Source organism: Monodelphis domestica, chromosome 3 (genome assembly GCF_027887165.1).
Source record: "Monodelphis domestica isolate mMonDom1 chromosome 3, mMonDom1.pri, whole genome shotgun sequence".
Classification (NCBI taxonomy): domain Eukaryota; kingdom Metazoa; phylum Chordata; class Mammalia; order Didelphimorphia; family Didelphidae; genus Monodelphis; species Monodelphis domestica.
Genome location: NC_077229.1, coordinates 429511069 through 429655247, shown reverse-complemented (window position 1 = coordinate 429655247; position 144179 = coordinate 429511069). Strand labels below are relative to the sequence as shown.

The 144179-nt window shown below is 37.9% G+C and overlaps 3 long non-coding RNA genes and 1 pseudogene across 5 annotated transcripts; 2 read left to right on the top strand and 2 right to left on the bottom strand.

Annotated features, from left to right (window-relative positions):
- Window positions 1-17924: 17924 nt before the first annotated feature.
- LOC103103549 (uncharacterized) lies at window positions 17925-22034 on the bottom strand. Its single transcript, XR_463955.2, has 2 exons — window positions 21798-22034; window positions 17925-18799 (listed from the first exon to the last, which is right to left on the bottom strand). It is a non-coding gene; the product is annotated as an uncharacterized LOC103103549 (long non-coding RNA).
- Window positions 22035-74728: 52694 nt separating this feature from the next.
- On the bottom strand, window positions 74729-89979 carry LOC103103659 (uncharacterized). The gene is made up of 3 exons (XR_463956.3): window positions 89690-89979; window positions 83582-85915; window positions 74729-79996 (listed from the first exon to the last, which is right to left on the bottom strand). It is a non-coding gene; the product is annotated as an uncharacterized LOC103103659 (long non-coding RNA).
- A 5713-nt stretch (window positions 89980-95692) lies between these two features.
- LOC103103774 (uncharacterized) lies at window positions 95693-120210 on the top strand. Of its 3 annotated transcripts, none has more exons than XR_008917843.1 (5): window positions 95693-95958; window positions 101444-103107; window positions 109417-109540; window positions 111704-111773; window positions 118629-120210. It is a non-coding gene; the product is annotated as an uncharacterized LOC103103774 (long non-coding RNA). The 3 variants fall into 3 exon arrangements; XR_008917842.1 differs by having other exon boundaries at window positions 118625-120210; XR_463957.3 differs by having other exon boundaries at window positions 115595-120210.
- Window positions 120211-137801: 17591 nt separating this feature from the next.
- Window positions 137802-144179, top strand: part of LOC100009855 (adenylate kinase isoenzyme 6-like) — an 11965-nt pseudogene continuing 5587 nt past the window's right edge.

Here is a 144179-nt window from a genome sequence, read left to right as displayed (position 1 = left end):
CTCTGCCAACATTTCAGCTCAACCATTTACTAAGAACAGACCTGTAGGGGCCCACCTTTGTAAGGGGCAGAATGTTAGGTGTAAAATTAGAAGTGGTTGGACTAAATTTATCAGAGTGGGGTCGCCAGGAATTTAATTAAATTACAAATTATTTTTTAGCAACTTATTTCTAAAACATAGAAAGAGTGAAAGTAAGAAAATCCAAGAGAGGATGGGGTGAGATATCTAACCTAACACTAAGTATTTCACTCTGGCCCCTGGCTCAAACAGGCAGGGCTAATAAGTCCTCAGCCGGAGGGGCCTCAGCCAGAGGGTCCTCAGCCTTGAGCTGAGAACCCAGGAGATGAATAAAAGCAAGGATTTCAGACACAAAGCCTCTCTCAAGAGGGGAAGCCTCTCCTGAGGCTAGTTCCTTCAGAAAATCCAGGAAAGGAGTCAGTCTTTTTCACTCACCCATGTGATAGTTCAAAGGGAGAAATCTAAGAGTCATCTGAGGTCCCACACTGAAGCTCCTTCAAGATCAAGTTCAGGAGGCAGCTGGGTAACTCAGTGGATTGAGAACTAGGCCTAGAGACAAGAGACCCTAGGTTCAAATCTGACCTCAGATACTTCCTAGCTGTGTGACCCTGGTCAAGTCACTTAACCCCCATTGTCTAGACTCTTCTGCCTTGGAATCAATTGATTCCATGATGGAAGGTAAAGGTTAAAAAAAAAATCAAGTTCAAGGAGAAAGATCCCTTCACAGGAAGTTCTTGGCATTTTTAAAGACCATTCCTTTTCGTCACTTCCTGTGCCTTCCTTCCATTTTATGTGTACCAATTACAGCTAAAGCTTTGCTTAGGACTCCCAAGGGGGCAGTCATCTCTTCTGATTCATCACCCACTATCACACACATGAGTCCCAGACCTCCCCCATTCAAGTGTAAGTGGGAAGTATACACTTCTGGTGATTAAATCTAAAAATGGGCAGGGGAGAAGTAATCCCATCTTCATACCTTGCAGAGAGAAGTTGGCCTTCAGAACAGAAAGCAGGTATAGATGGCTTACAGAATAGAGCCTACAGTCATACTTTACAAATGCCATTGCTTTATGGAAGGTCTGAGTAGATGGGATCATGTACAAAATAGATGTGGGTACTTGAGGGAGGAAGGTGTTGCTAGAAGGAAGAAAGGAAATCATTAGTGTCTCTGAATCCCTCCAATCCAAGGAACCAGGATCCACTGCAAAGTTCTGTTCTATCTGCCTTCAGGCCTGGTGCTAGTACATCAGCACTCTTCCTGCCATTTCATAATAATAGTGATTTACATGTATACAGATATTATAACACTTCAAAAATGTTTACATATGAATTGTCATTTGACCTCCCCTAACAGCCCTGAGAAAAGTAAATAAGTATTATTATCATCCCGTTTTACAGATAAGAAAACTCAGGAACATAAAGGCTTAAGTGAGTTGTCTAACGTCAGAAGTTATTTAATGATCTAAGGACTAGAACATAAATGTTTTGAATACATTTTCTAGTAGTTCCTTCAAGGTATCCATGGCACACTTGGGTTCCATGTGATATGACTAGGAGTTCTAATAGGAAATTGGGATGCTCTTATAATTTTTCTTCTAAACTATTAAATCTGAAATCATGTATATGTAACATAGCTTCCATATGTGATTATTTTTATATAATAAAGTAGATTTAATTTCTTCTATTTTGCCTAATTTCCCTTTAACCTGGGAATATTCCACACACATCTAAATCTTATCCTTCATTTCTCCTTTAACCAGGATTTATGGATTCTGTCAATATACTTCAAGGTCAAAAGTGTGTGAAAGCCAAATTACCTTGGCAATTGCTCTCTTCTGATCTCCACTACACCATACTTTCACTTCACTTCATTCCTATTATGATTCCTTTTTTGTTTTATATGACCATCTACCTGGACTAATGTAGAATGGTTAGGAAGATCACATGGAGGTCCAAAGCCTTCACACAATGCCCATATCTGTTGCTTATTGAATTGTTTGGTGAACTGAATTGGAGATTCAATAAGTCAGCCATGTGCATCTGTTAGGAATCTAAATTTGCTCCTTAAGTCTAATTATAGGATTTGTAACATTACTACTTGAAAAACCAATAGGTTAAAAACACATTCAGACACATGCAAATTATTTATAAATATATAAATATTTACTTTTTTCTCTAAAACTCACTGCCTCTATGAACAAACCAAAACTGAATTCTATATGACCATCAATTGAGAAATTGAGTGTTGGTTGGTTTTCCATGTAAGACCTTCAGATTCACTTGATTATTTGAAAATTCTGTGTAGTAAATCTAGTGAATTTCTTTTGAGATTGAATGACTGGCTCATTAATAGGAATCTTAGAAAAACAGAATTGGATTATTTTGTAAGAAAATAAACATGCAATTAATTTAAGTAATTCTATTCATATGCCTCTGTTGCAGCAGAGACAGTAATCAGTACATTCAGGTCAGGCAAATGCAAAAAGTATGAATTTCCTTCAATTTTATTAACTTTGGGTGACTGATTATAATCTATAGGTAGACTATAATCTTATATGTTTAAAAGTACATGAATTGTCTATGAGAAAGAACTAGTGAAGCAAAAAATTGACCCTTTGGATAACATAGAGAACTGGAAAAAGTTGATTTTCCCCCTCTTCTTTTTGATCAGGAAAATAATATTTACTCCAGGTCTGTGAAGCATATGGAATGTGGCCATTTGTCTAGATCATCATCAGTGCAGTGCATGACACAAGAAAGGAAAAGGAGCTATGATCACAGAGAGTCAGAATGTCTTCATCAAGAACAGGGAATGCCAGACTTTTCAACAGGTTTACAAGATCAGAGAAGTGTTAGGGAGACTACCGAGATTTCTACAAAGAATTCAAGAAAGCCTTTCATAAGACCCCAGAAGAAAAGATGGAAAGACATTGACTAGAAATAACCTAATCATTCAAACTGAATGACTATTTGAGCCCAAAGAAAAGTCATTGATGGGTCAATGTCAGATTGAAAGGAAGCCTCTTGTGGAGTTGAGGTGTGTGTGTGTGTGTGTGTGTGTGTGTGTGTGTGTGTATGTGTTTACATATATTTATACACACATAACATGAGATGAAAGAGGAATAAGAGTTAAGGGAGGGGAGGGAGGAAGAGATAGGGACAGAGAGAGATAGGCAAAGGCAGAGACACAAGAGGGAGAGAGGGAGACAGAGACAGAGAAACAGAGAGATGGAGAGAGGGACAAAGAGAGAGAGAGAAAATGGTCATTTGTGTGAGCATTTCCTCTACCATTTAATATTAGTACCTTTTCTGCAATTTACAGTCTTACAGAATTATGACTGACTCTAATAATGTGAAGTGTATTGTATAAATAGAACTTGTGACTGTCTCACTCTTCTTTAGCTTTTAAAAGTCTTCCCTTGTTTCTCTGAATCCTTGTAGGGAGCTGACCAGCAGTCGCTACATAAAAGGGAATATTTACCTGATTATAATTTGAGAAGAAAGAAGCCAGAGGGATGTTTAAAGAAATTAAAGCAGACACTTACACAGATCAGATAATATTGAGAAGCCACACAGAAAAGCTCTTGTTATCTTTCTTTGCAGGGATACAATGCAGAAAGATAAAAATAATCAACAATACCTGAATCAGGAATGAGGATAGAGATCAGTTATAAGAGTAACCTCTAACAGATTTAGAGCTTGTGGCTCCAATTGCAGATTACACTGCCTTGAGGTCAGGAGAGAAGGAAGGAAAGATTAAAGAATGTAGATCTTTACAAAGAACAAAGGGGCTTCAAAGGAGCAGTTCCTGGCCTGGGGCCAAGTTCCAGGTAAGGGAAAAGAAAGATAAGAAGGGGCATTTTCTGGCTTCTCCATATTTATTAGGATAATGATGTAAGAAATAGTAACGCATATGCAATAGCACACAGTGGATTGCCATTGGTTCAAATGTAAATTACAACAAGTTCCAGGCATGGATTACCTTAACCAGGTGAAAACAAAGAAACCTGGATTCACACCAGAATGTTAAGAATGCTGAGATCAAAGGTCAATACCTTTACTGCCATGCGCAGGTCTGACCAAGCTTTTCTCACACATGTGTGGACTGTTACAATCCTTCATTTTCCTCATTTTTATGGCACAAAAGTATTTCAATTCATTCCTATAATTCAATTTGTCCAGCCATCCCCAATTGATGGACATCTATTTTAATGTTTCTAGTTCTTTGCTATTACACAAAGTGCTGCTATAAGTATTCTTATAGATATAAATAGAGAGATAGATAGACTGATAAACATGAATTCTTTCTCTTTACCCTTGACATCCCTGAGACATAAGACTAATAAAAATTTCACAGTTATATACAGTTTAGTAACTTTAGGGGTATAATCAGGGGTGGGCTGGAGCCAGCTCAGACCAGATCTTAAGTGTCTGTTGTTCAAATTTGAGGGTGAACCTTTAAAACTGTGAATTTCAAAATTACTCAACCCTATTCAGACCATTCTTTAGAAGATGGGATTTAGCTGTTTCCTGATCAATAACAATAGAGATGCTTGGAATAACAAAATCAGGTCTTGGAAACTACAATCTCCACCCTACTCAGGGTAACAAGATCAGGAAGGGCTGCAGCAAAACTCAAGATTTAATTATTTGAGAATATGGCCTTCAACAGACATGTGCAAGAAGGACAGACCTCTGGCAGTCCTGGGTTAAGCTAGAGGCACCATTGGCACATGTGAGAGACAGGAAGTGAGATAGAGGACACCTCAGGAGTTCTGAGGACTTCCTGTGTGGAGGGGAAAAGGTGGTTGGAGCCTGGTGCTTGGAGTGGAGGAGCCCACAGACTGTTTCTCCATTTTGGTCACGTGAGTGATAGGGACTAATCTCTTTTCTTTGCCTCAGCTATCCAAGACCTTGGGCCTTTGGCTCAGCCTAAGCAGAGTGGGTATTTAAGCCCTATTTCCTTTCCTCCCCTTTGTCTCTCTCTCTCTCTCTCTCTCTCTCTCTCTCTCTCTCTCTCTCTCTCTCTCTCTCTCTCTCTCTCTCTCTCTCTCTCTCTCTCTTCTCTCTCTCCCCCTCTAATACTTTTCTTCCTCCTATTTGTAATTAAAACACCATAAAAAGGTTGACTGCTGACTTGAATTTTCATTTAGGAATTACATAGCTGAATTTCTTGGCAACCTTAAATTAATATATATCAGTCTTTTAAAGTGATTTCCATATCACAAAACTAAAAAATTAGCAAATGCTACAAAGCAGACCTTAATTTACTGTTTTGTTGATTATTTAAAGTGTAACAGGTGATTAAGAAAATGTTAATATCTTCATGTACCACAGTTTCTTTTCTGGACAGACATTTGTTAGGTATTTACCAGCACACATAAGGTGAAGTATGCCTGTTCTCCTACAACTAAAAGTCATAAAGTAAAGTCTGGATGATTGACTACTTGTCCAGGATATTGTGGGGGTAAATGGTTTTTGAGGTCCCTCCCAACCCTGAGATGTATAATTCTATGACCACTTTTATTTGAGATAGAAATGAAGTCTAGAGGATTTTCTTAAGTAATAATGTTTAAAAGGAGAAATATAAAAGTAAAAACAATTAATGAATTTTAAGTGGTTTTCCCCTGAATGATGAGCATTGATCTTAGTTCAACTTTTAGATGTGTTTTATGCATGTTCTTTCCTTTCACTAATTTCCCATCAACTATAGATGGAATTTGGAATTTGGAGGGCAGAAAATAAGATAAAAAAACTTGTTCCAGTTTTAAAAACTTTTCATTTTCAAAATACCTCTCATTTACGAAGAAATAGAGAAAAAATAATCTTTTAAAATGACTATTTTGTATTTCAATCTTTACCTCATAAATTCATGTCAGCAAGTCTTGCAAAAAAAAAAAGTAAATAAGAGGACAAAATAACTCTGTAGCTGAACAGAAGTCTGGTTCATAAGTTCTCTTTGGAAAGGCATACAAAGGAATTTTTGTGCACTTAGTAACAAGAAACAAATTCAAGGAACATTTGAACATCTGGTATTGTCATAATGAGAATAAGAAAAAGATAACTTTGAAAATAGTTGTGGCATATGTCAATATCTATGGCAGATAATGAAAAGATAGAGAAATTATGTTAAGAATTTGACAAGATATTCTTTGACTCTAAATCAAATCACAGTATAATTAGTGACTTCAATGCGAAGATTCATATAAGAAAAGATGGTGAAGGGGCAACTTTGTGGCTCAATGGACTGAGAGCCAGGCCTAGAGATGGGAGGTCTTAGGTTCAAATCTGGCCTCAGACACTTCCCAGCTGTGTGACCCTGGGCAAGTCACTTAACCCCCATTGCCTAGCCCTTATCATTCCTCTGCCTTGGAACCAATACACAGTATTGATTCCAAGATGGAAGGTAAAAGTTTAAAAAAAAGAAAAGAAAAGATAATGAAAAAATGTAGCAAAATATGGTTCAGAATTAAGAAAAAAATAGAAAAAAAAAGAAATAGAAAAATAGAGAAGTCTCTTGCCTCTATATCACAAGTACTTTCTTCCAGAAAATGCCATAAATATATTGAGAATGGTAATTCATAATATTTTAAATATAATTATCTGTGGATTATTAGAAAGAAAATGATGATGAGTTGTTGAAATGAGATTAATTTCTGAATCAATTGTCTACAAACTTTGTGGCCATGAACCAGTTGGATCAAAGGTTAAACACTGAACAAAAGGATAAAGGTAAAAGAGTATGGCATGTGATTACAGTAGCTTAAACATGATCTATTCAAACAAGTCATTGATACCACAAATAGGAATGGATAAAAGATAAGAAATAGATAATTTCATTATTTCCTTAAGAAATTTAATTGTCATTACAAGAAAGTACACTGAAAAATATGAAGAAAACTGTAACTACTGTAAAGTAATTTGCTAAGAAAAGAGCACAAAACCACCTCCACCAACAAAGTCTTGACCTCCTTCAAGAGAGGGATGTGGTATCCAAGGGTAATATTAGTTGTTGTTGTTTTTTTAATACAAAGTCATTTACCCAGAATCACAGAGAAGGATGTTAGAAGTACAAGCAGATGCTCTATTTCACCATAAAAATCCTCTCCAAACCCAAGGCTAAAATATCATCACAAAATGAACACAGGAGTGAAAGAACCAACAAGGAGACAGAGTGTAACAACCTTCAAGGAAAAAAACCCAAAAGGTAGGCAGAGACCATCTGGGAAATTGAGGTGAGAGGGGAGCAGAGCTAGCAGGAGGCATAGCAGTGAGTAAAGAGCAAGCCAAGAGCAAACCACAACCCCTACCTCACCCCCATCCCACATCTGCTATCACAGGTTCTGAACATAAGCCTTAACTAACAGTAAGACCCTGAGATCCTGCCTGGGCAAAGAGTGGTCCAAAGCAACTCACATCCCTTGAAATGGTGGAGAAAACTGGAGTCCTAGTCCAGGTCAATCTGGGCCAAAGTGGGCTGATCTGTGTGGGCCCAGAGTGAAGCCAGGAATCCCAGTCTGGGCTTGAGGTAAGGACATAATCCATGGTTTGGGGTGAGGACACAGTTCTTGGGGGAGGCCTCCCCAGGATCTTTTTGCCCAAAACTAAGGGTGGAACTTCAGTAGAGGGCCATCAAGGATGTGCCTGATTGAGTCAAGAACACCTTGAGACCAAAAACTTGAGCCCAAGTCTGGGGTTAGAATTTGATCAGCCCCTGTCATAATCAAGTTCAGACTGAGCTCAAAAGCTTACACCCAAGCCTGAGGAATGCCTTTAAGCTATCAGCCTCTCAAGGGTCAATTGAATCAGCATGGGGAAGGCGCTCTCAGAGATCTCAGCCCTCAGACCATCTGGTAAACTAGCAACAACTCAGAAAATAAGCTGAAAATAGCATCAAGGAAGGAGTGAAGTTTAAGAGGGTACCTCAACTTCCCAGAAAACAGAACCTACCTATAATTATATAGGAAAATGATCAAACAAACAAACAAAAAAGCTCTTGACTCTAAAGAATTTTTATGAAGTCAAAGACCAAGGTATGGACATAGAAAGGGACAGAAAAAGCAAAGGAAACACATGCAAAGCTCAAAAGAAAAATATGAATTGGACACAGAGTCTGGAAGAGCTCAAAAAAGACTTCAAAAACTAATTAGGAGAGGCAGAGAGGAAAAGTGCAGAAGAGAAATGAAAGTGATGCAAGGAGAAAGGAAAATGATGCAAGAAGAAAGGAAAGTGATGCAAGAAGAAATCGGTCAACTGAAAAAAAGAGAACCAAAAACCAACAGAGGAAAATCAGATCTTAAAAATCAAAATTAACCATCTAGAAATGAATGATTTCATGAAAAATCAAGAAACAATAAAGCAGAATCAAAGGAATAAAAAAACAAACAGAGGAAAACATGAAATATCTTGTTGATAAAACAAAAGACCTAGAAAGTAGATAAAGGAGAGACAATTTGAGAATTACTGGATTACTTAAAAGCCATGATGAAGAAAAAATCTTGGACATCATATTATAAGAAATTATCAAAGGTAGAGATCCTTGAACAAGAAAATAAAATTGAAATGGAAAGAATTCACAGATTTCCTCCAGAAAGAAATACTCAATTGACAACTTCCAGGAATGTAATAGCTAAATTTAAGAGCCATCAATCCAAGGAAAAAATACTTTAAACAGCCAGAAAGAAGCCATTCAAATACCATGGAGTTACAATCAGGATCACACAGGACCTAGCAGCTTCTACATTAAAGGATAAAAGACATGGAATATGATATTCAGGAAGGCAAAAGATTTGGGTTTATAACCCAGAGTCACCTGTCCAGCAAAACTGAGTATATTCTCTCAGGAGAAAAAAAAATGTTTATTTAATAAGATAGATTTCCAAGATTTCCTAAGGAATAAGCCAGATCTAAAAAATGTTTTTTGAAGTCCAAATATGAGACACAAGAGAAGTCCAAAAAAGGTAAATGAGAGAAAAAAATTTAAGGGCTCATTAAGGTCAAAATATTTATATGTCTACATGGAAAGAGGATATATGTAATTATCAAACATTACTCTTAGCAGTAGAACAGATAGAAGGAATATACTTAGAAAGAGGGTGGGAAAGTAAGCTGATTATGATGATATGATGTATTTGATGATGTATGATAAGATATATATATGATATAATACGTAAAAAAATTAAGGGGTGAAAAAGAGGATTGCAATAAAAGAAAAGGAAAGAGAGAAAGAATGGGGGTAAATTATATAACATAAAGAAGCATGAAAAAACATTACAGGGAAGGGAGATTAGGGATGTTTATGGGAAATGCTTAAAATTAACTCATTTAAAAGGGTTCAGAGAGGGTAAGGCAAATATATTCAGTGGGGTATAGAATTCTATCTTACCCTACTCAGTAAGGAATAGAATTCCATCTTAACTCATAGAGAAGTAAAAGGGGAATAAGACAAGGAAAGAGGGAGGTACTTGAAAGGAGGGGGAAATGGGGAGGAGGGACAAAAAGCAAAATACTGGTGAGGAAGAACAGAGAGAAAGTGAATAGAGCAGGATTTAAAGGAATAATATGATGAATGGAAATACACAATTAGTAATCATAACACTGAATATTGTAAAGATTAAAATTAACATTCAATACTCCAAGTATTATTTTAATATTATTCATTTAAAAAACTTAGAGCAAAAATGCAAGTGGCACTAGAGAAAGAAAAGGCTGCTCCCTTCCTCCACGCCGGTCTAAGCCAGAGAGGGAGAGAGAGCACGTGCAGGTGAAAAGAACATAATAATGCCCATCCAGGAAAGGGAAAGGGGAATTGTGAGGATTGTAGGCACCAGGGTTCAGGATTCAACTCAATACATATCCCCTGTGATCCTTTGGAAGACCAGTCTACCTAGTGGATCATGGAAACATACTAATTTATAGCTTGAACTAGAGGTATATACAAATTTTATAATTTTTAAAGGGAAATTACAATAATTTGGGGATAAGAGGAAAATAAAAAGGGAAAGGAACAAAACCAAAAATAGGTTCATTGACAAAAAAGCCAATTAGGAGGCAATCCCCTTTGGCATAAGAATATACACTCAAAACAAAAGCATTTCAACCCCCCCCCCCCCAAGTTCAAATTCACCATATCTCAAAGTTCACTCTGGATATTCTGGTGCAGCATGTGGTCTCTGTAGGCATCTCCACTGCACCTTCTAGATTCTGGGAGGTAGTCTCTTGTTTTAAATTGGGCTCAAATTCAAGTCAGAGTTCACAACATAACATAGCCCCCCCCCCCGAGGAAAATAATAATACATTCCTCCTGAAGACGATATAGGGATACACATAGGAATTACACATGAATACATGGTTGAGTCATAAGGCATATGAATCAAGTATCAAAAACATCAAAGAAGTCAAAGAAATTTTTAAAATAACCACTGAGTGAAATATAAAATATAAAAAGAAAACTTGAAAAAATTCTGGGAAGAAGGAAAAAGAGAAAAAAAAATTCACAAATAACAGGTTCTTATAGCAATCCATGTCCCATAAGTGTACAACAGCAATCATTCACTAACCCGATTTAGCAGTCTAGACTACAGTAAGTTGTCACATCATAAGAGAAAATAGAAAAAGAAACTAGAACTTGAGACAAATGAGAAATAGAATTCCCTGATTCAACCCTTTTCTTTTCTTTTTCGGGATAATGGAGCAAGAACAATCAATGTTATGTGCTTGATATAGGGTATGGTACAAGGAACTCCTGCATTTAACACATGTAAAACAACTGCAACCTTGAGGCTCACACATGATCAAGTCATTGTGCTTTTTGTGCATAATGTCATCAATCCCCATAGAATTGGCTTGGTTTCTTTTACCATTCTGTGCTCATTTGGCACTTTGCAAGTCAAGTTCGGTGCTCCTTTGTAGTCCATTTCTCCTTTGATTAGACATAGTCATTAAGCAAAAGTCTCAGAATATTTATATAACTACTGGCAGGTTGTCATAGTCCAAAGCCTTTTGGGGTATGCTTTTATATGTTAGGTAAACGGACATCTTGGGTTATTCTATTGCAAAAAGTAAAACAGTTAAAACAAACCTTTTTCAATAGTAGTGACATGTTTCAAGGCAAAAAATGGGAAAAGAAGAAAAAAAACAAATACTGTATGACACCTGTAGGAAGAAAACAAAATGTTAAAATGTGTATATTTCATAATTACAGAGGTAACATATAAAGGCTAGTTTTCAAAAAATAAGATTCATGTCCTCTTTGACTTACCACGATTTGCAGTGTGAGTTCAAATAAGGTAAATAAAGCAATAATACATTGAAGAAAATACAAAAAAAAAAATAGAGAAGGCACAAAATGTTACAAAAGGCACATCAGGTCAATATAGGTCACTAATCCTGATGTTCTTCTTTGAGGTAGTACATGTGTTGCCCTACAAGGCAATTTGTGCAAATACAAGATCAACCAAATAAAGTGCAACAAAATAATACAAATCCAGCAATAAAGAAGTCTAATCACAATCAATAGTCAAACACAATCAGTGCAAGCAATTATTCAACATCACCAGAAAGAACTCATTTTATATAACTACAATGAATCCATGAGTTCCTCTCTCTGATTTTTATGGCTGCATCATAAGCAGGTTCAGTCAACCCAGTATATTTGAAATTCTTTATGTACACACTGTCACCTGGGTTTAAATCATGAAGCAGGAAGCCTATTGGGCTTGCTTGAACAGCAGCTCCAGAGTTGTGGACTTCTCTCAATTTTGTTTATAATTGTCTGATATATATAGTAATGAATGTATCCCCTCCTAACAAATGGTTGTGCATGAATAGGTGGATGTCCAAATAACATCTCAAATGGTGAGATGTGCAAATCACCTCTGGGTCTGCTTCTGAGATAAAATAGGGCCAGAGGTAGAATTTCAGGCCATTTTAAATGAGTTTCTGTGTACAATTTGCCAATCATGGTTTTAAGTTCTTTATTCATTCATTCAACTTGGCCAAAACTCTGGGGTTGATATGGTGTATGAAATTTAGGAGTTATTCCCAAAAATGAATTCATTAGAGATAAGACTGAATCAGTAAAATGAGTTACTTTATCTGAATCAATATGTGCTGGCAGGCCAAAATGAGGAATAATTTCTTTCAAAAGGATTTTAGCAACAAAAGCTACTGTGACATGAGCCATAGGAAATTCTTCAGGCCATCTGGTTGATTGACTATGACCAGACAAAATTTATACTGTCCAGCTTTTGACATAGAGATAAAGTCAATTTATAGATGCTCAAATGTTGTGTAAGCAAGAAGACATCCACCAAAGGCTTTTCCTCTAAAGGCATGTTGATTAAAGGCCTGGCAGGTAGGACAAGCTATAAAAACTTTGGAGGCAATTGTAGTTATTCCAAGAGCTATCCAAACTCTTTTAACAGAGTCTATAATGCCTTGGGTGCCAAAATGACCATGTTTATGAATGAAGTGACAAATCTGGTTATAGAAAGCTATAGGGAGCAAGGGTTTGCCATCTGATGATACCCATACTCCATTAATCTTGCTTTAAATCTATGCTTCCATTTTTTCACTTCCTTGTCATTATAAGAAAGGGATAGATCCAAATTATCAGTAATTTTCAGTGGCATAATTAATTCAGGGCCTTCTAATGCTGCTAGTTTTGCTGTGATATCTGCTTGGCTATTTCCCCTGGACACCTGTGTGTGCAGAGCAGTAAACAGCAGCTATGGCTTCAGGGAACTGGATGGCAGGAAGAAGTTCAGTAATAAGGTTTGCATTGGCAATACATTTACCAACTGACGCTAAGAATCCCCTCTGAAGCCATAGCATGCCAACAGTGTGACATATGCCAAAGGCGTAGAGGGAATCTGTGTAAATTGTGACTCTTTTGTCCTTTACAATGATACAGGCATGTTTCAAATCTGTGAGTTCTGCACCCTGTGAGCTTACATTTAAGGGTAAGCAAGCTGACCACAGAGTATCAAATGTGGTAACTACCACAGCTCCTGTATAGCACACACCATCCCTCATAAATGAAGAACCATCTGTAAATGATATTAAATCTGAATTATTCAAAGGGGTGTCTAGTAAATCATTACAAGGTTTATAAACAATGGACACTAAAGATGTACTATCATGTAAAGGTTCTCTGGAACTTGGCAAATCAAGAAGAAAGGTAACAGGATTAAGAACTCCACAGCATTTTAGTGTGATATGTTCATTGTTCAATAAGGTTATCTCATACCTGGTAATCCTTTGGTCAGTAAATGCCTGTGTCATATGTCTTAATAACAATGCCTCGACCTCGTGTGAGCACATTATGGTCAGAAGGCATCCCAATTCCAGATCAGCAGATTTGAAAGAAGGTTTAGATCAACATCTCACACCCTATACCAAGATAAATTCAAAATGAGTAAATGACTTCAATATAAAGAGTGAAATCTTAAAAAAACTAAAGGGATTTCCCTCAATTGGAGAATGGCTGAACAAATTGTGGTATATGATGATGATGGAATATTATTGTGCTATAAGGAATTAGAAAGACCTACATGAACTTATACAGAGTGAAATAAACAGAACCAGGAGAACATTATACACAGTAACTAAACTATTTATTGTGGAACAATCAAATGTGACAGACTTTGGTACTCCCAGCAATACAATGATCCAGGACAATTCTGAAAGACTTATGAAAAAGAATGCTAAAAGAACTATTAGTAGAAATGCAGATGAAAATATCTTATCACTTGTTTATTTGGGTATCTGATTTGAGGTTTGGGTTTTAAGATGATTCTCTTATAAAAAAGAATAATATGGAAACATGTATTGAGAGATAATACATGTATAACCCAGGGGAATTGATTATCAACTCTGGGAGGGGAAGGGATAAGAAGGAAACATGAATCAGGGAAATTTTTTTTAATTAAAAAAACTTAATAGAAAAAAACTATTTTACCACAACTGTGTTGATTCCCCATTATCACATTTGCACATCCTCCCAGCATTAGGGTCAAGATGGCTGCTCCTTCTGGGGCAGTTTCTGTTGAAATCTCTACCTTACAAAAGAGTAATTTTCCTAGTCACAATGAATGTGTAACCAGCAACCACAAGTACAGGAAATGCTGCTGAATCTTGGCCTGAAGACTTCTCTCCTGGATTCCCCACCCTCTCTCCAACCCCCACATCAGCCACCATGGATACACCTAGTGATGCTGACCAGAGCGCCTCATCACTGTTCCCTGGAGTGCTGATGAGGACTCTAATGAAAGAAGGGAAAGAGATTCAACTGGGACAGAGTGAGGGAGAGAAACAAGTCTGAAGAACCTGCTCTAGGCCAGGCCCTGTGCTAAGGGCTCAAGATCTCATTTCATCCTTACCACCCTGAGAGGTGGGTGCTGTAATATCCATTTTCTATCTGTAGAAACCAAGTCAAACAGGTTAAATGATTTGTCCAGGATCACACAACTAAGTATTAGGCAGTATTTGATGTTCAGTCTTGTTGCTGTACTAACATGGACACAGATCAGGGAAAACTTAATGAGTTCAGAGGGTAAAACTGATGTGTAAAACAAGGGGCATCCGTTCAAGGCAAAGTTTTATTGCAACTTAAGGAGAAATGTTAGGGGTGAGAAGAATGGGACCTAACTTAGACATACATGTTCACAGAATTATTATAAAGCATAGAAGGTGGTTCTGAGTTGGGGAGCACTGCTGAGAGTGGGGTTCTTATATTCTGATTTGGGGTGTCCCCCTAGAGTTGGCTGATTCCCCTATCAGGGATTAGGGTCAGGGCAAAATATTTTTGAGGTTATCAGGGATAAAAGCAATCTGGTGTAGACAAAATATCATTTGAGGCACACACCTCTACTAACCTTTGGAAAACATCAGTATTTTTCTATTAGTGTGTTCTGTAAAATTTTGCAGCCTCCCTTAAGGGTAGATTGTCACGGTAGTCTCAAAACCACCAGGTCTAATCTGAAAAGCCAGACCCACAAAAGAAAAAGCCAGCACCAGTGGCATTAGTTTCTTTTACTATACCTATTACTAATAATGCCAACATAGACAACTGATACCACGGCAGATGCCTTTATATACTTATGCTTCCTTCTCTTTAATAAAGCAACAACTGCAACTTGGTAATTTCTACCCCCAAAAGTTTCCAACACAGCTACTGTCAGTCAACGAACATTAAGTTCCTCCTATGTTGTAGGCACTGGGAATTCACAAAAGGATAAAAAAGTCTGCCCTCAACAAACTTGCAATCTAATGGGGGGAGGGGGGAGCGAATAATAAGCAAACAAACAAATAAGTAAAAACAAGCTATATAACAAAATGGTAAATAATACAGGAGACTAGAATTAAGAGGGTTTGGTAAAAGTTTCCAGTAGAAAAAAACATTTTAGTTGAACTTGAAGGAAGCCATGCAAGCCAATAGAACCTTTATACAATTAGATCTAGAGATCAACTCCTAGTGCTTTAACACCGATATCACCTCTGGTACAGTTTCTACTAAAACCTCTACTAGTAGTGACTTTATAGAACTCTGATGACTCCACTTGCCCTGGAAATAGCCATGTTTTCCAATGATTTCTCCCCTTAGCTGCCACCATTTTTGCACCCACAGCAGATGCATCACAGAGACATCCAGTGATATATGATAGAACAAGATTTCACTAGCCTAATCAGTAGAACTGCTATTTCAAGTTCTATTCTAAAAATTCTTCCCACAACTGTTTTTATTCCTACATCTACTTCCACTACTACCAATTTCCAATACCTTTTTTAAGGCACATAATGAAAATTGAGGGGCACCCAAGTAGAAGTATTTGCTGCATTTGAAACCAAAGCAACAACCACTCCAGGTAAATCCAGTAACACCAATATTAGTTCCTTTCATGACATCTCTTAACTCTAGTGCTAACACAGCAGTCACAGCTCTTAAGTCCATAGCTTGGGTCATACCTTGATAATCTTTCTTGATATTTACCTTTTAGTTTCAAACGAAGTTTTAATCACTGCCATTGGCCTTATATGGCCACTGGTTTTTCTAATAGCCTTTTCTATTGTCTTCTATTGAATCCTATCCTGGTGACTTTGTGAATGAAATAAATGTTAACTAACCAACCTCTACTCCCATCATGCCTGTTCTCATATCAAAACCAGAGAAGCTGCTCTCATCACTGTTATAGAGCCCCTTGGTGTGGTTTATAATAGACAATTTGATTCTACGTTTTTTAACTATTTTGCTCAAACTATGACACAAATCGGGATCTGGATTCATACCTACCTTTTCTAGGAGTAATCTTAGCTATTCTAGGGATAATCTTGGCTAAGTTCCATTAATATCAGAGCTCTAGTTTCTAAACAAGGTCCCTGCCAAGGTGGTTACAACACATTTTATTTGCCCCAGCATAGAAGAGAGAATCCAGCCTCTCCCTAAAGAACAGCTTTTGATGATGACAATTTTTAAATCACTAAACAGACTAGTAGGCAGTGCCAAAACAAAACTGGCCATTAGATGGCACCTGACAGCCAGATAAATAGGTAGCAACTAATGTTAGCATGGCAGAATAAAGCCAAGATCAGTAGTAGGAGTTATCTACCCCGCACCTATACTGCCTGAGGCCAATGCTTACCAAGATGCAACAATCATTTTGCACTCCCTCTTAATCCTTTCTTCCAACCCTGTTTTAGTCCTTTAGGTGATGGCCCAAGTCCTGGTGCAATACCATGTCAGATTCAGGGTAAAGAGAATGTTTATTGCTTCATTAATTTTAAGATTAAAAATCTCTGGAGATCCTATCATAATTTTGTGATTTACTAAATATAAAAAAATCAGACCAGAGAAAGAAGCACAAGCCACATGTATCCAGCTAGCTTTCAACTGCCTCCAGAGAACAAGCTGGTTCATTCCAGAGCCAGGATTTGGGCCTTTCCAAGCCCTTGGTTCTAGATAAGACAAGACTTCCCGCTTCCTGTCCTTTTAGTCAATTTATATTCCTTGATGCCCTTTACCTGAGCCCAAGTAGAGGATTTAGACCACAATCAGGCTAAAAGGCAGGCCATCCAAATGGGGCTTTTCTAAAAGCCAAAGGGGTGGTGGCATTTATTATCAAGGAATCCTTATTTTTAGATAAAACAAAGAATGTGGCTCCGCCCTCTCAGACTCCAAGAAGCTACTTTGTAGTTAGCTTCAGTCCCAAAGACAATCTTTTGCTTCAAAATTCATTTAACTTCGATCACATATTTCATAAGATGCTACTACACTGTATGACATAACTACATGCTTGGAATTTTTACACGAAAGTGATCAATTGAATACCAGTCTTTTCCTTGTACACAGGCAGGCACTCTTTCCTACACCACCCTCCTCCCAAATAAAATCCAAGCACTTTTTAAACAGAAAAGTTTTATTCAATTTTTCAAGGAAATGAATTCTGTAGAAGAGGCAAATGTCTTCAGGGACTTGAGCAATGAAGTCTTTCCCTGAATGAATACAGAACCCCTTCCTTGGGGCATGGTCATGGCAAAAAAAAAATCAACTAACAAGTACTTTCTCAATTCAGGATCAAGAACCAATTTCAGTTTGTGGAATGATCTGATAAAGCCAGTCTTATCCAGTCTACTCCTCTGGTATATCTGAGGCATATCCCTTCTCTAGTGGGAAGCAGTTTTGATGGTTTTTTATTTTTAAATTTACCAAGTCTTAAGAAATGGTGTCTCAAAACTTGGAACTGCTAGGGGACCCAGCAGTGTTAGCTGGAAAGAAGTCCAAGACACCTGGTAGGACAAGAAAAAAAGTTGATAAAAACTTTTTTGGTCATTTTTTCTTTTTCTTTTTTTTTTTGGTTAGGGAAGCTAAGCAAATAAGTCTGTTCCTTCACCAGATCCTCAAAGGACAGTTTTCTTCTTTGTAGGTTGATCTTCCTCTGAATCCACTGGAAGCACCAAGAACCATGTCCATTCCATCTTCCTCTTTGCATTAGGGAGCCCCAGAAAGAGCCAATACTTCCCCATTGAAGACAGGAGAGAAGCTTTTCAGGTCCAAAGATTATTGGTGGAGGGAGGTAGAGCAAGGCAATCAAGTCCTCCTTTGTGCAGTCAAGCTTATTTTTGTTTGAGCATTATAGAGGGGAAAAAAAAAATCACCTGAGCTCCTGCAACCTCCTGCACTCATACCAAAATCCTGGACAAAAAGCCCCTCCCAGTGTGGGATTGGTCCACATATAGACCAATTCCATGCCAGGACAGAAGAACCTTGGGAGGTACAAAATTTTAAAACACAGCATCAAACTCAAGTCTCATGAACCATGAATGTGACAGTCAATGCCACAAAGTTATCTTCTCAACTTGGGTTTCTTTTTTAGGAAGTTTGGGGATTTTTCAAACGACTAGATATCAAAGTCTCAAATGTTGCTGTCACTGAACTGGCCATTACAAAGGACAAAGTCTCAACTCCTTTGATATATCTGAGGCATGTTTCTCTGTGGAAGGAATTAAAGAGTTCCTGGCTGCATAGGCAAGGCTGGAGCATAACAGAGAATTAGCAAGTGGAGGGCACCAAAGCCTGTTGCTCCCCTCTGTAGTTCAGTAAGGGGTGACTTGTCCAATCGTGGTCTTTCTCCAGTAGGCGATTCCTTGGGGTCACAGATAACAGACAATTTAAACTAAACACCATTTTACCCTATTGTAAGACAAGGCTTGGCACTGGGAAATCCACACCAATCATTTGATGTAACATTTATTTCTTGACTTCAGAAATGATGCCAGTCCAATTCTATGAACAGAAAAGACAATAGAAAATAAGGGAGAGCAATGAAAGCAGGCACACTTTTAAGTATATCCAAAGAAATTCTTAAACAGTTTCCTTGACAAAGACTGTCAATTAGGTAAAATGTATTATCCCCACATTCCCACTCTCACCCTGTAAATCAGGGAAGATGACAAAAGATGGAAGTCAACATTTAAAGAATTATGAGAAGACAGTTAAAGACACTGACAGGGAAATCAGGAATGTGTGAATTGGTCAAACTTGTTCTATTGTGGAAATTACTAACCAAATAATCTAACCTAGTCATTATTCCCTTGTTAGACATATATTTCAAGGTCAAGAACATAAAAGACTTGTGTATCAAAATATTAAGGATTTTTTCCTTTACAGGCCAAATATCCATCTGTATCTCCCTGCCTAGTGTATGCCTCTTCTACTTCTCATTTACACACCTTCACTTGTAGCTGGTCCAATAAATGCCTCTTCCAGTGCTTTTTGTTAAATTACAAAGTTATCTCCCTCCCTTGCATTAGCGAAGATCAATACTTAATATGAGGAACCACACAGTTCTTAATTCAATATATTGGTTCTCTCTGGAGATAGACACCATTTTCCTTTATAGCTGACATGGATCTTATTACCCAAAATAGCTTAGTCAGAGTAGTTCATGAATAGAGAACTGCCTTAATGCTAGCATGGCTTGCTTCCCCCTTTATCTTTTTAAGAAGGCATGTGACTTATTCCATCTTAACAAAGTCCCCCTGAGATCCATTCAGAGAACAGTCTCCCCAAAGGATCTTACAAAACTCTTCTATCCTATATTAGAAACTGAAGTAGAGAAAGTAAGTAAAATCTTTCAACATGTCAAGTCGCAGATTGTATAAACAATTCCCTGTACACTGGTCATTCCTACCTCCTCCCACCTTTATCAAACATTTCATAGTCCTCACCATTTTCATGCATTTATGACTTGGAAGTATTTGGTCTGGAGGAATCCTAGATTGTACCAAGTCCCTACATTTACACTAAACTAAAAACAAAAAATGTCTATGTAGGGTAAAGATGTGCAAAAATAACAATCCATTTAATCAATAATTTAGCCTTAAGGTAGATGCAGCACTAGCTTTATTATAGTTGGCAATTACCCAAGAGAATGCATATAGAATCTGGCATCATTCCACAAGCAAATCCAGTCAATTTCAATCTATGTACAAATAACAGCTATGCCAAGGATGTACCTCAAACTGAATTACAAAACCTAATCAATCTGTTTCTATATCCCAGTAATGGTGAACTTATGGCACAAGTGTCAAAGATGGCATGGAGAGCTCTCTCTGTGGGCACTTGGCCACCCTCCCTCCCCAACCGGAGCTGCTCACTTTCCCCTCTCCACTTCTCATAAGGACATTTTCTCACATCATCTGCCCCTCTGCCCTACAGCCAGTAGAAATGTTTTCTCCCTCCTGTGTGGGGTTAAGGGGAGGAGCAGGATATAACCAGCATGTTGGGGATAGGGGAAGGCACAACACTCCATCTTTACAAAGCTTTCATCACTGGCCTATTCTTAGTATGGAGAGGATTCAATATCAGGGATTCAAAAACAATTTCCTATCAATTCCCATCATCTCACACCATTGGGCAGGGGGAAAGGGGTTAGAATCCTAAAGAGGGAGTGGTCACAGAAGTAGAATATAGAAAACTCCTGGAAGGAGAAGGGGGGTCCTCTATATGTGGAGGATGTATCAAGAGGTCCAGGCCTGACATTCCAACTGGGTTCAATTCAAACCCAAGTTCTATTCACTACTTTTGTGACCATGAATTATAGACACTTAATTCTCCCTATCCTCCATTTTCTATCAACAAAATGAGAGGGTTGGACTAGATGTTTTCTGAATTCCTACCTCTAGAGCTATTGATTCTAAAATAAAGATAACTGGACCTATGATTGAATTGACTCCCCTCTTCTGTATCAATGGGAGACAGCTACCTTTCTTTATTCTTGCTGTGAAGAACTAGTTAACTGCTAGAGTTCTCCCTCTACTCCAAAACCTCCACTAGGAAACTCTATAACCCAGTTCCCCTGACGAGTATAAAAGACCATTACATACTTATCCACCATCAGTACACAATATACAGACATACTTAGATGCTATGTACTTACAAATAAATACATATTTAACAAACATATCTTCCTACATTTATCTAGATTTTGAAGAAAGGGAATATATTGAGGGAGCTATGCCCTTCCAAAATCATAGAAAAACAATAATTTTTAAGAAACATAAAAGAGGTATTTTATGAATCTTGTTTTTGGGAACCCCTAGTTATCCCCGCCCCCAATCCTACTACTTGATAAAGGCTCTTTCTGCCTATGTGACCCTGTTCCCTTATGGGGGTGGGGAGATTTTTGAGTCTTAAAATGAAAAGCTTTTCTAATCTGGTATCTTTTGGGGTGACCTAGAGAGTAAGTGAAAAATGATCTCCCCAAGCTTCATTTACACATCTGCCTTTAGCCATTGAGGCTGCCAACCTTTATATTACACTGAATCAATGAATTTATATTCTCACCCCAAAACCAGTTTTAAATATATTAATTCTTATATGACAACTAAAGCCTAAATGGCCTTGATTACCTCAATAGACAATCTCTTCCCTCTTCTCTGGGCCTTTTTAGAAACCACTCAAGATCTCTCGTGTTATTGAATGAACTGGGGGAGGGGGGGGGCCTAAAGCCAGAGCAGGAGCAGAAGACACATAGAAAGGTAGCTGAAAAATGACGGAAAGGAAAGCAGGGCGAAGGGAAAGACTAGAAAAAGAAAGTGAAATGGAACAGATGAAGGAGCAAAGACAATTTTAGAAACTAAAAAGGGGGACAGAGGCGGGGGAGAGAGGTTGGGGTGGAAGCAAACAGAAAGAAGAAAATAAGCGGGGCTAAAATTAAAGGCAGACAAGGAAATGTTCAGAAAAAGACAAGCACTACAAAGCGCTGCCTCGGAATACTTACCTGCTGCCTCATACCAACCAGGAGGCTCCTTCCTCCAGTATGACCGCAGAACCTGGAAGCTCTGGGCTCCTACTCAGGCTCCTCAAATGCATCCTGCAGAGCTCCCTGCTCTCCTTTCTGCGCGATGGCCTCTCTTCAAGATCCAGCTTCAGCTCTTTTCGGGAACAGGAACCTCTCCTTAGTTGCCTCCGCGTCTGCATTCAGAAAGTGTCAGCTCTCAATAGAGCTCTGCAGCGCTGGGCACCGATATTTATAGTGCACAGATTTCCCCCCCCCCCTCAAAACTCCCCCAAAACCCCTCCAACCCCTTCTGCGCATGCGCCTTCATGGCAAACACCTGTACAGCAGCTCCATTTGCCTATACGAAGCATCTGACTTTCTGCCCTCCCACCTTCACACTGAAGTTGCCCTCCGCCCACGCCTGGCCTACTCCAACGTGCTTCTGCCCTCACGTGTACTTTGGCTTCCCAGAAGCCCCACGTTCTACTCTGGCACACATCCAAGGTGGGAGGGGGATATGGCTCTGAGCTCTTGGCCAGGCCGGTTCAAACAGCAGATCCCTACTTGGTTTTGGCGCCAAATGTGTGAGGTTTTAGATCCCTTCCAAATTTTAGGGATTCTGGATTAGCGATTTCTACAGCCACAGAACCAATATTCCAGGACCATTTCCAGGAAAATTCTGGTCACTCAGGGAGCAACGAGTGTGGAGTGTACCTAGGAGAGGGAACAACAAAGCCCCGTAATTCAGGGGCGAACATTCGCCTTCACGCTGGGACTTCATACAAGTTACTTGTTGGGAGGGTGATGGCCTCCCCTACTTTCCATCTGCACAGCATCCCAGTGGGGAGGAACGGGCCCAATCACCATTGAAGGCCATAGGAGTCCTCAATTCTGCACATCGAGCTTTCTCCCAGTCTTCTCTAGGCCCCTCCCACACACACATCCCCAGGAGCAGACCCTTTTCCTGAGTGGAAGTTTCCTCCTCAAGCCCTTCTGGAGTGGGACATGTTCATTTATAGGGGATTTATGGGAAATTGACTGATATCGGGGTCCTTTCACATACCACTAATGCGAGCTTTAAATTATTCTTGATAACTATATTCCATCCTAACTATAATCCTACCTGTTATGCTGTGGAGATCTTCAGAGGAAGAGTCCAGGACACAAACAAGTTCAGAATCTCCAGTGTGTGGGAGCTCATTGGGGCTCTGGGTACACATGAGAGAACTAGACTAGTAGTTCTTGATGAAAGATTGGGGAGCAAGATCGAGGGGTTCCCACGAAGCTGGGAAGCAGTTTCGACAGATTACTCCACAATTGGGCTTCTGGTAGGGATGAAATGGAAGCACACAAGACTTTCATGGCTAGGCTGGATGCCCTTCCTGACAGCCAAGTTTGTGAGAGGGACACTGGAATAATCTGTTTACATTTGATGCCAATTAATTAATTTTTCTTTCTTTTATTCCCTTCCTTTAAACCTTCCCTTCCCCCTTAGAATCCATATTGTGTCTTGGTTCCAAAGCAGAAGAGAGGGGAGAGCCAGGCAAGAAAGGCACTTGCTCAGCTCACCTAGCCAGGAAGGGTCTGGGGCATATTTGAACCCAGGATTTCTGCCTTTGGACCTGGCTCTCAATGCACTGAGCCACCTAGCTGCTCTCACCCCAAACCTTTCTTGTGGAACCCACAAGGAGGAAGAACTTTCTTTTCAGCTTAACCCACATCTCAGACAACCTAAAATGAACAAGGAACAGTATTTCCAGCATTTGGCAACCAAAGGGCCTTAATCCAAAAGGAAACCTTCCTGACACTGAGAAGGGCTTCCAGCACCCTGTGGAGAGTGACCAGCTTCTAGTGAGGAAGTACCTGAGACCACACCTTGTCTCTCCTGAGCTCAGGACTGACTTTTCTAGTAGTCCTTTACAGGAAGCACACCCCATCCTTTGGTTCATTGCTTCAACTGCTTTAGTCATTCATGGCAAACAAGGATCACCCCTGATTTTCAAGGGGGAGTGTAGGGAGCCTAGGAACGAGGATGAGGACACTGACCTATAATGCCTTTAGTTGAGGCAACTCCCAGGTGAAAAAAGCCTCTCTCAGTGCAGAGCAAATAAACATATTGATGCCTAGTAGGAGTGAAAAAAGGAACCTTGGGATAAAATTTCATTTTAAAAAGTTTTAATTTAGTTTAAATGGGCATTTGATCTTAGTATGTAATAAGAGGTTGCCATTATGACTATGAAGAAACACAGCTTTTGCATGGAATTTGGACTGTTTTAGACAGAATATAACCTGTGGAATAAATATAAAAATGCCTAACTCTTTGTAGAGGCCTCAGGATAATGTCTCCCTTGGATGGGAAGGGTTTAATAATATCAAGAATCAGGGAAAGGTCTTTTAGTTATTAAAAATTAAAGAAATAAGTATGGAAAGAAACACAGTTTTAAAGGCACCTAAGAGAAAGAGGACCTCATTGAAGACTGCTGTGGAGTGGCAAAACATTGTTTCATTCCGCTAATTTGCATGAATGCATTTTATGACTCACAAATGCCCGCTACTAAAAGGACTCTGATTGGCGCAATTTGGAGGAAGGTAGGACTTTTTCAGTGAAAGATGGTTAACTGAGTCAGGGAACTGGGCTTTTTAAGCTGCTCAAGTCATAAAAGACAACTGAGACTAGATATTTGGGGAAAAGGGGGAAACACAGCAGGAGGGCTGAAAAAACTGCCTCCTTTGGCCCTGGGAGGGGGTGGGGTTAGAAGCAAGGTTTTGGCTAAGTCCTTACTGATTGGTCGACAGAGAACAGAATCGGAGAAAGAATCGACTCCATTGGCCAAGACTCAAAGTGTCGATGAATCTATTGCCTTTCCCAGCCCCCTGGCTTTGGAGAAGCTGGAGGAAGCTTCTAAAAGAGCTTGATTTCTGCTGCCCTTTGAGCAATCGAGTAAAACTAGGGCTTCTGCAACTTACTTTGGTATCCATGAACAAACTTAGAAATCCATTGCTGAGAGCCCTGCTCTGATTGGACAAGAGAGCATCCCAATGAATGTGTAAGTGGCTAGTTTGGACTGCAGAGCCTAGACATCATTTGATCCGTTTTGCAGTTCTCTGGTGTAGAGAAGGTAGATCCCATTAAAATCTCTTGCTTTCTAACTCCCTTTATAGCGTGATGGTATGTTTAGAGAGAGATGTGCTTAGTTGAGGACCGATGAGCATCAACAACTCAAGCATCAGCTACAACAGTTTCACATGGTGCAGGTGGGCTTGAATTAGACAATATGTAACATTGAATCCTGCAGCTCAAAATGGTTATGCTAAACCCATGTGTTTTCATCACTCCTGTCCTGCCCTACAAATTTTGTTTCTAATTTTCACCACTTGCTGCTTGAGATTCCATATCATTTAAAAAAAAGTATGTATTTTTACTTTTATAACAGCTTCTTTTCAGTCCCAGACTGTCCAGATCCCTTTTGAAAGTTTCCTTTATTCTGATTAAATAGCAGATTTTAGAAGGTATTGAGAGAGTGTAAACTAGGTTTATATGTATAGTGCTATTTATTATACAATTTCTCTTATATTAATATCTATAGGATTTATTTTGTCTTATTGTGTTAAGTAAAAAAATTTAAGTAAATGGTTATCTTTGAGATCTACAAATGTCATTATTGTGAGATAGCATATATAGAAATCTCTACAAAAATACTGGAGTGGTTTTCCATTTCCTTCTACATTTTATTTTACAGAGGAGGAAACTGAGGCTAACTGGGTTAAGCAACTTGCCTAGTGTTACCTGACTAGTAAGTATCTATACATAATTTGCATGCATAGACTGGTAAATATACATACATGACAATTATATGTGTGTATGTGTATTCTGTGATATTGCGCATATCTGGAGTACTCATACCCACCACTTTGTAAATTCACTGTAATGCCACATTTTGTCTTATTATATTGTCCACAGTAAGTAACACTGTATTCCATGCAGGAACTCATGTTTATTCATTTTACTCTACTGGTATTATTCCTTCCTTTTTAAAGATAATAATCTAGCTATTGCTAAAGCTCCATATAGTTTTACTTTTCACATTTCTTCCTAGTGGTCACAGAATTTGGTTTCTGAGTTATTAAGTGTAAAATTGCTATATTGCCAGGAGCCTGACATTTTACTAACCTTTTTTCTTTACTTATTTCTTACTTGATGTGTCTCCAGGTTTTTCTGACCTGAAGTCATATAATCAGTGTTTTCTTTATAACTAAACTTGTGCATAACTTACTTCTATTAGATGAATGAGTTGATCTGAACACAATCAGTGTTGTAGTGCAACAAGTCAGACTTACCCAACTAAAAGAATACAGATATCTAAAAATATAAAGCCTTTCCCCCTAACCACCACTGTCCCCAAAGGGGTGGGAGAAACATTTCCTCTTTTTCTATCTCTATAAGTTAAGTGTCAGATCTAGATTGGATTGGGAGAATTACTTTGTGAAGATACATATTGCTTTGCACTCACTGTGGATCATGGCCAGGTTTGAAAAAGGAAATGAATCTCATTTTTTTGGTGAAAAATCTTTGTTTTCTACCTTTCCTTAGCTGACAGTGTGTCAATGATTATACGCTATATATTTTTTATTTGAAAAACATCTTTATTATTGTTTTTGCCTGAATGCACAATATACTATTTCAGTTTTATTTTTCTTTCCTTTTTGTATTTGAAACACATGTCACCAGTATTAAGAAGATTTTCTTTAAATTTTTTTGATTTTGCAGTAATATAACTTCAAGATACATTTGCCCTAATGTCAAAACATACCCAAAAAGCTTTAGACTATAAAAATGATGCCATTGATTGTTTAAAAAAATTATGGGACTTTGCTTAATGGTTCTGTCTGATTTCAGGACACGAGACTACAAAAAGAGCCATTGCACAGTACCAAAGAAGCTCAAAGTTAAACTGCATAGTGCCAATCGAGCACAAAGTCAAAGAGACTAACCAGTTCCAATGGGATTGATGAAATTTCAAACCAAGACCTCCGAGGACTTGAATTGTTTTAGGGTTTGAGGTTGCGGTTATTTTGACATATGTCAAAGGCAAGTCTTCCTTGTCCCTCATTATGCCAAGTATCTCAAAATCAGCTCCTACCTGGCTCCTATAATCTAGTCCCTATTCTGTCTTTCATAGTGTGACAATTTCCTGTAGTCTTGGCTGCAAATGGGTAAGGGAAATATTACTCCATTTTGTCCTACAGACTTGTGGGATAGAAATGACTTTAATTGTACCCTAATTCAAGGGTCTGTTAGAAATTTATTAAATTGAGTCCTGGTTCTAGGACCTGTTCTTAGAATTTTTATACATAAGGCTTTGATAGTCTATATTTCATCCAGAAGTTATCTATTTCTTTTATTTGGATTTTTGGATATTTTTGATTTCTCTTGCCAATTGATTCATACACCTCATAACTCTGCCATGCATTCCTAAATGATCCCTGTGTTTTTCAACACCCTCTTCAGGAGGGAATGTATCATTATTCCAAATTGCAAAATTTAAATTCTTTGTGAGAGTAATTTTAGGTTAAGAAAGATGATACCTTTCCAAATCCAGAAAGTAAACTGTTTGTGGAGAAGGCACCATGAAGATGCCTACACAGACAACATGCTGCACCAGAAGATCCAGAGTAAACTTTGGGATGCGATAATTTGAACTGTGTAGATTTGAATGCATTTGTTTTGCATGTATACTCTGATGACAAAGGGGATTGTCCCCTAACTCCATTTTGTCAATGAGCCTAGCAATCATTGGTAGTGTTCTCTTTTCCTCTTATGCTTAAATTTTTGTAATTTCAACGTTGGTATGTTTACAAGATCCACTGGAGAGACTAGTCTTCCGTGGGTCTCGGGGGGGGGGGGGGGGAATGTATAATTGAAAATCTGTTACCTTAAGAAAAGAACTACATTTCCCAAGAGCCCACTGACTTTCTGTCATTATGTACTTCCTGTAGACAGAGGATAAAGTCAGTGGGACTTGAGGCTCTTGCTCTCTTCTTTTGACATGCAGCCAGTTGTGATGGTGGTGACTGGGGATTTTGAAAATGGCTAACCAGCCATGAGCATGTGGTTTTTATTTTGAATCCTCTTTATTCCTTGATTTCTAATAATCATTTAATAAACTTCCTAAAATATAATATTTTACTATTAAGATTTAATTTTAAATTTTACAGAGGCATGATCCCATGTCTCCTATCAGTGGCAGCCACAGCATTAATGATTCAGAAATCTACAGGTTCAGTCCTGGGATCCAAACTGTGATATCGAAATCACTTTAAAAGACTGATATATATTAATTTAAGGTCACCACGGAATTCAGCTATGTAATTCCTAAATGAAAACTCAAGTCAGCTGCCAACCTTTTTTATGGTGTTTTAATTACAAACAAGAGGAAGAAAGTATTAGAGGGAGAGGGAGAGAGAGAAAGAGGAGAGAAGGAAACAGGGCTTAAAATACCCACTCTTCTCAGGCTGAGCCAAAGGGTGCCCAAGGCCCTGCATAGCCAAGGCAAGGAATGAGATCAGTCCCTATCACTCACGTGACCAAACTGGAGAAAACAGTCCAGGGGCTCCTCCAACTCCAAGCACCAGCCTCCAACTGACTCTCTCCCTCCTCACAGGAAGTCCTGAGAACTCCTGAGGCTGTCCTCTACCCCATTTCCTGTGTCTCACATGTGCCAATGGTGGCTCTAGCTTGACCTAGGACCACCCAGAGGTCTGTCCTTTTTGCACATGAAAATGAGGTAAAGAAGATGAAAGATGAGGCAAAGTAGATGAAAGATGAGGTAAAGAGGATGAGAGATGAGGCAAAGGAGATGAGAGATGCAGTAAAGAGAATGAAAGATGACCTTGAAAGAAAATCAGACCAAAAGAAGAAATATGACCAAAAAGTCAGGGATGAAATACAGTCTTTTAGAACCAGAATGCAACCACTACAATTAAGTGACTTCACAAGGCAACAGGACACTAGAAAACAAAATCAAAAGAATAAAAAATTGAGGAAAATATGAAGCATTTCAGTCACAAAACAGAAGATTTAGAAAATCGTTCCAGGAGAGACAACTTAAGAATCTTTGGTCTACAATATAATGACAAAAGAAAAAGCCTGGACATCATACTACAGGAAATTATCCAAAAAAACTTCCCCACTATTCTAGAACAAGAGAGAAAAGTGGAGATTGAAAGAATCCACAGATCACCTCCTGTAGTAGTAGTCTCTCGGCGCTTTCATCTGTGATGTAGATGAGTGTGCACAAAGACACTTGTGTGTGAAGGAGATTTAAATGGAAAAGTTGATGCACAGAGACAGTCCCACTCTCTCGGCGTTGGAAGCCTGGGTCCAATGGCACGAAAAGTCGTTACACCTGGAGACTTTCTCAGCTGCATTGGATGGCCGTGTTGTCTTTTGTGCTCCAACACGCCCTAAGCACTCCACAGTGCTTTGCTGCATCGCCCTCTCAGCCATTGAACCTTCCTATTGGTTTCTTCCGTCTGTTCAGCTGAAGCAGTCTTCACATGCTGGATGAGCAAAGCCTTAGTTCACCAGGGGTCGATGACCCGATGGCTACCCTCACAGGGTTTAGCCGGCCTGTCGAAGCCGTTGCCCGGGGTGTCGCCGCTGCCGCATGCTAGCAGCTACCGGGAGCCACAAGTGAGAGCTGGGTGTCAGGTGGGGGTCAGAGGCTGGAGAGCTGCTCTAGGAGGGCACAACAAGCCCTCCATACCAGAGATACTACTCACCTCCTGTACTTAATCCCTAACTGACAATACCCAGGAATGTTATAGCCAAACTCAAGAACTATCAGACCAAAGAAAAAATATTACAAGCTGTCAATAAGAAGACATTCAGATACCATGGAAACACAGTGAGAATAACTCAGGATCTGGCTGCATCCACACTGAAGGACCAAAAGGCATGGAATATGATATTCCGGAAAGCAAGGGAACCAGGTCTACAACCAAGAATCAACTACCCAGCAAAACTGACTATATTCTTACAGGGGAACGTATGGTCATTTAACAAAATAGAAGAATTCCAAGCATTCATAAAGAAAAGACCAGACATGAACAGAAAATTTGATTCCCAAGCACAGAACTCAAGAGAATCATCAAAAGGTAATTAAAAAAGAGGGGAAAAAGAAAAAACAAAATGAAACAATTAAAAATCCTTTTTTTAAGAGACTCAATAAGTTAAAATGTTATGTATCACTATAAGAAAAGAGGTCATTGATAACTCTTAAAAACTGTTGCTATCACCTGAGCAGCTAGAAGAATTACACTCAGAGGGAACAGTGACAAACTGTATAGGATGAAATGACAAGACATAAATAGGTACATAGATATATGCATGCATAAATGCCAAGACTTGGCTGCCAAGGCCTGAGTTTTCCCCAAACTCGAGGAGGGAGGGAAAGGGTTTAGATAGAGATAGGGAACCCGCATTCCCACATTCCTTTTCCCATTCTTCCCTGCCCATTATTGATTGAGTTAACATTAAAAGTTATCTGTTCCCCAAGCTGAGTGTGAATGAATGGATCGAGTGGAGACTTTTTGGTCTCGAGTAGTGGAGTGGGGATGAAAGGGATAAGTGGAATTGGGGAGAGTAGCTTTAACTAAGGAGAAAATCTTCAAACCCCCTCTCCTCTCGCTGAGTCAACCCATTACATCTTCTGTCTCCCCTGAACCCTGCTTTGATAATGGAGTTCTCCTCTCTTTCCCCCTCTCATTCCAAAAGTCCAAACCTACCTTGGGTACATACTTCCATCAGGGTACATCCCTTCCCTCTTTTTAATTTTTTTAAAAATATATGGCACCCCGCATTTAAAAGGACCCCATTTATTAAAAAAAAAAAAACCTTTAGTGACTAACTGTCACCAACTGTCAGTTGTGAAGTTGTCAATTACAACTCCTGAGGCCAGCAGCCTCTGTCACTGACTCTGTGGGGGGAGAACAAGTCAGTTACCAACTGCCACTCTGGTCAGTTACAAAACTGAGGAAGAGAGGCTACTGTAAAAGGGAAGCTATAATAGGGCTGTCAGTGATAGGATCTAGCCATCTTGGATCCTATCTAGCTAGAAGCAAAGCTTGTGGGGAAATCAACCATTTTCTAACTGTTAACTCCTGGCAGTTAGAGCCTATAAAAGATCTAATGGGAAACATGTTACAACTAATAGTTTGGTCTTCTGTGCTAGGAATAATTGCCATTTATTGGGGCTACAGTATCATTTATAATACAGTGGCAGGGATGATAGACAATGTTTTGGGGACATTAACCAATATGACTATGGGATGGACACAGTTGCCAATGAATTAACTAGATGTAAATTACCTCTGGCAAATCATACCCCAAGTCTATGCTGTGTTCTTGGCAGTGACTAACATCTTAAAGAATATCAAAGCTGGTGCCAACCTGATCTTTTCAAAGAAAACTGTACATGCTCTAGTCATTGATAGTAGATTAGAGACATTGCTTGGTCAGATCCCTATTATAACTGAGATATGCCAGGATTACATGCAGAGAAAATGCGGCATGGGGAAGGGTACCAACGAGGAGATTGGGGACGTGACAGGATGACTAATTAGGATGATATAGTGACTAATACTAATACTGGGACACCATTAGGTGCAGTAGGGGGAAATTACCTTGCCAATAACATACAGGCATCAATTAATGCATCTGCTAACAATCTTGCAAATGCATCAAAGGCTCAAAAGATTGTGTCTTTGCGTGATATAGCTAATGTCACTGGTAACTCTGGCATCTTACATGCAAAGGTTCATAAGTCATTCACCACACATGACTTAGAATCTTTATGTAACCGTATGCCTAAATTTTTATTAGAGCCTCATCTCTCAATCATACAACTAAAGAGAGTATTTAGCCTTTATGAACCAGATTTTGAGGATGTAGAAACTCTTTTATCTGAACTTTTTATACCCCAGGAACATAAAAATTTTATTGAGCAAACTAGAAAAGATTCTTCACTCATGAGCTGGCCAGAAGTTTTTGAGGATCTGGATTTTTCTAATCTAAGATCAATGGCTTATATAAGAAAATGCCATGAGGACCTATTGTAAGGAAGGAAGCAATTGTCAGAAAGACTCAATGCATGGAGAAAATTTGACAGATTATCCTAAGGAAAAAATGAACACCCAAGTGCATTTATTGATAGTCTTATTGAAAAAAACTGAGGGACTGTTAGGTTTTAACCCTAATTCAAGAGAATCAGATGCACACGTGAGGAGACAATTTCTCAAAGGCTGTGATAAGCACTTGAGGGATTTCTTCAGGAATTATTATCCTAAGTTTGACACCATCTCACTTAATGGACTTAGAGACACTGACACCTATCTTCATGATAACAAAGTAGATCAAGAAAAAGAAAGGGATGATTTAAAGACAAAGTTCCAAGAAACCTCTGAAATATTAAGGCAGAAAGAATTAGAGGAGGTTAAAAACCTGGCTACAATTAAGACATTTAACAGACAAACTACACAGTATATACAGATACCCCAAAGTCAACAGAGGGTGCAAAGAGATACCAGGACTTGTTTTTTTATGTTCTTGTCAGGGACACATAGTAAGAAACTGCCCGATGCTGTGAAAAAGGCCAAAATAAGAGAGATGGGAAAGATCAAAATGCATATTATCAGGGAAAAGTATATGATAACAAAAACTATGGGAGACAAGACTCTAATAGCAAGCAGTGTTGCTCTCACTAAAGACTTAGAGAACAGGAGACCCCAGACCTGAAATCCATGGAAGAAGCAATAGATTCTGGAGAAAACCCCCATTATTCAGAAGTTTTAGTGAGAAATAAGCATTACGCCACATGATGCAAGGCTCTAGAATTATCTAGTGAAAAAAAAAAGATAAATTTGGGAGGTACCTCAGGGAGGAAATATGAGGGCACAAGCATAAAGTGCACAAAGGGAAATGGTAAAAGGAAAAAGAAAACTTTGTATCACCTTGCAGTACCAGATCTCAAACTATATTATAAAGCAGTGATCATCAAAACAATATGGTACTGGCTAAGAGACAGAAAGGAGGATCAGTGTAGCAGTCCACACTTATCTATGGTCAAGGGAAATAGTTAAAATGTAAAGATTGTCTTAGGAGAGCGCATGCTCAGTCTTGCGCATGGCAAGTAAAGTCGTTGACCCTTGATCCCAGCGTCCGCCAGGTTTAGGTGGGAAATCAGGTTTCTTTGTGCTCATCTGGCTGAGACAAACCACACTTATACCTTGTCGTAATTTTACAATTGAACCAATGGCAATCCACTGTGTAGTCATCAATATGTTTGTGTACATTTGCATCTCAATGACAATAAATAGGAGCATCCACAGAAAGTCATCCCCTTACCCCTTACCTTATGACCCCTCACCTCTCTCTGTCTTTCCTGGAGCTTGGCCTCTGGCCAAGCTCAACTTTAACTTCCTCTCTCTCTCTCTATCTCTCTCTGAAAGACCTTTCTTCCTTAATCTCCTATCCTCAAATGGTCCGTGCTTAGAGTACCAGCTCTAAGGGACTGGTGATTTCTTTCTTGATCTCCTCTCCTCAAGCCGGACCGATCTGTACCTGCAGCCCAGGCTGTAAGGGATTGTGGATTTTCTTTCAGCTAGTCTCCATGCTCATTGCTTACTCCTGTATGTTAGTTTAAAGTTATTTAACTGTTTCATGTCCTAGTGAAACCTAAGTAGCTGAGCTTATTCTGTGGACCTCGGTTATTATAAATATTGCATGGGTGTCTGCCCCCTTCTTATCCATCTCCTTGGCTCCAACCCTTCCCCCAAGGTCAACCTTCTATCTTTCCTTTCATCAGAGGGCTGCGGGCCAGCCCCCCTACAATCAGTGGAATAGATTGAGGTAAGTGACCTCAGCAAGACAGTCTATAATAAGCTGAAAGATACCAGCTTTTGGGACAAAAATCCATTCTTTGATAAAAATTGCTGGGAAAATTAGGAGACAGTATGGGAGAGATTGTGTTTGGATCAACATCTTACCCTCTACACCAAGATAAACTCAGAATGGGTGAATAACTTGAATATAAAGGAGGAATTATAGGTAAATTAGGTGAACACAGAATAGTATACATGTCAGATCTTTTGGAAAGGAAAGATTTTAAGACCAAGCAAGAGTTAGAAAAAATGACAAAAAATTTAAAATAAATAATTTGGATTACATTAAATTGAAAAGGGTTTGTACAAACAAAAAATAATGCAACCAATATTAGAAGGGAAACAACAAACTGGTAAAAAAAATCTTCACAACAAAAATGTCTGACAAAGTTCTAATTACTCAGATTTATAAAGAGCTAAATCAATTGTACAAAAATTCAGGCCATTCCCCAATTGATAAATGGATAAAGGACATGAATAGGAAATTTTCAGTTAAAGAAATCAAAACTATCAATAAGTACATAAAAAAGTACTCTAAATCTCTAATAATCAGAGAAATGCAAATCAAACTAACTCTGAGGTATCACCTCACACCTAGCAGATTGGCTAACATGACAGCAAAGGAAAGTAATGAATGTTGGAGGGGATGTGGCAATGTTGGGACATTAATGCATTGCTGGTAGAGTTGTAAATTGATCCAACCATTCTGGAGGGCAATTTGGAACTATGCCCAAAGGGCGCTAAACAACTGTATGCCCTTTGATCCAGCCATAGCACTGCTGGGTTTGTGCCCCAATAAGAAAAAAGATCTGTACAAGAATATTCATAGCTACGCTCTTTGTGGTGGCAAAAAATTGGAAAATGAGGGGATGCCCTCCAATTGGGGAATGGATGAACAAATTCTGGTATCTGTTGGTGATGGAATACTATTGTGCTCAAAGGAATAATGAACTGGAGGAATTCCATGTGAACTGAAATGACCTCCAGGAACTGATGGATCAGAGCCAGGAGAACATTATACACAGAAACTGATACACTGTGGTACAATCAAATGTAATGTACTTCTCCATTAGTGGTAATGCAGTGATCTCAAACAACTTGGAGGGATTTACGAGAAAGAACACTATCCATATTCAGAGGAAAAACGGTGGGAGCAGAAAAACAGAGGAAAAACAATTGCTTGATTACATGGGTCGAGGGGGATATGATTAGGGATGGAGATTCTAAATGATCATCGTAGTGATGATCATTTCAACAAGATGAAAATAGGTTTTGACCAAGGACACATGTAAAACCCAGTGGAATTTCATGTCGGGTACAGGAAGGGATGGGGAGAGGGGAGAGAAAGAATATGATTCTTGTAACCAAGTAATAATGTTCTAAATTGACTAGTTAAATACAATTTTCAAACAAAAATAATTAAAGCCCTTCTAAGGCCACTAGCTTTGCAACGTTATCTGCCAGGTCATTCCTCTTGGAGACAGGGTCAGTTCCACCTGTATGTACAGAGCAATAAACTAGAAATAGGGCTTCAGGGGGCTGAAGGGCAGAATGAACTTCATTAATAATTTCTGCATTTTCTATACATTTTCCAGCTAATATTAAAAATCCGCATTAAAGCCAAAGCATGCCCACTGCATGACATATTGCAAATGCATATCTATAGACTGTGTAAATCTTTGCCTTCCTATATTTGGCAATTATACAGGAATGTTTTAGAGCTATCCATTCTGCACCTTGAGCACCTATATTGGAGGGCAGTGAAGCTGACCACAGAGTGGCAAATTCTGTGACTACAGCAGCTCCTGTGTATCATATGCTATCCCTTATGAAAGAAGAACTATCAGTAAATAATACTAGGTCTGGACTATTTAAAGGAGTGTCCAGTAAATCATTTCAAGATTTTTCAGCCATGGTCACTAAAGATTCACAACTCTGCAAAGATTCTCCTGAAACTGGTAAATCATGAACAAGGTTGAAGGATTTAGACCTGCACTGTGTTTTAATGTAAAATTTTCATTATTCAACAAGTTTACCTTATACTTTGTAATTCTCTGATCAGAATATGCCTATGTTTTTTTGTCTTAGTAACAATACTTTGAACAAAACAGCTGATTTAAGGAGACCAACATCAGAAGATGATGTCCTGGGAGATTCAGGGATATCAGCTAGGATTTATGCACATTTATCAATCCAGAGTATAAAGTAGATAGATGCATGATGATTTTCTATATAATAAAAATGGATTGTGTCATCACCTGAATGCCTAAAAGAAGCACAGGGAGCAAATTCAAGGATTCCTCAGGCAATTCTAGTGACATCGTGCCTTTTGGAGAGCAAGTTATTATGGCTTTAAGCTTCTATAAACGATCTATCCCCAGGAGAGCTAGGCATTAGAAGGAAAGAATGTTCCACTGCTAAGTAGCCTACAGACACCATCCAAGGGGGAAGCTTTGGGACCTTTAGGGGTGACCCTGATATCCCCACTACCTTTAGTGAGCCAATGGAATTACAATCAGAATCAAGTGTATTCATCAATACAGATCTGGAGACCTCCATGTCCAAGAGACAATCGTAAGTATTTCCAACATTCAGGGTTACATGAGATTCATCACTATGGGGGCGGGGTGTGCAGTAGCCAGTAATAACTGGCATTAAGACATTAGGGTCTGGGAAATGAAAAATTGGAACCTCTGATTCCAGATTTCTTCCCTCCTCCCCATCCCCACCCTGTCACTTTCATAAAGATCTTTTGTCATTTCCTTGGGCTCCCCTAGGCTGAAGGGCATTCTAACTCTGATTATAGAGTGGACAAACTCTACTTTGGATATATTATTTGTAGCATACAAGGCATATTAGCATCTTGGAAGTATGATTGATGTATTGATATTGTATCTTATGTATTCATATGCCAGACTCATGGTCATGTTATTTATTATTGCATTTCTAAATCTTCAGTCCAAAGGACAAAAGAATTCCTGAGCAGAGGTAGGAATTCAGAAAACATCTAGTCCAACCCTCTCATTTTGTTGATAACAAATGGAGGATAGAGAGAATTAAGTGTCTATAATTCATGGTCACAAAAGTAGTGAATAGAACTTGGGTTTGAATTGAACCCAGTTGGAATGTCAGGCCCGGACCTCTTGCTACATCCTCCATGTATAGAGGACCTCCCTTCCCATTGCAGGAGTCTTTTTTTCTAGATTCCACTTCCTGACCTCTCTATTTAGGATTCTAACCCCTTTCCCCCTGCCCAAATGCTAGACCAATGGGGTGAGATGACAGGACTTGATGGAAAAGCCCCTGATATTGAATCCCCTCCATACTAAGAATAGGCCAGTGATGAAAGAGCTTAGCAAAGATGGCATATTATGCCTTCCCCTATCCCCAACATGCCAGGTATATCCTGGTCTCCCCTTAACCCCACACAGATCAGGGAGAAATCATTGCCATTGGCTACAGGTAAGAGGGGCAGATGATATCAGAAAATTCCTCAGGAGAAGTGGAGAGGGGGAAGTGAGCAGTTTCTCCTGAGTCCCTCTGCCTTTCTAGTAAGGAACTCTGGGGGTGGGGAGGGAGGGTGGCCAAGTGCCCACAGAGAGAGCTCTGCATGCCATCTTTGACACCTGTGCCATAAGTTCACCATTACTGGGATATAGAAACAGATTGATTAGGTTTTGTAATTCAGTGTGAGGTACATTCTTGGCATAGCTGTTACTTGTACACAGATTAAAATTGTCTGGATTTGCTTGTGGAATGATATGCTACATTCTATTCACATTGTCTTAGATACTTGCTAACTACAATAAAGCTAGAGCATCTACCTTAAGGCTAACTTATTGATCAAATGGGTCGTTATTTTTGTACATCTTTACCCGACATAGCCATTTTTTTTTTAGTTTAGTGTAAATGTACAATCTAGGATTCCTCCAGACCAAATACTTCCAAGTCATAAATGCATGAAAATGGGGAGGACTATGAAATATTTGATAAAGGTGGGAAGAGGTGGAAATGACCAGTGTACAGGGAATTGTTTATACAATGTGCGACTTGGCATGTTGAAAGATTTTACTTACTTTCTCTACTTCAGTTTCTAATATAGGATAGAAGAGTTTTGTAAGATCCTTTGGGGAGACTGTTCTCTGAATGGATCTCAGGGGGACTTTGTTAAGATGGAATAAGTCACATGCCTTCTTAAAAAGATAAAGGGTGAAGCAAGCCATGCTAGCATTAAGGCAGTCCTCTATTCATGAACTACTCTGACTAAGCTATTTTGGGTAATAAGGTCCATGTCAGCTATAAAGGAAAATGCTATCTATCTCCAGAGAGAACCAATATATTGAAGTAAGAACTATGTGGTTCCTCATATAAAGTATTGATCTTCTCTAATGCAAGGGAGAGAGATAACTTTGTAATTTAACAAAAAGCACTGGAAGAGGCATTTATTGGACCAGCTACAAGTGAAGGTGTGTAAATGAGAAGTAGAAGAGGCATACACTAGGCAGGGAGATACAGATGGATATTTGGCCTGTAAAGGAAAAAAATCCTTAATATTTTGATACACAAGTCTTTTATGTTCTTGACCTTGAAATATATGTCTTAACAGGGGAATGACTAGGTTACGTTATTTGGTTAGTAATTTCCACAATAGAACAAGTTTGACCAATTCACACATTCCTGATGTCCCTGTCAGTGTCTTTAACTGTCTTCTCATAACTCTTTCAATGTTGACTTCCATCTTTTATCATCTTCCCTGATTTACAGGGTGTGAGAGTGGGAATGTGGGGATAATATATTTTACCTAATTGGCAGTCTTTGTTAGGAAACTGTGCTTAAGAATTTCTTTGGATATACTTAAAAGTGTGCCTGCTTTCGTTGCTCTCCCTTATTTTCTATTGTCTTTTCTGTTCATAGAATTGGACTGGCATCATTTCTGAAGTCAAGAAATAAATATTACATCAGATGATTGGTGTGGATTTCCCAGTGCCAAGCCTTGTCTGACAACAGGGTAAACCGGTGTTTGAATTTTCTGTTATCTGTGACCCCAAGGAATCGCCTACTGGAGAAAGACCATGATTGGACAAGTCACTCCTTGACTGAACTACAGAGGGGAGCAATAGGCTTTGGTGCCCTCCACTTGCTAATTCTCTGTTATGCTCCAGCCTTGCCTATGCAGCCAGGAACTCTTAATTCCTTCCACAGAGAAACATGCCTCAGATATATCAAAGGAGTTGAGACTTTGTCCTTTGTAATGGCCAGTTCAGTGACAGCAACATTTGAGACTTTGATATCTAGTCGTTTGAAAAATCCCCAAACTTCCTAAAAAAGAAACCCAAGTTGAGAAGATAACTTTGTGATACTGACTGTCACATTCATGGTTCATGAGACTTGAGTTTGATGCTGTGTTTTAAAATTTTGTACCTCCCAAGGTTCTTCTGTCCTGGCATGGAATTGGTCTATATGTGGACCAATCCCACACTGTGAGGGACTTTTTGTCCAGGATTTTGGTGTGAGTGCAGGAGGTAGAAGCAACTGAGGTGATTTTTTTTTTTGCTTTTGCCTTTTTTCTTTCTCTAATGCTCAAACAAAAATAAGCTTGACTGCACAAAGGAGGACTTGATTGCCTTGCTCTACCTCCCCCCACCAATAATCTTTGGGCCTGAGAAGCTTCTCTCCTGCTATCTTTAATGGGCAGTGTTGACTCTTTCTGGGGCTCCCTAATGCAAAGAGAAAGATGGAATGGTCATGGGTCTTGGTGCTTCTAGCGGATTCAGAGGAAGATGAACCTACAAAGAAGAAAATTCTTTTAAGGATCTGGTGAAGGAACAGACTTATTTGCTTAACTTCCCTAACCAAAAAAAAAAAAAAAAAGGAAAGAAAGAAAGAAAGAAAGAAAGAAAGAAAGAAAGAAAGAAAGAAAGAAAGAAAGAAAGAAAGAAAAGAAGAAAAAAAGAAAGATAAGAAAAAAAGAAAGAAAAGAAAAAAAGAAAGGAAAGGAAAAAATGACCAAAAAGTTTTATCAACTTTTTTTCTTGCCCTACCAGGTGTCTTGGACTTCTTTCCAGCTAACACTGTTGGGGCCCCTAGCAGTTCCAAGTTCTAAAACTTTGACAATGAATACATTGAATTATGTTTTTATAAAACTTGGCAAATTTAAAAATTAAAAAAAACATCAAAACTGCTTCCCACTCTCTTTACCCTGAATCTGACATGGTAATGCACTAGGGCTTGGGCCATAATCTAAAGGGGACTAAAAACTTGGTTGGAAGAAAGAGGATTACGAGGGAGTGTAAAATGATTGTTGAATCTTGGTAAGCATTGGTCTCAGGCAGTTTAGGTGTGGGGTAGATAACTCCCACTACTGATCTTGGCTTTATTCTGCCATGCTAACAAACTAGTTGCTACCTATTTATCTGGTTGTCAGGTGCCATATAATTGCCAGTTTTGTTTTGGCACTATGTACTAGGCTGTTTAGTATTTAAAAAATTGATCATCAAAAGCTGTTCTTTAGGGAGAGACTGGATTCTCCCTTCTATGCTAGGACAAATAAAATGTGTTGTAACCACCTTGGCAGGGACCTTATTTAGAAACTAAAGCTCTGGTGTTAATGGGACCTAGGCAAGATTACCCCAAGAATAGCTATGATTACTCCTAGAATAGGTAGGTATGAATCCAGATCCCAATTTGTGTCATAGTTTGAGCAAAATAGTGAGAAAATGTAGAATCAAATTCTGTGACTACTCCCTCTTTAGGATTCTAATCACCCCCTAAATGCTAGACCAATGGGGTGAGATGATGGGACTTGATGGAAAAAGACCCTGATATTGAACACCCTACCCGTACTAAGAATAGGCCAATGATGAGAACTTTGCAAAGATGGAATACTGGGCCTTCCCCCTCCCCAATATGCTGGGTACACCCTAGCCTTCCCTTAACCCCACATAGAGGAAGGAGAAAACTTTTCCATTGGTTTCAGGGCAGAGGAGCAGATGATGTGAGAAAATGTCCTCAGGAGAAGTGGAGAGGGGAAAGTAAGTAGCTCCTGAGTCCCTCTGCCTTTCTAGTAAGGAAATCTAGGGGGATTGGGGTGGGGAGGGAGGGTGGCCAACTGCCCCCAGAGAGCTGTGCATATAATCTTTGGCACCTGTGCCAAAGATGGAACAGGAGTAATTAGGTTGGGTAATTGTTCCACCTTTTGTCATCTTGGCCAATTTAGGGGGTGTGAGAGTGGGGATATTTTTTCCCTAATTGACAAAGTCCTTTATCAAGAAACTAGGTTTAAGGAATTTTTTTGGATATACTTAAAAGGGTGCCTACTTTCATTGCACTCCCTTATTTTCTAATATAGTCTTTTCTGTTTATTTGAATAGACTGGCATCATTTCTGAAGTCAAGAAATAAATATTGCATCAAAAGATTGGTGTAGGTTTCCCACTGCCAAGCCCTGTCAGTGTTTGTGGCCACAAGGAAACACCTACTGGAGAAAGGCCACAGAATTGGACTTAGGAAGGTTCACCCCTTGATTGAAGTACAGAGGGAAGCAACAGAAGCTTTGGTGCCTTAAACTCTTACTAACCTCTACCTTCTGCTCCAGCCTTGCCTATGCAGCCAGGCACCCATAATTCCTTCCACAGAGAAACATGCCTCAGATATATCAAAGGAGTTGAGACTTTGTCCTTTGTAATGGCTGGTGTAATGTCCAGTTCAGTGGCAACAGCATTTGAGACTTTGATCTAGTCCTCAGAAAAATCCCTAAACTTTATAAAAATGATACCGAAGATGAGCACATACTTTGGCACTTCCCGACTGTCAAAACCTGTTGAGATGTCAGGCAAATTAAGACAGTTTGTAAATAACTGCCGCAAAGTGGTCCAAACTGCCCCAAATGGCCTAATGTGACCATTGAGGATTTCAGTTTATATATCAAAAGACCTTGAAGAGAAAAATGTGGAGACCAATGACTGTGGTGTAAGATGGGGGAAAAAGACTCCAAAAATATGGGGAAGGATATTTAATAAAGTGAAAACAAAAAAACACCTTCACCATGAACTAGGTCTTCTCCTGTTCCACTTCCCTGAACCGTCTCTAAGTTCTGATCCACAGCTGCCCCTGTTGTGTGGGATTGGTCCATTTGTAGGCTAATCCACTGCCAAGATGTAGGGGGAGGAGGTCCCTCCCTAGCATGGGATTAGCCCACTTATAAAACCAATCTCATGTCAGGAAGTAGGGGGAGGAAACCCTAGTAGGTGCAAGGCATATTGCAGAATGTAGTTCCAGCATATATATTTAAGTGGTAGAGAATGATGGGGATTATAGTTCCCCAGCATAGGGATCCTACAAACATAACCAAACTTAAGAGAGTTTTTTTTTTTTGTTAAGGGGAATATATAATAACTTAAAAAGAAATGAGAAATAGAACAAAGTCAACTAGGGGGGCAGTCCTCATTTGCACATTATATGAAATATATGCATTTGACAAAACAAATGCATTTAACTCCCCAAAATTCAACTGCACATCAAAAGACTTGCTCGGGATGTCTTGGAGTAGCATGTGGTCTTTGCAGACATCTTTATGGTATCTTCTGCAATGAGTTCACTTTTTGGATTCTGGGAGGCAGCAAATTTCTTACATTAAAATCACTTTTAAAAAGTACTTAATCTTCTCATTAGCAGATGACAATTCATTAGAAACATTAATTTAAGGAAGAGGAGCAAGCTGGAAGCCAAGAGTGAGGCTTGCACTTGTCCCCAACCTTTTATTTCAGAGTTTAGGAATGTGGAGTGGGAGGTAATTAATGAATACGTGACATGGCATAGGTATTAACATTGGTTGAATTGATAATCACAAAATCAAAGAGGAGGAGACTAGTCCAAGATGTGACTTGGAAAGGAATGTGGTCTAATAAGGCGTGAGTTAGGTCACTGTGGCCAATAATGTCCTGCTCAGAGACAGTCTCACTCTCTTGGCGTTGGAAGCCTGGGTCCATTGGCTCAAAAAATCTTTACACCTGGACACTTCCTCAGCTGCATTGGATGGCCGTGTTGTCTTTTGTGCTCCAACATGCCCTAAGCACTCCACAGTGCTTTGCTACATCGCCCTCTCAGCCGTTGAACCTTCTTATTGGTTTCTTCCATCTGTTCAGCTGAAGCAGTCTTCACATGCTGGATGAGCAAAGCCTTAGTTCACCAGGGGTCTACAACCCAATGGCTACCCTCACAAGGTTTAGCAGGTCATTGCCCAGGGTGTTGCCGCTGCCACATTCTAGCAGCTACTGGGAGCCACAAGTGAGAGCTGGGTGTCAGGTGAGGGTCAGAGGTTGGAGAGCTGCCCTAAGAGGGCACAACAAGCCCTCCATACCAGAGATACTACTCCCTGAGCACCCCCATACACCCCTTACACATTCCACTATAATCATCAGTAAAAACCCCAAGACCCTGACTGAGTATTGCAAAGTTACCACCCATAGTGATCTTCTTTTACTTTCCTGATGGATCAGCACTTGTGTCATTAAGAAGATGCCCATGTGAAAGGTTTTGCATCCATGCTATTTTCATTCTGGCTGTATTTTCTGTCACTGCAGTCAGAGTTCTTGGGTTAAAAAAAAAAAAAAGCTATTTCCTGAGGCTTGGAGGTCTCTGCTCTTGATTTGACCAACAACCAGCTTTATTGGGAGTCTGGCCTCCTCCTAACAAACCTATTTAGCTTGGCCTTCTGCACTGGTGTGATAAATTTTCACCATATATAGAACAGACCTTAATATAAAATAGGCTTAAGATTTGATATGTAAGGAATAGGTTTAGAAATTGTAGAAATAAGTGTAATTGCATTGATTATTTTACACTGGCCTCTGAGTGTAATCAATCCAGAGTATAAAGTAGATAGATACATGATGATTTTCTATATAATTATTTTGATAATGCTTTCAACTGAATAGAAGCCATTGGAATGTCAATTATTTCATATTTGAAATCCCGAATATCATGTTATCTTTTAATTTTTGCTTCACAGGAAGTTTTTTGGAAAGCCTTCTATAGGAAATGATGCTAATTACAAATCATTTCTATAGAGTAGAGACATTATTTCCTTCCTAAATTAATTCCTCCTTAGATCTGGATACCATGAAGTGATAAATTAAGGCATTTGAGAATAAGGTTAGAATTTTGAAAAATGTAAGTATTTAGGACATACTGTTGTTGTACATCAAATGATAACTTCTTGTTATCAAACAAACAGAAAACTGAAGCTTCCTGGGGGGTGGCTCAAGGCCATGGCAGGGAAACCTGGTTTCTTTTCAAACTAATAAGGGGATTGATTAAAAGTAAACCACTGGTTTCAAAGGATATAGCAAAAGAAGAAAGGTTAGAACTAGGAGAGGATATAAAAATTCTAGGGAATTCAAAAGTGACAATCATAACTTTGAACGTGAATGGGATGAACTCAACCATAAAACATAGACGAATAGGAGAGTGGATTAGAATCCAAAGTCCTATCATAAGTTGTCTACAAGAAACACACCTAAGGTGGGTAGATACTAACAAAGTCAGAATTAAAACTTGGAGCAAGACATATTGGGCTTCAACTGATAGAAAGGAAGCAGGAGTTGCAATCATGATATCTGACAAAGCCAAGGTAAAAATAGACCTGATTAAAAGGTATAGGGAAGGTAAATACTTCCTGATAGAAGGGAGTATAGACAATGAGGAAATATACATAATTAACATGTATGCACCAAATGGTATAGCATCCAAATTTCTAAAGGAGAAATAAGCAGAATTGAAGAAGGAAATAGATAGTAAAACTATATTAGTGGGAGACCTGAACTTACCACTATCAAATTTAGATAAATCATATCAAAAAATAAATAAGAAAGAGGTAAAATATGTGAATGAAATCTTAGAAAAAATAGAGTTAATAGAATGGAGAAAAATAAATAGGGACAAAAAGGAATATGCCTTCTTTTCAGGAGCACATGGTACATTCACAAAGATTGACCATATACTAGGGCATAAAAACATGGCAAACAAATGCAGAAAAGCAGAAATAATAAATGCAACATTTTCAGATTAAAGGGCAATAAAAATGATCAGTAAGGGTACATGGAGAGTCAAATCAAAAAATAATTGGAAATTAAATAATATGATTCTGCAAAATGGGTTAGCTAGAGAACAAATCATAGAAACAATTAATAATTTCATCAAAGAAAAAATGACAATGATGAGACATTCATTCAAACTCTACAGGATGCAGCCAAAGCAGTATTCAGGGGAAAATTTATATCCTTGAGTTCATATATTAAAATATTAGGGAGGGCAGAGGTCAATGAATTGGACATGCAAATCAAAAAACTTGAAAGCAAACACATTAAAAATCTCCAGAAGAAAACTAAATTAGAGATCCTAAAAATGAAGAGAGAAATTAAAATCAAAAGTGATAGAACTATTGAACTAATAAATAAGATTAGAAGCTGTATTTTGAAAAAACAAAACAAATAAAATAGACAAAGTACTGGTCAATCTAAGAAAAAAAAGAAAGAAGAAAACCAAATTAACAGTATCATAGATGAAAAGGGAGAGCTTACCTCCAATGAAGAGGAAATTAAGGCAATCATAAAAACTATTTTGCCCAATTATATGGCAATAAATATGCCAATCTAAGTGATATGAATGAATATTTACAAAAATACAAACTGCCCAGATTAACAGAAGAAAGAGAATTTTTAAATAATCCCATATCAGAAAAAGAAATTGAGCAGGCCATCAAAGAAATCCCCAAGAAAAAATCTCCAGGGCCTGATGGATTCACAAGTGAATTTTATCAAACAGTCAAAGAACAGCTAATCCCAATACTACACAAACTATTTGACATAATAAGGAAAGAGGGAGTTCTACCAAATTCCTTTTATGATACAAATATGGTACTGATTCCAAAGCCAGGCAGGTCAAAAATGGAGAAGGAAAACTACAAACCAACCTCCTTAGTGAACATAGATGCAAAAATCTTAAATAGGATACTAGCAAAAAAACTCCAGCATGTGATCAGGACAGTTATTCACTATGATCAGGTAGGATTTATACCAGGAATGCAAAGATGGTTCAATATCAAGAAAACCCTCCACATAATTGACCATATCAACAAGCAAACCAACAAAAATCACATGATCATATCAATAGACACAGAAAAAGCCTTTGACAAAATATAGCACTTATTCCTATTGAAAACACTAGAAAGTATAGGAATAGAAGGGTCTTTCCTAAAAATAATAAGCAGTATCTATCTAAAGCCATCAGCCAACATCATCTCCAATGGGGATAAACTAGATGCATTTCCAATTAGATTAGGAGTGAAACAAGGATGCCCATTATCACCTTTATTATTTAACATTGTACTAGAAAAACTAGCTGTAGCGATTAGAGAAGAAAAAGAAATTGAAGGTATTAAAATAAGCAATGAAGAGACCAAGTTATCACTCTTTGCTGATGATATGATGGTCTACTTAAAGAATCCTAGAGAATCAACTAAAAAGCTAGTGGAAATAATCAACAACTTTAGCAAAGTTGCAGGATACAAAATAAACCCACATAAGTCATTAGGATTTCTATATATCTCCAACACATTTCAGCAGCAGGAATTAGAAAGAGAAATCCCATTGAAAATCACCTTAGGCAATATAAAATACTTAGGAATCTATCTGCCAAGACAAACACAGGATCTATATGAACACAACTACAAAACACGTTCCACACAACTAAAACTAGATCTGAGCAATGGGAAAAATATTAACTGCTCATGGGTAGGACAATCTAACATAATAAAAATGACCATCCTACCCAAACTTATCTATTTATTTAGTGCCATACCCATCGAACTTCTAAAAACTTTTTTACTGAATTAGAAAAAACCATAACAAAGTTCATTTGAAAAAAAAAAAAGATCAAAGATATCCAGGGAAATCATGAAAAAAAAATGCAAAGGATGATGGCCTTGCAGTCCCAGATCTCAAACTATACTATAAAGCAGTGGTCATCAAAACAATTAGGTACTGGCTAAGACACAGAAAGGAGGATCAGTGGAATAGCCTTGGGGTAAGTGAACTCAGCAAGACAGTCTATGACAAGCCCAACGATCCCAGCTATTAGGACAGAAATTCTCTATTTGATAAAAACTGCTGGGAAAATTGGAAGACAGTGTGGGAGAGACAAGGCTTGGATCAACACCTCTCACCCTACACCAAGATAAACTCAGAATGGGTGAATGACTTGAACATAAAGAAGGAAACTATAAGTAAACTATGTGAACACAGAATAGTATACATGTCAGACCTTTGGGAAGGGAAATATTTTAAAACCAAGCAAGACTTAGAAAGTGTCACAAAATATGACAAATCAATAATTTTGATTACATCAAATTAAAAAGGTTTTGTACAAACAAAACCAAATGTAAACAAAATTAGAAGGGGAATAACAAATTGGGAAACACTCTTTATAACAAAAACTTCTGACAAAGGTTTAATTACTCAAATTTACAAAGAGCTAAATCAATTGTACAAAAAATTAAGCCATTCTCCAATTGATAAATGGGCAAGGGACATGAATAGGAAATTTTCAGTCAAAGAAATCAAAACCATTAATAAGCTAATGAAAAAGTGTTCTAAATCTTGTATAATCAGAGAGATGCAAATCACAGCAACTCTCAGGTACCACCTCACACCTAGCAGATTGGCTAACATGACAGCAATGGAAAGTAATGAGTGCTGGAGGGGATGTGGCAAAGTAGGGACATTAATTCCTTCCTAGTGGAGTTGTGAATTGATCCAACATTTCTGGAGGGCAATTTGGAACTATGCCCAAAGGGCACTAAAAGACTGTCTGACCTTTGATCCAGCCATAGCACTGCTAGGTTTGTACCCCAAAGAGATAATAAAGAAAAATAGAGGCACAAGAATATTCATAGCTGCACTCTTTGTGGTGGCAAAAAGTTGGAAAATGAGGGGATACCCTTCAATTGGGGAATGGCTGAACAAATTGTGGTATGTGTTGGTGATGGAATACTATTGTGCTCAAAGGAATAATAAAGTGGAGGAATTCCATGGGAACTAGAACAACCTCCAGGAAGTGATGCAGAGTGAAAGGGGCAGAACCAGGAGAACATTATATACTGAGATTGATACACTGTGTGTGGTACAATCGAATGTAATGGACTTCTCCATTAGTGGCAATGCAGTGATCCTGAACAACTTGGAGGGATCTATGAGAAAGAACACTATCCACATTCAGAGGAAAAACTGTGGGAGTAGAAACACTGAAGAAAAACAATTGCTTGACTACATGGGTGGAGGGGGATATGACTGGAGATGTAGACTCTAAATGAACATCCTAGTGCAAACACCAACAACATGGAAGTGGGTTCTGATCAAGGGCACATGTATTAACCAGTGAAATTGCACATCAACTATGGGAGGGGTGTGGAGAGGGGAGGGAGGAATAGAAAATGATTTTTGTAACCAAGAAATAATGTTTCTAATTAATGAAATAAAAAATATGTTGTTTTTTTTAAAAAAACACTTTGGCAACAAAAGCCACTGTGACTCAAGCAGTAGGAAATGCTTCAGGACTGATCTACTCTGACCAGTGTAAAAATGGAGACTTGAACCTAGGATTCCAACCCCCAGAAGTCCTTGCTCCACTTCCCAGGATGCTCTATCTTGGGACAGCCAAGGTGACGGAATGATGATGATCAGAGATTTCTCTCTTGAGCTATTCAAATGCCTCATTGAACCTAACCACCATTTCTCCCAAAATACCAAGAATTGTGGCAGAACCTGAGAAGAACAGCATAACATCTCATACAGCTCCTGCGACACCCTGGGTCTGGACATTGGCGCTGCTGTGATAGACCAGGGGTCACAAACCCTAAACCTCTTAGAAACCAGGCTGGCAAGCCTGAGTCTCTCAACTTTGGAGGGAGGGAAAAAGATATTTTAGACAGACAGGGACTCCCTTCACCTTCTTTCCTATAAATTCCAATCTGCAGACATCTTGCTTATCTTACCCCTAATCACAATTTGTTAGAATAAAGTTGTCAGTTATCCTAAATTGACTTCTTTGTCATATTGGAAGAGGGAGAGAGCTGATTTCTCTCTCTTACCCAAGGGAAGAGGTTCACCCATTAAATCAGTTATTAGAAGGGAGTAAAGGTAGAGTTAGTGGAGAGACATATTTGAAGAAGACTGAAGGGGGAATCCATCTCACCCTCCTTCTACCTTATGGGCATTTATCATCTACTTTTTCTCCATTATACCCAAACCAACCCTCTAATACACCCTATATCCTGAAGGAAATCCAGAAAGCTTTGGGTTATTTATTTTCCAAGCACAAAATCCAAACTTTAATGGTGGTAAATCAGGGCTACACATACAACTCTACCTAGTTCTCAAAGTATGTTCCCTAACAATTTGATAATTTTCAATTATTAAACTAATAGGTAGTTTGGGGAAATGGAAACTTTTATTTCTACAATTTGCATTATGTGCTGATTATGGGAACTTTTCACTAAAGAGAAGGCAGACAGGGAAAACATGTCCTCACATCCCAAGTGTGGGGGACTTCACATACAGGCCAAAGCTGTCACTGGTTCATGTCATTATTGTGTCAATGAAAGATTAACAGCCTAGATGGTTAGAAAAGGTCCAGTCCAAGGTGAACTTTGAATTGCCTCAATAACCATCCCAGGACTTTCTCTGTCCTTTGTGTACTTTGTCACCATTAGATCCCAGAAGCCTTCTTTTTCCTTAAAAGACAAGTCTTACCCATTATAGCTCAGAGAAATTCTCCTTATCAACAGTCCAGAAACAAATTTTCATACCTTCAAACAAAGGCTGATCACTCAGTTATTCTTACATATTTTGGCAATAAGGAACAAGAGTGCTGAATTGAGTAGCAAAATAATAAATATAAATAGTAAATATAAATCAGTTTGGATCATCTCCTGGACCAGGCCATCTCTTTAGACTAAGACAAGGCCATACAGGAATCTCTTTAGCATAAATTTCCAGAGAAATTTCAGAATCATTTGTGATTTACCAACACCACATACATTATTTTTAGAAATTATCCCTAGGTCAGTGATACAATTATAAGAGCAAAACATCTATCCATTTTCTTTCACGTTTTCACCTTCCTCTCTCTCTTTCCTATTTCCTCTCTCTCTACAGATCTGTGTATTCAAGCTTTATGGACCTCCTAGCAAAATCCCTCTACTTCCATATTCAACATACATCTGTACCTTCTCTGAGTTGCTTTTTACAATCATAAAAATAACATTCCATTTGGTATCCCTGCATGTGCTAATCAAAAACTCTGAAGAATCCTTACATAAAGGATTATATCATTGAAACACTGTATCTTTAGCATAGTGCTCATCAGTTACAAATTTTAGGCCATATTAGCATCAATTCACAGCACAGTCATAAAATTGTGAGCAACCACATAAACAATTTTCAAAATCCTGCCTGTCCCTTAGCCACTGTACAGGTCAATAATTAATCAAAACTTCAACTAACATCTGGGGGTCTTTCAAGTTATATTACCAAAGTCCATGTGAAGTAACTCATCAATTACATATTACTTAACTTATCTTATTATTTGGGACCTGGAATGTTTGCATTAAGATCCTATAGCTTCAAGCAAGCCATTTGGTAGGACATGCTGGCAACTTTATCTTTTGAACATCTCCTTAAAACTTCTGAAATATATAATTAAAATATACTTGTCTTTAAATTCTATCCCACAGTAGTTGTCATCTTGGGGGGGGGGTCATACACATTCATTGTTTTGCTATTTTAGTCCCCGAGTATCAATTTGAAACAATTATAAGTACTTCTTTCTTCCTCCTGTGTTTGAGGAAGGGGTTAATAGCTTGTAAGCAATTCATCCTAAGGCTGCTTGATTTGATTTAGGTTTTTATTACTTAACAAACTTGTCACTTATCCCTCATTAAAGAGTGGGCTTACCACAATATTTGAACGTATCAAACCCTTCATAATAATTTACTCTCAGTAGAGTTTAGTTTGAACTCCACACTTCCAAATAACTTTGATTAAGTCCTTTAGCAATCTTTCATTATTTAAACAAACTAAAGTCCAAAGTATTTACCCTGACTCCTTTCAACTCTCTGTTTAAAGCAGAATACAATCTCCAGTTCAGTTTTCTTTTACCTCAAAACATTACTACATACCTGATTAAATTCCATCAACATTATTCCAATTTATAATTTTTGATGTCTAAATCATACTATAATTCACCCTAGTATTTGTTTATTTTATTTTTAATTACTCTTATTTTTTCTGCCTTCTCCTCTTTACCATTATTGCAAGTAGAGGAAAGCTACCATACTTAAAAAAAAAAACCCTTCTTGATTTCAAGGCTGGTCAATTTTTTTCTTGTTAAGGGCATATGGTTAGCATATCATATATACTTAATCTATTCAGGTGGAAAACTTAATTTACTTTATAGTACAAATGCACACATATTTTGTATTCCCTCATTACTTTCTGGCAATTTGTGTCTGAATACATGTTGATCTCTAGATCTTAAATTCATTCAGATATTCTTAGTCAAATATGACAATGTTTTAAAAAAATCCCTTCTTTTGCAATATACCAAATTCTTAGTTCCTGTATAAAATCCCATGCACAGATCAATCCACTTCAAACAAAAACTTCTTGTGTGTCATATGATCACTTATTGCTGGTTCTGACAGTTGTAAAAGGTGAAATTATGGTTGAGACTGAAAAAATCTAAATTTAAGTGGTCACCAAGGGAAATCTCAAATAATAAAGTATCCAAGTCAGTTGCCAAATTTTGTGGTGATTTAATTACAACAGGAGGAAGAAAATATTAGAGGAAGAGAAGGAAAGGAGTTTAATTCAAAAACCACACTGGCTCAGGCTGAGCCAAAGTGAGAGTTTAAGGCCCTGGAGAGCCAAGGCAGAGAAAGGGGTCGGTTCTTATCACTCATGTGACCTGTCTGAAGGAAACCTGTCTGCAGGGCTCCACCAAGCTCAAGCTTCAGGATCGAACCGCTCTAGCCCTCTCCACAGGAAGTCATGAGAACTCCAGAGGCTATTCTCTACCTCACTTCCTGCATCTCACATGTGCCAATGGTGGTTCAAGCTTAACTTAGGACAGCCCAGAGGTCTGTCCTTTTTTTGCACATGTCTGTTGAAGGCCATTTTCTCAGATAATTAAATTTTGAGTTTGATGTAGACCTTCCTAATCTTGTTAAACTAAGAAGGGAGGAGAAATGTAGTTTCCAAGACCTGATTCTGTTATTCCAAGTATCTCTATTGTTATTGATCAGGAAATAGCTAAATCAGATCTTCTAAAGAATGGTCTGATTAGGGTCGAATAGTTTTGAAATTCACACAGTACATACATTAACATAATGTATTATTTGAAAAATCCCAAGTTTAATTCTAGAATAAGTTCTTTTCAACAATATTATAGCTTTTTTCTGAATGACTTTAACATCTACAAAGTAGCTAGAACATTCCCTCTCTACATCAGGTTGGCTATTAATCACATTTAGACAATTCTCAAATTCACTGAAACCATTATGCATTGCAAGGTTTAACAAAACAAACCTCTAACCATGAGTTTTTGTGCTCAATAAATCTGGCTAACATTTCACATTTAACTGACAGTTACCACAATAAATGAAATTGCATTGTACCATATCAAAATCATTAGTGAGTTGCATACATCAACCCTTAATAAAAAACAAAATTTTAACTGAAAAATTACCTCAAATTGTGGAGTAAAATCTCCATTTTTCTGCTCTGAATTTTTCTCCTTTTTCTCCCTTGGGGGCCCATCCAAGGAAGAAAGAAGACAAAATCATCAAACAGGTATTTGCTTGGAAGCTTGCTGTTAGAGCAGGCACAGTTTCTCCCATTATAACAAACAACACAAAGACAAAGACGCAATAGAAATGTCCAAGACACACAATCAATCACACACTCACATACCTGTAAACCCAAAAGGGTTCCCTGTGATTCCAAGAGAAGTCTGTTCTTGGAACCAGGGCTCTGGGCTTAGTGCCACATCTGGCAGCCCACTAGCCTTGACTGGATCCAGATTTCCAGAACAGAACAGACCACTAGAGTGAAAAACAGATCTCCTAGGGCGATACCAGCACTCCTGGGTACAAGACCTTTGGAGCTCTGAGATCAGAAACAGAACCAGACCTCCCAGGTACCAAAACCTAGGGAGTGAAAACAGCACTCTCAGATACCCTTAAGAGCAATACAATACACTCCAGATTAACCTTAAGGCAAACCAAACCATAGCTCTAGAGCATCACAAATTACCAGAACAATGGTTCTAACACTTATAAAAATTTGTCTGGGATCTCAAATATCAGAACCAGGGGGCGGGCCCCTGAGAAGGCACCATTCACTTCCTTGGATTTCTGATCCCATTTCTTGAGGGAGTTAGAAAATGCATACTCTCCAAATCTGCACTGGGAAACACCCCCAAAGGGGATAAGGGTTTGAGACTCTTTCACAGGTTCCAGCTTAGCAAAAGCTGCCCACATATGATTTGGGTTACAACCCCAGCCATTTAGACATATGCTACGAGCCTAGAGATCTCTCCCCCACTCAAGCACACTCAGGCACTTGCGCGCACACACACACATATACTCACTCACTCTCACAGCAGCCCTCTCTGAGGTCCTTACCTCCCAGTCCAGGGCCTTGAGATCTCCCTGGGGGGCCTCCATCTGAAGTGGTGCACTTTATAAAGTGGGTCTGGACACCCAAAATTTCAATTAATGGAACCAATATTATTTTTTAGTAATACATACTTAATTGGTCAGGGCAACCTTCCTCGTGAAAGTTGCACTGGAATGAAGTTACAATGCAGTTTTTATAGGGTGCAAGATACAAAGCAAACAATGTTCATTATGAGACATAACCTTGATGGAGCAAGCGGCCTTATTGTCAAGAAGCTAAATTGGTCAGTGGCATAGGTACAAGACATTCCTTGTATCTTATCCCAGCTGCTGGCACTGAGGGATTTATTTTCTCATGGATTCTAACTATTCTGAGCTGACTGACCTTCACAGAAAAACTCATTTCTGACTTCTACTTTCCCAGGTAAAAACAAATTTTTCTGGTCAATGACTTAGTTTACCTCACTTCACCTGTGCATTATGAAGGTGTGCCCAGAAAAGCACAATACTAGAAAACAATAGGCAACAGGAAATACCCATTAGATAAAATGATAGGACCAATGATATACAAATGGAAAACAACAGAATGAGTGCAGAGTGTAAGGAACAACAGATCAATACAATAGCAACAGCTAGTGAGAGCAATGAAGCAATGGAAAGCTCTGAAGAAGAAAACATAAATTCAAAAGTAGTACTAGCAAGTGGGAGCAATAGAGCAGAAACAGAAGCTGAAGGAAGTTATGGGGGAATTACTAAATCCTGGGGAAACAACAGCAGTACAAACTCCTGGCAGTGCAGTGAAGTGAAAGGTAAGAGGGAGGTGGGATATGATGAACAGGTATTAGAGATCAAATTCCCAGATCCATCTGTGTTGACACCAATAATTGAGACACATTCACCACTGAATAGCACAGAGCCACACATATCATTAAACGTGGGGGAACATATTTATAATCTACTGGTAGATACAGGTGCAAGTCTGTCTTGTGAGTATCCCCTAATGATTGCAAATCTGTAGGGTGTTTTAAAAAAATAAAAAGAGAGGGAAGGGATGTAATCTAGAGGGGAGGCTTGGGCCCTGAAGTATGGAGAGGGAGAAAGAAAGAGAACCCCCCCCCCTTTTACAAAGCGGTGTTCAGGGAAGATAGCAGATGTAACGGGTTGGCTCAGAGAGAGGAGAGGGGGTATTGAAGATTTTCCCCCTTCTACCTTCCCTTCTTAGCCAAAGCTGTTCTCCCAAATACACTCTTGACCCTCTTTTCCCCCTCCACTACTTGAGACCAAAAAGGTCTCCCCTTGATCCATTCACTCACACTCAGTTTGGGGAACAGATAACTTTTTAATGTTAACCCAATCAGGTACTACAAAAGGAAATAATGGGCAGGGAAGAATGGGAAAAGGGAAGTGAGAAAAGGGGGTCCCTGTCTCTAGCTAAACCCTTTTACTCCTTCCTCAAGTTTGGGGGGAAGTCAGGCCTTGGCAGCCTGAGCCCCCCTGAGAGAAAGTCAGGTTGATTCACCCCTGGGCAACAGGAGCTGAGGTAAAGTTCTGTTCAGGTTTCTTTTCAGAAAGTCTCTTCGATTGGGAAGTGTTGGGGGGAAAGATTTCCAGTCACCAGCAGGAAAAGTGGGTAACCCTCAGGAAAAAGTCTTTATTCACCTTCTCTCTTCAACATCTCAAGATGGAGAGACCCTCACTTCTCTCCTCACCAGAGTCTTCTCTCCTCAGGAATTCACTCCTGCGGCCCCTTCCCCATCGAGGTGATCAATTTTATATACTCTTCAGTCTGGCACTTTTTCTCTAATGCCAGCCTCTATCACAAGGGTCCATGGAAGTAATAGGAACTACTGGAAAAACCACAGAGAGTGAAAAAAACTACAGCCAAAGATGGTATCTTTAGGTCCTCTGTCTGTAGAACCCTCTTTTTTTGTTGATGCCCAATTGCCCAATGAATCTCCTCCCTAGGGATCTATTATGCAAATTAAGAGAAACCATCTAGTGCACACCCTTTGTAGACATATTACATCTGCCAGAGGGATCTTTGAAAGTATTTCCAATGCTGTTTTTAGATTCAGTGGAGGCAATGGGGGGCACAGGATCAATTTCCCCTATATCAGATAACATACCAAAAGACTTATGAACTGTGTCTTCTATAGATATGGGGTTACTTAAATCAGCAACAGGAGTTAGGGTGAGGACTAAAGGTGGAACTCCTCCTTGCATACCACAAGAAGCATACATGGAAGAAGATGGTTGATGGACCAATAACTGTGAGATTCTGTGTCATTGTAGCATTGCACATTTCTACTTTAATGACATGTAACACTACATAATACTACCAAAGAAGAATGAAGATAGAAGAGAGACAACAGACATTATGACAAGAAGGGATTCTGGAGGTTTTTGTAAGAATGGTTACATGTAACATATGCAAATTAGGATACATTACTCACAAACTGCTTTAAGATTTGTAAGAAGTAGTTATTCATTTACATAAATGTATAGGTTATGCATTGTTTACTATGATAGTAGAATATCTATACACATTAATTTCAATAAGATCTTACCTAAATGAAAGGTCTGATTTGAGATATTTGGTTTAAGTAACAAGTAGGTCTGTTTAGAGATTAATGTTTTAGGAGTCACAAAAGGGTGGTGATATGCATTACACACATATATGTAAATATTCATGTATGTAACATGTAAAAATGTGTACAATAGTTTGAGATAACATAATTTGTAATATAGTGAGTGTATATATATATATACCTGTATATGTTTTGTATATGTTTATGTATATTCTGTATATTTTATAGATATTTCTATATATCTTATATATTTCATTGACCATAGTTGCTATAGTACAAAAGTTTTTTTTAAAAATCTGTACATATGTGTATATATATAATGTACATTTGTGTAAATATATCTACATATATGTAAAGCTTATGTAATTAGATGTGTGAATAGTTTAAAATGCTACAAAATTTAGAATCTTAGGATAGGATACTCAATTTTCATGTTCTGTATAGAAAAAGTTTGTTTTCTGTAATAGTAATAGGATTTTAGCATAAAGAAAAGTTTTGTTTTAAATTGTTCAATTTATAGATTTAAATGCATTTCACATAAGTTTTTTAGACAGATTTTATTTTTTGTAAAAACTTATGCTACATTGTGTTTTTTTATTTTTCTTTTTTAAAATTTTGATACATTGTTATAATATTTTTAGATAAGATTGTTGTGTATTAGCTTAGCATCATAGTTTAATTTTTTGACAATTGGTTTTGGAAAAGATTTTGCATCTGTATTTTTTCTCACATTCTTTTATAATTCACATTTTGTATTTGTATTTTGGAATTTATTCTTACTTGTTTTGTTTTTACAGATGTTTGCATTTTGTTTTGATCTTTGTAACTGTTTATTGTAAATCCCCTTTTCCTTTCTTTCCCTGTTTTAAATTCCTTAGCATAAGATAGTGTTAAGGACTAGGATAAGTTAAGTAAGTGTAGGTTGTTTGTTATTTTGAGTAAGTATACTAGAGTGGGTTTACAATAAGGGGAATTTGTAGTTTTATTAGTAAGCAAAAGAAAAATATTTTTTCCACAAAAGATTTTATCTTTGCTCAAAAGGGAGGATTGTGGGAAGGAGAGAGAGAAATGAGTTGAAATATAAGTAAGGAAAGAGTTTCCCAGGAGAAGATCTAGCCACATGCCAGGAACTGAATGACAATGGATTCTGGAAATCATAGGGAGGATTTGAAGGGGAATCAACTGCTCTTGAATGCTCTTAGCTTCCTGTCCCTGGAGGTGAGTGGATACTTTGGCTTCTTGTCTGTCCCCAGAGCCGAGGAGAGATAAGATGATCTCTGTAGTTCCTGCCTGAATAAAAGCTACAGTGAAGTGGAAATAAAGTGTTCCTATCTGCTGAGTAGTATCTTCCTTACTGAGAAGATTAATCTGAAGAAGATCTATGCAATAATGAGCCTGATCTGAGCAAGAGGCAGTGCTGGTCTGGAGGCCTGAGGCCAAGCTCAGTGCCTGGTCTAGCTGGTGTAAAAAATAGACTCGAATACAGGACTACAATCCCCACGAGCCTTTGCTCCACTTCCCCAGAATGCCTTGTAATCTCACCTGGGCCGAGATCGAGAAGGTATTTAAGCTGATTCAAAGGCTTTTGAGGCGGGCTCCCTCTCTCTTGGCATTTTTTGGACTTCCGTTTTGGAGCAGGCGCATCTCTTGCGTGATGTGAGGTTATTTTGTCTAGGCCTCTGGCCTAGGCACATGTTTCTTACTTGTATATTCTTTAATATTTAACCTTTAATAAACCTCTAAAAAATATAATACTTCTTGCAGAGAGAAACTAATTTCTACCTGCCTCAGATGCCTCAGTCTCCCCGTCTCCCCTAAATTTTAATCTTTACAGTTTGGCGACCCAGATGGGACAAAAAAAACCCTCAATCTTCTGAATTCTTTTCTGATCTTTAGTTCAACTTTTAATATCTAGTACCTAGAAAAAAAAATTTTTTTGAGCCATATCCCTCTGGCCAAGGTTTTCTACCCTCACAAAGCTGCTACAGGCTCTGGACCTGATGCCCACCCCACCTGGCTCGGCCCCACCGCTTCCTGCCTGCAGCCTGCAGCCCTGATCGTCCTCACCTGGTACCTGGTCCCGGCCTTGCCCACCCCCACTGCCTCTCCTGCTCCTGGCCTCTCACCGGCCCGCTGCCTGCCTATTTCTGTGCCCCAGACCCTCGAGCACAACCCCAGTTGGCTCATCACCCAGATCCTTGGAGCAGATCACTCAGGACTCATTGCGACCAGCTGGTAACAGTATTGGCCACGTGGGTGGAAGGGAGAAAAGAGAGGGAAAGGAGACTGGGTAATTTTCCCTTAGGCTAAGCCTCCACGTGGATGGGGGTATTGGCCACAGGGTTATCAGAGAGGAGAAAGAGAGAAAAGACTAGAGTGAAGAAACAGACTTTTCAAACAAAAACCTAAAAAGCAATGGGTTTAAAAGGATTTTTGACTCTTCTGGCAATTTCATTGATTTTACCTGCCTGTCTGGGAGCAGACTCAGCCCAAAGATTCAACTTTAACTTTGGGGAGGAAAATGGGTGACCCAGCGAACTGGAAGCCAGGCCCAGAGACGGGAGGTCTCTAGTTAAAATCTGGCCTCCGATGCTTCCCAGCTATGGGGCCCTGGACAGATCCCTTGAACCCCATAGCCTAGCCTTTACTACTCTACCTTTGGACAATAGACATTTAAATGGATAATTAAAAACAAACAAACAAACAAACAAACAAAAACCAAGGAACTTTGAAGAGACTAAAGGCTATATTCTAAGGCATTTCAGACTCCAATGGTTTATAAAAAAATCTCTGTATTCTATTGCATTTTTTGTTATGGTTTAACTTTGTGATTTTAAGTTCATATATTACTGGATTCAATATTATTCTGCTTGAACTGAAGGTTGATTGAATTTATTTTGAAAGTACTGAGTTTTTGAAATTCTGTTGTTTTTCCCCTATAACTGTGTTGAACAAATATTATTGTGAATAAGCCCATATATGAAAAAACAGCTTTTTTCTATTTTGCTGAGGATGGATGGACTTCAGAACTGGTTATAATTGTATTAACAACCTTTGGAATTTTAATGTGCTAAATACCTCAAATGATTTGATTTTATATTTTTGAATTTTTAAAGCTCTTTTATTATTATATTTTTCTTGCATGTGCAATATACTTTTTCAGTTTTTTTATTATTTTTTCTCTCCTTTTTATATTTGAAGCACATGTCACCAGTATTAAGATTTTCTTTAACCTTTTGATTTTTAAGTTTAAGATACATTTGCTAATACATGCCCTAAAAGGCTTGTGACTATAAAAATGATGCCACTAATTATTTAAATAAATTATGGGACTTTGCTTAATGATTCTGTCTGATTCCAGGACAAGAGCTACACACAAGAGCCATTTCATAGGGCCAAAGAAAGGCCAATCTAGGATGGATTGATGCACTTTTAGGCCAATACAAAGGTCTTGAACCTAGTGTGAAGACTCGAGGTTACTATGTTTAACATGTGTTAAGACATAGGCTTTCCTTGTATCCACACTCACCCTGAAGATACTCATAGACGAGTATCCCCAAAACCTTGGCTCCTATAATCTGGTCCCCTTTTCTGCCTCTCATAGTGTGGTACCTTTCTGTAGTCCTGGCACTGACTGGGTAAATGCATCATTACTTAGATCATTTTGATTGGGCCCTGATTGAAGGACCTGTTATAGGTTTATTTTTCTTCTACTTGGAATTTTTACACATAAGACTTTGATAGTCTATATTTTCATCCCGAAATTTTTCTTTTCTTTTGGATTTTCTAATGTCTTTTTAATATCTCTTGCCAAGATATACCTCATACCTCAGCCATGCATCCCTAACTGATTCTGAATCTTTCAATCACCCACAAAACGGGAGAATGTAAAAAAAAAATCATTATTTAAATTGCAAAGTTTAAATTCCTTTTGAAAAGAATTTTAGGTAAAGAAGATGCCACCTCTCTGAATCCAGAACTGAACTGTTGGAGAAGCCACCATGAAGAAGCCTCCAGACCACAAGTTGCACAAAATTGAACTTTGGGTGTGGTTGATTGAACATTTATTTGTATGTATATTTTTATGCCAAAGGGGACTGCCCCCTAACGGCTTTTTGTCAATGTGTTCAGCAATTATTGGTTTTATTCTTTTTTCTCTTATCCTCACACTATTGTAATCTTTTAAGTTTATTATGTTTTTATGATCCTTTTGGGGAAAAATTAATTTTTCCAATAATGATCATACGGGGAAATTGTAAAAAATAGACTCGAATACAGGACTACAATCCCCACGAGCCTTTGCTCCACTTCCCCAGAATGCCTTGTAATCTCACCTGGGCCGAGATCGAGAAGGTATTTAAGCTGATTCAAAGGCTTTTGAGGCGGGCTCCCTCTCTCTTGGCATTTTTTGGACTTCCGTTTTGGAGCAGGCGCATCTCTTGCGTGATGTGAGGTTATTTTGTCTAGGCCTCTGGCCTAGGCACATGTTTCTTACTTGTATATTCTTTAATATTTAACCTTTAATAAACCTCTAAAAAATATAATACTTCTTGCAGAGAGAAACTAATTTCTACCTGCCTCAGATGCCTCAGTCTCCCCGTCTCCCCTAAATTTTAATCTTTACACTGGGTTGGACTCAGTTATCAGGATTTCAGTTCTTGGCCATCTATAGACTGTTTCATCTTATAAACCAACCTGGGAGGATTAATTAGATTCAGGTAGATAGTAACATTTGGGACTCTTAGCCAGAGATAGGCCAGGGCTAAGGGAACATCAAGAAAATGAAGCATTTCCTGTGAGGGAAATTTAGAAGGGAGAGACTAGTGAGATTTTATTAGTTAGAGAACTCCTGTTCCTTAATCCTCCCTTCCTATTCCTTTGTTTAGTAGGAGTCTCTGGGAGGCCGAGAATGACTATTGTCTTTGTGCATTATCATCTATTGATGTACCCTCATGTGGCTTTCAAATTCCTTTGTTTATTATAAAATAAATCCCTATTTCCTGTTTGCATCTACACTGTCTTGGAGACCTTATAGTGAACTGGTCCCAATGAATGAGGCTGTCAGCCTTACTTCACTGAGAGGTACTGAAGGTTTAAAATAAACCTCAGTAAACCAACATATTATTTCAGTATACCATATCACTGCCTGGGGGAATCAGAAAATGTCCCAGAAGTGTTAGAGGATGGTCTCTGCTGTTGATCTGGCCCCACTCTCACCTGGAATAGCTTTGGCACTTTTAAGTGAAGTAGTCATAAGGCAAGTCTCATAAATCAGGGAATATTAAGAACCAAGTAACCAGGATGGTTTATTTGAGAGAACAGAGAGAGACTGGAGAAGACATGGTATTTGTCTTCTAGTGGATTATCATGTGGAAAAGGGAAATAGTGGTGTGTTTGAAAATATTTAATGACTTGGATTTTTTAAGTGCTTGTAACCCACTTTTAAGTTTATTCAGCATTATTAACATTTTTTCATCACTTTTTTATGTCTAGACCATAAGCAAAATGAGAAATCAAACCCTGTTTTATAGTATTTGCCAATTTCCATGTTATAAATGCTCACCCTGAAAAATTAAAAATCAGTTCTTACAAAATGACACCAACACATCCCTGGATTGTTCTATGTAGTCCCAAAGGGGGCAAACCAGAACCAAAGGACAGGAATTGCAAACAGATACATTTAGGCTTGCCATAGAAGTAAAATAAAATAAAACTAGATCCTAACAATTATTGCTATTCAGAAGTAGAAAGGACTATCTAGAGAAGTCATAGATTTCCTCTTTGAAGATAGTTAAGCAAAGGTCAGATGATCCTTTGTTGGATATTATTTTAATGGTAAGAATAAGGGGTAAGAGAGAGAGAAAGGAGTGGGAGCAGAGACAAGAGTCAGAGCCCCAGCAGCCTGCCTACTCAAGCCCCAGCAAAGACTCCTCCTGACATGGAGTCAGCCCATTTATAGCCCAACCCATGCCAGGAAGTAAGAAAAGGGAATCCTGGGAAGAGTAAAGAATACTGGGGGATATAATCCCCAGAGTAAAATTAAAAAAAAAAAAACACACACACACATTTCCTTCTGGGATCTGTTGGGAGACCAGTCTCCCCAATTTGGAAAAGAAATGCTATGGAGGAAATTGGTTATTGATCCAGTCACAAGGGTGAATGGAAAGGCAGAGGTAATGTCAAGTTCTATAGGTGACTGCTGATCATTGCCAATTCTCTCTCATTTTAAGTTACTTCCCACTTTTTCTTCTGTTAATAGCAAATTTTCTATATGATGAAAGGAGCCTCAGGAAGGCAAGGCGTAGAATATGGGAATCCTGAAGGCAGATAGTAATTTTTAGCCATTATGAATGAGTAAGCAAACTCAAAGAGGTTCCCTTTCTTAAAAGGAAGAGTTTAGGTCATAAGGAAAAGCTGGCAAAATATCAGTGCCTACAGGGGGAAGCTTTGCCCATAAATAGTAGATTCTAAGCAACATTTTTTTAAACATTATTTTATTTGGTTATTTCCAAACATTATTCACTGGAAACAAAGATCATTTTCTTTTCCTCCCCCCCTCCTCCCACCACCCTTCCCTCTCCCATAGCCGACACACGATTCCACTGGTTATCACATGTGTTCCTGTTTCTAACTCATTTCCATGTTGTTGGTATTTGCATTAGAGTGTTCATTTAGTCTCTCTTCAGTCCTATCACCTCCACCCCTGTAGTCAAGCAGTTTAAGCAACATTTTTAATAAACAAAGTTCAGATAGAACACTGAATTGCTCTCTAGTACCAGTAAAGTTTATACATTTTGAAGCCTCAAGGCAGGAAACAGGGAGATAAGAAGAGAACCTTTGTGACTAGGAAAGCTAATCCATTCACCTATAGATTTAGGCAGAAGTTCAATGGTAAATGAGTCCTTATTGCCAAAGAATAAATACTTAGGAAAATGAAATGTGTACTCAAAACCTAATTTAAGACTCCAACTCAGTCAAATCAGGAGAATTATTTTAACAAAAATTTTTATCTACAGACTTTACATTAGCTGTCTCAGTTGCAACATTATTTTTTTCATACTAGTTAATAGAAGTAAAAAGCCTAAGCTATTTAAGCAGGGTTATGGTTGTTAAGTAGTTAAAGGTGAATGAAAACAGTTGCAAAATCCTTAGCATCTCAACCTCCCCAAAGGGGTGTGTGTGCAGTGTGTATGACCTTTTTAAATTAAGGAAAATTAGAAGCATTTTTAATCGTGAGAATTTTTGGAGTTCATTTCAATATTGAGACTTAAAATTTGACTTTAAAAATGGTTTTGAAGCTGAAATTGCCATGCAATCATTTAATGTGGTCTTGGATTTTGGGGTTATAGAATATCTAGTTAGAATATTACTTGGTGCTAAACAAAATATTTTAATTTTTGGCCACAAAGAGGAGGTAGAGCCACTTCCAGATTTACAAAGTACTGAGTAACCTGTGATATGGATTTTGTTTCTGCTTTTATACTTCTATAGTTTGTAGAGTTTTTATATTTTGGTAAAGTAAGGCAATCTTTCTGATTAAGCATGTAAATTACCTGTTTATAATTTTGTGGAAAAGACATTACTAGAAATAATAAGATAGGATTGCAGATTTAAAGTTAGCAGCATGGATAATCTTTGTAGTGAGTGAGCATATAGGGAGTTGATCAAGTCCTGTTAAAGAATGTGTTTATGGATTTCTCTTAGTTTTCTCTTGCAGCAGCAACAAAGCTGGCTGATACCAAAGGAGGAGCCTGCCAGAGGACAGAAGTCTACAAGAGAGGAGGCTGAAGGAATCATAACCAACTTATAATTCTAAGGATTTTAAACTAAAGATACATATTGCATTGCAGTTTCATAGGAGAATTACAATAATTTGGGGATAAGAGGGAAATAAAGAGAAAAAGAACAGAACCAATTATGGGGCAGTCCCCTTTGGCACAAAAGTGTACATTCAAAACAAATACATTCAATCCCCGAAAGTTCAATTAAGCACATCCAAAACTTTACTCAGGATCTTTTGGAGCAGCGTGTGTTCTCTGCAGGCATCTTCATGGCACCTTCTGGAATCAGTTCCCTTTTCTGGATTTGGGGAGTTAGAAAGTCTTTTATTTGAAAATCACTTTCAAAAGAAATTAAAGTTTGCAAAATAGGATAATACACATTCCTCCCTGAAGAGGATATTGACAAACACAGAGATCACACAGGAATACATGGATGAGTTATGAGGTATATGCATTATTTGGCAAAAAAGAAATCATAAACATCACAAAAATCCAAATAAAAGAGAAAAAAAATAACTAGTGGATGAAATATAAAATATCTAAGTCTTATATGTAAAAATCCTAAGTAAGGAAAAAAATGACATTATGACAGGTTCTTGAATCAGGACCTGATTAAGGTGATTTATGTCCAATAAGCCTGTAACAGCAATTATGTACTTACCCACTCAGTAGCCAGGACTATAGTAAATTCCTACAGTATGAAAGACAGAAAAGGGACTATAATTTTGAAGCAGATGGGAAATATCATTCCCTGGTCTGATCTTTCCTTGTTTCTCAAGGATAGGGGAACCAGAACAGCCAATGTTAGGTACTTGATAGAAAGTGTGGTACAACCAGTGTTGTACAAAGAGCCCTGGGTCTAATATATGTCAAAGAGCCAGAATCTTGAGTCTCACACAAGGTTCAAGTTCTCTTGTATTGGATCAGAATCTCATCAATCCTACCAGGATTGGTTTGTCTCTTTGATTGGTGTGCTCATTTGGCACAATGCAGTTTAAATCTGTGCTCCCTTGGCACTGTGCAGGTGAAGTTTGTGCTCCTTTCTGATCCCTTTGCTTGGAATCAGACATATTCAGCAAGCAAATTCCCATAATATTTAAACAATCAGTGGCAGGTTTCCATAGTCTATAGCTTTTGGGTATGCATTTATATTTAGGGCTAATGAACATTTTAAACTTATACTATTGCAAAATCAATACTGCTGACATGTGCTTCAAGATACAAAAAATGGGAGAAAGAAAAAAAAAGGAAAAACTCAAATACTATATTGCACATGCAAGCAAAAACAATAATAAAAATGTTTTAAAAATGAAAAAAACATATAGCTTACAATCAGTGACACACTGTGTCAGCCAAGGAGAGGTAGACTACAAAGGATTCTCACCCCCAAAAATGGGGTCCATTTCCCTTTTAATTTAGCTATGATCCATAGTGTGAGTGCAAATGATTTTTACAAAGTAACAGCTTTATAAAACAGTAGTACAACAGGCAATGCACATTCAAGAAAAGAACAAAAATTCTCAAAATTCACAGCATATCATCTTACTCAAAGGTTACTAATACAAATTTTGTGCAACTAGTTTATGGACTTTTATAAAACAATTTTCTCAGGTTCAAGTATAGGATTGTACAAATACACTGCAACAGAATACATATTCAATAGCAAAAATACAATAGCTAAAAATGACATAGAGTAACAGTAGTATATATGTGTGTATATAGTATATATATATATATATATATATATATATATATATATATATATATATATATAAACAGAATTAAAACTCAAAGTAAACAGTCAGTAAAATATCATAGGATATAGTTATTTGTTATCTTTTCTCCAATTTTAATAGCTGTAGTAGTGGTTAACAAGACTTGTAAAAGACTGTCATAGGCAGGCTGGGTTGACTCAGTATGCCAGAAGTTCTTTATGTAAACTTTGTTACCTGGGTGCAAGTCATGGAGCTAGAATTCTATAGGACTTGCTTTTACAGCAGCTCCAGATTCATGGAGATCTTGCAATTTAGTCTGCAAATCCCATATATATATATGGGCCAATAGAACTATCTCCCCCTTGTAATGATGTATATGTAGGAGAGAAAGGCTTAGCTTGTATAGGAAGATGTCCAAAAGGTATCTCAAATGGTAAGCTGTGTAGATCTCCTCTGGGTCTGCTTCTAAGTTAAAACAGGGCCAGAGAGAGAATTTCAGGCCATTTTAAATGAGTCTCGGTGCACAATTTTTCAATCATAAATTTAAGTTCTCTAGTCATTCTTTCAACATGGCCTGAGCTCTGGGGATGTTATGGTACATGGAATTTGGGAGTTATCCCCAAATATGACTAAATCTGATCAGGATAAAATCAGTAAAATGAGTTCCTCTATCTGAATCAATGAATGCTGGCAGGCCAAAGCAAGGAATAATCTCTTTTTAAAAGAACCTTGGCAACAAAAGCCACTGTTGCTGAAGCAGTAGGAAATGCTTGAGACCATCTGGTCAGCTGATCTACTATGACCAGACAAATTTTATACTGTCTAGCTTTTGGTATCATGATAAAGTCAATTTGCAAGTGTTCAAAAGGTGTGTAAGCCAGAGGACACCCAGCAAAAGCTTTGCCATGAAAGGCATGCTGATTGAATTCTTGCCAGGTATGGTGGGGTGTACATATGTTAGAGACTATGATAATTATTCCATGGGATATCTATACTCTTTTAACAGAGTCCACAATACCCTGGGTACCAAAATGACCATTTTTGTTAGTGGAGTAGCAAATTTGGTGATAAAAACTCCCCAGGAGCAGGAGTTTTCCTTCACATGATACCCATACTCTATTTATCTTTTGTTCTTAAATTTTTGCTCCCATTTTTGCACTTCCTTTTCATTATAAGAAAGAGATAGATTTAAGTCATCAGTATTTGTCAATGTTAAAATTAACTCAGGTCCTTCTAAAGCTACTAGCTTTGCAGTTTTATCTGCCAGGTCATTCCTCCTGGAGACAGGGTCAGTGCCCCATTTATGGGCAGAACAATGAATTTCAGTGAGGGCTTCAGGGAGCTGAAGGGCAGAAAGAACTTCCTTAATAATTTCTGCATTTGCTATACATTTTCCAGCTGATGTTAAACATCGCCTTTGAAGCCAAAGCATGCCCACTGCATGACATATTCCAAATGCATATCTATAGCCTGTGTAAATAGTTACTTTCTTATGTTTGGCAATTATATAGTCATGTTTTAGAGCTATCAGTTCTATAAGGGGTCAAATTAGGTTTGTTGACTAAATATATTATACTAGTGATCACCAGGGATTAAAATTCAATCCCAATAAAATACTCAAGTCATTTTGGGATTTTTATGGTGGTTTAATTACAATAGAGGGAAGAAAAGAAAAAGAGAGAGAGAGAGAGAGAAGGGAATTGAACTGCTCTGGCAAGCCAGAAAGGAGTTCAGAGGTCTAGGCCAAGGGGCCTTCTCAATCTAGATTGGTTTAGAGCCACAAGGCCTCCTCCAAGATGAGGGGCCTCCTAGGAGGATAGCTCTTTAGGGAGTGAAGGAAAAGAGGAATCAGTCTAAACCACTCACCAAGAATGCTAAGAATACCACCACAAACTCCCAATGCTGACAGAGCCCAACATCTCAGGAAGAGAGAGAGCCCAACCTCTCTGAGATGGGGAGAGTGAGAGCAAGAACAGGGAAGTGATGCAAAATATATAGACAGTTCTTTACATCACTTCCTGCATCTCACATGTACCAATGGTAGCTTAAGCTTGACTTAGGACAGTCCAGGGGGTCTGTCAGTTGTTTTTTATTTGTCACTTGCTATCACATGTCAGTCATAGGCCATCCTTCTCAACATTTAATCCTTAAGTAAGGGTGTATACATTCCTGGTTGCTAGAATTCTAAGACTAAGCAAAATGGAGAAAATCCAAAATTCACAGTTCTATATCTTGAGAACTTATATTGGAGGGCAGTGAAGCTGAATGCAAAGTGGCAAATTCTGTGACTACAGCAGCTCCAGTGTAGCATATGCTATCCCTTATGAAAGAAGAACTATCAGTAAATAATACTAGGTCTGGACTATTTAAAGGAGTGTCCAGTAAATCATTTCAAGATTTTTCAGCCATGGTCACTAAAGATTCACAACTCTGCAAAGATTCTTCTGAAACTGGTAAATCATGAACAAGGTTGAAGGATTTAGACCTGCACTGTGTTTTAATGTAAAATTTTCATTATTCAACAAGTTTACCTTATACTTTGTAATTCTCTGATCAGAATATGCCTATGTTTTTTGTCTTAGTGACAATACTTTGACTTGATGTGGGCACATTATGGTTAAAGTGCATCCCAATACTAAAAGAGCAGATTTAGAAACTAGCAAGGCTGTGGCAGCTATGCCTCTAAGACATGGTGGTGCTCCTGAAGCTACTGAACCCAGCTGGGCAGAATAATAAGCAAGTGGGTGCTGAGCAGGTCCCAAAGTATTAGTTAAAACACATGAAGCTACACCTCTCCATTTGTGTACATACAAAGTAAATGGTTTGTCATTATTTGGGATGCCTAGAGCAGGGGCAGAGAAGATAGCCTGTTTGAATTTTGAGAGAGTTGACAGGTGTTTCTCCTCTAATTTAAGCAGTTCAGGGACAGAATTTTTTGTTAGTACTATAAGGGACTTAATGATTTCCTCATAGCATGGTTTCCACTACCTACAAAACCCTGTTGTTCCTAGAATTGCCCTCAAGTCTTTCTTAGTGGAAGGTATGCTCAATTTTTGAATATCTTCAATGCATTTAGGAGAAATAGAACAGGAACCAAAAGTTAAAATGAACCCTAAATATTTCACTTTGGGGAGACAACACTGAACTTTTTCCTTTGAGACCTTGTGGTCTCTTATGCAGATCAAACAGGAGATGTTTGTTATCCTCTGGATACACTGTGACATTTGGTGAGGCCAAGAACAAATCATCCATATATTGAATTAAATGGCTATGCTCAAATTTAACAATATCTGTATCTTCACTCAAAAATTCTGAGAACACTGTATGGCTGTCCACAAACTCCTGGGGCAGACGAACCTAGGCCTACTGTGAACCTTTCCAAGTGAGGGCAAATATATGCCTGGAATTCTGATGAATCGGTATAAAGAAGACTGTATGGCACAGTAAAGTATGTAACTGTACTAGGAATATTAGAGAATTGAGTTTAGGGTTGAAACCAGAAGATGTCTTTTTATAACATGATTATTTATAGCCCTTAAATCCTGGATGAATCTATAGATAGGTTTTTCCATCGGGCCCTAATTTTGGCTTTTTTTCCAAGTAGGATGGGTGTATTATATTCAGATTTGCATGGAATTATTATTTCTGGCTCAATTAATTATTTTATCACTGGAGTACTTCCCTCAATTGCTTCTTTTGATAGTGGGTACTAAGGAATGGAAGAAGTGGGCTCATTTTTTTCCTAATTTGAATAAGAGTAGCTGATTTAAGGAGACCAACATCAGAAGATGATGTTGTCCTGAGAGATTCAGGTATATCAGTTGGGATTTTAAAAAAATGTGTTCCTTCATCTCCTAACTGCCTGAAAGAAAATATATGGAGTAAATTCAAGGATTCCCCAGGAAATTCTAATGTCATAGAGCCATCTGGAGAGCAAGTTATTGTGGCTTAAAGCTTGCATAAAAGATCTCTCCCCAGAAGATTTATAAGGGAGCTAGGCATTAGAAGGAAAGAATGTTCCACTGCTAAGGGTCCTACAGACACCATCTGAGGGGAAAGCTCTGGGACTTTTAGGATTGGCCCTGATACCCCTACTACACTTAGTGAGCTAATGCAATTACAATCAGAATCAGGTGTATTCATCAATACAGATCTGGAGACCCGTGTGTTGAAGAGACAATCATAAGTATTTCAAAATTTCAGGGTTACATGAGGTTCATCACTATGAGGTGTGAGAATGGATAGGGATAACTGGCATTAAGACATCAGGGTCTGGGTAATCAAAGATTGTACCCTCTGATTGAAGTGTCTTCCCCCTTCCACTCAGCACCTTCATAAAGATCTTTGGGTATTTCTTTTGGCTACTCTAGGCTGATGGACATTCTCATTATTATTATAGCATGGATCAGCTCCACTTTGTATGTATTATTGTTGAGTATTTTGGTGTGTAATCAGGTGCCTGTTTTGGATGATTATTTATATAATTTTTATTTCTAAAGTTGTAATTTCTGATGTTATTATTTCTAAAATTATTTCTAATTGTATACAGTTCCTACAGTTTATCATTGTGTGATCCTTTTTTGCACAAAAGTGGCATATAAGTGATTGATATTGAGATTCCTGCAAAGGGGCAATGACCACTGTTTCACCTTAATTATTTTTTTTTATCAAATCTTTCATTTTGGCTCAGCTGAAGAAGAAACAAAGAAACCCTCTAAGGTCTCCTATTCCCACAACCCTATCCCCTTTCTATTACTAGAATTATTAAACCACTTTTTAAATAGAAACTTGCAGTTAGATTCAAATTAAAGGAGGAACACAAAAAGAGAATATGGTGGGATAGGCTAGCCATTTAGCCTTGGCTAACAACTAAAGCCAAGACTGAGTCTGCCTGCCAGACAAGGGGGACTTCTGTGGTTTCAAAAACCAGTCAAGCCTTGAAAAAGTATACTCCTTTATTTCCCAGAAGTTCACTCAAAGACACTGGTCCTGTCATCCTTAGCCTAACATTCCAGTGGGGTACCTCTCTTGTGCATTGAGTGTGAGGGAAATTACAAAGATCGTCTCTCAGGCCCTATGGATACCTCTTCTTTTACCTCACCAGTTAATATTCTATCTGTCCCTTCACCTCCTCCAGTCCTTATTAGAAACCCTTCCTTATCCCCTGTACCTCAATCCTTACACTATTCCGAGTTTATGCACATATGATACAATAGTATACATTGTTCCCTAATCCTGATGTCAGATAGAAATATCTTTTGACCTTTCTATTTGTCTACCTTATGGAACTAATAATATAATTATATAAGATTTACATTTTGCAGAGTTGCAAATCCATGCTATTGCTTATCTACACAAGGTCCCCAAATATATATATATATATATATATATGAGACTGATATATATATATATCAGTCTCAGTCTTTGTACAACATCTACCAATTTTCTGATTCCTCCTCTTCAATAGCAACGTCCTCTTCCATCCAAATGTCCTCTTCCACTGGAATAGTCCTCTTCTTACTGATCTGTTTGATTGTAGACGCTATTTGACTGATGAATCTCAGCTTTTCACGAACTCTTCTTCTTTTTCTTCTTCAACAAGTTCTACATTTTCATTATCAATTCCATGAGTTAATTTAATATATGAATAATGATACCATGAATCACTCCCTAATACTTTCACTGAAGATGGTGAAATGAATACAATTCTATAAGGACCTACTCAACTCTCTTGTGTTGCTGATGTTTTTGCAAAATGTTTCACATACCCCATATCACCTGGTTGAAAATTATGAAAAAGACTAATCCAATGGACCAGATTGGATCAGTACTCCCATATTATGCAATTCTCTAAGCCATTGTTGTAATGCACTTAAATATGAAGCAATCTCTTCCTAGGAGAGAGGTATAAACATCCTTACAAGTTTTTGCCTGCAATGGAGCATGTCTAAAGAGCAGTTCATAAGATGAAAATATGTAAATATGCTCTTGGTCTTATATGTAGGTAAAACAAAGCTATGGGAAGAATATCTGGTGATTTCAGATGAATTTCAGCACAGATCTTCCCCACCATAGTCTTGAGTTCCCTATTTACATGTTCCACTTGACCTGAAATTTGTGGGTGATAAGGAACATGATATTTGGGTATTGTTTCTAGATTCTCATAGACTCTTTTCAGAATATCTTGTGTAAAATGAGATCCCTTATCAGAATCTATGGGAATTGGTATACCAAACCTAGGAATAATTTCCTTAAGTAATACTTTCACCACAAATCCAGCTATATTAATATTAGATGGAAAAGCTCCAGGCCACTTTGTTAATCTATCTACAATTAGAAGATAAAACTTCTTTCTTCCAGCTTTTGGCATGCTTATATAATCTATTTGCAAACTCTCAAATGGACAGTGTGCCAAAGGTCTAGCATCTAAACCTTTATTTCTGAATGCACTTGATTGAGTTTTTGGCAAACAGAATAACTACTACAGATATTATTTGCAACAATACTTATTCCAGGTGCTACCTTTTGCCTTTTTACAGAATCTTCTACAACTTGAGTACCAAAATGACCTTTTCCATGAATGGCTTGACACAAATAGTTATGTAAATGTTTTGGTAACAGAGGTTTTCCAGTGTCTGTAACCCATATTCCATGTTCTTTCCTTGCTCCAAATTTCTCCTTCCACTTCTGAATTTCTGATTCTACATAAACTCTTTCTAAATCATCAGATTCAATAGTTGACAAATTCATTACACATACTTGAGCATTCCAGGCTGCATACTGTAATTTTTAAAATAGTTGAAGAATTAAATTGTTGTAGATAAAGAGTTAATGAGTAAATTGTGACTGCAGAAAATATGTTTCAAGACAGTGTCTTGTTTTAAATTAAATATAAGGTGGTCGCCAGGGGAAAATTCCCAATTATTCAATAAACCCAAGTCAGCTGGGTTTTATAGAGATTTTAATTAATACAAATGTGGAATTAAGAAAGAGAGAGAGAGAGAAAAAAAGGAAATAATGAGAAAAGGGCTATACCAGCCTAGGCCGGCATGAGCCAGCCTAGGAAGAGAGGGATCAGTCTTTAATCATTCACCACAAGATCTGTCCAAGCAAGGATTCTAGTGACACTAGGACAGCTCCATCTCAGCTGACTTCCACCAGTTCAATGCCTCTCTCTGAAATGTCCCCGAGAGAGTCTCGAGAGAGACCCTTCAAGGCAGCCCTTCCCAGCTGACTGTTCTAGAGAGAGCTTTTCGTCTCCTTTTAAAGGGCATTTTCTCCTATGTCACCTCCCCTAAATTCTTCCATCTACCAATCACAGTAGACATTTTTCAAAGGACAGCCCATTCTGAATTCACACCTGAGTAGACTAAACTTTTGAGTAATCCACACCTGAGTAGACTAAAATCTCTGAGTAAGTTCTCACCTCTTTGTTCCTTGTAAGTTCACAAGTTGCCTGACCTTTATAGGTACTTAGCACCCCTTTGTATTAGTTCTAAAAATAGGCAAGGCTTAAGTATGGGTTTAAGTATTTTTCATTGTTCAGCAAGGAGTTTTCTCCCCTAAAGCAGGCTTAAGTACGGGTGCAGTAGAGGTCTTCACATTTCTGATATAAGTAGAGTTCTAACATTTTAGATCTAAGTAGCTTCACTGTTTAAAATGGGGAATAGTCCCAATGGGGAATTTTTTAACATTCACAAGTCTGAGAAATTTCAAGATTCACAATACTTAGCAGTTATATCAGCTCTATGATATCCTTTAGAAACTGAATCTCTGTCACAAGTATGACTTCTGCAATGGATCACCACTAGCTATTTAGGTTTTTTGATACCATCTAACAACTCAGTTATTATTTCTGCATGTGCAATTGGTTTTCCTGATGCAGTAATAAAACCTCATTGTTTCCAGATCTTTCCTGTTGTATGGCATACTGAAAAAGTGTGCCGAGTCTGTATAAACATTAGCACTTTTACCATCAGCTAGAAGACAGGTTTGCTTCAATGCACCAACTCTGTTCCTTGAGCACTAAGGTTACTAGGTAATGAGCCATACCACAGTGTCTCAAATTCTGTGACCACTGCAGCACCAGTACATTGGATTCCATCACACAAATATGAAGAACCATATGTGAATAATACCAAGTCTGGATTTTCAATCGGAGTCTTTCCACTAGATCTACTACTTCTACACATTCATGCAATGGTTCACTGTTCTTTGGCAAATCAGGAAGAAGTGTAGCTGGATTTAATATATTATATCTCCTCAACTGAATGTTCTTACTACCTAGGAGAATAATTTCATACTTAGAAATTCATTGATCTGAATAAACTTGAGTACTAAACTTCCTCATTAGTGCTTCTAATGTGAACAATCTACAGTCAACAGACATCACAAAACTAAATCTGCTGACTTCTGGACTAACACAGCAGCAGTAGCTACTCCCCTTAAGCAGGTACAATACCTGCAGCTATTGGGTCAAGTTGACAACTATAATATCCAATTGGATGATAACTTTGTCCTAAAGTCTGTGTCAAGACATCAGAAGCAATACCTTTTGTTTCATTGACAAACAGTTGAAATGGCTTTATATAGTCTGGGATACTCAAAGCTGGGGCAGACAAAATGGCTTCTTTAAGTTTACATAAGGATTGCAGATGTTCAGGTATTAGTTTCAGAGATCTTGGTTCTGTATTCCTGGTTAAGTCTGTTAAACACTTTGTTAATTCACTATACCCAGGTATTGCCTACAGAAACCATTTGTTCCAAGAACAGTTCTGAGTTTCTTTTTCATCTTAGGAGCACTCAGTTTCTGGATGTCTGCTATTCTTTTCTGTGTGATACTTCTGGAACCCTCTGATAATAGAAATCTAAGATATTGCACTGGAGGCAAAACCCACTGTAATTTTGCCTTGGAGATTTTATGCTCACATTTATATAATTCTATCAAAAGAATCTTGCTATCTCTGAAACACACTTTGACTCTTGGGATGCAAGAATATCATCAACAAAAATGCACTATTTTACTTTCCTTGAATGTTATGGTTTTTAGATCTCTATTTAAAATTTGGGAGAATTGGCTTAGGGAACTGGTGAATCCCTGGGTAAACGAGTCCATGTCCATTGGGTTTTCTCCCAGGTAAAAGCAAAGATCTTTTGAGAATTCTCATGAATTGAGAAAAAAGCTGAGCACAAATTTACCCCAGTTAAATATCTTGCCTGACTTGTAATGGAAGAAATTATAGCAGCTGGACTTGATACAACAGGATATGTTTTGATTACATAACCGACTGCTCTTAAATCCTGGATAAAATGAAATACAGGTTTGCCATTCTCATCCAACTTTGGCTTTTTAATTGGAAGAATAGGAATATAAAATTCTGAGAAGCAAGGTATTATGATCCCTTGTTGGATTAGGGATTCAATGATGGGTCTTATACCCTCAATTGCTTCTTTAGTCAAGGGATATTGAGGTACACTAGGAACTGGTTCTTCCTTAGTCTTTACCCTGACTGGAGTAGCTGATTTCAATAAACCTTTATCTGTGGAAGACTTTGACCAAAGATCCTTAGGGATATTCTCAGGTATTAGGTAGATTGAACCTAAGTCACCCTCTGTACTGACTGAATCTAAGAATAGCAATAGAAAAGCTTTCAGAGATTCTTCTGGTAGATGTCATGAGATATCACCAGTTCCATTACTTTGGATTGTTGCCCTCAATTTATATAATAAATCTCTTTCTAAAAGACTCATTGGACATTCTAGCATACACAGAAATGCATGTTCCTCAAACAGTGGACCTAAAGTAATCATTTTTGGTTGTAATTTTGCTAGTCTCTGCAGTTTACCAGTAGAACCTATTACTTCCATTGTACCAACAGCTCTACAATTCTCAGTAAAACTTTGCAAAACTGATTTACTGGCTCCAGTATCAATCAGAAGGTCATAAATCAGGTATCCAATAGTTACAGACACATGTGGTCCTGTATTATTTGTTGGTTGAAATGTTTCTAGCACCAGTGCTAACAAGTAATATTAGTAGAAATCTCAGTCATTTCCTGTCCATCCAAACTTACATCTGCTTGAATTGCATGATATTCCCAGGATTTCACATTTTTAATACCTTTATCATATTTTTTCACTACTCTCCATTGGTCCTTATGACCTCAACCTTGGTATCATTGTTCTCATTTACAACCATATTATTTTTATCTAATTTACATCCTTCACTATTTTAAATTATTTCACAATCATTAGAATTTTCAACTAATTTTACATTACAATTTTCCCCTCACAATTAACACTAATTATCTTTTGTTTCAATCACATTATTTACAGTCATTAACCTTATCTCCATTACATTCAATACCATTTATTTTCAATCCATTTTCCTTTGATTCTTCAAATACTTGAGAACTCCGGGTACACCTTCTTAAAAATTGAACATGCCCCTTTGTTCTGATCACCCTCATGTCCACTAACCACTTGGCTATAGTTAGATCTCACTCCAGATTTTACCCACATTTGCATTGTGTTCAAATAAGGTGCTTGAGCTCCCTGACAGCAAGCATTTGGACAATTATTACCATTATTCCTTCTTTAATAATTATTATTCCAATTATTATTTCTCCATTATTATATTGCCTATTGTACCCATTATTCCTATTGATTTGTCTAGAAAACTCATCTGTATCTGTATTCTCTTAAATGCCCTACATGACTACATAAAAAAAAAAAACATCTTGGAATTTCTGATCTCCTTTCTCTTGGTATGTATTATTTGGTTGCACAGATCTAAGTGCTGCCACTGCTTTTATTTCTTTGATCTCATTATCCCTGGCTTTTATAAGGGGGAGAAAAGCAGGGTTTATAAAAAGGTTGAACTGGATTATTCAAGAATAGGGCCACCAGGAATTTTATGAAATTCCAGAAATTTTATTTACAAAATATACTAAGAGTAAAGTAGGAAATCAGAGAGAGGATAGGGTAAGATGTCTAGCCTAAGCTTTGAGTATTTTGCTCCGACCCCTGGCTCAACCCAGGCAGAGAAGTTTAGTCCTTAGCTGAAGAGGCCTTGACTTTTGAACCAAGGACCTAGGGATGCAGGGAGCCTCTCTCAAGAGGATAGGTCTCTCCTGAGCCTAATTTCTTCAAAAAATCCAGGAAAGGAGTCAGCTCTTTTCACTCACTGTAAGTCCAAAGGGAGAGATTTATGAACAGTCTCACCAGGAAAGGTCTCAGGTCCAGTCAGCAGATTCTTCTCCAGCCTCCAACTTGAACTCAGAACTCCAAAGAATGAGAGCAGTCAGAAGTCCCAAGCATGAAGAACTCCAGAACTCCCAGAAGTCAAAATCCCCACAGGAAGTTGTAACTCCCTTTTAAAGACACTTTCTTTTCCATCACTTCCTGTGCCTTCCTCCACTTTTTCTAGCTATGGGGTCAAAGGTAGATTATTTCTGGTCACCTCAATAAATTCATTTCTCTCTTAGTGAGCAATTCCTCCATCAAAAAGAAAAAAAAAATCAGTGTAGTCTGGGTCAAAGATTTTAATTGCCTTCTGGAATTCTTTTATAACCTTATTGGATCATCAAAAAAGAGAAGGGTCTGATGCTTGATTGTTTCTACTTCTGAAGTGACTAGCTTATGGGTCTTAATTTGAAATACTCCATCCTGAGAAATTAATGGGATATCCCTCAGAGGAAACAGATTAACTTGGGTCTTATTTAATTCTGCATTCTCTTTTTCTAATTTAATTTTTTAATTAAATTTTATTATTTATTATTATATTTATTAAATTTTAACATTTGTCATTTACATTAACCATATAATTTTCCTGTAAACCATATCCAACACCATTATTTTGTATCATTCCATCCTTAGTACTTTGTTTCGAAGCTTAAAATTTTGCTTGCATTAAAAATAATGTTTATTTCATTTCTGAACCTCTGGTCAGCTTTTGTACTATTGCCCTCATTTTATTTACAATTGCAAAAAACAGATTTCTACATTTACATAGCGCCAACACAAACCCACAAGAGGCAAATATGAACAAATAGTTCTGATTGTTATACACATACGTGATTCCATCCAATCATAGCCCAATAGTATGTAACAGAATTCTGGAAATAATGTAAAAATCCCATAGGGGATGTACAGGAAACAATCATAGAGAAATAATAAAATAACATTTATTATGTCTCCTGTCATGATGCTGTATCTATGTAATATTTTGTAATACAGTATAGAATAAGTGGTATTAGTATCCACTTTTGAGTACCACAAGAATCACCAAGAGAACAGAAAAAGAGAAAGGAAAACAAATTCCTATTAGCACATATGCTTTTTTGGTCCCCTTAAACTGGCTCTTTAAATGTTAAATTCCCCACTTGTGTCAATCAGTCAAAATTCGATGTTGTAGCACCTTGGACAGCACTCAGTTGCTCCCAAGGGAAAAATGGAATCCTGCAGGTTTTCAACTGTCACTTCCTATATAGTTTTTATAGTCTAGGCTTGTCCTTCTTAAATCACCAACTGAAATAGTTATATTAAAATAATGGGTAGAAACTATAAACATAACAAAAGTAACCATCTATTTTAGGAGAAGGGAGGAAGGGAAGGGAATCAGGATAATCTTATCTTATACTCCAAATCAAATTGCTAAACCCACTATCTGATAATTTCACTACCTACAAATCTAGGTAACTAAAACTAATTAAATTTACCCCCTTGGTTTATAAATTTGGGAAACACTTGAAGGTTACAGGAACAAGGGCCAAAGGAAGTCTCAGATAGTTGTCCTCTTGAGTCTGGTAGGAGTACTAGTAGAAATCACAGTAGCAGCAGAAACACACAGCACAGATACAGACCACTAAGAAGGGGAGTAATGGTTTAACTCACACAGTCCCCCTGTGGAGTTAAACCAATCTCGACTACTTCCCAGAAGGTAAAACTTGCTTGAAGGAAAGCTCGCAGTCTCCTACTCCAGAGAGTAATTCCACCAACTGCCCCTCCATAGTCAGTCAGTCTCTCCAGGGTTCAGGAATTCTCTCTCTGCCTCTACCTTAGTACTTCCTGCTTTCAGTTTGCTCTTAATAAATCCCTTATAACAGTATCCACTTTGATTAAAATTCTATTTTGCAATACCTTAGAGAGCAGCAGTCACTCCCAGGGGAAATGGAATATTGCAGTCTTCTCCAACTGTCGCCCCCTGTAAAATCCTACAGCCTAGCCCCAAACCTCTAGGTTTGACCTACTTTAGCTGTTTTATGTCTTTTGTGTTGTGTTGCATGGGTATACTTACTTTTCTTCATGTTTTCACTTCTTTACATTTTGCCTGATGTTTCTCTTTTCTTGCAAGTTATGTGTATATTGCATGTATTCCCTAGCCTAGTACACAGTTAATTTTATTTGTGCTAACACCGCACCAATATCTCACATATAGTTCCTGTTTCCCTTCTGTCCTCATATATATAAATTTACAAAGTTCAAAGTCTTAGCTGTCCATTTCAGCTTGCAACATTGTCTCTTCTAGCAGCTTTTTCGCTTTTCTCTTCACTATTTTCCTTTGTCTATATCATTTGCAATGGTGTAAGATTTCTCAGGTTTTACATGTGAATAGTGGAACCATGACTCTTTTCCTGCAACTTTAACAGAACTTGGTGTAGTGAGCAAAACTTCGCATGGTCCAACCCATTTTAATTCTGTAGCTGTTTTTCTGCTAGTTTTTGATGTAAACTTTATCTCCTGGTTTGATGTTATGTAGATTGTACTTACTGTCTGTTGAATTATACCAATTTCATGCAATTGTTATCCTATTTTGTACTACCTGAATATATTTTGTTAAATGAGTCTCCTCCTATCATGGCTATGTAAGCTGGCTTACAACTTCTTCCCTGCCAAATTGCATATCCGTATAGCATTTCAAATGGTGAGATGTGCAAATCCCAACTTTATCTTGTTCTAAGATGAAACAGAACTAATGATAGAATGCCTGTCCATTTTAAGTATGTTTCTTTACAGAATTTTCCAATGAGTGTCTTATCTTTATGTTCAGGGATTTTTCTAAGGTAGATCAGTCTCAATTACTGTTGCCACTAAACTGGCCATTACAAAGGACAAAGTCTCAACTCCTTTGATATATATTTGAGGCATGTTTCTCTTTGGAAGGAATTAAGGGTGCCTTGCTGCATAGGTAAGGCTGAAGAAAAAAGTAGGGATTAGCAAGAATGGAGGCCATCAAAGCCTCTGTTGTTTCCCTCTGTAGTAGTTCAGTCAAGGGGTGAACCTTCCTAAGTCCAATTCTGTGGTCTTTCTCCAGAAGGCGTTTCCTTGGGGTCACAAACACCTGGTTTACAATGTTGTCAGACAGGGCTTGGCACTGGGAAACCTATACCAATCTTCTGATGTAATATTTATTTCTTGACTTCAGAAATAATGCCAGTATAATCCTATAAGCAGAAAAGACTTTATGAGAAAATAAGGGAGTACAATGAAAGTAGGCACATATAAGTAAAAAAAATCACAAAAAAAATCCTTAAACCCAATTTCTTAACAAAGACTGTTAATTAGGGGAAAACTATTACCCCCAAATTTCCACTCTCACACCCTGTAAATTGGCCAAGACATGACAAAAGATGGAATTCAATATTGGAGGGGTTATGAAAAGATTAAGACAGTTAAAGACACTGAGGAAAATAGAGAATGTGTGAATTAGCCAAACAGGGAATGTGTGAATTGTTCAAACGTGATCTATTGTGGAAATAACTAATCTAATATTCTACCCTAGTGATTCCTCTACTAAACACATATTTTTAAGGTCAAGGACATAGAAGACACATATCAAAATATTAGGTGGTGTTTTCTTTACAATCCAAATATTCATCTGTATTTCCCTGTCTAGTGCATCCCTCTTCTACTGCTCCATTTACACACCTTTACTTGTAGCGGTACAGTAAATACCTCTTCCAGTGCTTTTTGTTAAATTACAAAGTTGTCTCCCTCGCTTACATTAGAGAAGATCAACATTTGATATATGTGGAACCACAGTTTATTTCTATAGATTGGCTCTTTCTCTGGAGATAGATAGCATTTTCCTTTGTAGTTGACATGAAGGACCTTATTACTCAAAATAGCTTAGTCATAGTTGTTCATAAAAGGAGGACTGCCTTAATGCTAGCATGGCAATACTGGGCATCATTGCTTCACCCTTGATCTGTTTAAGAAGGCATCTGACTTATTCCCTGTTTTAACATCCCCCGAGATCCATTGGGAGAGCAGTCTCTCCAATGGATCTTACAAACAAAACTAACTTATATTCTGAAATAGAGAAGGTAACTGATTTATACTATTTCTAATTGAAATAGAGAATGTAAACTGAGGGGAACTGTTTCTTTTGCAAATACTGCTGTCCTGTGGCTTGTGACTAGAGAGCTGCTACATGCTCCACGCCTCTACCACAATTCTATATTACAAACAGGGAGAAGAGGAAAAAAGTAAGTCAAATCTTGCAACATGCAATTCTCACATTATATATAATTACAATTATTTGTAGTTACTATGTAAAACCCCCCCAACATTATTATATATATTGTTGTCTCCATACTCCTGTCCTTGATGCCTATAGTACTCTTTTCACATGCGAACAATGGATGCATTAAATGATCCACATGTACTTTTGCTGACATGTCAAGTCAGGGTACCTGGCTGGGGAGATCATTCTTTTCCAAAAGTAGCCTTTGAAGGAGACCAGTGGCATCCTGAATATGGCTTAGGTTTACATTCTTTGTTTTAGGAAAATGTTCTTAGACCAGGTTCCTAAAAAATACAGATGATTTCCTCATTAAGTCTCCCAAAGAGTATTAGTGCTGGGGAAGAGATTTAAAAGTCCAAACAATTACCTGTAGACTCTGGTAATTTCTACCTCCTCCCATCTTTATCACATAAACATTCCATAGTCCTTCCATTTTCATGAATTTCTGACTCAGAGGAATTTGGTCTAGAGGGGTCTTAAATTGTACCAAGTCCCTGCAATAATACTAAACTAAAAAAATGACTATGTAGGGTAAAGATGTGCAAAAATAACAATCCATTTGATCAATAAGTTAACCTCAAGGTAGATTCTCTAGTTTTATTAGTTATCAAGTACCTAATAAGACAATGTGAATAGAATGTAGCATCATTCCACAAGCAAATCCAGACAATTTCAATCTGTGTACAAGTAACAGCTATGCCAAGAATGTACCTCAAAATTGAAATACAAAACCTAATCAATCTGTTTCTATATATCTATCTGCCTATCTCAGTGATGGTGAACCTATGGCACAGATGTCAAAGATGGCATGCAGAGCTGTCTTTGTAGGCACTTGGCCACCCTCCCTCCACACCCCCGGAGTTCCTTACTAGAAAGGCAAGGGGGACTCAGGAGGAACTGCTCACTTTCCCCTCTCCACTTCTCCTGAGGATATTTTCTCACACCATCTGCCCTTCAGCCCTTTGGCCAATGGGAATGATTTCTCCCTGATCTGTGTTGGGTTAAGGGGAGGCCAGGGTGTACCCAGCATGTTAAGAAGGGCAGGCACAGCACTCCATCTTTACAAAGTTCTTTCATCACTGGCCTATTCTTAGTATGGAGGAAGGTTCAATATCAGGGTCTTTTCCATTTAGTCCTGTCATCTCACCCCATTGATCTAGCATTTGAGTGGAGATAAGGGATTAGAATCCTAAAGAAGGAGTGGTCACGGAAGTGGAGTCTAGAAAAAAGGCTCCTGGAGGAGGATTCCTCCAAATGTAGAGGAAGTAGCAAGAGTTCCAGGCCTGACATTCCAACTGGGTTCAATTCAGACCCAACTTCTATTTATTATTTTTGTGACCATGAACTATAGACAATTAATTCTCCCTATCCTCCATTTTCTATCAACAAAATGAGAGGGTTGGACTAGATGTTTTCTGAATCCCTCCTACCTCTAGAGCTATCGATTCTTAAAGAAAGATAACTGGACCTATGATTAAATTAAATCCCCCATTCTGTATCAATGGGAGACAGCAACCTTTCCTTACTCTTGCTGTGAAGAACTAGTTAACTGCTAGAGCTCTCACTCTACTCCAAAACTTCCACTGGGAAACTCTATAACCCAGTTCCCCTGATGAGTATAAAAGACCATTACATACTTATCCACCCTCAATACACAACATACATATATGCAATGTACTCACACCTAAATACACTCAATAAACAAATATATTTACATGCATTTACCTATATTTTAAAGAGAAGGAACAAATTGAGGAATATATGCCCTTCTAAATGCATAGAAAAACAACAATTCTTAAGACACATAAACAAGGTATTTTATGAATTTTTTTGGGGGGGGAACTCCTAGAAATTGCCACCCCCCCAAAAAATCCCTACTATTTGATAATCTTTCTGCCTGTGACCCTGTTCCCTATGGGGGTGGGGAATTTTGAGTCTTAAATGAAAAGCTTTTCTAATCAGGTATCTTTTGGGATGTCCTAGAGAGTAGGTGAATATTGACCTCAAGCTTCATTTATAGATCTCTGCCTTTGGTCACTGAGGTTGCCAACCTACTGCTATGGTAGACTGAATCAAATTTATTCTCACCCCAAGAGCAGTTTAAAATATATTAATTTTCACAGCAACTAAAGCCTAAGTGGCCTGTTACCTTAATAGACAATATCCTCCTCCCTCTTCTCTGGGTCTTCATAGAAACCACTCAAGTTTTCTCAAGTTATTAATGAATGGCCTGGGAAGGGGGGGGTGGAAAGAGCGAGAGAAATACAAGGGAAGGTGACAAAAGTCAGAAAAGAAAGCAGGGAGAAGGGAAAGACTAGGAAAAGAAAGAGAAATGGAAGAGATAAAGGAAAAAGACAATTGAAGAAACTAAAAAGAGGGGGGAATAAACTGAGAAAAGAAAATAAGTGGGGCAAGAAGAAGAGGCAGACAGGGAAATGTCCAGAAAAATCCAAGCTCTACAAGTTCTGTTTCTGACTCTACCTACCTGCTGGCTTGTACCCACCTTGACTGCATGGCATGGAAGCTCTCTGCTTCTGCTCCTTAGTGGCATCCAGCAAAGCTCCCTGCTCTGATTTCTCAACACTTTGTTATTTCCCAAAATTCTTGTTGTACCCTCTACCCTGTGAGTTCTAGTATTGGTATTTTCCACCCCTGTTGTGCCCCTGTTCATATTTCTCTTTCAATGGGCAGGTCTGAACCAAACATCTGGTTCTTCCACAGAGGAAGCACTTCCTATTGTATTTCTTTGCCCCCTGTTGGTATTGAGTGCTTTGTCTACTGAAAGTTTTAATGGTGGCCAGGTTTTTCACTTCCTCCATTTCTTTCTGCTTCAGGGATTCTGTGATGCAATGTAACTTTTGCTTAAGTTCTTCTTTTTCCCTATCCTGTTCTTCCTGACTTTCAAAGAGGTAGGTGACAGTATCCCTGAGTTCATTTAGAGAAAGTGAGTCAAATTTTGGACAAAAATTTCTAAAGAAGTTTCTGAGGTGCTGATTACATCCCCACAGAAACTGCCTTCTGACATGGGCTGTGGACTCCTGGGAGTCTTGGCTGTAACCCAGTATTGCTTCTATGTTTTCAAGAAGCCGGTCCATAAACAGGGAAGGATGTTTTTCTTCTTCTGTTGCAGCTTATCCTCCCTGCATTTTTTAAAGTAAGTTATGTTCCAGGGGCTGGCAAAGTCAAAAATCTGCGTGCTCCTCCAGCCAACTGGTAAGGGTATCGCCTTTGCAAATATGTCTCATCTTTGCAACGAACTGCTTTTGTTGTTGTAGAGTAAAAAAGTTCTCCAAGAATCTCCACATCCCTAAAATCAGGTTCATAGAGCCAGAAAGCTCTTTTTAGCTTCTTGAGACACCTAAATGGCTTGGAGATAAACTGAAGCATTTTCTTTTTTAGGGATTCCAAGTCCTGGGTTGTGAAGGACTTGTGCACCTTTGTGTGTGGGATCCCAGAATTGTTTTGTCATTTTTGCAAAGTCCCTAAGAGGTATGATTTTGTGAGTCCCATAGACTTCCTCTGATTTGGTGCTGTCTGGTATCTCTACTGTCATTGAATTATTGCTGCTTATTATGTCCATGTCAGTATTGTCAGTCAAGTTTTTTCTTTTTGACAACATCCCAGCTACTGTTTCAGTTATTTTCCCCATATTCTCTTTCTTTCTCATCATGTATTCTAGGCACATTTCAGTCATGATTGGAATCTGTGTGAATATTGACTCCAGTCTGTTGTCAAGTACTAAGTTAAGTTAACTGCCTTCTTATTCATTATGATCCTGGCCCCTGTCTTAATGTAATTCCTTGCCTGTCCATTATAAAGTCTACATAAACTTGAGGAAGATTCTGCCATAAAGTTGAAAATGGCTGGTAGATTGGGGTCAAGAGGGAGAGAGGGAAGAAGTGATTCCTATCTAGCTAAACCCTTACCCCCAAAGTTAGGTAACTCAGGTTAGGTGGCCTGAGCCACCAAGGGGTTCAGAGCAAATGAACCCTGGCTTTGGCACAGCACAGCATGTGTCCCAGGTTCAGGATAAAAAGGGGGATATTGTGTCAGTTCTTCTCATAGACTATTTCCTTCTTCAGGTCTTTTGCTCTCTTGTTGATTTGGGAGGATTAGAATCAGGGAAAGAAAGGTTTCTGAAATCGAGATTCAGTCAGAGAAGTGGACCTTCTCCTTAGATGGTCTCAGTCAAGAGAGCAGAGCCAACTGTCCCTCTTTGGGTTTATCCTTTCCCCAGAGTTCCAAATCTTTTCATTACCCACCCCCCCACTGTTGATGGAATCCTTACAGTTTATAGACTGTCATTTCAAAGTCTCTGGATTTTTCCTCTCATACTCTGCTCCCAGAAAAACACCTTCCCTCTTTTCTTCCTAGGCTGGAAGTGAAGTCCTGCTCTCTGTTGGCTTGAAGGTTCCAGTCAGCTCTCTCAGAACTCACAGCATTCTTCTCACTTCCCCTGCTACTTTTCCGGCTGATCTATCAATCAGACTGGCATCTCTCCCACTTATTTTACATACTCTTCTTTTTAGAGCATAATACAGTTTGATCATTGCAACAAGTATTCCTAGTTATCACAGGCAGGTAGTGGAGGGTTAGCAAGTGTGGAGGGCACCAAAGCCTCTGTTGCTTCCCTCTGTAGTTCAGTCAAGGGGTAAACCTTCAAAAGTCCAATTGTGGTCTTTCTCCAGTAGGCATCTCCTCAGGGTCACAGATAATAGAAAATTTATACAAAACACCCTGTTTTACCCTGTTGTCAGACAAGGCTTGGCACTAGGAAACCTACACCAATCTTCTGATATAATATTTATTTCTTGACTTCAGAAATGCAAGTCCAATCCTATAAACAGAAAAGACAATATTAGAAAAACAAGGGAGTGCAATGAAAGCAGGTATACTTTTAACTATATCCAAAAAATCCTTAAACCTAGTTTCTTGACAAACATTATCAAATAGGGAAAAATTATTTTCCCCACATTTCCACTCTCACACCCTGTAAATTGCATCCCTCTTCTACTGCTTCATTTATACACCTTCACGTGTAGCTGGTCCAATAAATGCACTCTTTCCAGTGCTTTTTGTTAAAATTACAAAGATCAAAATTGGATGGCCATGTTGTCCTTTGTGCTCCAACATGCCCTAAGCACTCCACAGTGCTTTGCTGCATCACCATCTCAACCTTCTTATTGGTTTCTTCCGTCTGTTCCACCTAAGCAGTCTTCACATGCTGGGTGAGCAAAGCCCTGGTTCACCAGGGGTCGACGACCTGATGGCTACCCTCACAAGGTTTAGCCGGCTTGTGGAAGCCGTTGCCCGGGGTGTGGCCGCTGCCGCATGCTAGCAGCTACTAGGAGCCACAAGTGAGAGCTTGTACCTTGCAGTACAGATCTCAAACTATACTATAAAGCAGACGTCATCAAAACAACATGGTACTGACTAAGAGAGAGAAAGGAGGATCAGTGGAATAGATTGAGATAAGTGACTTCCGCAAGACAGTCTATAATAAGCTGAAAGATACCAACTTTTAGAACAAAAATGCATTCTTCTAATACTACAAAGATCAACATTTTATATATGTGGAACCACAGTTTACTTCTATATATTGGTTCTCTCTGGAGATGGATAGCATTTTCCTTTGTAGTTGACATGAAGGACCTTATTACTCAAAATAGTTTAGTCAAGAGTTGCTCATAAAAGAAGGACTGCCTTAATGCTAGCATGGCAATACTGGGCATCATTGCTTCATCCTTGATCTGTTTAAGAAGGCATCTGACTTATTCCCTGTTTTAACATCTCCCCCTGACATCCATTGGGAGAGTAGGCTCTCCCAATGAATCTTACAAACAAAACTATCTTATATTCTATATTACAAACAGGGAGAAGTAAAGAGAGAAAGAAAGCAAGCAAGTCAAATGTTGGAACATGCAAGTCTCACATTATATTCAATTATTTATAGTTACTATTTAAAAAAACAAGATTATATATATATATATATATATATATATAAAATATCTTCCCTGAGGTAGATATGATATCCCCTCTGAGGTGGGTGTTGATCACTTAGTAACCCCTTTTTCATTCAGTTATTTTAAGTTTTCTATAATTCTATAAAAGTATATTTCTAAATTGAAATCCTAAAACCTATAACATAATTTATACACTTAACTTTTGAGTATTTACTCATTATAATTCAAACATTTATATACAAAGAAAATCAAACCTTGTATTGAAAAATATAAGTTTAGAAGTTCAATGTCATTGAAAATAGTATCCAGTTGTCTCTGTAGTCTTGTCCTTGAGGCCTGTAGTACTCTTTTCACATGAAAACAATGAATGCATTATAAAAGATCCACATGTACTTTGCTGATGTATCAAGTCAGGGTACTTGGATGGGTGAATCATCCTTTTCCTAAATAGTCTTTGAAAACTAGTGGCATCCTGAAAATGGTTTAGGCTTGCATCCTGTTTTAGGAGAATGTTCTCAAACCAAGTTCTAAAGAATAGAGCTGCTTTCCTCAATAGGTCTCCCAAAGAGGAGCAGTCATATTGGGGAAGAGATTGAAAAGTTCAAAAAATTACCTGTAGACTTTGGTCATTTCTACCTCCTCCCATTTTTAATCACATAAACATTCCATAGTCCTCCCATTTTCATGCATTTATGACTCAGAGGTATTTGGACTGGAGGAGTCCTAAACTGTACCAAGTCCCTGCAATAATACTAAACTTAAAAATGGCGATGTAGGGTAAAGATGTACAAAAAACCTTTTATAACACAACCCATTTGATCCATAAGTTATGCCAAACTATGTCCCTGAAACTGAATCACAAAACTTAATCAATCTGTTTCTATATATCTACCTGCCTATCCCAGTGATGGCAAACCTATGGCACAGGTGTCAAAGATGGCATACAGAGCACTCTCTGTGGGCACTTGGCCACCCTCCCTCCACACCCCCAGAGTTCCTTACAAGAAAGGTAGAGGGACTCAGGAGGAAGGAGCTGTTCACTTCCCCCTCTCCACTCCTCCTGAGGACATTTTCTCACATTACCTGCCCGTCTCCCCTGTAGCCAATGGGAATGTTTTCTCCCTCCTCTGTGTGGGGTTAAGGGGAGGCCAGGGTAATGGGGAGGAGGGCAAGCATAGTACACAATCTTTACAAAGTTCTCATCACTGGCCTATTCTTTTAGTATGGGGGAGTTCAATATCAGGGTCTTTTCCGTCAAGTCCTGTCATCTCACCCCACTGGACTAGCATTTGGGCAGGGGGAAAGGGGTTAGAATCCTAAAGAGGGAGTGGTCACAGGAAGTAGAGTATATAAAAAAAACTCCTGGAAGGGGGAAGGGGAAGAAGCCTCCAAAACTAGAGGAAGAGCAATAGTTCCAGGCCTGACATTCCAAATGTGTTCAATTCAAACCCAAGTTCTATTCACTACTTTTGTGACCATGAATTATAGACACTTAATTCTCCCTATCCTCCATTTTCTATCAACAAAATGAGAGGGTTGGACTAGATGTTTTCTGAATTCCTACCTCTGGAGCTATTGATTCTAAAAGAAAGATAACTGGACCTATGATTGAATTGACTCCCCTCTTCTGTATCAATGGGAGACAGCTATCTTTCCTTACTCTTGCTGTGAAGAACTAGTTAACTGCTAGAGCTCTCACTCTACTCCAAAACCTCCACTGGGAAACTCTATAACCCAGTTCCCCTGATGAGTACAAAAGACCATTACATACTTATTCACCCTCAGTACACAATATACAGACATACATATATGCCATGTACTTACAACTAAATACACATTTAATAAATATACATTTTCCTATATTTATCTAAATTTTAAAGAAAAGGAACATATTGAGGAAGCTATGCCCCTTTTCTAAAATCATAGAAAAACAACAATTCTTAAGACCCATAAAAAAGGTATTGTATGAATTCTGGTTTTTGGGAACTCCTAGTAACCCCCCTCCCACACCAAACCCCACTACTTGATAAAGGCTCTTTCTGCCTATGTGACCCTGTTCCCTTACGGGAGTGGGGAGATTTTTGAGTCTTAAAATTAAAAGCTTTTCTAATCAAGTATCTTTTGGGATGACCTAGAGAGTAAGTGAAAAATGATCTCAAACTTCATTTACACATCTGCCTTTGGCCACTGAGGCTGCCAATCCTCATATTAGACTGAATCAATTAATTGATATTCTCACCCCAAGTCCAGTTTTAAATATATTAATTCTCAAACAGCAGCAACTAAAGCCTAAATGGCCTCATTACCTCAATAAAGAATCTCCTCCTCCCACTATTCTAGGCCTTTTTAGAAACCACAAGTTTTCTCATCTAATTCATGGATGAACTTGGGGGAAAATGGGATGGGGGGGAAGGACAGGAGAAACACAAGGGAAGGTGACAAAAGCCAGAAAAGAAAGCAGGGCAAAGGATAAAACTGGGGGGGGGGGGGGGGAAGCGAAATGGAACAGGAGGGGAAAAGATGATTTTAAAAATTAAAAAGGGGGGAAGCAAACATTAAGAAGAAAAAAAGCGGAGCTAAAAGAAAAGGCGGACGGGGAAATGTTCAGAAAAAGGCAAGCACTACAAGCGCTGCCTCGGAATACCTACCTGGTGGCTTATACCCGCCAGGAGCCTCCTTCCTCAGCCTCCATGACTGCATGACGTGGAAGCTCTCGGCTCCTGCTCCTCAACTGCATCCAGCACAGCTCCCTGCTCCTGTTTCTCAATTCTGGGATCCCTTCTCTTCAAGCCTCCAGCTTCAGCTTTTTGGGGGTACAGGAACTTCTCTTTAGTCATCTCCGTATCTTCATTCGGAAAGTGTCGGTTCTCAATACAGCTCTAGAGCGTGGGAAACCGATATTTAGAGTGCTCTGACTCCGCCCCTCCAACCCCTCCCTAACTCCTCCTGCACATGCGCTTTAATGGCAAGCAGCTGTACCGCAGCTCCATTTGCCCATACGAAGCATCTGACTTTCTGCCCTCCCACCTTCACACTGAAGTTGCCCTCCGCCCACGCCTGGCCTACTCCAACGTGCTTCTGCCCTCACGTGTACTTTGGCTTCCCAGAAGCCCCATGTTCTACTCTGGCACACATCCAAGGTGGGAGGGGGATGGCTCTGAGCTCTTGGCCAGGCCGGTTCAAACAGCGGATCCCTACTTGGTTTTGGCGCCAAATGTGTGAGGTTTTAGATCCCTTCCAAATTTTAGGGATTCTGGATTAGCGATCTCTACAGCCACAGAACCAATATTCCAGGACCATTTCCAGGAAAATTCTGGTCACTCAGGGAGCAACGAGTATGGAGTATACCTAGGAGAGAGAACAACAAAGCCCCGTAATTCAGGGGCGAACATTCGCCTTCACGCTGGGACTTCATACAAGTGACTTGTTGGGAGGGTGATGGCCTCCCCTACTTTCCATCTGCACAGCATCCCAGTGGGGAGGAACGGGCCCAATCACCATTGAAGGCCATAGGAGTCCTCAGTTCTGCATGCACATCGAGCTTTCTCCCAGTCTTCTCTAGGCCCCTCCCACACATACATCCCCAGGAGCAGACCCTTTTCCTGAGTGGAAGTTTCCTCCTCAAGCCCTTCTGGAGTGGGACATGTTCATTTATAGGGGATTTATGGGAAATTGACTGAAATGGGGGTCCTTTCACATACCTCTCCTAATTTAATAAATACTCCTAATGCGAGCTTTAAATTATTTTTGATAACTATATTCCATTCTAACTATAATCCTACTTGTTATGCTGTTGAAATATTCAGAGGAAGGGTCCAGGACACAAACAAGTTAGGAATTTCCACTGTGTGTGTGAGAGAGAGCTTATTGGGGCTCTGGGTGAACATGTGTCAAGATAATTTTAGGGTTGCGACTTAAAATCTAGATTTAATTGGTCACAGGGTAAAATCACAAATAAAATACCCATGTCAGTCTGGAAATTTATGGTAATTAGAGGGAAGGAATTTAAGAAGAAGGAGGGAAGAGGATATAGGATTCCTTCTGCCTGGCCTGTGCCAGGGGGAGTTAAAAATTCCTGCCTCTAGATCTCTGAAGAAGATTAGAGACTTCTAAGGGGATAAAGTTGGAAAAGTAAAGGAGGAAACGCAGCCAGAAACTCACCACCGAACCTGACAAATAGCTTGTAGCCACTTAAGATGCTGGAAGGCTCAGCACACTGCTCTCAGCTAACTCTCCACTGCCAATAAGGTGCCGGAGAGTGCAAAAATCCCAAATATATAGACCTTTCACCCTTGTGTTTCCTCCTATAAATTTTCACATCTACCAATCACATCAAAGGCTTTTCTCCAGGACTGCCCATACTTTTAGTTCTCATCTTTGATTTGATTATATCTTTAGAGTTACTTAAAACTTCTTTGTTAAGTTCACCTTTTGTAAGTTACTTGACTGTTTTTTGTGATTAATTTAACATTTATAGTTACTTAACACCTTTTTGTATTAATATCTAAAAATAGAATTAGCTTAAAGTTCTAGCTTCACTATAAGGTGAGAACTAAGTACCTTCATTGTTTAATCAGGAGATTACAACTTTATCTTTCCCTAAAGTAAGGTCTAAGTAGGGTGGAGTAATATAGAGTTCCCAAGGCATTCCTGATTTTGTTAAACTAAGTATCTTCATTATTGCAAACAGGAAATAGCTAAATCCAATCTTCACACATGAGGGAACTAAACTATAGTAGTTCTTGCTGAAAGATTGGGGAGCAAGATTGAGGGGTTCCCAGGAGGCTGGGAAGCAGTTTCTACATATTACTCCACAATTTGGCTTCTAGTAGGGCTGAAATGAAAGCAGACAAGACTTTCATGGCTAGGCTGGATGCCCTTCCTGACAGCCAAGTTTGTGAGAGGAACCCTGGAATAATTTGTTTACATTTGATGTCAATTAATTAATTTTTCTTTTTTTTTTCTTTTAAACCTTCCCTTTCCCTTAGAATCCATATTGTGTCTTGGTTCCAAAGCAGAAGAGAGGGGAGGGCCAGGCAAGAAAGGCACTTGCTCAGGTCACATAGCTAGGAAGAGTCTGTGGGCATATTTTTGAACCCAGGATTTCTGTCTTTAGACCTGGCTCTCAATCCACTGAGCCATCTAGCCTCTCACCCCAAACCTTTCTTGTGAAACCCACAATGAGGAAGAACTTTTTTTTTTCAGCTTAACTCACATCTCAGACAACCTAAAATGAACAAGGAACAGTATTTCCCACCATTTGGCAACATAAAGGCTTTAATCCAAAATGAAACATTCCTGGCACTTAGGAGCACTTAGAATTGCTTCCAACACCCCAGACATGTACAATGTCACAGAACATACACACACATATATAATTGTCATATGTATCTTCACAAGTATATCTATACATATTATGTATATGTGGCAGCTATCGAATACAACGGATGAAGCAATAAGCTTGGAATCAGGAAGATTCCTCTTCCACAGCTCAAATCTTGCCCTAGACACTCTATTAGAGTTGGGTAACCTTGTCATTGACCCGAAAATCTGTTTTTCCCTGGGGAAAGTAGAAATCAGAACTGAGCTTTCCTGTGAAGGTCAGTCATATTAGAACCAAAACAACATATAATTCAGGCTCTGTGAGAAAGTAAGTCCCTTAGTGTTGCCAGCTAGGATAAGATAAACAATGGAAAGTCCTGTACTCCATGCCACTGATCAATATAGCTTTTAGTTGATAAAAGTGCTCCATCAAGGTTATGTCTAATAATGAACATTGTTTGCTTTGTATCTTGCATTCTATAAAAACTGCATTATAATTTCAGCCTGGTGCAGCTTTCATTATGAAGGTTTGCCCTGGCCAGTAATAAATTAAATACTGGTTGCATAAAGTTGGACTTCTGGGTGTCCAGACTCTCTTTAACTGCACACTTTAAAACCTGTTACCTCAGTTTCCTCCTCTGTCAAATAAGATGTAGAAGGAAATGGCAAAGCACTCCAGTATTTTTGTAGAGTTCTATCTATGCTATCAGCCAGTCACAATAACGATATCTGTAGATCTCAGAGATAATCATTTAACAATAAAACAAAATAATTCCTATAGATATTAATGTAAGAGAAATTGCATAATAAATAGCAATATACATATACACCTAGCTCACACTCTGTCAATACCTTCTAAAATCTATTTAATTTGAATAAAGGAAACTTTCAAAAGGGATCCGGACAGTCTGAGACTGAAAAAAACCTGTTATAAATGTAAAAATACATACTTTTTTTTTTAATGATATGGAACCTCATGCAGCAAGTGGTGAAAAATAGAAACAAAATTTGCAGGGCAGCACAGGAGGGATGAAAACACATGGGTTTTGCATAACCACTTTGAGCTGCAGGATTCAACGTTACATATTGTCTAATTCAAGCCCACCTGCACCACGTGAAACTGTTGTAGCAGATGCTTGAGTTGTTGACGCTCATCGGTCCTCAACTAGGCAAATCTCTCTCAAAATATAGCATTTTGCCCATCGCACTATAAAGGAAGTTTATTAAGTTTAGAAACGAGATTTTAATGCGATCTGCCTTCTGTACACCAGAGAACTGCAAAACGATAAAATGATGTCTAGGCTCATCGGGATGCTCTTTTGTCCAATCAGAGCAGGGCTCTCAGCAATGAATCTCTAAGTTTGTTCATGGATACCAAAGTAAGTTGCAGAAGTCCTAGTTTTACTGGATCACTCAAAGGGCAGCAGAAATCAAGCTCTTTTAGAAGCTTCCTCCAGCTTCTCCAAAGTCAGGGGGCTGGGAAAGGCAATAGATTCATCGACACTTTGAGACTTGGCCAATGGAGTTGATTCTTTCTCCGATTCTGTTCTCTCTCGACCAATCAGTAAGGACTTAGCCAAAACCTTGCTTCTAACCCCACCCCCTCCCAGGGCCAAAGGAGGCAGCTTTTTCCCAAATGTCTAGACTCAGTTGTCTCTTATGACTTCAGCGGCTTAAAAAGCCCAGTTCCCTGACTCAGTTAATCATCTTTCACTGAAAAAGTCCTACCTTCCTCCAAATTGCGCCAATCAGAGTCCTTTTAGTAGAGGGCATTTGTGAGTCATAAAATGTATTCATGCAAATTAGCGGAATGAAACAATGTTTTGCCACTCCACAGCAGTCTTCAATGAGGTCCTCTTTCTCTTAGGTGCCTTTAAAACTGTTTCTTTCCATACTTATTTCTTTAATTTTTAATAACTAAAAGACCTTTCCCTGTTTCTTGATATCATTAAACCCTTCCCATCCAAGGGAGGCATTATCCTGAGGCCTCTACAAAGAGTTAGGTATCTTTATATATATTCCACAGGTCATATTATGTCTAAAACAGTCCAAATTCCATGCAAAAGTTGTGTTTCTTCATAGTCATAATGACAACCTCTTATTACATACTAAGATCAAATGCCCATTTAAACTAAATTAAAACTTTTTAAAATGAAAATTTATCCCAAGGTTCCTTTTTTCACTCCTACTAGGCATCGACATGTTTATTTGCTCTGCACTGAGAGAGGCTTTTTTCACTTGGGAGTTGCCTCAACTAATGGCATTATAGGTCAGTGTCCTCATCCTCGTACCTAGGCTCCCTACACTCCCCCTTGAAAATCAGGGGTGATCCTTGTTTGCCATGAATGACTAAAGCAGTTGAAGCAATGAACCAAAGGATGGGGTGTGCTTCCTGTAAAGGACTACTAGAAAAGTCAGTCCTGAGCTCAGGAGAGACAAGGTGTGGTCTCAGATACTTCCTCACTAGAAGCTGGTCACTCTCCACAGGGTGCTGGAAGCCCTTCTCAGTGCCAGGAAGGTTTCCTTTTGGATTAAGGCCTTTTGGTTGCCAAATGCTGGGAAATACTGTTCCTTGTTCATTTTAGGTTGTCTGAGATGTGGGTTAAGCTGAAAAGAAAGTTCTTCCTCCTTGTGGGTTCCACAAGAAAGGTTTGGGGTGAGAGCAGCTAGGTGGCTCCGTGCATTGAGAGCCAGGTCCAAAGGCAGAAATCCTGGGTTCAAATATGCCCCAGACCCTTCCTGGCTAGGTGAGCTGAGCAAGTGCCTTTCTTGCCTGGCCCTCCCCTAGAACCAAGACACAATATGGATCCTAAGGGGAAGGGAAGGTTTAAAGGAAGGGAATAAAAGAAAGAAAAATTAATTAATTGGCATCAAATGTAAACAAATTATTCCAGGGTCCCTCTCACAAACTTGGCTGTCAGGAAGGGCAGCCAGCCTAGCCATGCTCACTCACACACACACACACACACACACACACACACACACACACACACACGAGATTCCTAACTTGTTTGTGTCCTGGACTCTTCCTCTGAAGATCTCCACAGCTTTTTGAACCTGCCTGGCCAAGAGTTCAAAGAGCCATCCCCCTCCCACCTTGTATGTCTGCCACAGTAGAACTGAGTCTTCTAGGAAGCCAAAGTACACGTGAGGGCTGAAGCACGTTGGAGTAGCCCACGAGGAGTAGGCGGAGGGCAACTCCAGTGTGAAGGGGGGAGGGCAGAAAGTTAGATTCTTCGAATAGACCAATGGAGCTGCTGTACATGTGCTTGCCATGAAGGCGCATGCGCAGGAGGGGTTGGAGGGGTTTGGGGGGGGGGATTGGAAGGGGGAGTCTGAGCACTATAAATATCGGTGCCCAGGGCTGCAGAGCTCTATTGAGAGCTGACACTTTCTAAATGGAGATGCAGAGACGAGTAAGGAGAGGTTCCTGTGCCCCCAAAGAGCTGAAGCTGGAACTTGAGGAGAGGCCATCCCGCAGGAATGGGATTAGATAGGTTTGCTGGATGCAGCTAAGGAGCAGGAGCAGAGAGCTTCCATGTCATTCCGTCATGGAGGCTGAGGGAGGAACCTCTTAGCTGGTGCAATGCAGCAGGTAGGTATTCATAGGCAGCGATTGTAGCGCTTGTCTTTTTCTGAACATTTCTCTGTCAGTCTCTTTTTTGTCCCCCTTATTTTCTTCTTTCTGTTTGCTTCCCCACATTGTCATTTCCTCTATTGTTTTTGCTTCTTCATCTGTTCATTTCGCTTTCTTTTCCTAGTCTTTCCTTTTGTCTTGCTTTCTTTTCTCGCTTTTGTCACCTTTCCTTGTGTTTCTCCTGCTCTTTCCCCCCCTATCCCTTGCTCCCGGAGTGGTTTCTATAAAGGCCCAGAGAAGGAGGAGATTGGCTATTAAGGTAATGAGGCCATTTAGGCTTTAGTTGCCATAACAAGAATTAATATATCTAGAACTGGTTTTGTGGTGAAAATATCAATATTGATTCAGTCTAATATAAGGGTAGGTTGGCAGCCTCAATGGCCAAAGGCAGATGTGTAAATGAAGCTTGGGGAGATCATTTTTCACTTACTCTCTAGGACACTCCAAAAGATACCTGATTAGAAAAGCTTTTCATTTAAGACTCAAAGCTCCCCACCTCTATAAGGAACAGGGTTATGTAGGCAGAAAGAATCTTTATCAAGTAATGGGGGTTTTTGGGGGTGGGTAATTACAGGGCTTTGATGTTCTCTATACTATGTATACTCTATATTCGTTGCTCCATGACTAAAATTTTCAAGGAAATAGTCATTGAATATTGCTTCTGTGGTTCATAGGGAATGGGTGACATAGGCCGAAAGAACCTTCATCAAGTAGTGGGGTTTTTTTTTGGGGGGGGGTGGCAATTACTAGGAGTTCCCAAGAACAAAGAAAATTCATAAGTTGAGGAATTACACAGTATAGAAGATACTCACTTTGTGTCTTAATTGTTGTTTTTATAATCATTTAGGGCAGTCTTGTCAATATGTTCCTACTCTAAAAATCTAGATATATATATATCTGCTTATTGAATGTTTATTTAGGTGTGAGTACATGGCATACATGTATTTCTGTATATTGCATATTGAGGGTGGATAAGTATGTAATAATCTTTTATACTCATCAGGGAATTGGGTTATAGTTTCCCAGTGGAAGTTTTGGAGTAGAGGGAGAACACTAGCAATAACTAGCTCTTCAAAACAGGAGTAAAGTAAAGGTAGCTGTGTCCCATTTATACAGAATGGGGGAACTAAAATCATAGGTCCAGTTATCAGTTCTTTACGAATCAATAGCTCTAAAAGTAGGAGGGATTCAGAAAACATCTAGTCCAGTCCTCTCATTTTGTTGATAGAAAATGGAGGAGAGGGGGAATTTAAGTGTCTAATCCATTGTCTCAAAAGTAGTAAATAGAATTTGGGTTTGAATTGAACCCAGTTGGCATGTCAGACCTGGAGCTCTTACAACTATTACATTTGAAGGACTCTCCCCCTTCCCCCTCCAGAAGTCTTTTCTATATTCCACTAACTGTGACTACTCCCTCTTTAGGACTCTAATCCCCCCCAAATGCTAGACCAGTGGGGTGAGATGACAGGACTTGATGGAGAACACCCTGATATTGAAACCCTCCCCCCATACTAAGAATAGTCCAGTTATGAGAACTTTGTAAGGATGGAGTACTGTGCCTGCCCCCCTCCCCAGCATGCTGGGTACACTCTGGCCACCCTTTAATCCCCATCAAGGAGGGAGAAAGCATTCTCATTGGCTGCAGGGCAGAGGGGCAGATGATATGAAAAAATGTCCTCAGGAGAAGTGGAGAGGGGGAAGTGAGTAGCTCCTGAGTCCCTCTGCCTTTCTAGTAAGGAACTCTGGGAGTGTGGAGGGAGGGTGGCCAAGTACCCCCAGGGAGTGCTCCGCCAGCCATCTTTGGCACCTGTGTCATAGATTTGTTATCACTGGGGGAGGGGGGGATAGACAGATAAAAATTGAAACTGAGTGATTAGGTTTTGTAATTCAGTTTGTTCTTGGCCTAGCTGTTACTTGTACACAGATTGAAATTGTCTGGATTTGCTTGTGGAATGATGCTACATTCTATTCATGTTGTCTTAGGTACTTGAACACCTACCTTAAGATTATCTTCTTATGCATCAAATGGGTTGTTATAAAAGGATTTTTGCACATCTTTACCCTAGTATATATATATATATATATATATATATATATATATATATATATATTATAGCCATTTTAAATATCTCAGAGTCATAAATGCATGAAAATGGAACACCATGCTATGTTTATGTGATAAAGATGGGAGGAGGTGGAAATGACCAGAGTCTACAGGGAGTTGTTTGAACTTTTTCAGTCTCTTCCCCAGCACTACTAGTCTTCTTTGCAAGATCTATTGAGGAAAGCAGCTTTAGGAACCTGATCTGAGAACATTCCCCTAAAATTACCTATCCTCCTCCTTCCTTCACCTCCCTTAACCACCCTCTTCTTGAAGCCTTTCCCTCCCCCCCCCCACTGAGATTTATGAGGAAAAACTCTTTCTTTTTCTTTTTTTAAGTAAGGGGGTTTATTGGGAACAACAGGATGGGGATTGAGGTGAAAGGGATAGTGGTGTCCCTAATCTATAAGGAGAATTAGTAGGATTATGAAAAATGTCAGTCCTATCTCAACTGTGATTCAGACAGTCAGATGAAGGACAACTGTTAAATCTTTTTTCTTCTTCCAATTACACAAAAGCATCAACAAAAGTTAATTTCTTCTCGGGTTAATTCCAGAAATCCCCCCCACCCCAAAGGTCCTTCAACCTAGGACAAATGAAACCAGTCTCCCTTGATCAGAAACCCCAGAGAAGAAGACCCTCAGTTCAACTCCTGGCCAGACTCCAACTGCCTTTCCTGGCAACATTCTGTTTTGGAATTGTCACCTTGATTGGAAAATCAGGTCCCCAGCTTTCTATCCTGCATACATGAAAATTCTCTCTTCCTTCATGTCTCTTCCACACTTACAAGTTAGGAGAATTTTGGTGGCTTAGTGGATATTCAGACATAAAGACACTCTCCAGTTATATGACCTTGTCATATAATTGTCATGACAATTGTCCCCAATTGCCTAGCCCTTACTGATCTAACTTGGGACAGAAGGGGAAGGGTTTTTAATTTTTTAGAAGTTTTTGAGAGAAAGAGGGCATGGGGTGATAGGATATAAAGGAGGGGATACTTGGGTATATGAATTAAGGAGGCAGGAGTTGAAAATATTCTAGACTCCTGAAGGTAGGGATTAGGTTGAAAATTGAAGGATGAACAATGGGGGGAAAAAGGATTAAGAGAAATGTATAACTAGTAATTATAATGTAAATGGGATAAAAACTCTCCATGGATAGCAGAATGGATCAAAACCCAGAACTTAATACTTTGTGTGCAAGAAACATTTAAAAATGAGAATTAAAAGAGAATAGATTTATGTTTCAGCTGATTTAAATGGGGAAAAGGGAGCAATCATGATCTTTGGAACAAGTTAAAAGATTTAAATCATGTTAAAAGGTACCATGGTTGGTATAAAGTTCATTTCTAAATATTCGCCAAGTGCTAAAATTTATAAAGGAGTAGGAAAATAATCTATAGATTGAAAAAAAAACATTTTTTAAAACATTAGGAGAGCTAGATTTACTTGGCTAGAACTGAATTTGAGTAGAAATATACCCTCTTGGTGGCACAGCACTGTTAATAAATTCAGCATATACTAGAGCATAATGATATTTACTGTAAGAAAAAATAAATAATACTCTTTCAGATCATGATGCAATAAAAATAAAGAACCACAGAAACAATAAATTGCATTAAAGAGATTGAGGAAACATGCCAAAAATTATGGGTTACAGCAAAAAGCAGTAATCAAAAGAAAATCTCTTAAATTGTTTCATTGGGACCAGATGATTAAGTGACTTCTTATAATCACACATTTAAATATCAAATAATTCTAACATTTGGATTAATTGGGGGAAAAGTCACCCAACTTATAAAACAAATTTGATGCAGATGATATTAACCAGGAAGAGCTCAAAATAAGGATAAATATAGACTAGTTCCACTGAAAATTGAGGAAAATACCAAGTACCGATACCAAAAAGGAAATTGTAGCAATGTGACAGGTTATACATTGACATGCAGAGAATGCTTTTGAATAAAAGTTGAAAATTGACATAAAAGGATTTTTCCTTTAAAATTGTAAGAGTTTTCTTAATCTCTCCCTGTTTCTTTAAGAGGCAAGGGAGCAGAAAGATTTCACAGTAATAGCCTTTTCACTGACAGGCTTCTGTGTAATAATTCTGAAGGTTCTGTTACCTAAGAGATGATCATTTGTGTAAAAATCCACAATATGTACTCAACATGTTGGCATTACAGTAGAACTATGTGAAGAATTTCTAAATTTATTCCCAGTAGCCTTTCTAGATAACCAAGATATGGGTAAAACTCCAACCTTTAAAATACCAACAGATATACCTGAAGCTCTATGGGCTACATCTTCCACTGATGTAGGCCTGCTTAAACTGGCAGTTCTGGTCCGAATTAGAATTGTAATTGAAGAATTGTAGAAATGTAATTGTAATACATAAAATGTAAGTGTATAATTTATGACATAGGATTTGGGATACTTTTATAGTAATATAAGTTATAAGAAAATGTTATAAGTGTTGATCAACACCCAACTCGGGGATATTAAATGTATAATAATGTGTATAAGGTTGTATTTTTTTGCACATAATAAGCATCTACCTGGAATCATCAGCAAGTATTACCTGTTACAGGGAATAAGTCAGATGGCTTCTTAAAAATATGGTGAAGCAATGATTCCCAGTATTCCCATGCTTAGCATTAAGGCAGTCCTCCTTTTATGAGCAACTCTGACTAGGCTATTTTGAGTAATAAGGTCCTTCATGTCAACTACAAAGGAAAATGCTATCTATCTCCAGAGAAAGAGCCAATCTATAGAAATAAACTGTGGTTCCACATATATCAAATGTTGATTTCTAATGCCAGGGAGGGAGACAGCTTAGTAATTTAACAAAAAGCACTGGAAGAGTACAATTTACTGAACCAGCTACAAGTGAAGGCATGTAAATGGAGCAATAGAAGAGGGATGGCACTAGGCAGGGAGATACAGATGGACATTTGGGCTGTAAAGGGAAAAAAAACCTAATATTTTCATGCATAAGTCCTATATTCTTGACCCTGAAATATGTGCCTAGCAGGGGAATCACTAGGTTATATTAAGTTACTTATTTCCACAGTAGATCAAGTTCGACCAATTCATACATTCCCCAATTTCCCTCTCAGTATCTTTAACTGTCTTTTCTTCTCATAACCCTCCAACATTGACTTCCACTTTTTGTCATCTTGGCCAATTTAGAGGGTGTGAGAGTGGGGATGTAGGGATAATTTCCCCCTAATTGACAAAGTCCTTTATCAAGATACTAGGTTTAAGGATTTTTAAAATATACTTAAAAGGGTGCCTGCTTTCATTGCACTCCCTTATTTTCTAATAAAGTCTTTTTTCTTTATAGGATTGGACTGGCATAATTTCTGAAGTCAAGAAATAAATATTACATCAGAAGATTGGTGTAGGTTTCTCAGTGCCAAGCCCTGTCTGACAACAGGGTGTTTGTGGCCACAAGGAAATGCCTACTGAAGAAAGACCACAGAATTGGACTTTGAAAGGTTCACCCCTTGATTGAACTACAGAGGGAAGCAACAGAAGCTTTGGTATCCTCAACTCTTACTAACCTCTACCTTCTGCTCCAGCCTTGCCTATGCAGCCAGGCACCCCTAATTCCTTCCAAAGAGAAACATGCCTCAGATATATCAAAGGAGTTGAGACTTTGTCCTTTGTAATGGCCAGTTCAGTGGCAACAGCATTTGAGACTTTGATCTAGTCCTTTGAAAAATCCCTAAACATAATACCCAAGATTAGAAGATACCTTGGGGCATTTCCTAACTGTCAAAACATACATGCTTCATCAGACTTGAGTTTGATGCTGTGTTATTTTGTGGAAAGGAAGCTAAAACAAGTTCTGAACTGTGTTGGAACAAGCAACAGTGGGAATATTAGAGAGAAGAAATTGACAAGACTGACAGTTGGTGGGGGAAGGGACAATTGGGAGTGACAGTTGGGTCTTTTGACTAGCACTTCCTTCCTGGTGGGAAGTGGGAGGAGTTTTTCTTTGTCTCTGGGTAGAAGTTCCTCATTTTCTTCAGCCTGAAGAGACAGGCCCAACCAGCTCTGAAGATCAGAACTTTGTTGTTGCTTGCTGTCTACTGCTAGGATTTTGAAATTTAGAAAAATAGACAGGAATAAAAGAAATCCTCCACCAGTTTGTGAGGCCTGGTCTTGACTCCAAAGCTGAGAAAGACTCAAACCGTATCTAGGGAAATCCCTCTTCCCTTTTCCCAGATACCTCTCCAATCCAAAATTTATCTATTTTGAATATCAGCCAGATAAGTAGACTATCTCTGGGGCATAGAGGGAGCTGAACCTCAGTTCAGTCATCCAACACTATAAATAATCTTTATTTGACCCCTGCTGGGAGACCAAAGTCTAGGAAAAGGCTTGTCCCCCAAGTAGGTGGTCTGTGTTTACCTGCTCTGGGGCATCTTCGTCATCAATCCATAGAGAAGACATCCCCACAGACTATCATAAGTGGCTCATTTCTTGGGACACCCCATTTTGTTCAAAAATAGCCTCTCGGCAAGGGACATCTCTCTCCTTTGCCTCGCTAGCAGCCATATTCCCTCTCTCCCTTCAACTCCTCCATTCCCTGCTACAAACCTTCCCTGTTCCCTGTTCTTCACATCCACCCATCTCTCCCAGTAAATATTAGTTTTTGGCAGAGCTAGCTAGGTTTTCCAACCAGTTTCAGAGAAATCGGGCCTACATACATTTTAAAAGCCTGTGACTGGAAAGCAGCCATTTTGAGAGCAGTGTTGAGCGCAACTAATCTGCCATGTAACACCACAGTCAAAAGAAAGTAGAAGTTAAAGACGGGATACCACCAAGGACACCAAACTAAAGAAGCCATAAATGGAATCAACCCAATTATCCAAAGCTTGTTTGATCAGAAAATTTTAATCGCAACAATTTCAGAATATAATACACCAGCAATACCCATAAAGAAAACAAAATGTGACTGAATGAAAAGTTCAGTGGAGACTGATCAAAGATTTAAGAGCAGTACATAACTTTGTAAAAAAAGTCCCATGCAGTCATTCCAAGCCCATCTAAAATAATTTTAGAAATTCCAAGTAAATCTAGCTATTATACTGTCGTTGATCTATGTAGTGCTTATTTTAGCATTCCAATTGCAAAGGAAAGCCAAAAAATCTTTGCTTTCACTTGGAATGGGACTCAGATGACATGGGGAAGATTGCCAATGGGATTCTGTAATAGCCCAACAGCATTTTGCCAAATCTTGAAACAAGATTTAAAGAACGAACATTCAGTTCAAAGAAAGCAAAATCATGCACTATGTGGATGACATTCTTCTTGCATCCCATATGCTAAAGTTTGTTACCAGGACAGTAAAAAACTCCTAGAGCTATATAAGAGGCCACAAAGTTTCCAAAGCAAAGCTACAATGGGTCATACCTAGGATTTATCTTGGAAAAGGGGACAAGAAAGATTTCCAAGAAAAGTGTAGAGGACATACATTAGTTCACCATTCCAAAAACTAAGAAACAACTGAGAGCCTTTTTAGGAGTGACAGGTGTCTAGACAATGGATCTCAGGCTATAGTCAAATAACAAAATGCCTTAACCAAAACAGTCACAGAACCTTTGAAACTAACAAAACCTCTTGCTTCATGTACAAAGAAATAGAATTCTGTGTTGTAGTCTAGAATACCTAAGGCTGGAGCTGTTACAATTGCTTCTTTGAGCTGTGCCAAAGCTTGGCACACACTCAGTCTTACATATGTTTTGTTTTCCATCTGTCCTCTTCTTATATAAACAAATTTACAAAGTTCAAAGTCTTAGCTGTCCATTTCAGCTTTTTCTCTTTGTTTCTTGTCTCTAGCATCTTTTCTTGATACTTTTCCTCTGGGCTGGTTTAAAAATCTTTTCCTCTGGGATGCTTTTCCTCTGGGTTGCTTTTCCTCTGGGATGCTTTTCCTCTGGGTTGCTTTTTCTCTGGGTTGCTTTTTCTCTGGGTTGCTTTTCCTCTGGGATGCTTTTTCTCTGGGTTGCTTTTCCTCTGGGCTGGAAAGTTGTCTCGAACATTATGTGTCACTATTATTTCTTTGTATTATACCTTTTATGTTAATCAGTTTTTGTTTTCATTTCTCAGCCCTCTCTTTTGTCTAATTATCTTCAATGTCTGTTATAATGGTGTTGAACTTTTTCTGGTTTCACATGGGAACAGTGAAACCATGAGTCTTTCCCTGCAACTTTTATAGCTATTGGGGTAGTAAGCAATACTTCATGTGGTCCAGCCCATTTTATGTCTGTAGCCAATTTTCTATTGAAATTTTTTAGGTATACTATGTCTCCTGGTTTGATGTTGTGCAAATTGTAATCCAGGGGTACTGTTTGTTGTATCAAGCCCATTTCATGCAATTCTGCTATCCGTGTTTGTAAAGCTTGTATATATTTTGTTAATTGACAATCTCCACCTATCATAGCAATGTAAACTGGTTTACAAGTCCTTCCTTGCCAAATTGCGTGTCCATATAGCATCTCAAATGGAGAGATGTGCAAATCTCCACTGGGTCATGCTCTAAGATGGAACAGAACTAATGGCAGAATGTTTGTCCATTTTTGGTGTGTTTCTGCACAAAATTTTCCTATCAATGTTTTAATGTCTTTATTTAATCTTTCCACTTGTCCTGAACTTTGGGGATGATATGGTGTGATAGTCCATTTATCTGACTGCGAATTCAAATAACATAAAGTTTAGTAACTAGTTGGGATTGGAGTTTTTTCTCAGTTTCAGACCTGAGGCCAGGCCCCAGAGGCTGGCGGAGAGTTTGTCCCACTCCCATCTACTCTTGTTCTAATTCAGAATCTTAGCAGTATACAGAAAGAAACAAGGTCTGACCTTCAGAGATGAATGGGCCTGAATCTTCCAGCTGAACCAAGAAGAGCATGCCATGCCAGACAGGCTGATCAAGCTCCTCTCTCCTCCCACACCCAGAAGCAAGTCCCACCCGGCAGGACGGAAGTGCTAGTCACAAGACCCAACAGCCACTCCCAGTTGGGCCCTTCCCCCACAAACTGTCAGTCTTGTTTCCTTTCCACAATACATAAATTAATTTGGGTTAGGATGGTGATTTTTTTATTATATTAGCTTGTCCTATCCATGAGCAATTAATGTTTTCCTGATTGTTTAGATCTAGTTTTAATTGTGTAGAAAGTGTTTTGTAGTTGTATTCTTATATTTCCAGCATTTGTCTTGCCAAATAGATTCATAAGTATTTTATATTGTCTTGGTGATTTTTAATGGAATTTCTCTTTCCAATTTTTACTGCTGAGACATGTTGGAATTATATAGAAATGCTGATGACTTATGTGGTTTTAATTTGTATCCCACAACTTTGCTAAAGTTGTTGATTATTTCCACTAGCTTTTTAGTTGATTCTCTAGGATTCTTTAAGTAAGCCATCATATTATCTGCAAGGAGTGATAGCTTGGTTTCCTATTTTAATACCATCATCTTCTTTTTCTTCTCTAAGTGCTGCTGCTAGTTTTTCTAGTACCATGTTAAATAATAATGGTGATAATGGGCATCCTTGTTTCACTCCTGATCTTATTGGGAAGGCTTCTAATTTATCCCCATTGCAGATGATGCTTGATGATGGTTTAAAATATATACTATTTATAATTTTTAGGAAAGATCCTTCTATTATGTTACTTTCTAGTGTTTTCAGTAGGAATTAATATTGTATTTTACCAAAGGCTTTTTCTGCATCTATTGAGATAATCATGTGATTTTTGTCAGTTTGCTTGTTAATATGGTGAATTATGTGGATGGTTTTCCTAATATTGAATCATCCTTGCATTCCTGGTATAAATCCCACCTGATCATAATGAATAACCCTTGTGATCACTTAGTGGTGTCTTTTTGCTAGTATCCTATTTAAGATTTTTGCATCTATATTCATTAAGAAGATTGGTCTATAGTTTTCTTTCTCTGTTTTTGACCTGTCTGTCTTTGGAATCAGTATTGTATTTGTGTCATAAAAGGAATTTGGTAGAACTCCTTCTTATTTATTTTGTCAAATAGTTTGTGTTGTATTGGGATTAGTTGTTCTTTAAATGTTTGATAGAATTCACTTGTGAATCCATCTGTGGATTTTTTCTTAGGGAGTTCTTTGATGGCTTGTTCAATTTCTTTTTCTAATATGGAATTATTTGGGTATTCAATTTCTTCTGTTAATCTAGGCAATTTATATTTTTTTAAATATTCATCCATATGACCTAGATTGCTATATTTACTGCCATTTAATTGGGCAAAATAGTTTTTAATGATTGCCTTACTTTCTTCTTCATTAGAGATGAGGTCTCCATTTTCATCTTTGATACTGTTAATTTGGTTTTCTTCATTTTGTTTTTTATTAGTTTAACCAGTACTTTCTTTGTCTCTTTTGTTTTTTTTTTCAAAGTGTAATTCAATAGTTCTTTCACTTTCAATTTTATTAATTTCTGCATTAATTTTTTAGGCTTTATAATTTAGTTTTTATTTGGGGGTTTTAATTTGTTCTCTTTCTAATTTTTTAATTTGCAAATCCAATTCATTGATCACCTCCCTCTCTGTTTTGTTAGTATAGGTACTGTGATGAGGACAAAGCTTGAATTAGAGGCAAAGCTCTAGATACTGCAAAAGTAACATTGTTTCCTCAGAGGGCTGTAGTATATGTACAACCAAATGTTGGGACTGTACATGTAAGGACCCACAAGCAATTACATCTGCGGATTCCATGAGATGCACTCCTAATTTTTATGTTGAACCACACAAAGTGATAAAGGTGTTCAAAGGGGCAGTAAAACTCTTTGATCCTGATTTTGGGGACTGTGAAATTTTGCTAAAGGAATTGTTCACAAAACAAGAATGATAGCAGTTCATAGATCAAACTGTCCAGAACCCAAATTTAACATCTTAACCGATGCAGGCCGTGGAATTTGAATTAAATGCAGCTGAGGCTTATAGATTTTTAAAACAGGCTAGGAAATTCTTAATTGAGGCGATGAAGGACAATTTAAAAAGACCTGACACCTGGTCAAAATTTGAAAGAGTCAAACATGAAGTTGGGGAAAATCCTGCAAATTTCCTTGATAGATTTGTTGAGTCCAGGGAACATCTTTTTGGCATGAACAATCTCACAAAACAAGATATTGCACACATTAAGAGGCAGTTTGTAAAGAATAGTTGTACCCCTGTGAGGAATTACTTTAGAACCAATTGCCCTAACTGGGAGAGCATGGGGTTGGGAGAATTGAAAAGGAATGCTTGTTATAACTTTCATATAGACAGAGAAAAGCATGCTGAAGAGAGAAATGATTTAATTGAGGACCTAAGAAAGCAACTACATGAAGCCAATAAAAAACTAAGGGAAAGTGAAATAAAGGAAGTAAAGGCTCTAGCAACACTTAGATCTTATAAACCCAGAAATGAATAGACACCCTTAGCAGAGATCCAACCCACCCCATTGTTTCTTGTGCAACAGGCCAGAGCACTTTATGTTTGACTGTCGTTTCAGACAGCAATTCTTCAACCAGGCAAATGGGGGCAATAGATTCTATAATGGCAATGAGTGGAGGCAGAATGTATATGGATACAACAATGCAAATAACATATCCACAACACCAAAGGCAGAAGCAAGCAAACTGCTACTCTCACAATTGCTTCCAAGGATCACAGCAAGACCCAGACCTCTATACTATGCAAGAGTTTATCCGGAATGGTGCCAGGCCAAAATTTTTGCAAGTGGCAGGGGCAGGTTGCCCAAAACCAGAGCAAAAGTAAAAAGGTGCAACTGCTTTATGAAGGTTTACCCAGGAGCGCACAGACAATGAGATCACATGGTAAAAGGAATTGGCAAATAGGGAAAGTGATAGGAACAATGAGATGAAAAGTATTACCATTGCAGTTAATACTGAATGTACAGAAAAAGAACAAATAGCAATACCAATAGTAACAAAAGTAACAACAATATCAGTACTTAGTTTGAGCATAAAAGTAAACAGTGAGGAAGAAAACAAAGAATCTAAAGGAATGATAGCAAGTATGAGCATTGAATCATGAAAAGCTGAAGCAAACTGGGAAAAATACTAAGTCCATGGAAAGCAAAAGCAGTAGAAAATCCTGGCAGTGTAAGCAAGTGCAAGCAAATGAGGAGCTAGACTTGGAAGACCAGGGGTTGGAGATAGAGTTTCCAAACCCAGCTGTGTGATAGAGACATTTTCAACACTGAACAGCATGGAGCTATACAGAGTAGCAAAATTACATTCTAAAATGATATCTTTGGGTCCCCTGTTTGTAGACCATGTCTTTCTTCTCATGCCTTCATGTCAGGTAGTTAATATTAGGATAAGGTAACCGAGTGTAGGCTATTTGTTATTTGGGGTAAGAACTTTAGGTTAGGAAGATGATTAGGAGAATTAAGTTTGTTAGTAAACAGACACCAAAACATTTTTGTCAAAATAAGTTTTGGTTTGTGCAAAGGGTGGACTATATTGAAGAAAGGAAAGAAATGGCTTGCAAACAGGTAGCAGAGAGGAGAGTTTGCAAAGAGGGAACATATTTCATGCCATGGAATGATATGGGCTCTGTTCTAGAATGTGGGGAAATTAGAAAAGTGGACACAGAGATCTGCCAGGGACTACACACACACACACACACACACACACACACACTGGAAGGAATATTAGGTCAGGTAGTTAGATAGCCAGGAATTTTTAGACAGTCACAGTAGTGACTAGGCAGGGTGGAAGACAAGAAGGCACTCCTTTTGCAGGGGTTGTAGAAGGGGCGAGGTTTAGCTAGAATTTCCTAGATTAGGGAATCCTATTCCTATTCCTCCTATCAAGCTACTGTAGTTAAAATAAAACCCAGTCTATTTTTTTAAACCTGGTCTAAGAGTCAGATAATCTCACTGAGCTGTGTAGGGAGGTTTGTAGGGCCTCTCCTCACCATGGGTTATCAAGTAACCATCAAACCTTGATATCTCACCTCTACCAAACAACCATCAAGACGATATACATTATTTCACCACTCCAGGATGTACATTTTCCCCTAAGTACTACTTTGGCTACATCCAATAGATTTTGATAGGATGTCTAATTATTGTCATTCTCTTCAATGAAATTATTAATTGTTTCTATGATTTGTCCTTTAACCAATTTTGGAGAATCATATTATTTAATCTCCAATTAATCTTTTGTTTGCCTTCCCATGTACTAATTATTATTTGTATTGCATTATGATCTGAAAATGTTGCATTTATTATCTCTGCTCTTTTGCACTTGTTTGCCATGTTTTTTCCCCTAGTATGTAAGACTCACCAACCCCCCCAGAGGGCAGGACTGGGACCAGAGTTCCCCAGGCAAGGGTGAGGGGAAAATGACAGGATACAAAGGCTGGAGTCAGAAGGGTCTCACTGAGCTAATAGCAGGTGAGTGCAAGTTTATTGCAAGCTGCTAACAACTTTTAAAGATATAGATCACAGAAAATGAAAGCATTCCTCTGAGAAAAGTCCTTGGAAAAGTGCTGAGATGAGTCCTTGGTTAAGTGCAACAAGGATGGTAGATATAACACCTGGTATAGGATGAGGATTTCATGAATTAGGGTAAGATAATGGTTCCAGGAATTAGGGTAGGATAATAGTTCCAAGAAGTATAGATAGGTACCTAGGGTAAAATAATGATTCAAGTGCCATCCAAGTTCATGGAACAGTCAGCAACAACATATCTTTGCCAGAAAAAAAACCATATATTACTATGAGAGGCCTAAAGAAGGGGAAAGAGAGAGCACTTGGGTTGGTTCTCAAACAGACTGAATTATCAACCTCTTGACAGAGGGCACTCAGATCTTTATCTTAGATGGGCTCCAAGTTATCAACCTCTGACACTAGTCAGAGGGGAAGGAAGTTACTCTTCCAAACAGGAAGTAAAATTGGAAGCACTCTTTGAAACAGCAGTGCATTACCTATCTCAAACAGCTCTCAGTTTTATGGTTCCTGTGTGCACTGATCCTTCCACTTATGTTGCCTGAGATTCAGGGGTGAAATTCATCTCCCTACAACCCTTTGCCATTTGGGCCTGCCCAGTCTCTAAGATTTATCGAGTTTGGGATTTCTCAAACCCATGTTCTCCCTCGCTATGGGAAATACCAGAGCTCTGACAAAAGGAGTCTGAATGAATAGATAAAGGAACTTTAAAGAGATTGTAGGTGAAAATTTTAAGCCTTTTCAGATTCAATTGTTTATGAAAGTCTCTGTATTTTATTGTATTTTGCTAACTGTCTGCTTTAAGATTTAATTTTGTTGTTTTACGTTCATATATTTACTTGATCAATACTAGTCTGTTACACTGAATCATTTTAATCTACTTTATTTTAACTATTGTTATAATCTGTTACCTTTCTCCTGTGACTACTGAACAAATATTATTGAATAAGCCCATAAAAAAACCCAAATTTTCTTCCATTTTTCACATTGTAAATTGTCACATAGATGATGGATGGACTTCATCAAAAACTGGTTACAATTGTATAACAATCTTTGAAATATTTTATGAACTAAATATCTCAAATAGATTTTAAGGGGTCTTCAGACATGATTTTTAGATTTTTTCAACAACTCTGACTGATCATTTTGCCTGCCTCTGAGTTATTTGTAACAAAGAGGTAAAGGGTCCATTTAATAGCTGAAGTGAATCACTATTCTAATCCCCACCTCTGCATTTGTAAAAATGTGAATGAATGAGACATAACAGTTTCATACCAAAGGAGTTGGGAAGTTTATCCCTGGGCATGGTACCCCTGGATGGATCCCAAGAGGGAGCATCTCTCATTTGTAACTTTTCATCTTACTATGCCCTTCCACCAGAATGATCTAGATTCTTGGTGACATTTTTAGACCCAACATCAACAGTACAGAGGTTTGGGTTTTTTTTTTTTTACTCTATCACATTTTGTAATGATGGCTGTAATAGATTTTTAAAAAAAAATATCTCAGCAAAGGTTGAAAGATTTGCCACATCTGTAAAAAATTGTAACAAATATCCATCAATTCATAAGTTTTTTTTAATGTCACATAGCAAATTCATATAAAATATGATAGTGGGTTTGTTTGCTATTGTCATTAAATAGACTATTATAACTTTTGGGATTTTGATACTTCATGAATGTGCATTACAAGCTGTACCACTGTTCTTTATATGAAAACTGTTAGTGGATCATGGCCAATTTTGAAAAGGAAATGGATCTCATTTTTAGTGAGAAACTTTTGTATTCTACCTTTCTTAGCTGACACAATGTGTCAGTGATTGTAAGCTATATATTTTTGATTTTTAAAACTTGTTTAGTATTGTTTTTGCTTGCATGTGCAATATAGTATTTCAGTTTTTTTATTTTTTCTCTCCTTTTTGTATTTGATGCACATGTCACCAGTATTAAGAAGATTTTCTTTAAATTTTTTTTTTATTTTTCAGTAGTATAAGTTAAAATATATATTTGTTATAATATTAATACATACCCCAAAGCTTTAGACTATAAAAACCTGCCATTTATTGATAAATGTTATGGGACTGTGATTAATGATTGTGTCTAATTCCAGGAGAAGGGAACAAAAGAGCCATTATACAGTGCTAAGAAGCAGAAGGTCAAAAAGGACCAATCCAATCCAGGTAGGATTGATGAACTTCTAGGCCAATATGAAAGGACTTGTACCTAGTGTGAGACTTGAGGTTGCAGCACTTGACATATGCTAAGACACAGGATGTCTCGTATCCACACTTTTTGTGAAATACTCACAGATAAGTACTGAAGTTTGGCTATCATCCCGGATCCCCCTATCCCTGAGAGTGAAGGTAAAATCAGACCAGGGAATGACACCTCCAAAAATCTAGTCCTTTTTTTCCCTCTCTTATAGTATGGCAATTTCCTGTAGTCTTGGTTGCAAATGGGTAAATGAAATATTACTGCATTTGTCCTATAGACTTGTGGGATAGAAATTACTTTAATTGGGCTCTGATTCAAGGACCTGATATAAATTTATTTTTCCTTTACTTAAAATTTTTACAATAAGACCTTGATAGCCTATATTTCATCCAGAGATTATTTTTTCTTTGGATTTTTTTTATTGGTTTTTGATTTCTCTTGCCAATTGATTCATATACCTCATAACTCAGCCATGCATCCCTAAGTGATTCCCATGTTTTTTCAACACCCTCTTCAGGGAGGAATATATTATTATTCTAAAATGCAAAGTTTAAATTATTTTTGAGAGTAATTTTAGGTTAAGAAACATGCTACCTCTCCAAATCCAGAAAGTGAACTGTTTAGAGAAGGCACCATGAAGATGTCTCTGCAGACCACACACTGCACCAGATGAACCAGAGTGAACTTTGGGATGTGGTGATTTGAACTGTGTGGGATTGAATGCCTTTGTTTTGTGTGTATATTCTTATGTCGAAGGGGACTGCCCCCTAACTGGCTTTTTGTCAATGCACCTAGCAATCATGGGTTTGTTCTTTTCCCTTTTATCCCCAGATTACTGTAATTTAAAAGTTGATTATGTTAAGTGATCAAATTGGGGAGACTAGCTCCCCCCAATTGATCATCAGAAGGGAATGTATAATTGAAAAATCTGTTACACTAAAAAAGAACTACATTTCCTAGGAGCCCACTGACTTCCTGTCATTATGTACTTCCTGTAGACAAGGGAAGTTAGACAGTGATGTGGAGGGTTCTGGGCTCTTTGGCTTGATGACAGCAAGTCTGGTGGTGGTAAGCAAGGGTTTGAACTGGCTAATTAGCCATGGGCATGTGGTTTTTATTTTGTATCCCGTTTATTCCTTTATTTCTAATGATCATTAATAAATCTCCAAAAATATAATATTTTTATTATTGAGATTTAATTTTAATTTTTACACACAAGAGATGTAACTGAGAGGAAGCTTTTTCCTGGGGAATTTACAGCTCAAACAAAATTCCCTTATCTTTTCTAGTACCAAGAGTTTCAAAATTTGTTCTTGGTTAATATTTATATGCATTTTAACACCTTTGACCTAAAAGACTATTCTTTAAACTTTCAAATTGGGAAAAAGAGTTATAATTGACTGAATTCTAACATTAATAAAGGATAGGAGGAGAGATAAGGGAGAAACAGTTTGTAATTATGTCTTCTATAAATTGGGTGGTTGAGATGTCCCCTTTCATTTTGTGCTGGGGAGAGGGAACGCACTGTACAGAACCCCTAGAGTGTTCCCCACAGTGGCCAAGGGTATTGCTGTGCTCAGGTTTTGGGGGAGATAAGAGGTCTGGATTGTTCTAAAGCTAGTGCCTCTGGACTCCTTTGTGGGGGCTACTAATGAGGTTGCAAATGAAATCTAGGAAGCTCCGATGGAGGCAGAGATGGTGCTTGATATTTGTTAGAAATCAGAGCGTTGCTTGTTGTTGCAGAAATAGAAGTTGTTTTAGCTGTAACTTGTGAAGTTGCTATTTTACTTGTTGAGTTATGAACTTTTAAATCCTGAGAGCTACCAGTTCTGTGTGAAGGAAGTCACCCAGGAGACTTTGATCCCCAGGACAGAATCTAAGCTCTGGTGCCCCCTGTAGTCAGCAGGAAAGTCAGCAACAGAGGGAGGGAACCAGGAGGCAGGAGGCCCAGGCCATGGAGGAAGGGTGACAGTTGGTTCACAAGGCATGATACAAGAGTCAGTGGGCAGAGATAAAGTTAGGTAAACTGAGGCCAGACCATAAGGCAGCCTCTCTGAGGCTCCTGGCACTTAAGAAAGTATAGGCCTTAGCCAGCTAAATGGAGTCCCTATATTAATCTTTACTTTTGAGCACTCAACCACCAGCCTCTCGCTTTCTCATTTATCACCTCTTCCTTTCTGATTAGTAAACGGTGTTAAAATATTTGGGTCATTTTTAATCCCCGCAGATGTGTGTATAGTAGTTCCAGGTGCTTGTGTGCAGGCTTCTGGGATACGGATATTCTTATTGGAAACAACAAGTAACTCTATTAACATTGCTATCACTGTAGCAATTACGCAGGCCAAGAGACAGGTCAGAAAGATTTTCCGTGGTGTCCAGAGGCTTTCTGTTACCTGCAAGGGAGATAGAATATTTCTTATTCAAGATTCCAGTTTGCATTGTACATGTATTTAACATACTTAAGCAACTGATTTGCACTCAAAGTTATTTGAATAGTATATAAATTTCAAGACTTTCTAATATGTGCTGTCTCTTAGCCTCACCTTATTCTTCTTAGATGAGTAAGAGCTAGGATGCCAGTTTTACCAATATAGAAACTGAGGCATTGGAGGATTAAGTTCTCAAGGCCATATAGAAAGTGACTTAAAAAAAATGGCGTCAGACCCTGGGCAAGTTACTTAACTTCCATTGGCTAGCCCTTATTGCTCTTCTCTTTAGAATTTGTTTCCTCTTTCCCAATCTGTTTTCTTTTTATTAAAAAGAAAACTCATCACTCTTACTAGTTAAAGTATACCAACTGTAACTGATAACACAAATATTTTTAGGCATTTTAATCTGGATATCCTTTAGACATCTCAAACTCAACATGCCCAAAACAGAACTTATCTTTCCTCCATTCTAAACCTTCTTATAACTTTTTTTTAAAACCCTTGCCTTTCATTTTAGAATCAATACTGTGTATTTTTTTCAAGGCAGAAGAGTGGTAAGGGCTAGGCAGGGGTTAAGGGACTTACCCAGGGTCATACAGTTAAGTGTCTGGGGTCAGATTTTAACCCAGGAATTCCCATCTCTGGTTATGGCTATCAGTCCACTTAGCCACCTTGCTACTTCTTTCCTTATTACTTTTGAGAGCCTTGCCATCAGTTCCCCTCAATCTTACAGGCATTCGACCTTGGTGTCATCCTCTACTCTTTATTCTCATTCACCACATATATCCAGTCCCCTTCTTTCATAGCTATCACACCCTGGTTGAGGGCCTTCTCACTGAACTCTACTTCTGTAGCTTACTTACTGGGCTTCCTAGTCTCTATCTTCTCTAATCCCATTGGTCACACAGTTGCTCAAATGATTTTTTTAAATTTAATTTAATTATTTATTTTAATTTAATTATTTAATTTAATTTAAATGATTTTAAGTCTGACTGTGTCACTACTCTAATGCAATAAATTTTAGTGATTCACTGTTACCTCTAAGAATAAGTAAAGAGTTCTCTTTTAGGCATGTAAAACTCTTCAAAACCAATGCGATCCATGGTTCAATGGGGATATGATTGGGGATGGAGACTCTAAATGATCACCCTAGTGCAAATATCAACAATATGGAAATAAGTCTTGATAAATGATACATGTAAAACCCAGTGGAGTTGGACATTGATTATGGGAGGTGAGAGGAAGGAAGGGAAAGAACATGAATCTTGTAACTATGGAAAATATTCTAAATCAATCAATTAAATAAATAAACAAAAAAATGTGATCTCTTCCACCTTTTGCTCCTCCATGTTTTTTAGGTTCCTTACACATAACGTTATCACTATGCTTTGCACAGCTTATAGACCTGAACTTGGAGTGTTCAACTTCCTCACCTCTTTGAGAACTTAGTCAACCAAAGGCATAAACCAGAAGAATTGACAGAAAGCAGATGATGCCACAAAAGAAATGAGTGCCTTCTGGGGACTGAAGAGACTCTGTAGAGCTGAGATAAAATTGTCAACCAGTTTATAATCTGGCATCCCAATGGCAGGCCAGCCTAGTAATGGAGCTCCAGTAGACTGAGAGGAAATCACTTGGAGAAGAGATGCCTTCTGTCTTCTTTACCTACTCTTGGCCAAAGGAGTGATGCTGAATATGTTAAACCTTTGTTTGAGGAATATCCATTTTCTGATTGTGTCAAGGATAGATTAGAGAGGGGAGCACTTTTTGGAGGGGAGGTCTGGAAGTCCCTCTTCCAGTGTACAGTTTCTGTCTGGGAAGAGTGTTAAAGTGGGTGATCTATTAGCATCTTAGTTTGAATTTAACTTTGGTTACCTAACAAAGTCCTGAAGGAATGGGTCTAGTAGCACCAATAAATGTCAGTAGGAGTGGATCAAAGAAGGTTTGGAACATGAGACACTGGTAGAAATTGACTTCTACAGCAACACCATAGTATAGTAGGGGTCCCAGATGGTCTGAAGCTAACAAGAAAGCACTAGGTATTTAGACAAGAAGTTCTCCAAAAGGTGAAGAATGAGCACTGAAAAAAAATTGCTTTCCTGATATTTTTCCCAAAGACCCACACCACACAAAAGGATATGTGGACCATGAGTTATTCATACCAGTTTCGTTTATTGACTCAGATCATGGATTAAGAAAAGTGCAAGTGTGGCAATTTGAGAGAATTTGATTGTACACTGGGGGGTTACAATATGTATCCAATTAAGTAAAAACAAAGTATGTTTGAAGAAATTAAGAGCTGGTCCCTATGGGGAATCAGGAAGAAACTATTGGGAGCTGGTCCCTAAAGGGAAGCAAAATATTCTCTTAGGTGAAGGCAAGGAGGAAGACCTTTCTGGACAGGAGGGAATACTTGTATAATGAATGGTACAGAGGCCAAATTGGTATGACATGTGCTAGGAATGGCTAATAATACCCAATTTAATGGGGAAAGAGTTCATGAAGAAAAAGACTATGAAGTAAGACTGGACATATGAATAGAATTTTTGTAGATCTTTTTAATACCAAGTTAAGTTTGTATTTTATCTTAGAACAAGGAGGCTACTGGTTTTTTAAAGATTCTGTCACTAGTTATTTTAGCCTAAAGTTTTAGTTTCTTGGTCCAAAGCAGTATTCCTGAACCTCAGCCTTAGCCTTTATTATATGTGGGACATCCAGAATTCCCCCTGACCTTCCCATTTGAGATATAATTACAGATTATAGATGGCACAGTGAATAGAGCTCCGGAATTGGAGTTAGGAAGATACAAGGTCCAAATCTGAACTCAAATACATACTAGCTGCCTCAGTTTATTCATATGCAAGATGACAATAATAATAGTGCCAACTTCTCAGGATTGTTGTGTGTATAAAGTGAGATATTTGAAAGGTGCTTGGAAAACTTTAAAAATCTTTATATAGATACTAGCTATTATGCACATTCTAGTTAAACTGTGACAAATTGTAATCAATAATCTAGATCCTGGAGATCTTAGAAGAAAACTTATCTCATTAATTAATGTGGAATAGGTATACCCTGTTAGACTTGGTGAATTAAGGTGTTTTTTTTTATTTCAAGGAAGGGTTAAACCTAGAAAAGGTTGTTAAAAATAACAAGAAAACTTTTAAAATAAAATAATCACATCAGAACTTAAATATCCATGAGTGTTGTCTCCTTCCAAGTGATTTCCAATAGAGCCTTTGAAACTATCAGACAAAACCAGCTTTACTTCTTTGCAGTCAGACCTCAACAATGATATTGCCTGGCTTGATATTGAACTTAGTTGCTAAATTTAGCCCTCATCACCATTGATTGCTTCAAAAAACTTAAATGTGTTCTCAAAGGATGGAGATTTTTTCTCTTTCAGGACATTGAAAAGAATATTCAATAGTCTCCGAAAGCAATTCAGAAATGGGATTTTGGTATCATTGGTGTGACTCCCAAAGCAACTACTTAGAATGGCATTACTCATTGGGATTTAAACATTAAGTGTTTAAATGTTCACTTTGTCTTGGAAACTTGTTATATTATATCTATCAAAAAAAAAAAAACCACTGCTCTAGTGCTGAATTTACACACCTAAATATGAGTTATTACTACAAATAAGGGAGAAAGCATTATGTAAGTAGAGTGCTGGACAGGGAGTTAATGCAGAGTGTTTCAAATCCCACCTCTGGCACTTAATAGATGTCTGGCCATGGGAAAATCATGTCACCTCTCAACCTCAGTTTCCCTCTTTGTAAAATGTTTATAACATCTATAGCACTTACCTTACCAATTTGTTGTAAGGAGGTAATGTGTTTGTAAAGTACTTTCTAACCCTTAAAATATGGTATGTAAATGTTGACTATTACTAGGTTTTATTGAATCTTGATTGCTTGTTTTTCCTCTCATAAAACCATAAAATTCATTTAAAATTTCCTTTCACAAAAAATATCACTGACCACAGAGTCAGAAGATTGACTTTGAATGTACAGTTTACTGGTTTTGTGATCTTGGATAAGTTGGATCATCAGTCTCTCAAAATGGAGGGTTTGGTCGAGGCCAGAGGATTTCAATTAGGGGCTCAATAGTGTAGTTTTTAATAACTATATTTTAACATAGAAATGATTTCCTTCATGATCTTATGCAATTAAAAATATTATCTCAAGAAGGGACTTCACAGGCTTTGCCAAGGGTTCATGGCACAAAAATGATTGACAATCCTTTGGACAAAATGAATTCTGAGATCCCATTCAGTGATTTCATGTGTGGTTGACTGTCTAATACTAGAAAATGTTCTTTTCAGCTCTCAATTTCTGTGATTTGAAGTGTTTTGTTTTTTTTCCAATTGTGAAATGTTACCTGAGGCAGACACAAGTTTCTGGATGTGGATGCTGGGAGAAGATCATGTGGATTTCCACAGAGACCTGAGACCTTGGGGCCCACGTGGCTTCTTGGATCAAGTGATGACGAGGATGCACCCAACGTGCTAACCAGAGAGGCTGGCTCGGTGCATGCCTGGTGTGGGGAGCTGTTTGCATCCACTGGTGACATAAAGTCCTGGGGATCTGCCTGTTGGATGCCTGGGCTCTGGAGTGGCTGCAAAGAGAAAACCAGCATGTGGGAGGAGAGCTGAACTCCAGCTAGAACCTTGAAAGCATCCATGGTAATTTGAGAATAAGCCTTAGCATGCTTTCAAACTTAGTCTCTTTCAGGAAATACATAAGCATGAATGACCTCCTACATCTGTTTTAAGGAAATAGTCTGGGGCATTTCCTTCAGAAGAAGAAATACTTATTAAGCACCTGCTGCATACAAGGCACCCTGAAAGTGACAGCACTACTTACTTAGCTATGTGATATAGGGCGAAAAATCACTTATCTTCTCTATGCCTCAATTTCTTCAGCTCTAAAATAAAGAGATTGGATCATATGGTCTTTACAAAGTACCTTTTTAGATCCTATCATCATGAAAATTCCAGGGCTCACTTGGTATGCATAAAATAAGATCTCTGAGGGGCAGCTGGGTAGCTCAGTGGATTGAAAATGGATAGAAACAGGAGGTCCTGGGTTCAAATCTGGCCTCAGACAGTTCCTAGCTCTGTGACCCTGGACAAGTCACTTAACCTCCATTGCTTAGCCCTTACTACTCTTCTGCCTTACAACCAATACACAGTACTGATTCTAAGATAGAAGGTAAGGGTTTTTTTTTTACAGATAATTTCTTTTGACAGTTAGATGGGGAAAATAAAATATAAATATGGGTAGCTTTTTTTTTAAATCAAAGATGTCTGTCTTCCTTGTCACTTATTCTTTTCAATAATACAATTGATTTCCTTTTAACTATGATGTGACATTTTTTCAGGCTTTGTGACTAATTAATTCAAGCAAGTTTCTTAAACTTTCCAGGCCTCAGTTTCTTCCTCTGTGAGCTTTAAATGTTAAGAAGTTAAATTCTATGACCTGTGAGGTCCTTCTAACTAGGCACAACAGGAAGAGACATCATGAAATCTCACGTTGTTTCATGAGCAAATAAGTTTTTCAGAGTACATTGAGTGTTAGAGGAATATGGAGGGAAAAAAAGGTCACTTCTCTTTAAGTAGATCAGAGCAATTAGAAAGGAACTTAGGTATGAGCTGGAAAACAATGGACAAGTAGGATTTGGATAAGCAGAGAGCTGAAAAGAATGTTTATCATGATGGGGCTACATTAATGGAGAAGGTGTTTTCTGTAACAAAAGGGCAGCATTGTGGTTATTGATCAGTACAGATAAACTTCTCTATTATATATTGTATTATTATAGTATACATAATATATTGTTATTATATATTATACTATACTATGTTACATCATATTATATATTGTCATATTATATTATGTCATGTTCTATCATGTCATATTATATCATATATCATATTAGATCATGCCACATTATAGTATGTAATATTCTATTATGTCACATTATATCATATTCTATTATGTCATGTTATATTATGTCATATTCTATTATGTCATATTCTGTCACATCATGTCATATTCTATATGTCGTGTTCTATTATGTCATATTCTATTATGTCATATTCTATTATGCCATATGTCACATTCTATTATGTCACATTATATCATATTCTATTGTGTCATATTCTATTATGTCATATTCTATTATATTCTATTACATTACATTATGTTATGCTATGCTCTATTATGTCATGTTATATCATGTTATATTATGTCATATTATGTCATGTTATATTATGTCATATTCTATTATTTCATATTCTATTATGCCATATGTCACATTCTATTGTCATATTATGTCATATTCTATTATGTCATGTTATATTATGTCATATTCTATTATTTCATATTCTATTATGCCATATGTCACATTCTATTATGTCACATTATGTCATATTCTATTGTGTCATATTCTATTATATTCTATTACATTACATTATGTTATGCTATGCTCTATTATGTCATGTTATATCATGTTATATTATGTCATATTATGTCATGTTATATTATGTCATATTCTCTGATGTCATATTATGTCATATTCTATTATGTCATGTTATATTATGTCATATTCTATTATTTCATATTCTATTATGCCATATGTCACATTCTATTGTCATATTATGTCATATTCTATTATGTCATGTTATATTATGTCATATTCTATTATTTCATATTCTATTATGCCATATGTCACATTCTATTATGTCACATTATGTCATATTCTATTGTGTCATATTCTATTATATTCTATTACATTACATTATGTTATGCTATGCTCTATGATGTCATGTTATATCATGTTATATTATGTCATATTATGTCATGTTATATTATGTCATATTCTCTGATGTCATATTATGTCATATTCTATTATTTCATATTCTATTCTATTACATTACATTATATTATGTTATGCTATGCTATGCTATATTATGTTATGTTATATTATATCATGTTATATTCTATCATATTAATTATATGACTGAGACTGGGCCTATGATTTCATTGGTATAATGAACTCCTGTAGAAGGATATTCCCTCTACTAATGCACATCAGTTTCTTGTCTAGGTGGTACAATGGATAGGTTGAAGAACCTGAAATCAGATAGACCTAAGTTCAAATCCAGCCTCAGATTCTTAGCAGTTGTGTAACCCTGGCAAGTCATTTAACTTCTATCTGCATCAGATTCCTCCTCTATAAAATGGGAATAATACTAGCACCACCTCCCAGCTTGTTTTGAGAATAAATAATATTTGTAAGCTACATTGCAAACCTTAAAGCACTATAACAATGCAGCTAGGTACTAATTAATGGGAATAATGAATTCTCTGAAGTGGTCACATGTATTGAAATTCAGAGTTATATAAAATCTGGTCATTGCATCTAGCCCAATGGAAATATACAGCATCATCTTGAATGATTATTTTTTTAAGAATAAGATTTCCTGGTTGCACTTAAAAATCTACTCTTATCTTCTTCCAACCTAGAGATATACGTGGCTCTCCCAAGGAAACAGAATTATGCTTCTCTATCTCTTTTTTGAGAAGCCTGAGATCTTAGTCCTTCCTATTATTTGTCTCATTGTTAGCTATTTAATTCAACAAACACTTATGAAGTATCTACCATATGCAAGACTCAATATATCAGACACTTGAGTCAGAGCCCTAGACTTGTAAACTAGCATGGGAGGACATAGTGTTGATTTGAGACCTAGCCCCCAAGGAAATCACCATCTAGGGGGAAGAGTCAGACAGTATAGGAAAAAATAAAGAAGAAAAAAATTGAAATTACCAAATATCTCAGAAATGAGAAAATTCAAAGATTTTGTACATAAGCATATAAATCAACTGGAAAAATAATAAGAACAAAAGGAAATGTGGCCCCCCAGATCTGGTAAACAAATTCAAGCATCTATGAATAAATGCTGAAAAACAAAGGAAAATTATCCAAAACTTGAAGATAGATCTCATGGAACTTGAGAGCACACAACAGTAATGTGTTTCTGAGAGGTTTAAAAGAAAAATGAGAATTATGAAGGCATGATTTATGACCTAGAAAGGCACAATAAAAATAGGGAAAATAGAAAAGCTTGAATCTATAGTGAGCTTAGCAAAAAAAATGAAAGAGAGAACAATATATTAGGAATACAAATAGCAGAAGCAAAGGAGAGTCTGGAAAAAGGAAAGAAACTAAATTTGAAAAATTATATTGACCATGTTGGACCTTAAATAAGATATATGGGAAGACCCCTCCACCCTTCTTTGAAGAAGTATGGGACCAGGAGCATGGATAACTACATATGATGTCAGTTTTTTTATTGGTTTGTTTTATAGAACCCTTTTCCCCTTCTTTATTAAATAATTTATCATTTTAAGTAAAGGCTGTTTGCTAGGGAGAGACAGGAAGGGTACAGTGGAAAATATAGGTGATATAAAATCAAAATATATATCAATAAGATAATTTTTTAAGTGGGCCAGTCTTCTTGTGACAGAGAGGGATAACTAAATGGCTACACGAGAGTTTAATTAGCCTTTATGCAATGTCAAGAGAAACACCAACAAGACTCTTATTCAATTAGTGGAGCTCCTCTATGGAGGATTTATAAGTGGACATGGAGAAGAGTTGTGTTGGGTCCTTCTGAGTTGAATACTCATGTCACTGAGATAGCAGATTATGTGAGGTGCCAAGAAAAATAACAACACAACTAAGTAGGATGCATATACCTTATCTGAGGAATAATTAAAGGAGTAGTGCTTTTATACTTTTGTGGTTGTTCTGGTTATCATAAACATACAATATAACTCCAAAGTCATTTTTTTGGCTTATAGTATTGAATAACTTTAATAGAGAAAATGCTTGATAACCATTAATTGAGTACATACTATGTACCAGGAACTGTGCTGAGTGAGAAAAGAGACAAAAGGCAGTTCTTGCCCTCAAGGAGCTGAGAAAAATTGATTTTAATGCTCTAGCATTTGATTATTAATACTAATTTGTAATATTCTCTTCTCTGTTAAAAGTCTATTGCTTAACACTAATTTTAAAGAGAAATCACTCCTTAGTTTTAGGAACTTCATTGAATTCTTGTTTTTCTGGCACCTGCTCTTTAAGGAGGTTGGGCTGCCCCCCACCCAATGGGGAACCAGAGTTCTCTTAATAAATAAGACTGGACTTGGGTTTGATCCCTTCCTAAGTAGTATGAGTTTCTGTCTTTGTTGCCTTTATTAAGATTTGGGGTGCCTTAGATCTTGAAGTGGAAACCTAAGCAGAATGAAGTGGTTGTCCTTGCTCAGATGGTTAGAGGCTGCTTGAAGGCTCATGTTCTCAGTGAGCTTTCCTGCCTCCATGATGTGGTCATTGAAAGGGACTGAGAGCTCTTAGCCCACCTCCTCATGACCTGTCCACCATTAAAGTTGCCTTTTTCTGTTCAAGGAAAGGCCCAATAAATATGCTGCCAGGAAGATAAGGGGACATTTAATATCATCCAAGACCTCTTATCTTGATCTTTGATCACTGAAAGAGATCATCAACTTATTGATTATTGCTAGCCTTGTTAATAAATTAACTTTTCATACTTGGAACCTTATTTCTCAGAATCTTATTTGCTACTGACCTTACAGCCTATTAAGGAAGAGAATATACCTCTGCCACAAATGACATGTAGGCATACAGACAAATCTTTTTTTTTTAGTTGCAATAAGAATTATAATTTCTATAAATATATAGAAAAACTCCATTTTTCATTCTATTTAGCTGGCATTAACTACAATACAATGTTGTTCAGTCAAATTAGATTTCAGTGTTTTATATTGTTGGGGCAAATGTAGAGCAGATTTCTAGCATTTTATTCATAAGGATATTATTAAGGTAGCAATTTTTAACATCTAAGTCAGTATGGTGTTAATTATTCAAGGAAAAAGTATCCTACAATGATTTATAATAAATATATTTTAAAAGAAATATAGCTTTCCTAAATAAAAGTTGCTGCCCCTTCAATAAGACAAATTTTGTATTCTTCCCCTTACCCCCCCCCAAATATATAGACACAATTTCTTTAATGCTCCCTTCTATTTCCTTGAAATACTATTGAATTATTATTTGGAGGGAAGAAAAAAGAAAGGGGAATGGTGAGATGAGAAATGAGGAGAGAGGAGAGATGAAAGGGCAGAAGAGGGGAGAGGGAAGTGATAACAGCTACAAGTTATAATAGGTATCTAGGAGATTAAAAACTTACTGGCAGGACTCCAGGCTGTTGAACATGCACTGTATATTTCCCACATCTCCCATTCATCTTCAGGTTCTGTGTATCTCAAAAGCAACTGCAGTATTTACTATTTTTCAATGAAATTTATAGTTTAGATTTGGGTAGGTCTTGATTCTGTTGAGTATAGATTGATGGCAATGCATCAGGTGTGGACAAAATTACTTCATTAAAATAGAGTAATGTCACCCTTGCCCTGTGTTCTGGTTTTACTTGTTCAAACCAGAAAAGATCAAATATATTTCTCCTCCCTATTCCAAGTAAAAAAACAGCTCTAAAATGTGTCTTACTAGTGACCCCAGACTCCAATTGTAAATAAAGATGTTATATGGAAGATAGAGTTAATTATATTATTTTTTCAAAGCTTTCAATAAAATAACAACAAAACAATAATATAATAACAACTTTCACAATACCAGTCTTAAAGTATATGTTTGGGAATTATAGAAAGGGCCAAAACAGATTTAAAGTATCAAAACAAAAACCTGTATAATATTAAGGGAAAATACTTTTTATTATCCTAACACAGGTATCCTTAAACTTTCTTGTATTTTATATTTTTTGTACCAACTCTTTTGTTGAAGTCTTCTTGAAATAAAATTTCTATATAGGATTACAAATTGAATTAAAATTATATTTGAATTATAGATTGATAATTGAACAATAACAATTGAATAATAGTTGAAATACAATTATTAAAAGTTATTAAAATAAATTCTTGGACCTCAGATAAAAAACCTCCGTTCTAAGACTACTATAAGAAGATTAATATTTTCTCACCAAAAAGATTAATAGACATTTTCAGAGGAAATGATGAATAAATGAAAAAACATAGGAAGAACACTTCATCAAGCAATAACAAATAGTGAGTAAATGACACTGGATTTGCCTTACATAACAAAATTCAGTTTTCCTCTGTGTGAAATTTATGAAACCAATAAGATCCAAGACTGAGATGAAAACCTCCCCCACAGGTGATACCCTCACAAGCTCAGCCGACAAATATGTCCATATAGAAGCATTGAACAAATGGCCAAGTCAAGTAGGTTTAATTATGTGAATGCACAGGATATTGATGGCAATTGAGAAATGCAAATAAATAATAGAAATTCTGTGAACCATGATTATAGGCAGGCTGAAAAGCTTAAATAAGTGCCAAATACTTAGAAAAATATAAATTGGTAGCTAAAATTATATAAGGTATGTGCTATATTTTATTGGCTGAGGGATGGCAAATCCTCATTACCAATAAAGACTTCAAAAAATCATTAAGAACTGAACTAATAACAGAACTGGAGTAATATTCAGACTTATGCCTGTCTGAATGACATCCAAAAAGATGAAGGGATTGGGACTAATAATAATGAAAATAATGACTGACACATACATGGCTTTAAAGTTTGCAAAGTGCTGTAAATATCCGGAGGTGAGAGACCAAGGCAGAGCTCATCTTTCTTCAGTTGAAGGTATTGTTACAGACTAGACTGGTGACCACCATTACCTAAACAAAGCTTTGACATGTAATAATTTAGGAACCAAGGCTTTTGTAGGGACCAAATACTCATAATATACAAATTGTGTAGATTGAAAGATTTCAAAATATAGAGACCTAGCAGAGGAGATGAGTCATGTGGCAACCGAATGGGGTATGCCTCCTCTCTGTCATCCACCTGCTAGCAGAGTTATTAGAACAAGGATACTCTCCATGAACTTACAACCTAGTACTTTCATCCAGCTTCACGGGTTAGTGTGGTTTATTCCACTGGTGAAATAGTTCATAGAATTTGTTGTTTGTCTTTTTTCAGGCGTGTCTAACACCTTGTGACCCCATTTGAGGTTTCTGTGGCAAAGATTCTAGAGTGTTTTGCCATTTCCTTCTCCAGCTCATTTGATAGATGAGGAACTAAGGCAAATGAGGTTAAATGTCTTTCCCAAGTTTATACATCAAATAAGCATCTGAGGTAGTATTTGAACTCAAGATGAGTCTCTCTGATTCCAAACCCAGTGGCTGTCTACTGTGTCACCTAACTACCAGATTTCGTAAAATATTAAACATGAAAAAATAACTAAAGAACTCTGAGGTTCCATTTTGTGTCAGTCAGATTACAAAAGAAGAAAACAGAAATTATTGAAATGTTTATGGGAAAAGGGCAGGAATGTGCTGGAACCAGCTCATACCTGCTCAAAAGAGCCAATTGTTTAGTTTTCAGTTTGAGTACAGATAGATCATAAATAAATGCTACAAATCAGGGCTTGATTGATGGCTTTATTGATTATTGAGACTAAAAAAAGTAAAGTACAAAATTTTAAAACAGATTAATCTTTAAAATGTTTTCAGAGAGGTGGCTGTTATACATTTACCATCATACTCCTAGATAAGACAGAAATTCAGCGTTTGTGGAGTTGTGAAATAATTCAACCACATTGGAAACAGTTTGGAATGATACTCAAAAAGTCACTAGACCATATATACCTTTTGATCCCTCAGTACTACTGTTAGTTATATATCCAAAGGCTATTAGCTAAGTGGCACTGTATATAGAGTTCTTGCTTTAGAGTCAGAAAGATCTTAGTTCAAATTCAATCTAAAACACTTACTAGCTGTGTGACCCTCACCTCACCTCAACTTCTCTTTGCCTCATTTTTCTCATCTGTAAAAGGGTTTTGATAATTATAACACTATCTCCCAGGGCTATTTTGAGGATTAAATGAAATAATATTGTGAAGTGCACTTGTAAACTTTAAAGTGCTATATAAATTTTAGCTGTTATTATTATATCAAGAACAGGTCTGTATGTACAAGAAGATTTTTAGAAACACTTTCTGTAATAGCAAAGAACTGGAAACAAAATAGGTGAACATCTAAAAAGAAGTTTATGGTATAAAATATATTATTATTATGTCATAAGAAATTATGAATATGATGGATTCTGAAAGACAAGAAGTTGTATAAAAACCTTTTCAGAGTTAAATGAGCAGAATCAGGATGACAATTTGTGTGATGACAATAGAAACATTAATATGAAGTAAAACAATTTTGAAAGCCCCAAAGTCAAAGTAGCAAACCATAGGACGTGATAATGAAGTTTTCTCTGAAATCTTGAGAGAGAAGCATTGTACTAGAGCTATATAATGAGGTACTCATCCTCAGGTGTGACCACTGAATTTGTTTGCTGAACTATTTGGGTTTTTCACAAATAAAAACTTCTAAGTGAGGTAGAGTCAAGGAGAGTTACTGAATAAAACTAGAAATCTGGTCTGCCTAATAGGAATTTGGATCAATTGTCAATAACAAGGTGTTGATATCTTGTATTTGTATTTGTATTTTGTATTTAATTCTTCAATGCATTTTCTACCTGTTAGTTGATCCCTCTAAAGTTTGGGGGTATTATTAATCTCTTTTTAAAACCAAGGAAAGTAAGGCAGAGAGAAATTTAATTATTTACCTTAGGTCAACCAACTTATTAGTGTTAGAGCCAGATTAGAATTCAGTTGCAAGTTCTCTCAAAAGTATGTTCTTATACTTTCTTTCCAAATGAAAAAGCAATAAGCAGAGAAGAAAGATGAGTCCATTAGTGGGGGGGAAAGCAAGCATATGGCTGTGAAATGATTTGGAGACTAGCAATGGTAAACGCTGGATTAGAAGTCATTAGAATACATTACAGTATTGCCAATCAAGCTTCCTAATCTTGAGCAAGTCATTTAATATCTTGTGTTTAGGTTTACTCATCTGGAAAGTTAGATAACTTCTAAGAGATGACTCTAAAATTCTATAGTTCTATAAAATAATCAATTTGAAAATACTTATTCATATGTCATTAATACTGGAAGGGATATAGATAAGGAATATCAAGACAGACCCAGAGCGATAGAGCTACTAGCCTACCATCTTGCTAGCTGCTATTAGAGAATTGTACACGCTTCTCATTCATAAGTCTGTGAAATCATTTTGCGCCTGGTAAGCGAGTTCAAAAGTGACTGAATACCAAGGGCCCACCTAGACAGCTAGCTAGCAGTCATAGATCTAGAGAATATCTGCTTCTCTGGTCCTTCAGGAGTTTGGTGGGACTCCACCATTGCCAGAAGCTATGAAGATCCTCTTCCTCCCATGGGATCAGCTACCAAGCTTCAGGAGCATCCTATCTGCCAACACCTGCATCAGCACACATTTCTGGAGGACTATAAGCAGACTGTGGCATAAAGCATAAAGGGAACTAGGAAAAGAAGGGTCATTACCCTTCTGGGAGCTCTCAGTTAACAGAGATTATGAAGGAAAAGATAAATAAGCACACAAGATGTCATCCGCAAGGGAGAGTCTGGAGATTGGCACAGACAATGAGTAGCAGAGGAATTCAGAGAAGGGAGGAACCATTGAAGGTTGGGGTGAGGAGGGGAAGTTTTTGGCAGCATATTAAATCTCCTCTTGACTTTGAAGGAAGTGCATTAGGACTAGGAAGTATAGATGGTATGTTTGGAAACGGTGAACAGTAAACAGTGCACAGTGAACAGACCAGTTTGTTTGGAACAATAGTTTCAGTAATTAGGAGAGATTTTTAATGTTAGACAAAGGACTTTTGTCTTTTGGAGATCTGAATAAACTAATGCAAGAGAGATTTTTGCCAGTGGTCAAGCAATGGCAACATAAAGAAACAACCACCACAATGGTCCCTAGTAGCACAGAGCAATGTTTTACTTGTGATAAGCAAGAGGACTCCTCTAGTGTGGTGAACACCAAGTCCCACTACAGTCTGTGTGTGTGTGTGTGTGTGTGTGTACACGTGTGTGTCACAATTAACTCATTCCTAGTTTGCTTAGATTAAGTTTCCTTGCCTTCAGAGTTATTGATGTCAATAAAGAAATTAGGAAATAATTATATGTTTAACTTATAAAATATAGAATTAAAAAAAACCTTATATTTGTGTAGGGAATTCGTGCTTACTACCTTTATGGCTATGGGCAAATCATCTTAACCTATTGGGCCCCAGTTTTCTGAGGGGATTGAGCTAGAGAGGTTAGGTAGCACAGTGTGTAGAGCAGTGTGCTGGAGTTAGGAACTCCTTAATTCAGCCTGAGAGGCTGACTGTGTGGCCCTGGGCAAGTCACTTAATCTTCCTCTGCTTTCATTTTCTCATCTGTAAAAATGGGGAATCTAATAGCAGCTACCTCTTAGGATTGTTGTGAGGATCAAATAAGAATCATTTTAAAGTTCTTGATGCACATACATATTATATAAATGTCAACTCTTATTTTTAAAACTATGATTCTTTGTAGAAAGAACCTTGAAAAGTGACTGTGTCCAATTCTACACTCTCTTAGAGTCTCCCTCTGCCACCATTACTCAGCAAAATGCTCTTTTCAAGTTCACTCCACATAAATGTATTATTACACAACTCATATCCTAGTGCCCATTACCTACCACCTACCTACCATCCCCAAGAACATTCTTCTAATCCATCATTTAATTGAAATGATTCTCTCCAAAGCTGACAATGAAAGATCCAATCTATTAGCCTCTTCTCAAATCACTTTCCTCCTCAGTTCCTTCCTAATGAATTTAGTGAATGTACCACTATCACCATCTTCATCTCAGCTTCTGCCCTCACACACACATGCTCACATGCACATGCACACACATACACACACACAAACACAAGTTCCCCAATCTAATCAATTCCATAACCAATTATTCCTCCACTCTACACCACCTGCACACACTGAGATGGTCACACATTGATCTTGTGATCACCCATACCTGTACCATTTCCATCTTTTATCATTCCATCTCTACCCCTCCTTCCTAAATACAGCATTTGATCCTTCCATCCATTAGTACTTTATAATGGCCAGTTAGGGCATGCACAGTCTTCTCTGCTGCCTGCCACAGATTCACCTGGAGACTTGGAAATATCCACGATGAAGGGACTTTTCTCCTTGCCAAAGCAAGTACAGGCAATCTGACTCCAATCCTTCCTTCCTTCCTTCCTTCCTTCCTTCCTTCCTTCCTTCCTTCCTTCCTTCCTTCCTTCCTTCCTTCCTTCCTTCCTTCCTTCCTTCCTTCCTTCCTTCCTTCCTTCCTTCCTTCCTTTCTTCCTTCCTTCCCTCCTTCCTTCTTCCCTCCCTCCCTCCCTCTTACTACATCAAAAGTCTTCCTTTTTTTTTCTTGCCTAGTTGGTTCTTTATCTGACTCAACATAGAGGCCATTCCAAACCTTAGAGTTCTTTGTATTCCCAGCACTTAACAGAGAATGTGGCATTTGGTAAGTACTTAATAAATGATTATTGACTGGCAGACTCCTTAAGCTCCCCATGGTGCCTTTTCCCCTTATCATCTCACCTTATGCTACTTAGCAAATTGAGGCCATGAGCTCCCATTTCTCCTTTCCTCCTTATCACACAATCCCCCCCTCCTCCTCCTACAACCCTTTAATATCATCTTCTCCATGATTTCCTTCATTACTTTAATCTGTGCATGTGCTCATGTGTATATTTATATATGTATACATATGACAATAAATATTGAGCCTACTGGGTTGAAGGACTGAGTGAAGTTTGTGTTTTGTTTTTTAAAGAACAAGGACTGAGGATGCTAGACCCATTTGCAGATAAAAAGCTCTCCTGCCCTACCTCATCCAATGCAAGAATCCTTTCTACAATGTCTTTAACTTTAAAATCTAGCCTCCACTTGGGCACTCCTAGGGACAGGAAGGTAGAGATCACTCTCAGATTGTGGGAGTCCTCACCATTTGTCCCATTATGGACTAGCTATATCCATTAGGGAGTTTTGCTTCCACCAGTTTTGTAACGAACATCGGTACAGCAGGAATCTAGGCTTAGTTAATACGTTCATGCCCACCTTTTGTTTCCCCTCAACTTGCCCCCAAGCTGAATCTCAGTTTCCGGATATCCTGTAGGAGTGCTTAACTTTGGTGTGTCATGGATCCCTTTGACAATGTGATGGAGCGAATGGACCACTTCTCAGAACAGAAAAGAGAATTCCTGTGGCCAGAATGTTTACTTATAGAACACCCATCATTGCATATAAATGTGTATTATATATACATATCATCTGTAAAATATAATAAATATGACATGCACACATATTAATCTGTATACAGATTGTATGCCTGATCTCTAAATCCATATATGGAGTTATTGATCAGTAGAGAGCAGGCTAAGTGGCTTGATGTAAGGGTGTCAAACTCAATTAGAAAAAGATCCCTATGGGTTTCATATGGGCTTAGAAAACCACAAATTATCATTATCCATAATGGATTATATATTTACTTTACATTCCCTAATAACATTTTAATTTGATTGGGCCACATTAAGGAGTTTTATAGACCATTGCTCCCAAGTTTGACACCTTTAAAGATGGAGTGCTGGATCTAGAGTCGGGAAGATCTGATTTTGAATCCTGTCTCAGACACTTTCTATCTTTGCAAGGACCCTGAGCAAGTCACTTAACCTCTCTTTGCTTCAGTTTCCTCATCTGTAAAATGGGGATAATAATAGGTAATATATGTAAAGCACTATATAAATTCTACTTCTCATTGTTATTATTAAAAGACATCCAACATCAATAAAGATGTGTAAGACCATATAATATCTCATCATGTATTGGGAAGCAGAGACAAAAGAGTCGACGCCTTTGGCATATTAAAAGAGCCCGAGGAAGACCTAACTCTCAGGGGTTGAATTCTCCATGGAAAAATTTATGGAGAGTCTTGACTAAAAATCGTACAAGATGAGAAGCTGTGGAGAAGCTTCAGCCTGTACCTCTGAGCTCTAAGTATTGAAAAACTTCAGCATTTTATATTTTACAAAGAACTCTATTCTATATGACTTACTTCTGGTGCAGCAGCATTATTCATTTCAAGGGCATTGAACATAGACACGTGTTACTAACTCCCTGGGTGATCACAAGCTGCCAAGTGGAAGAGAATCCTTATCCTATTTGACTGAAGGAGCCAAATCAAAAAGTTGAGGGTTGAAGTGGCAAAAAAGAAATTTAGTCTTGCTATCAGGAAAGACTTCTTTAACAATTAGAGCTGCCCCAAAGGGGGATATCCTGTCTCAGGAGGTGATGGGTTCCCCCTCATTTAATATATTCAAGCAGAAACTGTATATCTACTTCTCCGTTACGTCATTATAAGGAGAATTCCTTTCAAATATGGGTTAGAACAGACAGAAGTTAAGGTCTTTTTCAACTCTAAATTCTGTAATCTGGGATTTTTATGAATCAGGAGACTTGAGGTTACTCGCCAGCATACTACTCATCATTTGTTTAGTCAGCATTAGGGCCTTGGATCTCAAGTCACTCACCTGAGTACAAATCTTCCCTCAGACACTTACTAGCGGTGTGCCCCTGGGCCAGTTAATTAAGTTTCCTCATTCAAAAAGTAGAGAACACTTACTTAGGAAATCATGAATTTGAGAAACTCAGAAGCCTAATATGAACTGATGCAGAGCAAAGAAAGCTGACCCAAGAGAACAGCATGAACAAAGCTTACAAATAATGTAGGGAAGAAAACTTTGACTCTTAACATTAATTGCATTGACTAGTCTTCGTCTTCCTCCTCCTGGGAGAATGGTGAGTGGGATAGAGAATAAGGTTGAAGGCAGAAGTGTGTTACACACAGCAGATATTTAATAAGTAGAAGAGATTCATGGAATGGAAATGGGGGGAAATGATCTTGCCTTGGTGTTCTGTTACAAAGATGTGATGATAACTTTGGAAGATATTAGAAGTGATTATACTCCTAAAGCAAAGTCCCATATAAGTCATTTTATTATTGGAGCAGGCATTTTTAACAATAATAATGACAATATGAAGGAAAAAAGGTAATTTGTATGTTATGGTATGATGAATAATCAAGTATTTATAGACGATATAGCTATAGAGGTCAATATCATACTTATTTCAGAAGCAAACTCTCACTGTATTAAAGCTAATTCTACCAGCCCAGATCCATTTTGACTTCATGTTTTTTCCATCCACTATTAACATATTTTACCATGTATAGAACAATTTTAAAGGAAATGAATAAACCAGCCTCATATTTGGAGATTTCACAGATGGTACCCTTTACAATAGTTTTGCTTCTACTTTGCCACTGCAGTCCTTTTAGACCCCATTGTACCATGCAATAATGCACTCACATTAACTGATATGTGATGAGTGCTGCTGCTATTTTTCCTCTTTTTCACTTGGCAATTAAACACACAATTTCCTTACAAATGACTATAATTTTTTGCTTCCGTAATATTTATGTCAACCCCAGGGAAGCTAGAAGCTGACGTTCTCAAAACCTGACCATCTGAGGCAATTTTACCAACCTGCAATTTTATTTGTATCCACTAATTATTAGGGATCATCAGAACACTAGAAAAAATCATAAAATAAAAATCATAATGCATGTGTTAGCTTGTAAAATTAGGAGTTGTAAGAAAGAGTAAGTGAACTTTCAGTGATTTGTAGCTGTTTTTGCATTGTTTATAGAACATTGAAAGTATTTTATTTGACCTAAATTGTTGTTGTTGTTGTTCAGTTGTTTTCTGTCATGTCAGACTCTTTGGGATCCCATTTGGAGGGGGTTTTTTTGTTTGTTTGTTTGTTTTTGCAAAGATATTGGAGTGGTTTGCCATTTCCTTCTCCAGATCATTTTACATATAAGAAAACTGAGGCAAACGGAGTTAAGTGACTTGTCCAGGATCACACAGCTAGTAAATGTCTAAGGATGGATTTGAACTCATGTCTTTGTAATTCCAAGATTGGCACCCTTCTCCATTGCCATTTGGCTAACTACATTGCTATGTTAAATCGAATATGACTCCAAAATAACATAGGCAGGATGTATGCACAAGTACATATACAAATACTTTTCTCAGGTTGCTAAAAAAGCCATCTTTTGTATCATTGGGCAGGAGTCAAGGTATATGGGGTACAACTTTTCATGAAATTGAAGAGGTATGTCTACTTCCAGAGAAAGTACTGATAAAAAGAAACAAGCTAGGCATAGTTTCTCATATATATACATGTATCTTTTTGTCTCCTTTAAAGAGTAGGGGAGCAAGGGAAGGAGATACCTGAGGATTTTAATGTAACACATTAATTAACTTTTTAAAAAATTGAAGTGTGATACCTATCCATTGAGGAAATGGCTGGAAAAGGTGGTACATTCATATAACAGAATGCTTTTACAAATTTGAGAAATTCAGATTTACCATGGGAAGCCTACTCCAAACCAATGCAGAGCAAAGGAAGATGACTCAAGAGAACGACACGCACAATGGTTACAATAATGTATAAATGAAAACATTAACTATTCAGTTAATTGCATTGAACAATCTTAGTGTTAGGCAAGAAATGATGAAACACGCTTCCCTCCTCAGAGAAAGGTGAGTAGGGTGGAGAATGAGTAGGTGGAGGACAGAATTCTGCATAAACTGTCAAATGGAGTCATATTGTCAGTTTAAATAAATGTTTTTCTATGTTGCAGGTACAGACTATATCTTCTTAGCCCCTATAAGCATGTCCTTTGATTACCAGTTAATATCAATTGGTCAGCTAGATTGAATTAACTTTTGGAAAGGGGTATTTCCTAAAATAGTATATTAAGAACACTAATAAAAAAACAGTCCCCCAACAGTCTGTGACACCTACTCTCACTAATAGGTCAGAAAACATGGGGTAAAGAAGATTTTTCAAGTTTATATATATATATAGAAGTCTCTCTCTCTCTCCATATATATATATATACATATATATATATATGAGATGAAAATAGTAAAGCCAACTAAGGAGAAATACAAGCTTGCTTAGGTTCTCTACAAATAGCACTTTATGAATTAAAGCCAAGAAAGAGATGATATTTATGATGAATACAAAGGAAGAAAAAAATAGCAGAGACTTCTTTTTAACTTTGTTAGGAGAAAGATGATGATAAAAGAAAGAAACAAGATTCCCTCATGGGGGTAGATAAGGTGATGATAACATTATGTAAATGGAAAAACTATTTCTTCTGACAAGGAGAACGTGCCTCAGTCCAGGAAAGAAGATACAGATGGTAATAGAGAATCACAGACACAGGTTAATGAAGAGATAATAAGAGTGCAACTAGTTACCAACTCAAATTAAAGTACATCCTAGGGCACTGAAAGAACTGTATGAGATTACTGGGCCACTGTCTCTGATCCCTGAGGAGTTGTGACTAATAGAAGAGTTACAACAGGTCTGGAATTGGGCTAATTGTCTAATTTTCAGAGAGGTAAGAAGATAGATGCTTTAAGTTTATATGTGTGTGAGTTTATTGTTGACTCCTAATAAAACTCAAAAATCTATTAATAAAAGCAAATACCTAGAAAGGCTAAAGGAGATTACTATAAATTACTTTCAGTTAATTAAGAAAAGTCATGTAGTCCTTTTTGATAATATTATTATACTAGATGGCTAGGTAAACGCCAGAGGCATAGTACAGTATATCTAGATTTCAGCAAGGCGTTTGATTTAACGTCCTCATAAATAAGATAAAAAGATATGTACTGAATTAGAATTACAGTGCTGTAGCTTTAAAAATCTCTGGTACATGGAAAGAGCACTGGGATTGGTGGTAGAAGAACTAAGCTACAGTTCAGCTTCTACCAGGGGGAATTAAAAGTTGCCTTTCATGCCCAAAATGCTCAGCAAAAACTGTTGTGTATTTGTATATCAGGTTTTTAATGTCCTATCTGCCATCATTTTTTTTTACTACTCTGTGTTTTCCCATTTTAATCCAACAATCAATCAGCTTGCATCAAGTGCTTCCTCTGCTCCAAGCCCTGTGCTAGGTGCTGGGATCCAGACACAAGACAGAGATAGCTCTTGCCTCCAAGGAGCTTACACTCTATTTTAAAGAAACATATGTATCTATGTCAATACACAATATACACAAAGTAGTACAAGAGCATTTCACTACAACAGACTTTAGCAATTGAGAGGATCAGGAAAGGCTTCACATATAAGGTAACAAGCTGAGCTTTGAAGGTTATGAGAGGCTGAGGTCATCAAATAATAAATTTAGAACAACAAAGGACATATAGAGGCCAATTAGTACAATCCCCTCTTACAAAAGGAAAACTGAGGTCAGTATGGTTAAGAGACTTGTCCAAGGCCATGAGGCAGCAAGAGACGGAAATGAAATTTAGATCCAGATCCTTTGATTCTAAATCCATTGCTCATTCTTCATGCATTGTACATATAAAAGAAACCCTCTGAAGTGGCATAAAAAATGGAAAAAAAAGTGTATTGTGTGTGAGGAATAGCAACTAAGTCAGTTTGACAAGACTGAGGAGTACCCAAAAGAGAATAATGAGAAAAAAGTATAACCAGGAGGAAAGGGAGGTCAGCAATTTCAAATACTTAGATTATTTTTTGTTATTGTTGAACAAAAATGTTTTATTTTAGTGTCATCCCATATAACTGCCTTAGTTCCAACAAATTTTCAGTTTATTTAAGAGAGAATAAGTATGTACATTTGTTAATTTTTTCTCAGTTTTATGTTCTATAGATTTATCAAACATTAGTAATGTGTTATATATTTAATGGAAGCCTAGTTTTTCTCTCTCTCTCTCTCTGGCTCTCTTTTTCTGTCTCTGTCTCTCTCTCTCACTCTTTCTCTGGCTCTCTTTTTCTCTCTCATGTTTTCAGCATTCTCTTTGATATTCTTGCCCATTTTTTTCCATAAAAATTTTATTTTGATTTTATCTAATAACATGAGGAACAGATTTTGGTGGTATGTTGAATATGTATAATTAATTTTAGAAAATAATTGTCTTTTCATTACATTGAAATCATTCATTCATGGACATCCCTCTGTTTCTCTTCCTTCATTTCAATCATTATATAAATTCTATCATATATAAATCCTTATATGAGAATTATATAAATCCATTGTACCCAGTACCAGCAATAATGTGCAATGATCACTTGTGGATGACTTAACTATTATCAGTAATGCAAGGATCCAGAACAACTCCAAGGGACTCTTGACTAAAAAATGCAGTCCACTGCTATAGAAGGAACTGATGGAATCTGAATACAGATCAAAGCATGCCTTTCTTCACTTTATTTCCTCTATGAATTTTTCTCTAGATATGTGTCTGGGCAAGGCACTTAAATCAACTGCCTAGCCCCTACTCCTCTGTAGGGGAGGAAGTACGGGGTGTTGATGTACATTAGTAGTAGGAGTCAATCAGAAATGCAAGATTCTGTTACGTGGACTGATAATGAACAGGCGAAACTGGAGCCTCACCCAGCTGGATGATATGTTTATTGAGCATATTGGACAGAATTTACCTGACCACACCTGTTCTGCAGTGCTGCTGGGCATTGGTGAATTTATCCAATCTCCATTTTCCTCTTTCCTCCTGTGTTTTATCATTCACTAGCAAATAGGTATAGCTTAACTTTTGGAATTTCTTGTTCCTTTAGGCTTTGTTTAGTCCTGTTTGTACTTTGATGTTAGATTTGTCTCTAGATAAAGATAATCAAATTTTTGTGTGTTCTCAATGAGTGGCTTCTGTAGAAGAAGTAGATGAGAATTCAATGATTAATTGGGATTTTTATGTCCAATAGAGAGGGCAGAAGAACTAAACTTTGTCCAAGCTAGAGAAAAAAATTTAATTTGGGGGCTCCAAGTTTTAATAATTCATTTTTTATAAATAATTGGTATTATTAAGTTCTTCAAAATAACAGAGGAAAAAGACAATGTGAAGAGGCAGAAGGAGACCATTTGTCTTGGAGTTTCAAGGGGAAACATTTTTCTAGTTGGAGGTCTACAGCGATACCTAAAAAGTATAAGAATATAATAAATTTAGAGCCGGATCTAAATTCTGTGCCTGGAATTCTGTTCCTCCTTATTTCCCTCTCCTGGCTTCCTTCAAGACCCATCTAAAATTGAACTTCCACAAGAACCTTTTTCCTGATTTTCCCCTTAATACAAGTTCCTTCTCTATGCAGATTATCTTCAATTTATCTTGTATCTATCTTATTTGTACACAATTGTCTAAATGTTCTCTCTCCTTTAGACTGTAAGCAATTTGAAAAGGTTTTTTGCCTCTCTTTATATTCCCAGCACTTAGCATAGTGCCTAGCAAGCACACAGTAGGAGAATACTAAATGCTTGTTGATTCTTAACTAAAAAATAAAAACTGTGAGGCAGTCTAGTTTACTTCCTTCATTTAACAGATGAAGAAACTGAGGTACAGACATGTTGCATATTTTCCTCAAAGTGAGTACTCAGAAGTAAGTACAGAGCTGGGATTGGAATTCAGATATGCTAGACTTCGGATTTAGTGTTTTTTTTTTTTTTTACTGCATAATGCTTCCTCTTCTACCTCTCATTGGAATCTCTTAGTTGGATTTTTTGTTAATACATTCTTCAAGTCCTTGTTTGTCTTTGAAGTGTATTTGGGAACAATGAGATCATGTTTTCAGGGTATGTGATTTGAGAATCCTAGGCCATATTTTAAAATCTGTGTATTTTGAGTGGTGCAGCTTCATTGTTTTTCTTTGTGGTATTAATATTTGAGGATACTCTAAATTGTATTTTTACGTACTTTTTTAAACACCTGTAGGATTTTTTTTTTTACTTTGTAACTCTGGAAGCTTGAAAATTCTATAGCTTTGTGAATCATAATATAACCAGAAAATCAATAATTAATAGCTTAATCAATGTGTGGAGTTTGATTTTTAGAACTATATGGTGTAACTGTGTGATCTGGAGTAAGAATTTAATCCCAGGCAAGAGTCTTTGTATGTAACCAGATTAAGAATAGTAATGCCTGAGTTATAATTTTAAGTGTGAGTATTGTTAGAGTAAATTTAAGTGTTATATTAATCATAAGTAAGCTTCTATGTTAATCCCAAGTTTGTGAATCCATTTTATAATGTACATTGTATCAAATCTCTGGGACCCATCCAGTGGCCAAGATGGACAGAACAGAGTCATGAGGTCTCTAGTGGGGGCTGGGGATTTCACAGTCAGACATGAAAGTATAAAAAGATGTGCATTTTCCAATTCAGGGTCTCAGATTCAATTGGGGAATCTTCAGCCCTCTAGCCCTGTGATTTCTCTACTTACAATAAAGCCAGATCTTTGACCAGAAGGGTCTCTTAGCATCTTATTTTTATAATTCTATTCTATTTTCAGTGTTGCCCAATTGCCTCATATAAGAAGTTTTTATTATTAAGTCTTCACATGTGGTTTATTTATTTTTCTTTTCCAGTGCCTTGTAGGATCCAAATAGTTGCACTTGCTTTGGTTCCAATTCTGTGACTACATACCACATATCCATTAGTTGTCCTTTTTCAATTGTTATATTCTGGGCTTTTTCATCCATTTTTTTTTTGTTCTTTATTGACATTCATTTGACTTTAATCAGCCACTTATTTGCCATTTCCACTGATATTTTTACTTCTTCAGTGTCATTTTGCAATTTCCCCATTTCTAAATTAGTCACGCTTTATTTTAATATATTTATTACCCAATACAACTTATCTATATTAATTCCATGACCACCATTGCTTCTTTGGTTTATATTCCCTGGATCTTTGATTTTATTGAATGACTTTACTGATTCCATTAAAAAAATTTACTCCTCTCTTCCCCTTTTTGGGCATTTGAATGGTGAAGATAACAGCCCAACAACCTAAGGTAGGCTGCGGCTATTGTCACAGCTTCAGAGCAGGCTGCAGTACAGGAGCTGAGGACCACCAGGGGGGTTGACCAGCCTCCATGAGGGATGCAGGAAGTCCTTCTGAGGTTCTAGGCTGAGGGCACCTGGAAGTTTCTTTCTTTTCTGTGTCCAGGAAGGACAACTGCTGGGTTTTTAGATGGAGCTGTGGAAGGAGAATTTTGCTCTCTTTCAGCAGGATGAAGAGAAACAGGAAATCTGACTGTTGGCAGTATCTGCCTGGAGAAATATTTTGGGCTTTACATGTAGGAAGGTGTGGGTAGAAAGGTAGATTTCCTTTTGTCTAGCTGATGTAATCAGAGGGACTCTCCACAGTGTGATAGAACACTTAGTGAAGGCATTGACTTATCCAGGATACATTTGCCATTGGTGGGGGGTAAGGACTGCTAGGCCCTTGTCTCAGGCCAGGCACTGAGGTTGGGGAGTCAGAGGGACTTCATTGGAGAGGCAGACACCAGCACGTGGGACAGAGAGGCCCCGAGGAAGAGTACCCCAAGATCCAAGTTTGGAGGAGATATGGAGGGGGTAGGACTGGCTATGCTTGAGTTGTAGAAGGTCCCAGTAGCCCAAGAACTTAGAAAACTCTTATTTCCCAGGTTGTTTCTTAGTATTATTTACTTTTTCATCCTCTTTTTTCCCACCTTCCATTTTTGAGAGTAGAGTAAGAAATAGGGAACAGGGTATATTTCTATTTTATCAAAGGGATGCGGAGAGTAAACTCTCATGGTTTCTACTCTGTCCTCCTAAAGGAATTCCACAAATCTATTATTTTTAAATTTTAGAATAATAGCTAGTATTTACGTATAATGTGTTACACATATACTCATTGGGAGGTAGGTGCTATTGTTTCTCCCATTTTACAGATAAGGAAATTGAGGCATACAGATTAAGTGACTTGCCTGGGGTCACACAACTAGTATCTGAAGATGGATTTGAACCCAAATCTTCCTGACTCCATAGCAACACTTAGCTGCCTCACTGATTACTCACTAGAACCACTAATAACCATCTGTTTAATCCCCATAATAACTTGAATCAGGACACAGTATCAAATCTCCTGGAACTTTTCTGTGCAAATCCTAGAATTAATTTGGGTGCCATAATAAATATTATTTGATAAATAACAGTAGCTCTTCTATGGAACAATATTGAAAGTTTTTTTCTTAAATCTTTTTAGGCTATTTGATGACTTTGAAGTCCCTAGGCTGCATCAGTGTCTGAACTTTCTTTTTATTTTAATTGAAAAAGTGTATTTAATTAATAAATTTAGAATATTTTTCCATGGTTACATGATTCATGTCCTTTCCCTCCATTCCTCCACACACACACACCTATAGCCAATGAGCAATTCCACTGGATTTTACATGTGCCATTAATCAAGACCTATTTCCATATTATTGATATTTGCACTAGAATGATCGTTTAGAGTCTATATCCCCAACCATGTCCCCATTGAGACATGTGATCAAGCAGGTATTTTTCTTCTTCGTTTCTACTCTCATAGTTCTTCCTCTGAATGTGGATGGTGTTCTTTCTCATAAGTCCCTCAGAATTGTCCTGGATCATTGCATTGCTGCTAGTAGAGAAGTCCATTACATTCAATTGTACCACAGTGTATCAGTCTCTGTGTACAATATTCTCCTGGTTCTGCTCCTCTCACTCTGCATCACTTCCTGGAGGTTGTTCCAGTCTCCATGGAATTCCTCCAGTTCATTATTCCTTTGAGCACAATAGTATTCCATCACCAACATATACCACAATTTGTTTAGCCATTCCCCAATTGAAGGGCATCCCCTCATTTTCCAATTTTTTGTCACCACAAAGAGCTCAGCTATGAATATTCTTGTGCAAGTCTTTTTCCTTATTATCTCTTTGGGGCACAAACCCAGCAGTGCTATGGCTGGATCAAAGGGCAGACAGTCTTTTAGTGCCCTTTGGGCATATGAAGCTCATCTTTTAATGCCAACACGTGACCTCATTTGTTTCTTTTCACAAGGCTGCTACCCTGAGGGAGGACTAAATCCAATTGCTTTCTTCCTAGTTGTTGCCAGTTTCCCTACTGTTTTTTGGTTTTAGGGTTGATGCTTTAAGGAGAAGAGGCCAGAGAAGCGGAAGAAGTGAGTTTTTTAACTCCAGAATCGGTATACTTTGGGATCATTGTAGTCTTAGAATTTTAGAGTTAGAAGTCACCTTAGAAATTGAGTTCAATCCCATCATTTTTATGATAAAAAACAAAGACTCAGTGGGAGAATGAAATAATATTTTTCTCTTAGATCATCCAGGTAATTAGGTGCATATCCTGGTCTCCTCATTCCATCATTCTTTTGGGCAAGGTTGCTATCCATATTAGAGCCCTTACACCCCCCTACCCTGTATCTAGGAACTTGGAGCTGGGGGGACCTCAGAGACCACCTCATCCACCCTCATTTTATAGCACACAGAGATGAGTAATGGGCAGTAGCCAGAGGGCCAGACCTGGAGCCAAGAAGCTTCCTCTTTCTGAGTTCAAATATGGCCTCAGCTCTGTGCCCCTAGCTGTAAAAAAAAAAAAAAGTTTACAACCAAACTTTTAACAGGTCACATTTATAGAGTATTTAATAGTTTACAAACCTTTTTCTTAGGTCAGTTCTTTGTGTGTTGTCCCCATTTTGCAGATTAAGAAACAAAACAGAGGATCATAGATTTAGAGTGTGAAGGTACTTATTAGTGATACCCATAGACATACAACTAAGAATTAGTAGAGCTGGCAGCACTCAAACTCAAGTTTTATGGCATTACTTAGAACACTCTACTCATTCATAATATCTACAAGTAGAGTTAAGGACTTTGGAGGAAAATATGGAAATAGTGAGTTTTTAAAAAACCCTTACCTTCCATCTTAGAATCAATACTGTGTGTTGGTTCTAAGGCCATGGTGGTAAGGGTTAGGCAGTGGGGGTTAAGTGACTTGCCCAGGGTCAGATAGATAGAAAGTATCTGAGGTCATATTTGAACCCAGGACCTCCCATCTCTGGGTCTGGCTCTCTGAGCCACCCAGCTGAATTCTAATAAAAATGAAAATGACTCTTCGAAGACCCCAGAAAGTATACAGAAACTCCTCTTCATCTTCTTTTCCTTCTCTTCTGCAGACCGGGAGGTATTTTGCTTGTGCCTGAAGGCAGCTTCATGCTCTGCTGCTCCTTATTCTGGCCTCTTAGGGGAGAGAAAGGATTATTCGATTTTTGAGCTGTAAAGGATCCTCGAGGTCATTGAGTCCTGCCCTCTCCCCAAAAGATTGAGTAGAAATACACTTTCCCCAAAGGCCTTCTGTGTGTGTGGGGGGGGAGAGGTGGGGGGCAATCAGCAGCTCTGGTAAGCAATGAATCGCCAGACTTCTTTTCTTGAGAATTCTTATCTGATGGATGAGAAACTGGGCTCTGGATCATCTTTTACCTCTGAGAAAAAGTTGTAAATTGAGAAATCACCCCGACCATATTTATCTCTTTCATCAAAATAGAAAGCTTCATTTAGTAATAGCCTAAATTTTCTCCAGAGTCTATCTGCTCTTTCTCCCAGTGCCTTTCAAGCCTAGTTCCATAAATCCAGTGCCTTGTCCTCTTTGCCCTTCATATCTTTTGGGGTTTTAAATCCGTGTAAGTCTCTGTTGGAGAGCCCCTCCTCGGTAGAACTGATTTGCAGTTACAGCCAGTTTTTCACAGGTGTGCTGAGGCAGTTTATCCAGTAACAACCAAATATTTGTTAATGAGCATTTCATTTCACTGATGAAATATGATTGGCAATAGGAAATATCTAAATAATTCAGCATGTGTACCCAACAGATATTTGTTAAAGGAATGAATTCTTGGGGAACAACAGCAATGAAAAACAAAAACTCAACCCAGATCATCCAGGCCAATGTTGTTAGAGTTT